The 119,492-nt window shown below is 42.2% G+C and overlaps 2 protein-coding genes and 1 pseudogene across 2 annotated transcripts; 1 reads left to right on the top strand and 2 right to left on the bottom strand.

Moving 5' to 3' along the window:
- Positions 1 to 3,995: 3,995 nt before the first annotated feature.
- Positions 3,996 to 26,044, bottom strand: PLAC8L1 (PLAC8 like 1). The gene is made up of 4 exons (XM_062189733.1): positions 25,920 to 26,044; positions 18,179 to 18,315; positions 5,712 to 5,848; positions 3,996 to 4,203 (listed from the first exon to the last, which is right to left on the bottom strand). The coding sequence occupies exons 1-4, from the start codon at positions 26,042 to 26,044 to the stop codon at positions 4,063 to 4,065; spliced, it is 540 nt and encodes a 179-aa protein (XP_062045717.1). The 3' UTR covers positions 3,996 to 4,062.
- A 13,275-nt stretch (positions 26,045 to 39,319) lies between these two features.
- On the bottom strand, positions 39,320 to 115,857 carry LARS1 (leucyl-tRNA synthetase 1). The gene is made up of 32 exons (XM_062188909.1): positions 115,699 to 115,857; positions 104,047 to 104,165; positions 100,983 to 101,070; positions 100,500 to 100,580; positions 96,200 to 96,337; positions 90,802 to 90,963; positions 89,453 to 89,565; positions 87,756 to 87,819; positions 86,349 to 86,416; positions 86,025 to 86,250; positions 82,813 to 82,900; positions 82,653 to 82,729; positions 81,760 to 81,813; positions 79,894 to 80,034; positions 77,808 to 77,885; positions 72,110 to 72,195; positions 71,959 to 72,024; positions 71,778 to 71,860; positions 70,930 to 71,068; positions 69,673 to 69,885; positions 68,134 to 68,191; positions 64,225 to 64,288; positions 60,050 to 60,233; positions 58,952 to 59,042; positions 57,900 to 58,040; positions 56,403 to 56,543; positions 56,081 to 56,191; positions 53,083 to 53,193; positions 49,962 to 50,066; positions 47,762 to 47,857; positions 45,065 to 45,197; positions 39,320 to 39,719 (listed from the first exon to the last, which is right to left on the bottom strand). The coding sequence occupies exons 1-32, from the start codon at positions 115,702 to 115,704 to the stop codon at positions 39,514 to 39,516; spliced, it is 3,531 nt and encodes a 1,176-aa protein (XP_062044893.1). The 5' UTR covers positions 115,705 to 115,857; the 3' UTR covers positions 39,320 to 39,513.
- LOC133758191 (protein preY, mitochondrial-like) lies at positions 113,654 to 114,760 on the top strand (annotated as a pseudogene).
- Positions 115,858 to 119,492: the final 3,635 nt, after the last annotated feature.

Here is a 119,492-nt window from a genome sequence, read left to right as displayed (position 1 = left end):
ACAGTGGAGGGTTTCACAGGGATTGAGCTCTCCCTTTGAATCCACTTACCCAAAATAAACGAAATACTTCATGAAGCACAAACGCATCTGATTTGTTCACAGCTAAACCCAGAAGCTTTAGAAAAGCTCCCATTTTCTACAGGCTTCTTCCCTGGATGTTCATTCTATCATACAGATTCCAAATGGGCAGGGGTCAAAAAATCAGGGGAGAGAGGAGATGCAGAGATGCAAGGATGAGATAAAAAGATTTCATTTGCCTTAGAATCGTTTGCTGAACATGAAGTCTGAGTTTCATCTCCTGGGATTGTTGCTTCTTACTGTTCAGTTGAGAAGAGGTGGTTTAGGGGGCAAAACAGGAAGGAGAAAATAAACAGAGAAAAGTTACTGCCTCCATGGAAGTATAATCAGGAGAACTATAGACACTTTTATCTCTGCTTATTTTTTTAAAGGTACAGTGTTTTTACTAGACCAAAAGAGAATCTTTATGAGTTAATGTGTATATGAATAGTGTTTATAAAAGGATATGTTATTCATTATGGATGATTGCATAATGAACCTTAGGTATATAAAATATGTATACACATACAAGTTATTGCCTAAGAAAGCAGACATTTAAGGACTTCCAAACTTGTCATCTTTGTTCCAAAAAATAGAGAGTTCCAAGGCTGGCAGGATATTAGTATATTTTCACCCTAAAGCCAAGGGTTGTGGGAGGGGGTGTTGTTTGTTTTCTGGTCTGGTAACTTATTACAATCAGTATGGATGACTCTGAAATGACTATTGCATGAGTGTTGGTAGGTTTCATCCACATGGAGTCAGCAGAGATCCTTGCCACATTTTGCATCCTACAAAACCAAAATGAATTTTCTAGTAAGAATAAAAACACACAAAATATGTCTTCCCTGTTGTATACCACTCAAAGCTTTCCATAAACTTTGTCTAATGGGATTTTTAATATCAGCATTGTTATCTCTCACTTAAATGTCTAGTATTGGACTGTGTTTCCTGCACTTGACATGTCATCCAGGAAAGCACATGTCATGACCCCAAGCCACCTCCCTTCTGGGCCACTTCCTACCAAGTTTTCAAAGAACTATCCTCAGATTGGTTCTGTCTTATGTTCTGTGATTCTGTAGTAGACTCAATGCTTTCACAACCCAGAGATGCCCTTATTTGTGTTTGTGCCTCTAATGAAGTACTGAGTTTGCTCTTGATCACCCAGCTGATCAGAAGAAGCAAAGGGGGAAGAGGGTTTCCCCACTGGAGAGGGTCATCCACACCTTGGACATCTACCAAGAGGAGCGGTGCACCAGCAACCAGTGTATGTAATACCATCGCTCTTCACGCGGGGCACCTGAGGAGAGGCCGACCACGTAAATGGGCAGAGATTGGCTGGGACTTCCCTGCCAGAAATGTGTATTGTTCCCAGCCGTGGGTTTGTGGAGCCCCATGGGTTTTAGCATGAAACAATAAAAAGGTTTATTTTCATTTAATAGAGTTGTTCCCAGGCCTGGTTTGTTTTCAGTAGCTGGTTGAGAGCAACACTTTATCATAGGTTAAATGTCCACATGGGGGCGCCCGACACTGTGGCTCAATGAGTAAAGCAGGGGCCTGTGATGCCAGCATCCCATATGGGTGCCAGATGCTCCACTTCTGATCCAGCTCCGTGCTAATGGCTTGCAAAAGCAGCAGATGATGGTCCAGCTACCTGGGCCCCGACACCCACGTGGGAGATCTGGAAGAAGCTCCTGGCTTTAGTCTGGCACAGCACTAGCCGTTGCAGTCATCTGAGGAGTGAACCAGCAGACGGAAGATCTCTCTCTCACTCTCAGTCTCTCCCTCTCTCTCTGTAACTCTGACTTTTAAAATAATATTTTTTAAAAAAGTTTATTATTTACAAAAATGTCCACATGGAACACGTCATTTTTCCCAAAAGGGGTTTAACTCCTGGTGACTCTGGACATCCAGAAAGGAAGACGTGAGATGAGCATTGCTTAGCTTAGGCTTAGGTGCAGACAGGTAGGAGCAGTAGAAAGTAACCCTTTCTCTAAAGGCTAACCAGGCTATGTTCACCGCTATAGAGCAATCTCTGGTGCGCACAACCACATGGGCCCAAGAAGGCCTTCCCTGCTTAATACAGTTTAGTTATGAGCCATGGGACCCTGGGCATGTTACTTAACCTCCCTAGGGCTCAAATCTCTTTTCTGAGAAAACTGGACAGCACTTTCCTGAGGGATGTTAAGGATGAAACATCTTAAAACATGTAGCATGGGGCTAGCATTGTGGCACAGCAGCTCAAACTGCTGCCTGGAAGGCAGGCATCTCATATGAGCGTGGGTTAGAGTCCCGGCTGCTCCACTTTCAATCCAGCTCCCTGCCCATGTGCTTGGGAAAACAGCAGAGGGTGGCCCAAGTGCTTAGGTCCCTGCCACCAACATGGGAGACCAGGATGGAGATCCTGGCTCCTGGCTTTGGCCTGCTCCACCCCTGGCCATTGCAGCCATCTGGGGAGTGAAGCAGCAGATGAAAATCACTCTTTCTCTGTAACTTTGCCTTTCAAATAAATAAATACATACATACATCTTAAAAAACAACAAAGAGCATGTTTTGAACAGTGCTTAGCATTCAATAAAAATTTTGTTTTCCCATCTCCACAATGTTGGCCATACCTGCTTAACACCTACATAATCATTCACTTAATATCTTGACTTTAATGGAATCCATTTTCATCTAAAATCCAATTTAAAAAGAAAACTTTGTCTAGAAAACTAGTATAATTTGCTACAGTATAAGGTAGCCATAAGATAATAATAGCTCGTATTTCCTGCATTTTTCCTACTTGCCAGGCACTTTGCTAAATGTTGTGATTAATTATCATCCTCACAGCCCCGTGAGGTCACTACTACCACTGCTCCCCTTGACAGATGAGAAACTAAGACACAGAGAGTCTCGCCAATGTGCCTACCATCGTACAATCAATCAACAGAGGACGTTTTTCAGGCTCCAGACAAGGTTCTTCTGCACTCTTCTACCCTAACAAAAACAAAACTATTCAGTTTACACAACTGATGGCTGCTGCATTAGCTTCCCAGGGATGCTGTGATAAATTTCCACAAGCGGAGAGGGGTCTTGAAACAACCAAAACTTATTCTGTCACAGTGCTCCAGGCGGGAAGCTCAAAATCCAGAAGTTGGCAGGGTTGTGCTCACTCCAAAACCGATGGGGGAGGAACCCCTCTCCCTCCTCCAGGCTCTGGTGGCCCTAGGCGGCTCGAGCTTCTGGCCGCATCACTGCAGCCTGCCTCCATCCGCCCCTGGCAGCCTTTCCTCCATGTGTCTGAGTCTTTTCTCCTAAGGATGCCAATCATATTGGACTAAAGCCTACCCTAATAACGACATCATAACTTGATTATATCTGCAAAGACCCTAATTCTGAGTAAGGTCATATTCACAAAGACCTCCTCATATCTAACACATCTTCAATGGGGGTGGGATGTGGGGCACAGGGACACACTTCAGTCCCTAACAGTTGCCTTTGACCCTGGGGCTTGAAGAAGCCTTCGAGTGTCAGAGAGCTGTTTGAGGTCAGAACCGACCTGAGACTTTCCCTTTGACGCAGTCAGGACAAAGGAAGGAATATGGCTTATGTAGTTCAGCAGCATCTGGTACCAAGTGCAGGTGCTAATTGAAATTCACCATGCCCTACCCCTTCTCTAACACTCTGGGGACAGTTGCTTGACCTAAGAAGGCCACACAGCAAGTCTTCCAGCCTCCTGGTGGAGAGCTAGGGGAGGGGACCATGCAACCTTCCAAAACCCCAGGCAAGGGCAGGGGTGCAGGCCACAATATTTACCCCTGAAATCTGCTTTACAGGCTGAACCAGAATAGCAAATTCAGATAAATAGCAAAGCCTTCATCAGGAAAGGAAAACAACAGTAGAGAGAGTAGGGGCATTAATCATTTATTTTCATACTGTTTAGTGAAAATTCGAAGGAAAGAAAAAAATCTCCTAAGAAGAGTTTGGGAGGAGAGCAGAGTAAGTAGGAGGAGTTGTCTTGCTGAGTCAAACCAGGGTGTCCTTAGGTGCAGCGACCGCACAGATTTCATAGAGATGGGAGGTCCTCATCTTGAGTTCCCGAGCCACCTGACAGATGGAAAGGGGCCAACAGCAGTGCACCACCAGCCAGTCCTCGCACAGCGTGCCCTAGGGCGAGACCAGGGTCTTTGTTCTCCCACAATTGTACATTCTCCTCCATTTCCTGGAGACCTATACAGTTCCCTGCTGACTCATCCCACCCACTGTCTCTAAGATCCACCAACATTGAGGGTCACTGGGTGGCCCAAGTGCCCAGAAGCTAGGCAGCCAGTCAGTACCTACAATTCACAGCCTACCCTTCAGACTTCTCCATCACCACCTGGGTTCTATCTTTCTCTTAGGACCTAACATTTATACTTATTTATTTCTTTGGAGTGGTTAATAAGTAAACATGGTCCAAAAATAAAAAGTTAATGCCCAAATACAGCTGTTCCCAGCCACCCAGTTACCTGTCTAGAAACAACACAAGAAGTTGGTAACAATGGAACTTCCAGGGAAGTTCCATGTCTACATAGGCATATACATGTATCATCTTTTTATGTAAATAGTTACATCTATGCCTTTTTGTCCTTCACTTAAAAATATGTCAGAAGGGGGCAGCGGGTTAAAGCCATGGCCTGAAGTGCTGGCCATACAGGTGCCAGTTCCAGTCCCCGCTGCTCCTTTCCAATCCAGCTCTTTGCTATGGCATGGGAAAGCAGTAGAAGATTGCCCAGGTCCTTGGGTCCCTGCACCCACATGGGAGACCCGGAGGAAGCTCCTGGCTCCTGACTTCAGATAGGCTCAGCTCCAGCCATTGCGGCCATCTGGGGAATGAACCAGCAGGTGGAGGACCTCTCTCTCTGTCTCTACTTCTCTCTGAAACACTGTCTTTGAAATAAAAAAATAAATAAATCTTTTTTATATATATATATATATATATATATATATATATATATATATGAGGGATCACTCGTAGAAGGCATAAAGAGATGCCTTTTAAAAATCTGTCCACATTTAACATGTACGACTTGTCCTTTCCTAATCTCCCATGTATTTCAGTTTCCACTATACTGGAAGTTGACTATCTGGCTCTTTGAAAGACTCCCAGGAAACCACCAAAATGAATTCTGCACATGTCATGTAAATGCTGCACATGTCACATATTTTAAGTCAGATTCCCAAGTATCCCCTCCAAACCTTGTGTGATTCTATCTGCCATCTTCTCTTGATATATTAACAAAAAGCTAGCAGGTGGTTTTATTTCTGTAGATGTCCATGACTGTAAAATGATGAGGGTGGCAGAGTAAGACTAACAATCACGGCCATATCCTCCAATCACCCTTCATCAAAGCACAGCTTGGGAGCACCCTGACCAACAATCTGCATTATCATTTTCCCCTTGAAAATACCATTTATCATATAGGATTTTTGTGAACTTACATTTCCTAGTAAAGAATGAAATGGGAAATTTCTTTCCTTCCCTAAAGTTTGCCACTAAGTGGGGTATTTTTAAGTATCCTCACCCATACCTCCTTTTTTTGGCAGGGTGGGGCAGGGGGAGGAATCACAAATTTGGAAGACATCCAGGTTCTTATATAGATCCAGGTTCACACAGACCATCCATATACACTTACCCGTATTTTATGTCTCTCTCTGGTGCCAATTCTCAGTGCAAAGGTGGATCCAGGTAACAATGGCCAACAAAGACACTCTCCATAATGCCTGGCAATGTCACACTCAAGACACATCGGACAAAACAGACCACAGAAACCTGTCAATAACCACAAAAAAGAAAGCCCAAGTTCTCACATGTTCTTGGAGCCACTTCACATCTCAAAAAGCACTTACAAGCCTCTGCCACCAACTTAATTCTGCATTGTCTCCCTACAATCAGAGGCTGGCAATAAAAACCAGTCCTCAAAACTTAGTATAGGAAAATTGCTGTAACTGAGTCACATCAAAATTGCCTTCTTTTGTTAAACACTGACAAAGTTGAGCATGATACAATTCTGTTAGCACTGACTGTAGTAATTGGTTGTTTCATCAAGAGAAAAATGTTAAATAATTCTTTTACAGTTGAATCATAACTGTCAGTTCTATTAATCTAATTTCCATATTTAAGATAGATATAGTATATAGAATACTTCTGAGTATCAGATGTATTTTTCTTTAAATGTGATAAAAAATTGTTAATGATACACTTTTACGGTACATTTTATTCTATTTCTCAGACCAGAAGGTTACTCTCATTTTTGTTCGTTTCAAGGAACCATTGACATCTGACAGTTTTAATCTGCAAACTATTAGGAGCTTTGTTCCTTGAACATCAGCTGGAAACAACCTGTCATTTATTAGTTCATTCATCTTTAACTCTTGTTATTGTGTCTGACACATTTTGCATGAATCTTCTAGCACAGAGGTTTTATTCAAAAATATATTTGGGTCACATACCCTTTGAGAATATAATAAAAGCTATGAACTCGGCCGGCGCCATGGCTTAACAGGCTAATCCTCCGCCTTGCGGCGCTGACACACCGGGTACTAGTCTCGGTTGGGGAGCCGGATTCTATCCCGGTTGCCCCTCTTCCAGGCCAGCTCTCTGCTATGGCCCGGGAAGGCAGTGGAGGATGGCCCAAGTCCTTGGGCCCTGCACCCGCATGGCTGACTTCGGATCAGCGAGATGCGCCGGCCGCAGCGGTCATTGGAGGGTGAACCAACGGCAAAAAGGAAGACCTTTCTCTCTGTCTCTCTCTCTCTCACTATCCACTCTGCCTGTCAAAAAAAAGAAAAAAGAAAAAAGCTATGAACTCACTTCATAAGGGAAAAGAAAAATGTATGCACATACACATATACTGAATTCCACAGGGTTTATGGATCCACTGAAAACTATTACTGGACCAAGGTAGGATCCCTGATATACAGTTAAAAGTTATGTCATTTGTCGCTACGAAAGATGACAATCCTAACAAATGCACATAGTTAGGACTAGGAAATAGAAAAAAATACCAAGCGTTATAACCATAATCCTTGAGAATTGTACAAAATAAATCTTTTGTTGAGGTGTAATTTGTACACAGGAAGATGTGCAGTCATAGTGGACGAGTTTCTACAGATTCACCCAAGTAATTAAATATGTAGAACAGTATCATCACCCAGAGTTCCTCGTGCCTTTCCAGTCAATGCCAACCCTCCCACTTCCCCTTCCAGAGGCAACCATTGTTCCAACTTCTATTCCCATTAATGATATTTGTCTCTTCTTGGACTCCATATAAATGGAATCATCTTTACCTTTGCATCTGAATTCTTTAAACACCGTGTTTTTTCTAGATTCACCTACGGTATTACATGAATCTGTAGCTACATATTTAATTTTGAGTGATAGTCCATTCTAATAACCTTCCACAAATTTTCTTATCCATACCCCCATTGATGGATGGTCAATCACTCCATCTTCTTACTATTATGAATAAGGAAGCTATGAATACTCATCTATAAGTACTTGTGTGTATATTTGTTTTCATTTCACTTGAGGGGATTCCTGGGAGTAGAACTGCCAGGTCATAGGGCAGATAGATATCTAACTTTACGAGAAATAGCAAACAGTTCTCCAAGTATCTGTGCTGACACTCCCTCCAGCAATGTACAAGATGTTCTAACCGTTCCACACCCTCACCAACCATCGTTACCAATTTCTTGGTGCTGCCAGCCTTTTCCACTTTAGTCATTCTAGGGAATGCAAAGCAATGGTCACCTTAGCCCTTTAGTGCAGCAAGTTCAAAGTCTTATGTACCATGACATGGGCACCTAGAAGAACTTCCTGTCAACATCCTGTCCCTGCTTATACTTCCCTCCCCAACAGTAAGTACTGCGAAGCTTTACTCCAAACTTCAGTGACAATGAGGCAATAAGTCAGGTGTGCTACTTTGTCTTAGAACTCTCAAGATATGCTCTAGGACTCGAGACAGCTTCAAGTTTACACAGTGCTTGAAGTAGTAGTGGTTGAAGCTGGGGAGGAGGGATAGAGCAGGCTATCTCTGAGGAGCAAGACACCTTTTTCATCCATTCAGGAGTCTCAACACAGTCAATTATCTGCTGTGAGCATCACTTGGCCCACGGCAAGCGCTGAATTCAGTCTCTCATAAGTCTAGGATATTTCATTCTGCACTGAAAAATAAAATTCCTTGGGGCCTGTGCTGTGGTGTAGTGGATTAAGGCCCTGGTCTGCCACACTGGCATCCTGTATGGGCACCAGTTCATCTCCTAGAAGCTCCACTTCCAATCCAGCTCCCTCCTAATGCACCTGGGAAAGCAGCGGAGGACAGCCCAAGTCCTTGGGCCCCTGCACCCACATGGGAAACCTGCAGGAAGCTCCTGGCTTCAGATTGGCACAGCTCCGGCCATTGTGGTCATTTGGGGAGTGAACCAGCAGATGGAAGACCCTGCTCTCTCTCTCTCTCTCTAGCAGATGGAAGGCCCTTCTCTCTCTCTCTCTCTCTCTCTCTCTCTCTCTCTCTCTCTCTCTCTCTATCTTCCTCTCTGTAACTCTGTCTTTCAAATAAATAAATCTTTGAAGAAAATAAAATAAAATCCCAGGGAGAACAGCAGGCCCCACCTGGCACTGACCATTGGAACAGCTCAAAGAACAACAAAAGGTCCAATAAAAACGTACCAGTAGGTAGAGAGTGGTCACAATGTGTGCAATCTTGAAATAGAAAAATCTGGAATCAGTGGCCCATAGAAACCAATCAACTTCTACTTTATGAATGAATTATGAAATACAGAAAATCCCATCAAATAAAAAATCAATCAAAAGTTGCATGATTGTAAAGCTGGCAAACTAAGTGACCGATAAATTGTGTTTTCACAATTGCTTCAGCTGCAACACTTTAACTGCTTAAAAGAAATGCCCACTTCCCTTAGCAAGTATATTGCAAAGCTGTTTATGTGCATTGGAACTCCTGTACCATATTTTTATGACTCATATGCCTTTTTTAAAAAAAACTCATGCTGTTATCTTTATTTTTAATCTTTTGTGTCATATAATCATGTTATCTAAGTGCTCATTAGCAGGTGGTACGAGAGGCTGAAGGAAACACACCCAAAATTCTTTAAAAGTCAGATGTGGTTTAAAACACAACACACACACACACACACACACTATAGAACAAACTTTTATTATATAACAGCTAATATCTATATAGCTCTGGTAAAAATACAGTTTCCCTATTTTAACTCATTTAATCTCTCTATCAGTCATATAAAATAGGTCCTGTTATTATCCTCATTTTTATAGATGGGGAAACTGACACCTAGAAGTCTTAAGCAATTTGCCCAGATTCAATGATTACCAGCGAGGGGCAGAGGCCAGATCTGAACTCAGGCAGTCTGACCTCCAGGTCCTACCAACTACACATGCAACCACATCTTCTCACGCTTTCCACATCTATCTGTTACGCCACAGGGTTGTGGATTTGTGTGCTCCAGAGCACCGTCCTCGCTATCATTACTTCAGTTTTATTCCTGTTGGGCACTCTTAAATCATGCAACTTCTTTAAAAATGATCTTTTAGGCTGGCGCCATGGCTCAACAGGCTAATCCTCCACCTAGTGGCGCCAGCAAACCGGGTTCTAGTTCTGGTCAGGGCTCTGGATCCTGTCCCGGTTGCCCCTCTTCCAGTCCAGCTCTCTGCTGTGGCCCGGGAAGGCAGTGGAGGATGGCCCAAGTGCTTGTGCCCTGCATCCGCATGGGAGACCAGGAGAAGCACCTGGCTCCTGGCTTCAGATCAGCGTGGTGTGCCGGCCACAGCGCGCCGGCCGCAGCAGCCATTGGAGGGTGAACCAACGGCAAAGGAAGACCTTTCTCTCTGTCTCTCTCTCTCACTGTCCACTCTGCCTGTTAAAAATGAAATAAATAAATAAATAAATAAAATATTAAAAAATAAAAATAAAAATGATCTTTTGTGTCAATTATTACTGCTCTGTACTGCAAGGAGTGCTGGGAGATATGCAAATTGCAAATCAGGGCAGCATTGTGGCATAAAAGGTTAAACTGCGACCTGCAATGCTGGTATCCCCTATGGGGACCGTTTGAGCTTCAGCTGCTCCACTTCTAACCTAGCTCCCTGCTAATGCCCTTGGGAAAGCAGCAGAAGATGGCCCAAGTCCTTGGGCCACTGCACCCACATGGGAGACCTGGAAGAAGTTCCTGACTCCTGGCTTCGGCCTGGCTTAGCCCCAGCTGTTGTGGCCATTTGAAGAGTGAACCAGCAGATAGATGATCTCTCTCTTTCTGTATCACCCTCTCTCTCTGTAACCCTGCCTTTCAAATAAGTAAATAAATCTTTAAACAAAAAAAAGAAAGAAAGAAAGAAAATAGTCAAATCATACCCCAAGAATAGATGTGCACAAAGAGGACCATGGGGTCCTTTGTCTTTAACAGAATTTACTGCAATACCTACTGATGGAACAAAGACATAAACCTCAGCCATTCTAGCTCCTTGCCCGAAAATAGATAAAACTGGAATTTACCCCTTATCCCTGAATCCTTCCAAGAGATCATCTCGGTCTCACATCCTGCATTGCTCCCCACCCCCCACCACACCACCCCCTGCATTCTTTTCCAGGTTTGAAAAACCTGTTATGGAGAAACTCACCTCTAGCTACTGCCCCCCACCCAACTCTGGACTCTTAGCATATCCTAAGATAATAAGGCCCAGCCTGCTGAGGGCCTGGGCCCTCTGCCATGTATTCCCTCTGTGTGCACACTGGCAACTGGTCACCCACCTCTGTGAATAAATTCATTCTGGCTGCAAGTTTGTATCCTGTCTCCTCTCTATTCTGTATCCCTTTTTATTGACACCATCACAGGCCTAAAGTATCTATAATACACAAAGAACTCCTATAGACCAATACATAAAAGATTAAACCAAAGATGGGAACAGGGCATGAGCAAATAGTTCACTGAACATGAAACACAAAGGACAATAAGAAACACGAAAAGCTGCTTAATGTCATTAGAAATGTATACTAAGGCAACAAGAAACCATTTATTATCCACAAGAATGCCAAAGTTTTCTAAGTTTGTTAATATCATCTATTGTGGGGAACCATGTTCTCCACAAATAGATGGAAGTGGAAATTGGCATGACCACTAAGGAAGACAACTTTGTTGAATCTATTACAATTTAAAATCCTGGAACCAGCATTGTGGCGTGAGGGGTAAGGCCACTGCCTGCAGTGCTGGCATCCCATATGGGTGCTGGTTCAAGTCCTGGCTGCTCCACTTCGAATCCAGCTCTCTGCTATGGCCTGGGAAGGCAGTAGAAAACGGCCCAAGTCCTTAGGCCCCTGCACCCGTGTGGGAGACCCTGAAAAAGCTCCTGGCTCCTGGCTTCATATCAGCACAGCTCCGGCTGCTGCCAATTGGGGAGTGGACCAGTAGATGGAAGACTCTCTGTGACTCTCCTTCTCTTCTCTGTGTAACTCTTTCAAATAAATAAATAAATCTTTAAAAAAAAAAATCCTATAGGACCCAGTTATTCCACTTAGCAGTATCAACCCTAGAGTAATGCTTACACAGGTATACAAGGAAACTGTCACAAGGATAGTCACTACAGCACTGTTTGTAACTTGAAATTGAAAACAATTCAGGGGCCGGCAGCTGGTTAACGCCCTGGCCTGAAGCACTGGCAACCCGTATGGGTGCAGGTTCGAGTCCTGGCTGCTCCACTTCTGATCTGGCTCTCTGCTGTGGCCCGGGAAAGCAGTGGAGGATGGCCCAGGTCCTTGGGCTCCTGCACCCCCATGTGGGAGACCCAGCTCCGACCATTGTGGCCATCTGGAGAGTGAACCATCGGATGGAAGACCTCTCTCTCTGCCTACCCTCTCTCTGTGTAACTCTGTCTTTTTTTTTTTCTTCTTTTTTTCTTTTTTCTTTTTTTCTTTTTTTATTTATTTATTTATTTTTTTATTTTTTTTGACAGGCAGAGTGGACAGTGAGAGAGAGACAGAGAGAAAGGTCTTCCTTTTGCCGTTGGTTCACCCTCCAATGGCCGCCGCGGTAGCGCGCTGCGGCCGGCGCACCGCGCTGTTCCGATGGCAGGAGCCAGGTGCTTCTCCTGGTCTCCCATGGGGTGCAGGACCCAAGCACTTGGGCCATCCTCCACTGCACTCCCTAGCCACAGCAGAGAGCTGGCCTGGAAGAGGGGCAACCGGGACAGGATCGGTGCCCCGACCGGGACTAGAACCCGGTGTGCCGGCGCTGCAAGGCGGAGGATTAGCCTAGTGAGCCACAGCGCCGGCCGTAACTTTGTCTTTCAAATAAATAAATAAATCTTTAAAAAAATAAAAATAAAACAATTCAAATGTACTTTAATAGCCTGAAGTACAAGTTACCAGGAGATATAACCATTCATGGAATAATTAAGAATGCAGGGAGAGATCAATTAAATACCAACAAAGCTAAATCTCTAAGATACATATTGAATTTTAAAAAAAGACACATTGCTCAATGACATGTACAGCATAATACAACTAACACTTTGTAAGGTATTGTGGGTGGAAATTTCACAGAAGCACATTTTACATCAATTATTACAAAGAGGCAGAACCTTCTAACATTAAGAGATGCTCAAAAAAGGAATGGAGCACAGTCATACATTGCCAGTGGGAGTATAAATTAATCCAACTTCTAAGTGGAAAGCTATTTGGCAATATCTTAGCAAGAGCTAAAACAGCCTATTTTATTTGACAGGCAGGTTTACTCCTCAGCAACTGTCCAACAGTTCAACTTCCATGTGTGAAATGACACCTGGACAAAGACAGCCATACAGCATTGGTTTGAACAGCAAAATGTGTGGAAACCACAGAAAGGTCCACCAATGGGAACTTCTCCATAAATAAACTGTAGCACATTCATACAATGAAATTTCTGCAGCAATTTAAGAAGTCTGATCACCTAGGCAGATTGTTAAATTAAAACACAACAGGGACCGGTGCTGTGGCACAGCAGGTTAACACCCTGGCCTGAAGTACCAGCATCCCATATGGGCACCAGTTCGAGACCCGGCTGCTCTACTTCCAATCCAGCTCTCTGCTATGGTCTGGGAAAGCAGTGGAAGATGGCCCAAGTCCTTGGGCCCCTGCACCCACATGGGAGACCCAGAAGAAGCCCTCGGCTCCTAGCTTCGGATGGGCACAGCTCCATCCGTTGCGGCCAACTGGGGAGTGACTCATCGGATGGAGGACCTCTCTCTCTCTCTCTCTCTCTCTGCCTCTCCCTTCTCTCTGCAACTCTTTCAAATAAATAAATAAATTTTTAATTAAAAAATTAAAACACAATAAAGGTACAGAATAGTAAGTGCTTATAAGTCTACCATTTTTATAAATCATACATATACACACAAGCAACAAAGCAAAATATCAGAAAGGATAGATACCAAAATACTAACAACAGTTATAGCATATTGCTTTTTTCTTTTACAGTTTTTCATTTTTGTTTTTTATAATGATTATATAATACTTTTATTAATTCTTAAAATCTATTTTCACGATTTCAATTTTTATATGTGCTTAAAAACATGGACGATGTCTGTGTTCCGGTAAGAGTACCCTCTGGAGAGAGCTGGGTGGTGGAAAGCAGGCTGGAGTGCTTGCTTTTCGTATTCAAAAGGGGTAGGCAGGTTTGAATTCTGCATCATGGCCATGGTGACCTATTCAAAAGGACTTCAAAGCATAGAGGGGCCTCCCTGCTAATGGCCTGGGAAAGGCAGAAGAAGATGGCCTAATTGTTTGGGCCCCTGCCACTCATATGGCAGACCCAGAAGGAGCTCCTGGCTCCTGGCTCTGGCCTACCCCAGTGATTTATAGTGATATTTTTCCAGGCAATTGGACCCCAATAGTAAATTTATGAAATTATCTTTTCATTATTGTTAGCCAGAGTTCCCTGGCCTGGCCAAGCAGTAGACTTGAGGCCCAAACTAGGCTAATTGAGTTGCTTCTACTGAAACATCAATTATCAGACAGACAGCAGAAGGATAAAAACATTTGAAGTTGATTGGACTGTAAGTTAGCTCCTGATACTAATGCAACCGGGGCCAGCACCATGGCACAATAGGTTAATCCTCTGCCTGCGGTGCCAGCATCCCATATGGGCTCCAGGTTCTAGTTCCGGTTGCTCTTCTTCCAGTCTAGCTCTCTGCTGTGGCCTGGGATAGCAGTGGAGGATGGCCCAAGTGCTTGGGCCCCTGCACCCACGTGGGAGACCAGAAACAAACTCCTAGCTCCTGGTTTTGGATCGGTGCAGCTCCAGCCATTGTGGCCATTTGGAGAGTGAACCAACGGAAGGAAGACCTTTCTCTCTCTCACTGTCTGTAAAACTCTACCTGTCAAATAAATTAAAAAAAAAAAAAAGCAACTGTCCATTCAGGTCTTGGTTTTTAACTGAATTTTGATTCTCTGAGCTGCCTTGTACCTTCCGATGGAATCTAATTTTGCTGTTCAGTTTCCTAGGGATACTGTAACAAAATACCACAAGCTAGGCAGCTTTAAACAACCGATATTATTCTCTCACAGGATGATTCTAGAGGCTAGAAGTCTAAAATCAAGATGTTGGCAGAGTTGGTTTCACCTAAATAGCCCAAGGGAGAATGTGTTCCCTGTCTCTTTCCTAGCTTCTGAGGGCTGCTGGCAATCCCACATCTTCCTTGGCTTGTAGATGTCACTCCAATCTCTGCCTCTGCCTAATCCAGTCACTTACTAGGGCCCATCCTAAGCCAGTATGACTTTATTCTGACTACACTGTAAAGACCCTATTTCCAAATAAGATCACATTCAGATACTCCAAAATTATGTAAATTTTAAGGAAACTCTATTCAACCTAGTATGGCTGACAACTAAAAATACCTAACTGATTCAGTTAAACTCCAAAGTGGTGTTAAGAGTGGAGTCTACTGCACCCGCATGGGAGACCAGGAGAAGCACCTGGCTCCTGGCTTCGGATCAGTGAGACGCGCCGGCCGCAGCGGCCATTGGAGGGTGAACCAACGGCAAAAAGGAAGACCTTTCTCTCTGTATCTCTCTCACTATCCACTCTGCCTGTCAAAAAAAAAAAAAAAAAGAGTGGAGTCTATCAATTGCTTTAAACAGCACTCTGACCTCAGAATCAGCCCTTAAGGCATTCTGTTCTGGCTGAAAAGCCCATGAGAGTCTGGCAGGCATGGAAAGCCAAGACACCGTGGCAGAAAAAATGTCCTATGTGAAGGATCTCTGTGAATGAGACCTCAGTGGAAAGAAGTGGCCATCAAAGGATGTACTTTTCTCTAAAGATAGGAGAGAACTTCCACTTTGAGCCTCAGGTGGTCATTGATGTCATACATAAGAGTGTTAATTGTGAAATTAACAAGAGCCACTGTGCAGGACCTCTATCCTCAATGACTTGCATTATGAGAGTTAACTATAAAACTGGTTCTCAAACTGTGTGTGTGTGTGTGTGTGTGAATTGTTGATATCTTTACTTACTATAGAGTTGGTCTTCTGTATACAAAGTTAATGGAAAATGAATCTCAATGAAGAATGTGTCTGGCAAGGGGAAAGGGAGGAGGTGCAGTGGAAACTGGGGTGGGAGGGCAGGTATGGTGGGAAGAACCACTATATTCCTAAAGTTAAAATTAAGAAACTTCTACCCATTAAATAAAAGGTTTCTTTGGGGAAAAAAAATTTAAAAAAAAAATAAAAGAGTGGGGTCTATGCATTATCTGCTTTACTCTTGATTCACCCTTAAGGTAGGCACCTGGGAGGTAGAAAAATGTAGAGCCATAAAACATGCTCAAGGTCATATGGCTAGTAAGAGGCAGAGTTAGAAATCAAGCTGGGGCCAGCACCATGGCTCACTTGGTTAATCCTCCATCTGTGGCACCAGCATCCCATATGGGCGCCGGGTTCTAGTCCCGGTTGCTCCTCTTCCAGTTCAGCTCTCTGCTGTGGCCCAGGAGGTCAGTGGAGGATGGCCCAAGTGCTTGGGCCCCTGAACACACATGGGGGACCAGAAGAAGCACCTGGCTCCTGGCTTCGGATTGGCGTAGCTCCAGCTGTAATAGCCATTTGGTTGGTGAACCAACAAAAGGAAGACCTTTCTTTCTGTCTCTCTCACTAACTCTGTCAAATAAATAAAAAAAAAATCAGGGTGAAGTCTATCTCTGAAACAAACCTGTTCTCTTAACCACTGCATGATATTCCAGGCTTCGCCCTAGTTGAAAGTGCAGTGATGTTCCCCCAGTCCCCAACATTTAGCTATAAAAGGAAAACGATCCTCATATCAGTCCAAGGCTAGATCTCCACATCTCTGCACGGTTGGCTACTCTACCTTCTCTGTACCTTGAGTGAAAGCCAAAGTCACTGTAACAGCAGAGAACCAGGAAGACTCCTGAGAGGCACAGAATGGCTGCTGTCAGTGGTCAGGTCACAAACCCACTTCAGTGGCCGTGTCAGGAAGAGACCGCCAAGCTCTGGATCACAGGGAAGACTTTCTTTTTCTTTTTGGAAAGAATGATTTATTTATTTGAAGGTCAAGTTACAGAGAGTGAGAGATATCTTCCATCTACTGGTTCACTCCCCAAATGGCTGCACTGGCCAGAACTAAGCCAAGCCTAAGCCAGGAGCCAAGAGATTCTTCGAGTCTCCCACGTAGGTGCAGGGACCCAAAGACTTGAGCCGTCTTCCACTGTTTTCCCAAGCCATAGCAGAGAGCTGGATTAGAAGAGGAGCAGCCGGGACACAAACCAGAGCCCATATGGGATATCGGCACTGCAGGCAGCAGCTTTACCTGCTACGCCACAATGCCAGCCCCAGGTAAGACTTTCAACTGAATGAGGACTGCCTCAGAACTCTAGGGTGGGTCTATCCTGTGAGGATTTAACGACAAACTGAGATCTTGCCAGAAGCCTTTAGAGGATGAGGAGAGTCATTTCTTCAAAAAGATTAGACCCAAGCTCTATTGAGTTTTGAACCTAAGAGATTTGCCCTTGTATCTAAACTGATTTCCCACTCCTGTGAAAGAGATTCCATGACCCAATTACTCCCTAGGGCAAGAGTATCAGGTCCTAGCAGGGATCCCTGACATGTACCAGAGGTGGGTCAGTCTATCCTAAGGTAGAAAGAGATGAATGTGTTTTAAACTTCAAACCCAGGGTAACATCATATAACCAGAGGACAATTTGTATCTCTCTACAGCTGAACTAGGGTCTGAAAAAATTTCAATCTGTAAAGGAGAGTTACCCTATAATTTTTCTTGTGTTTAATAAGACTACTACATATTCTTCACAAAAATATTGAAGAGATAAACAAAAAGAAAATTAAAATCACTCATTAGCCTACCATCCAGAGACACCTGCTATAAATAAAAACATTTGTATTCATATCCTCCCAGATATGTTTCTAAGAATTTCCCCCTGAAAAAAACGCTAATGTTCATCATTTTGCAATCTTCTTCTCTAACCTGAAAATGTATCGAAAACATCTTTTCATTTCTTAAAGTGCCATTTTCTGATAGGACTTTTCGTGACTGTATAATAACTCTTTCTATGAATATTTACATTGTTGAATTGTTACTCTGTTGAATATTTACGTTGTTCCAGGTTTTTGCTGTAATAACCAATACTGCAAAATTTAATGTTCCCACTAAATCTTCGCAAATGATTTATTTTCTCAGACTAAGCTCCTAAAAATGTAATTACTAGGTCAAAATCTATGTAACACTCAAGGTCTTTTCTATATGTATTACTAAGCCTTCTACCAGGATGACTGTACCAACTCACACTCCCACCAGCAGTGAACAAAGGAAGCTATTTTGCGCACCTTTGCCAATAGTGGATTTTGTGATTAAAAAAAAAATCTTGAGAGTAGCCCTTCTTCTACGAAAGCATTCACACTGCTGAAAAACAAGATTTTTCCAGCCAAGGAGTGCATCTGAGTCACTAAAAGATTAGTCTTGTTATTCTGAAGCCATTTAATTTCTCTCCTGGGGGCCTGATGTAGCTTTTCTACTCATTGATGTCTTGGCAAAGGAAACAGCGAGGAGGAGCTCAAATGAAAAATCAAAAACGTACACACTCTCCTGTCTCTGCAGATACTGAAGAGGCCGGTGCTCCAGTCCCCGCCCGTCTGTACAATCGCCGTGACTGTGGTCCTAGCACTGGCCCCGCGGACTGGCTGCTTCACCACCGTGCCGGCTGCTCCATGGCTCCTGGAAAATCAAGGACAGAGATGAACTTGGAAACCAAGATGTTTCAGAAGGGTAACATGAGGCCAGGGCAGAGCAAAAACGGGGAAGTTAGGACCCAGTTGTGCCAAGGGCTCCTAACTCACAGCCCAAGCTGCCTTCACACCCTCCCTCTCCTGCACCAAGGCATTCTCCCCTGGACTTTTTGCCCTGGCTCTGTTAACAACATTTTTATTCCAAATCCTTTCACTCAAATTCAACATCCTGTCCACTTCTTCACGGTTTCATAAAAGGAAAGTTCACAAATTTGAAACCAAGTGGTCTCGGTTTAAATCCCAGCATGCCAAGTCCTAGAGGCTTGATCTTGGTTATGTGGCTTAACCTCTCTGCTTTCCATTGGCTCAGATGAAAAAAACTACCTCTGGGGTTCCTGTGTGAGTGAAGGACATACAATGATACTACTGTGTCCAGAGGGTGACCCTCGATGAGCTGCACCCTCAGGTATTGAACCCTGATAAGGAACCAGACTGAGCAGACAGTCTTAACATTCTGAATTAGAAAACGAAGGCCAAGGGCTAGACCCCAAATACAAGGTGAGGAAAACTTCCTTCTCATGCTGATGCCGAATCAACTTTACATGAACGTCAACTACTGGAGTGTCTGGAGTGCCAGCCGTGGTGCAGGACAAGCTGCACCTGACCTCATGGAAGGCGTGGAGGGCTCACAGAATGAGTCCCAGCCTGGCCAATGTGGTCATTACTGTGTTCTGTGCTTCTCGGACCTCGTGAAGAGTTTGTACCTCATGCTCTCTCACTAGGTGCTGGCTTCTACCGTGTTATGATCCAGCATGAAGACCCTCACCAGATGCGGCCTCCAGAATACAGAGCCAAATAAACTTCCACTGGTTATGATTTAAAAAAAAAAAAAAAAAAAGAGGCAGGTAGGTAGTGCTGCTTGCAACAACTGAATCCTGTATCAGAATGGTTCCGTTTGAGTCCAGCCTCTGCTTCTAATTCCAGCTTCCTGCTAATCGCACCCTAGGAGGCAGCAGGTGACTCAAGTACTTGGATTCCTACTACCCACAGGAGACCTGGACTGAATTATGGGCTCCAGCTTTGACCTAGCTGTGGGTATTTGGGGAGTTAACCAATGGTTGGAAGTTCTGCCTCTGTCTCTCTCTTTCAAGTAAATAAAAATAATTTTTTAAACAAGAGTTTGCACCTGATTTCATACTTGAGACAAAATTAACAAGAGGCAGTGACATTTCTTCCTATAAATGTTGTAGCAGAAATAGTCATTGAAGGGGCCGGCACTGTGGTATAAAATGGTGTAAAAGGTGAAGCCTCTACCTGCAGTGCTGGCATCCCATATGGACGTTGGTTCGAGTCCTGGCTGTTCCACTTCTGATCCAGCTTTCTGCTAATGCCCCTGGGAAAGCAGCAGAGGATGGTCCAAGTACTTGGGCCTCTGCATTCATGTAGGAGACCAAGAAGAAGCTCCTGGCTTTGACCTGGCCCAGCCCTGGCCATTGCAGCCATTAGGGGGATGAAGCAGCGTATGGAAGATTTCTCTTTCTCCCTGACTCCTTCTCTCTCTGTATTTCTACCTTTCAAGTAAATAAATCTTTATTTTTTAAAAAAATGGTCATTGAAGTGCAGCACCTGGTGGCCAGAGCCAAACATTCCTGACCACTCTTAAGGCAACTGAGGGCATCTTGGAAACAGCTGGGGAGCTCTCTGAGAGCCTCTTACGCAGCCAACGGCATTTCATGGTATCATAATATGGATTGCACTCTTCTTGTTATTAAACAAGGAGTGAACCAGAGGATGGAAGATCTCTTTCTCTCTCTGTCTCTCTCTCTCTTTCAGGTAGATAAAATAAATCTTAAAAAAAAAAAAAAATCCCCAAGCCTTACTCCAGGCCAAATATACAGGTCTCAAAGGATGAAATATAGTAATCAGTATCATAATAAGTTTCCTGGGTATTTAAGAACTCAACATAAGGCCGGCGCCGTGGCTCAACAGGCTAATCCTCCACCTTGCGGCACCGGCACACCGGGTTCTAGTCCCGGTCGGGGCGCCGGATTCTATCCCGGTTGCCCCTCTTCCAGGCCAGCTCTCTGCTGTGGCCCAGGAAGGCAGTGGAGGATGGCCCAAGTCCTTGGGAAACCAGGATAAGCACCTGGCTCCTGGCTTCGGATCAGCGTGATGCACCGGCCGCAGCGGCCACTGGAGGGTGAACCAGCGGCAAAAAGGAAGACCTTTCTCTCTGCCTCTCTCTCTCTCACTATCCACTCTGTCAAAAAATAAAAAATTAAAAATTAAAAAAAAATTTAAAAAGGATTATTATTTAAAAAAATAAGAACTCAACATAAAATCACCCTAAAACCTGAAACCAGTGAGTGTAACAGCTTCCAAGCCTCCGCTAGCTCACTGGTGATGTCAGCCTAACAAAGATGACAAGGAAAATACAATGGGAGGTAGGCTGGAAGGGAAGAGAAGGCGTGGCACATACACAGGTAAAATGTCAGTAAGACACTGAGAGAATGCCTAACAAAGAGCTGAAAATGCTGCAGCAGAGCTAGGAAGAGAGGTTAGGGATGGGAGTGCAGAAGTGTGAAGTGGATCTCTGAAACACCCCCAGCCCCTTTATCCAGCAGGTATTACAAAGTCTAACAAGCTTTTCCAGAGCGTGTATAATTATTTGAAACCCAAAAAAAGGTAGTGGCTCCAAAATACATATACTCAGGGCAGACGTCCCACACGAGGGTTAAGCTGCCTCTTGGGATGCCCACATTCCATACTGCAGTGCCTGGTTGGAGTCCTGGCTGCTCTGACTCCCACCCAGCTTCCTGCTAATGTGCAGAATGGGGAGCAGCAGATGATGGCTCACGTACTTGGGTACCTGCCACCCACATGAGAGGCCCAGATTGAGTTCCAGGTCCCTGGCTTCAACCTTGCCCAGTCCTGGCTGTTGCTGGCATTTAGGAAAGGATATAGTACAGGGAAGATCTTTAACAGTCTCTCTCTGTCTTTCTGTCAAATAAGATGAAAATAAATTGAAAAAACATTTTTTAAATACATGTGCTTATATAAAAACTATCAAATATAAATTATGATCTTATAAAAATCTAATATGTCAATTTCATTAATTATGGAAAACATCAAGTATAGAAATGTGTGCTTGGTAAGAAAGGTTTGGAAGGAAAGAGTGTTGTTGGTAAGAAGGGTTAAAAAGGAAAGAGTTTTTTAAATGAGGAAAGGACATGGTTTGTAAGAGTGACTTTATCCTGATGGCTAGTTTACTCTAGACTGGAATGGAAATGGTGAAATGTTTAAAGTAAGTTGAAGAGGGTGTGTGGAAGGCACAAAAGGTTATAAAAGAAAGAAATATTGGACATGCTAACTGCTGCTCCAAGAGGTATCTGTGCCATGCTCCAGGAAGAATGTTGTCTCTGGGTCAATCAGACTGGATAGGTACAAACACAAATTTGTACTTTTCCTGGACAATTCCAAACAGCTCCAGGACCAGGCCAAGCAGGGCTGGGATCTCTGGCCTGACATCTGGTCATGGAAATCCTATTTCCTCTCCTTGGCCCAATAACATCTGTAATCTTGCTGCTTCTCTTTGGACTGTGTGTTTTTAATGCCCTTGTTTGTCTTGTCTCTAACAGACTAAAAGCTGTCAAACTCCAAATGGTCACCAGACAAGGCTTCCAGCTCATTCCACTAGATGACCTGAGCAGCCCTAGGGACCAAGCAGGACAGTCTTTCCAAGGCCACTGTTGCACACCATAAGACAGATAGCAAAAGGAAATACCCAAATCCCCCTCGGCGTCCACATGCCAGCTTTGAAGAAGTTACAGAAAACGGAACTCCATCCATAATCCCAAAGAATTTTGGGTATTACCTCTTGAGGGGGGAATGTTAGGTAGGAAGTCAGTTATGAGCTTATGCGTGTGTAACAGGCCTAAAGAGAAGACATCTATGTCCAGCATATGCATCTGCATCTCAAAGTCATCCCAATAATGTTTCAGGGGCAGCCTGGCCCTCGCATCCTGCCCTGCCCCCTTGTACCTGATAACCTGCCAGGTGGAGGTCCCCACCCCTTCTGCCTGACAATCTTCCACAATCTCCCAGGTGTAGCCCAGTATCTGCATCTCAAACACCCTGCTCTGTTCCTCCTGATAACATTTGCATCCATAAAGTCCTTTGTGTCAGACCTTCAAGAGAAGTTTTTCTATTTATATCCAAAAAGCCCTTTGTTCCAAGAGGAGCAGAGGTGGGGAAGCAAGACCCATCTCCTTAAAAACCCCCAGCCTCAACTGGACTGTGCGCTCAGCCCTCTGCATCTTTGCTGAGCCATCCGCCTGGCCTGGTCAGGTGTAATCTCTCCACTCAACATGTAACCTCCCTCCTTCCTCCTCCCCAGACTCTCAGGCTCTGTCTGGAGAGGTACCCATCCGTCCTTACAGATGTCCCTTCCTAATAAACCTTGCTATTTTACCTCCCACTAAAAAAAAAAAAAAAAAAAAAAAAAGAATTCACAGTTTCAAAAATAATTTAAGTTCTCTTGTTCAGGAAAAATCCCAAGCATGAATGGGTTACCAACAGGGAGTTACTGAAATTAAATGAGTCATTCATAGTTAAATAATTTCTAAAGCAAAGTTAGAAAAGTATTTTCACTTACCATATAGCAATATATATATATATATATATATATATATATATATATATGTAGAGATAACATATGGTATTGGTACACATTAATATGCCTGTTATGATGTGTTAGGGCCTATTGCTATGAACTAAATTGTGTTCCACAAAGTTCATAAGCTGAAGCCCTAGCCTCCAAGGTGACTATATTTGGGGAAAGTGCCCTTAGGAAATGACTAAAGTTAAATGAGGTCATGGGGAGGGGGTAGATTGTGGCTCAGCAGGATTGGCAGCCTTATAAAAGAGAAAGCTCTCTCCCTCTTCCTTTCTCTCTCTTCTTCCCTCTCTCTCCACACGCATATATGGAGGACAGACCATGTGGGCACACCTCAGGCCAGAAGAGAACCCTCACCAGAACCCACCTATGCTGATATCCTGAGCTCAGACGTTCAGCCTCCAGTATCATAAGAAAATCAATCCCTTTGGTTTGAGCCACCCAGGCTATGGTATTTTGTTCCGGCAGTCTGCACATACTCATGAGGGTTCAAAGTTAGCCCTAAAGAAACCGTCTTTATGCATTTCCTATTTCCTGTACCTCCATGTGAGCCCCTTGAGATCAGAGGGCACATGCCGCTCCTCCTTGCATGCCCAGCATCTAGCACACTACCCTGAAACCTGTGGGTGCACAGTATTTGTTGAACTGGACCAGACAGACTCATGTGTCTCCTCTGTTATACTTGAGACCTCCACAAATCTACCTTCTCTAAATTTTGCGATTATAACTTTAATTTTCTGGTGAAGGCACAACTCTCAGGTGTGAAGTTTGGAAATAAATGCAGAAGGTACCCAAAAGCTTTCTGCTTCGCTCCACACAATCCAAGGCATTTTCCTGTGATGCCCGCCAGTCAGGACTTCCATCAGTGAGCTAACTGCTTCAATCATCTTTGCTCTTAGCACAAGGATTTCTTAGGACTGAGCGCCTGGATCAGATTTTCCCCTGAAATAAGCCATTTACAGCTTGCAGCCCTAGAATAGAATTTTTGGTGTCTATCTTAGTATTATGTGCATAGCACCTTTTATTATGGCACGGAAGTCTGTCTTCTATCTATTCCAAATCAAACAACCAAGAGGATAGATCTCCCTTCGAAAATAAGTTGGGGAGGGGCAGTTTGCCTAATTTGCAACTCAAGAAGTGTATAATTTCTTTCTTTAATACACTCTTTGGTCACTTTTATATTAAAATTCTTGAATTGTCTTTCATTAGCTAAAACACTTCAGTTCAAGATTACTGCTCACATGTCCTAATTAAAACTACAGAGCTACTCCTAACAGCACCTTCTATGTGCCAGGCACTTAATAGTTCAGTTAAGAACTGAAAGATTATTCAGGTGCTGTGACAATTATCAGACTAAGTAGCTCATGTAGCTTCCTGGACAGCTTTACATTACCCCCAGGGAACCTTATACCACCACGAAGAATAGCAATGAGTTTGGAAATGGTGGGCCACAGAGCTTTGCTAAATCAGATTAAATTGTCCACTTACCACCAGTTTTAACAAGCTCTTCATTTAATGGAAAGAGCACAGATTTTAGATTCAGGCACACTTAAGTTGAAATGTGGCTCAGCAGCGTTCTATTTGACTTTGGGAAATACAGTTTGTCACAGCCTTCAGCTCAGGTCTCTTCCTCCATAAAAATCTGATTCACAATATCCTAGCAGAGTAGCCATTTGGTGTAGTAGTTAAGATGCCTGCATCCCATTTTGGAGTCCCTGGGTTGGACTTCCGGCTCCAGCTCCTGACTCTGGCTTCCTGCGAATGCAGACAGCGGGAGGCAGCAGTGATGGCTCAAGTGGTCGGTTTCCTACCACACACCTGGGACCTCCCAGCCTCAGCCTCATACCAGCCCAACCACTGTGGACATTTAGGAAGTACACTGACAGAATGGGGTTCCCTCTCCCCTCCATCACGCCTTTTCGCCTTTCAAATAAAATTTAAAAGCTCCTCGGTTGCCAAGACTATTAAACAAGATTCTCCATGCAGCACATAGTAAGTATGCAGTCAATGGCAGCTACTGGTTTTTTGTTTGTTTGTTTGTTTTTTTAACTTCAGGATCCTATAAACAATCTGGGGACATTCTGTATGTGAGGGTACTTCAGAAATTTCATGAGAAAAATGAATTTAACACAGACACACTAACACCTTTCCCATACCTTTCCCATGACATCTTTGAAGACGCCTCCTACTAAGAAACAAAGGAAGAAGGAGGTCTGGGCCAGAGTCTCAATTATCACTTGATCTCTAAGTATCTTAACATTCAGTCAAGGTGACCAATCATCCAATTTTGCCTAGGATTAAGGGTTTTACCAGGATAGGGAAATTGTAGTGTTAAAACCAAGAGAGTCCCAAGACAGTTGCATCAGAGGCAAAGTGAGTTCTTGAATTATCAGGAGGCAGGAGGCTGACTCCATTCAAAGTCAGATCCATCCCTACCAGGTAACAGTGTCAGGAGGGGGAGATACACACCATTCCCCCTCTTCACAACTCTATTCTATCTTCCTCTCCTAGCAGCTGAGCACAGTCCTCACTGCTAATGCCTTCTGCGGGGATTTGGGCCTGGGGGCTTCACATCACCCTGTTCCTTAATCAAACTTGCAGGCCCAAGGATTAATTCTGCCTGCCACTCCAGCCTCTGATTACTTCAAACTCCTCACTGAAGCCAAAACCCGTGAATTTTTCTTTCAAAGGGGAGGAAATTACTGGCAGACACCAGAATAGACACTCCTTTCCTCTCTTCCCAACAGCCAAGCAAGCCCAGAAGGAACTCATCAGCCAGCCCCTCTTCAAGTACACAAGGAAACACTTAGCAAACACTGCCCAAGCCCAGACTTGTTACCTGGCTTCTTCTTGAGATTGATTTGATATACAACTAAAGAGCAAAAGCTGGAAGAAAAAAACAAAATCCTCCTTCCTACCTCAAGTTGGAAAAAAAATATTGTTCATCTTCAGAAGATATGAGTGGAAACAAAAGAGGTGAATCAGTATTCAATAAGGGAACATCCTCAGGACGCTTCGAGAAGAAACTTGCAAACCAGTTCATGGGAGGAAGTGTTTTCTTGCCACTTGAGCTATCCTTTTCCCCTTAGCAAGATGACTGATACTAAACTTGGACTTGATCCGAAGTGAAATCTCTCTCCGAAAGAATGCTGCCTTGGTATTCTGGAACCCGAGGTCATAACAGTGTGACTGAGATATTTATTTAAAGTTAGACACACACCTAACTGTGGGCATGTCCATTTTACTAATCTGAAGGAAGTGACCTCTGGAGATAGGTATAAGAAGGAAAATGAAGATATCCTTGGGGCTGGTGCTGTGGCACACTAGGTTGGTTAATCCTCCACCTGCGGTGCTGGCATCCCATATGGGCGCCGGTTCTAGTCCCAGTTGCTCCTCTTCCAGTCCAGCTCTCTGCTACGGCCTGGGATAGCAGTGGAGGATGGCCCAAGTCCTTGGGCCCCAGCACCCACGTGGGAGACCAGGAAGAAGGACCTGGCTCCTGGTTTCGGATCGGCATAGCTCCAGCCGTTGTGGCCATTTGGGGAGTGAACCAATGGAAGGAAGACCTTTCTCTCTCTCTTTCTCACTGTCTGTAACTCTACCTCTCAAATAAATAAATAAATTCTTTAAAAAAAAGAAAGAAAGAAAAGATATCCTACCTTTGGCAGGAAAATCCCTTTATTTTGAGAGGTCTGTGGAAAGCATTTATCTAGCTAAGTGCCCGTTGGTCTTTCCTTGAAGACACAGAAGCTGCAGCTTTCCACCATGTGCTGTGGCTGAGAACCAGCAGGGGCCTCTCTTCACTCCCAGGGCGAGCGCTTGATTCAGCAAGATCATACAAATCCCATAACTTACCCAAAAGCAGGGACAGAAAGGTCCTTCAGCCCACGCATCAGACTGGAATCCCATCTCATGAAAGAGTACTCCTTACCTGTGGGCTATGCTAGCTGGCCCCAAGCCCCTAAGTCTTTTTAGAACTTGTAGAAACCCCCTGCTCTCCCATGGACTTCACTGGCAATGCCAGGGAAGTGCAGCTTCTTCCTAGTGAACCAGAGGGACAATCTAGGGAACAAAGCAGGGATCGGCTTGTAGTCACCTCTCTCCTGCTGTGCATCCTCAGGGTCTTAGGAGCCTCCCAGGTTTGCCTCTAGGACATGCCTTATGGAAGCATGGACCCTGAAACACTAGAAAATGTCCCCAGAAGACAAAATCAGGTGAAACCGCACATTGAGAGGGATCTGAAATCACATTAGGAAGACAACAGGAGGAAATTGCCAACAATAGTGTACATGCTTTTCACCAGACCCATACAGAAAGATTAAGTTTATGAACTTTAACTTGAATAAGGTTGCTAGCAAAAGCCTATAATGCCTTCCCAATTAAGATTCCTCAGACACAGTTTCATGAATTACCTACATCCACAGAGTTCTGGGCAACTCCCACTGTCTGCCCAACGGTAAGGATGCAGCCTCCATTCAGCATAGCTATGGTTCTTCTGCTTACCCTCTATTCCAAGGGCTTACCAGTGTCTGGCACATAATAAGCTCTCAATAACGTATTGAGTAAATGTGCTATACATGTAAATTCAGGTCTAAGAATAACAGAATCTGAGAGGTGATTACTAGTTTTCCAAAACTGATTTACAATAAAAGCCCCCTTTGAAGAGTGAACCACTATACATGTATGCTATGATTCCATATTTTCAAGTTTCATTTGTACCCAACTTCCCTAATCAGACATCTATTGTATGCAGTGACTAATGCACATGCCACACAGCTAATTCTTCTGCTTAAAAATTAAATGAAAAAGAAAGGAATGAAGAATGACAAGTATTTGTGACAAAGAAATAACAGCATTAGATCATCACTATTTGGCATAATCTCAACATAATAACTTACCAGAAAAGGATTTTCAAGGGGTACTGAAACTATTAGGTAAAACAAGATTGGGAATAGACTATTTCCAAGGTGTCACTCCACATGCTTCTAATTGTAGAAGAAAACACACACACACACACACAAAACCCCATATCTTACCTTGGGAGAGTATCTTAAAATGGAAAGATCTGAAAGTGTTTTTAAAAAGGAAAAAAGTATCTTTACCATAAAAGCTTTGGAAGTAGGACCAGTGCTGTGGCATAGTAGGCTAAGCCTCTACCTGTGGTGTTGGCATCCTATATGGGCTCCAGTTCATGTTCTAGCTGCTCCTCTTCCAATGCAGCTCTCTGCTTATGGCCTGGGAAAGCAGTGGAGGGTGGTCCAAGTGCTTGGGCCCCAGCACCCTTGTGGGAAACCTGGATGAAGCTCCTGGCTCCTGGTTTCAGATCAGATCAGCTCCAGCCGTTGCGGCCATTTGAGGAGTGAACCAACAGATGGAAGACATATTTCTCTCTCTCTCCCTCTCTTTTCCTGTAACTATGCCTCTCAAGTAAATAAAATAAAATCTTTAAAAAAAAAAAAAAAAGCTTTGGGAGTGATTTTAACAAAGACGCCCTTAGAATGTCCTGGAAGTGATCAAATGTATCATTAACAGAGAATTTTGGAAATTATCAAATTCATTATCACTAAAAGTGAGACAAACTGATTTTATGGGTTTTGTTTGTTTGCAAAAGAGAGAGTAACAGCAAGAGAGTAACACCCACTCCAGTTCACTCCTAAGGACCCACAATGGCCAGTGCTGAACTAGGGCTAAGACAGAAAGGTAATTTAGTCTGTCACCTAAGGGAGAGGAACCCAGTTACTTGAGTCACTGCTTGAGTGGGAAGCTGGAGTGAGGAGCTGGACCAGGAAAACAAACCCAGCTACTCTGGTGAGGGACATGGGTGTCTTCAATTACCAGACTACACACTTGCTCCTATGTGCCTTTTAAAAATACTTATTTAAGGCCGGCGCCGCGGCTCACTCGGCTAATCCTCCGGCTTGCGGCGCTGGCACACCGGGTTCTAGTCCCGGTCGGGGTACCCATCCTGTCCCGGTTGCCCCTCTTCCAGGCCAGCTCTCTGCTGTGGCCCGGGAGTGCAGTGGAGGATGGCCCAAGTGCTTGGGCCCTGCACCCCACGGGAGACCAGGATAAGCACCTGGCTCCTGCCATCGGAACAGCGCGGTGCGCAGGCCACAGCGCGCCTACCGCAGCAGCCATTGGAGGGTGAACCAATGGCAAAAAGGAAGACCTTTCTCTCTGTCTCCCTCTACTGTCCACTCTGCCTGTCAAAAAAAAAAAATTAAAAATACTTATTTATTTGAAAGGCAGCATGAAAGGGTGGAGAGATCTTCTATCCACTGGATACTCCTCAAATGGCTGCAACAGCCAGGACTGGGCCAGGCTGAAATCAAGAGCAAGGAACTCCATCTTGGTCTCCCCCATGAGTGACAGGGGCCCAAGGCCTCTGGACCATCTTCCACTGCCTTCCCAGGCATGCTAGGAGGAAGCTGGATTAGAAGTGTTATATCTAGGACTTGAACTAGCACTCTGAGAGGGGAAGTCATTGTCACAAGCAGCAGTCTGACCTGCTGTGCCAGAAGGCCAGCCCTTCTATGCACTTCTTGATATGATGCAATAGAAGAAATGTTTAGCCTAAATTACATCCAGTCTCCAGATTATGCTGTCCAATACAAATACAATTTCAGTCACATATGCAATTTCAAATTGTTTTTAGACTGTTTAGTAAAAACAGGAGAAATTAAGTTTTATGTAACCCAATATACACAAAATAGTACCATTATTATAGCATATAACCAGTATTGCTTACATTATGGAAATAATTTATGACCTATTTGCCATATTAAGTTTTTGAAGCCTAGAGTATATTCCACAATGACAGCACACCTCAGTCCAGACTAGCTACATTTCAGATACTCGATAGCCATATGTGGCACGTGGCCAAGGCACTGGCCATCAGAGCCAAGCCTACCTTCCACTCTAAGAAATAAGAGGGACAGAGAAACAAGTTACCATTTGCTCCTCCTTAGTAAGCATTCCCTTTCTCATATTTCACGACCCCCAGAGCAAGAGTCATGTGTTTTACAGATTTTTCTTTTCTCCTTATAACCAATTAAGCTCTTGTATAGCAGTGAGCAATTAGGAACTTACATAATGCTATCAACTTTGTGTTATTTTTTAATACAGATGTGGAGTTTTACCCAATGATATTAAGAAAAGGAAAACCAGTTTAACACAGCATTATATACACGCCTACTAGATCCAGGCACACAGCGTACTGAATGAATTTTTAAAAGAGAAAAACATATGGGCATAACTACGACAAACAGAGGACACGAATGAACATATCATTCCCATTCCCACTTCAAAACTGTGTGGTGTCTCTAGGGACAACTGATTTAAACTTCAAATCTCACCCTGGAATCCAAGAACCTTTGTAAGAAAGCCCATTTTACTTACCTGTTTCTGTTTTTTTCTCATTCCTATACAGATTAACATTCCATTCCTAGATTACTTCCCAAACAAATCATGCATCTGTTCTCAGCCATGAGCCCTTATCCACATATCTTCTTTTTTTAAAGATTCATTTATTTTTATTTAAACAGCAGAGAGAGAGAGAGAGAGAAATGTCTTCCATCTGCAGGTTCACTCTCCAAATGGCCACAAAGCCAGAGCTGGGCCAGGCTAAAGCCAGGAGCCAAGAACTCCAACCTAGTCTCCCAAATAAGTGGCAGGGGTCCAAGCCCTTGAGCCACCTTCCACTGCCTTCCCAGGTACAGTAGCAGGAAGCTGGAATGGAAACTGAAGCTGGACAGCACTCAAGTATAGGATGCTGGCATTACAAGCAGCAGCTTACCCTGGTGCACAGCAATGCCAGCCCCATCTGTGAAGTCTTACATGGCTGGGGTCCCTGTAAATTTCTTCCTCCTCTAATCTAATAGCCCTGACAATAATGCCCTTGAATTCTTTGTTCATAGAATAACTGTGCTGCAATCAACTAGGAACAGGGAAATCAAGGTTGTATCACCATTGCCCTACAGATAGACCTGACTTTTCATCTCTAGACCTGTTTCTTCATGAGGCGTCTTTGCTGTTTCTTCAGCACAACAGCTACTGTTTTTTACTTGCTGTCTCCTCTGCCCAAAATACTTTTGCCTAGGTATCTGCTAACAAAACTACATAGTTATTTATCAAATCCCCTGCAATGATGCACCTCTATAAATATGGACCATATACATAGGTTATGCATTACATCATTCTAGACAAATTCTATAAGGTACCAAAAACTTATAAACAACACAAATGTCCATCTAGAGGAGACTGGTTAAATAGGAGCCAATGTTGTAGTACAGCAGGTAGAGCTGTTACCTGCAGTGTCGGCATCCCATATGGGCACTAGTTCATGTCCTGGCTGCTCCACTTCTGATCCAGCTCCTTGCTAGTGGCCTGAGAAAATCAGCAAAAGATGGCCCAAGTGCTTGGGACCTGCTACCCACATGGGAGTCCCAGAGGAAGCTCCTGGCTCCTGGCTTCTGCCTGGCCCAGCCCCAGCACTGCAGACACCTTTGGAGTGAACCAGCAGATGGAAGATCTCTCTATCTCTCCTTCACTGACTTTCAAATAAATAAGTAAATCTTTTTCTTTTTCTTTTTTTTTTTTTTTTGGACAGGTAGAGTGGACAGTGAGAGAGAGAGAGAGAGAGAGAAAGGTCTTCCTTTTTTGCCGTTGGTTCACCCTCCAATGGCCGCCGTGGCCAGCACGCTGCGGCCAGCGCACCGCACTGATCCGAAGGCAGGAGCCAAGTGCTTATCCTGGTCTCCCATGGGGTGCAGGGCCCAAGCACTTGGGCCATCCTCCACTGCACTCCCAGGAGGGGCAACCGGGACAGAATCCAGTGCCCCGACCGGGACTAGAACCTGGTGTGCCAGCGCCGCAAGGCGGAGGATTAGCCTGTTGAACCACGGCACCGGCCAACGTAAATCTTTGAAAAAAAAAATAAACTATGGTATACCTTTACAACAGTCTTATGCAAAGGCGGGGTGGGAAGAAAGAAGAGAAAGGACAGAAATGGGGAAGAGAAGGAGAAAGAAAAAGATCTTTAAGGCCCAAAGGGGGGAATTATCCAGGCTATGACATTAGCTAAAAAAAAAACAAAGCGTAAAATTATTTTATAAATAATTCCACAGTTAGATATATCACGCCACCTGTCATTTAAGAGAAAATAGAGTACACATAAATATTTGCCTATTTTTGGGAAAAGAAATATAGGAAATATATATATAAAAACAAGAACTAATGATAATAGCTATTGAGAGAGTGAAAATGTGGTGCAAGAAAGTAAGAATTCTTTGAAGGGATATGATTTTGACTTTTCAACCATGTGTTACACCTATTCAAAAAATAAATAAAAAGAAAAAGCACACCATAAAATTGAATTTGAAGAGAAAAAAAGATTCTAACTCTATATCAAAACCAAAAAAGAACTCAAGAAACATTGCTTAAGAAATGACAAAAAGATCATTTCAGAAAACATTTCAATGCAGTGCTCTGAGATATGTTCCAGGGACATGAAGAACTACAAAACAAACAAAACTAAACTCTAGGCCGCACCGTGGCTCAATAGGCTAATCCTCCGCCTTGCGGCACCGGCACACCGGTTCTAGTCCCAGTAGGGGCACCGGATTCTGTCCCGGTTGCCCCTCTTCCAGGGCGGCTCTCTGCTATGGCCTGGGAGTGCAGTGGAGGATGGCCCAAGTGCTTGGGCCCTGCACCCCATGGGAGACCAGGAGAAGCACCTGGCTCCTGCCTTCGGATCAGCACTGTGCACCGGCCACGGCAGCCATTGGAGGGTGAACCAACGGCAAACGAAGACCTTTCTCTCTCTCTCTCTCTCTCTCTCTCACTGTCCACTCTGCCTGTCAAAAAAACTAAAAACAAACAAACAAACAAACTAAACTCTACTCCAATTTGCTGTTAATAGTAGTATTGGACTGGTAATTCTCAAACTAATAAAAGACCAAATAAGTAAACACTGAAATTCTTGAGAACCAAAGTCCTTAATGTGTCGGATAGGAAATACAAATACGTTAAAGACAAGACAGAAAACAAAGGTATTAGATAAAATGATGCTTTAAAAAAATACACACATGCACACACACACATTTCTTAGCGTTGTACATTGGAAAGACTTAAAAAACACAAATGTGTGTAGAAGTAATGAACACATAAAACATCTGGATTTTGATTTGTTAATACCACCCTTCATTAAAATGAAGTAGAGCTCCTTCGAGAAAAGACTGATTCCAGTTCCGACACAGGAAAATACATTATGGGCTGAAACCTTCTTGTGCTATTAAACAAAAATATGCTCAAGACTGATGGGGAAAAAGGACACAGGAGCCAGCCTGAATGAGGCTTCCTATTGGTTCATTAATTTTTTTTTAAGATTTATTCATGGCTGGCGCCACGGCTCACTTGGCTAACCCTCCGCCTGTGGCGCCGGTACCCCGGGTTCTAGTCCCGGTTGGGGCACCGGATTCTGTCCCGGTTGCTCCTCTTCCATCCAGCTCTCTGCTGTGGCCCAGGAAGGCAGTGGAGGATGGCCCAAGTTTTTGGGCCCTGTACCCACACCGGAGACCAGGAGGAAGCACCTGGCTCCTGGCTTCGGATCGGCGCAGGCACTAGCCGTAGTGGCGATTTGGGGGGTGAACCAACGGAAAAGGAAGACCTTTCTGTCTCTCTCTTTAACTCTACCTGTCAAAAAAAAAAATTTATTCATTTATTTGAATGTCAGAGTTATACAGAGAGAGAAGGAGAGGCAGCGAGAGAGAGGTCTTCCATCTGCTGGTTCACTCCCCAACTGGCCACAACAGCCGGAACTGTACCAATCCAAAGCCAGGAGCCAGGAGCCTCCTCTGGGTCTCCCATGTGGGTGCAGGGGCCCAAGGACTTGGGCCATCCTCTACTGCCTTCCCTGCATCAGAAGTGGAGCAGCCGGGACCCAAACCAGTGCCCATGTGAGATGATGGCACTGCAGGCAGCGGCCTTACCCACTATGCCACAGCACTGGCCCCACCTACTGGTTCATTTACAAAAATGTCAGCATTCATGGAATAAAGATGACAATGTATTATAGCACTATGAAAAAAGGATCCATCAGTTCACAGCTATTTGAAAAGAACCCTAGAAAAAACTTGGAAGCAAAGAGGAAACCTCTTTATAATTTCATCATCTTTAAAAACTCACCAGATTACTACTAACAATTTAATGACTAAGATTATACATGGATGCCACCACCTGGTGAGTTTGCTGCTAAATAGGTATCAGTCCATTCGGGTTGTTATACAAACATCTTAGAATGGGAAATTTATAAAAAATATTATTGCTCACAGTTATGAAGGCTGCAAAGTCCAAGATCAAAGTACCAGCAAAGGGGTTTGGTGATGTGGTACAGAGGTTTAAGTCCCTGCTTGTAATGCACACATGCCGTATCAGAGTACTGGTCTGTGACCTGGCTACATCACCTCCAACCCAGCTTCCTGCTAAATGTGCCTGCTAAGCAGTGGCTAATGGTTCAAGCACTTACCCTGCCACCTATGTGGGAGACCCAGATTGAATTCCTGGTTCCTAGCATCAGCCTGTCCCAGACTAAGCTGTTGTATTCATTTGATTAGTAAACCAGCAAATTGAAGACTGCTCACTGTCACTTTCAAAAAAATAAACTTAAAAAAAATACTGGTAGATTCACTAACTACAAAGGCCTACTGCTCACAGATTGTGCTGTGCATCCTCACATGAAAGGACAGAGAGATCCCTCAAACCTGTTTTATAAGGGCACTAACCCCAGCAGGAGAGCAGCCCTTACCACCTGATCACTTCCCCAAGGCCTGTCTCTTCAAAATCCTCACCATCATGGTTAGGTTTCAACATGCGAGTCCTGGTAGGGACACAAATACACAGGCCACAGCAACAGAACATTCACATAAGTCTTAAAACATCAACTTATGGGCGATTTACCAGCTATAAGAGGGAAGAGGGTACCTTTTCAATGGAGAAATATGAATATATCACTTTAACCAAGTGATCAAACAGTATCATCAATAATGGAACAAACCAATAATACATTAATACTTATTTCATGAGGTGGGAAATATAACCTATGCAGTACTGCTGCCAAGACTTTTAAAGCTAACCAGGAGAAAATAGACAAATTCAGATGGTGAGGCATCCTATTAACAAACGGCTTGGAATCTTCAAAAACGTTACTGCCATGAAAGACCAAAAAAGAAAAAGCAGCAGAGAAGCTGTTCTAGTTCAAAGGAAAATAACAGACATAACCACAAAATGGAGAGCTTGATCTTCTATTGGATCCTGACAGCTTACAAACACTATTGATGAGATAATGGGGAAATTCTATTAGGAAAACTAATTACCTGAAATTATTGTATCAGGTTAAATTTCTTTGGCATGCTGCAGGTGTTGTGACACAGTGGGTTACCCCGCTACTTGAGAAACCTATTATCCTGTATCGGAACGTGGGGTTTAATTCCTGGCAACTCTGCTTCCAACCCAACTTCCAGCTAACACATTGTGGGAGACAGCAGATAATGGTTCAAGAGTTTGGGTCCTTACCACTCATGCAGGAGACCTGGATGGGGTTCCAGGCTCCTAGCTTCAGATCGGCCCAACTTTGGCTACTATGTGCATTTGAGGAGTGAACCAAAGAATGGAAGCTCTCTCTCTCCATTTCTCTGCTTTTCTAGTAGATGAAAATAAACCAAACATTTAAAAAAATCCTTTGGGCACAATATTGATATTGTGATGGAAGAACGAACTGCTTGGAGTTGCATGCCTAAATACTGAAAGAACTATCATCATATCTGTAACTTATTAGCAAACGGTTCAGAACTTTTAAAAAAAAAAGTACATTCTAAAAACAATGTGGAATCCTGAGTAGGATCCTGTAATGATAAAAAGATATTAGAAAAACTGGTGAAATCCCAATAACATCTACAATTTAGCTAATGGTAATATGCCAACATAGTTGTAAGTTCTGACAACTGAACCAAAGTTACATAAGATGCTAATATGGGAAACTACGTGAAAGCTATACAGAAACTCTGTAGTACAGATGCAACTTTTCTGTAAATCTAAAACTATTCCAGAATTTAAAAATTATTTAAATATATATATTGGGGGGCCGGCACTGTGGCGCAGCAGGTTAACGCCCTGGCCTGAGGCGCCAGCATCCCATATGAGTGCTGGTTCAACTCCTGGCTGCTCCACTTCCCATCCAGCTCTCTGCTGGGAGGGCAGTAGATGGCCCAAGTCCTTGGGCCCCTGCACCCGCGTGGGAGACCTGGAAGAAGCTCCTGGTTTCGGATTGGCGCAGCTCCAGCTGTTGGAGCCAATTGGGGAGTGAACCAACAGAAGGAAGACCTCTCTGCCTCTGCCTCTCCTTTCTCTGTGTAACTCTGACTTTCAAATAAATAAATAAATCTTTAAAATATATATATATGTATATATAATATATATATTAGGGGCCAGTGCCGTGGCATAGCAGGCAAAGTTGCTGCCTCCAGTGCCAGTATCCCATGTGGGTGCTGGTTCGAGTCCCAGCTGCTTGGACCCCTTCACCCACATGGGAGATCTGGAGGGAGCTCCTGGCTTCTGGCTTCAGAATGGCCCATCTCTGGTCATTGTGGTATAAAAGAGGTAAAACAAATATGGCAAAACCCTAGCGATCGGTAAATCTGAACAGGTATATGAATATTTATTAGCCAATTACTTCCACTTTTCTGTAACCTTTTAATTCTCCCCCTCTTTTTAAAAGATTTTATTTATTTGAAAGGCAGAGTTAGAGAGAGAGAGAGATCTTCCATCTGCTAGTTCACTCTTCAAATGGCTACAACAGCCAGAGCTGGGCCAGGCCAAAGCTAGGAGCATAGAACTCCATCCACATCTCCCACATAGGTACTGGGGCCCAAAGATTTGAATCATCTTCCACTGCTTTCACAAGTACATTAGCAGGGAGCTGAACCAGAAGCAAAGAAGCTGTTGGGACTTGACTTTGTGCCCAAATGTAATGCCAGCATTGCAGGCTTAACCTGCTATGTCATAACGCAGGCCCCTATAAACTTTACAATTATCAAATTAAATGTTAAAGCTACAAGGTTAAAATGGAAAATATATCACACATTACCAGTAACCCAAAAATAATTCTAAATTTAGCACATTAAAGTTAAAATGACAAAATAGCCTTTGGGGGGGATTTTATATTAAGAGTTGATATGGGGGCTGGTATTGTGGGTAAAGCCACCACCTATGGTGCAGGCATCCCATACAGGCAGTGGTTCAAGTCTCATTTGTTCCACTCTATGTCCAGTTCCCTGCTAATGCACCTGGGAAAGCAGAGCAGAGGCCCTGAGTACCTGGGTCCCTGCTCTCATGTGGGAGACCGGGAAGTTGTTCTTGGTTCCTGCCTTCTGTCTGGCCCAGCCCTGACCATTGTAGCCATTTTGGGAAGTGAACCAGTAGACAGATCTCTGTCTCTTCCACTCTCTATAATTCTGCCTTTCAAATAAATAAAATAAATATTTAAAAGAAAAGAAGAGTTGACATAGGGAATAGTCATGTATAGAACATCTCTATACTCATTGTAAACAGCTGTAACATGGAGAATTTTGAAAATTAATCAAATTTTATCACTAGCAAACTAATAATTTCTGTTGCTTTTTCTTTTTTAAGAGAGATAGCAACAAAAACAGCTACTCTGCTTCTAATCCAGCTCCCTGTTAATGTACCTGACAAAGCAGCAGAAGATAACTCAAATTCTTAAGCCCTGAAATCCATGCGGGAGACCTAGGTAGAGTTCCAGGCTCTTAGCTTTGGCCTGATTCAGCCCTGATAGTTGCAGGCATCTGGGGCGTGACAGAAGCTCGCTCTCTCTTGTTGTGCCTACAAAAATTTAAAAAAAAAAAAAAAAAAAACTTAAGTCAATCAATCTTCATAAAAAGAAACTGGTCCTTCTTCATATTGAACCTATCAAAAGTAGAAATGTTTCTCTTATCTGCCAGTCAATACCTTCCATTTTTTCCTCATATGAAGACAGATGGCACAGACATTAAAAGATTTTCCAGTAAGAATAGAAGAATACATTTATAACACAGTGAGCATGATATTTAAACACAACTGGATTCAAATTTGGTAAATGCATGATTTCTCAAGGGAAAAAAAATCCTCTCTTTAAAAATGCTTAAACTTAGCATAGATGAAATACACTGCTAGGTTGGCATAGCAGGTAAAGCCGCTGCCTGTAATGCTGGTATCTCATCTGGACATCAGTTCATGTCCTGACTGCTCCACTTCCGATTCAGCTCCCTGCTCATGGACTGGGAAAAGCAGTGGAAGATGGTTCAAGTGTTTGGATCCCTGGACCCATGTAGAGGACCCAGATGAAGCTCCTGGCTCCTGGGTTTGGCCTGGCTTAGCCCTGACTGTTCAGCTATGCAGGAGCTAACCAGTGGATGGAAGATCTGTCTCTCCTTCAGAGCTGTAGACATGACGTTCAAATAAACAAATAAATCTTCAAAAAATATCTACTGCTTGTAAACTATTCATATTGTTAGTTGATATTATTAGAGCTTATAAAAAAGACTTATAAAATGCAAAACCTATTTGTTCTTTATACAAAGTACTCAGTGATTATAGTTAAAATATTTTCATTTGCTCATTTAAATCATCTTTTCTTAAAAAAAACAGAACTATCTAATTTACTACTTTTCCTCTTTAACAGGCTGACTGTTTAATGGATATACTATAAACAGCTGTTGGATACTCCTTAGCCTTATTCCACAGTATGAAGTATACTTCATACCTCATTAAAAAAGCCTGACACTGGCTGGCACCACGGCTCACTTGGCTAATCCCCCGCCTGCGGCGCCGGCACCCCATGTTCTAGTCCCCGTTGGGGCGCCGGATTCTGTCCCGGTTGCTCCTCTTCCAGTCCAGCTCTCTGCTATGGCCCGAAAAGGCAGTAAAGGATGGCCCAAGTCCTTGAGCCCTGCACCCGCATGGGAGACCAGGAGGAAGCACCTGGCTCCTGACTTCAGATCGGCACAGCACCCTAGCGGCCATTTGGGGGGTGAACCAACGGAAGGAAGACCTTTCTCTTTGTCTCTCTCTAACTCTGCCTGTCAAAAAAAAAAAAAAAAAAAAAAAGCCTGACACTTTATGTTAATCTTAAAAACCAGAAGCTCTGGGAAACAGTGGAAATCTGCTTTAAAAAAAAAGTATGCCATTCTCTCTGTCTCTCTCTCTCACTGTCCACTCTGCCCGTCAAAAAAAAAAAAAGTATGCCACAAACCATTTCTCTTAGAGGTCCAAATGTGAGAAAAAAATTTATTAGGTTCAGGAGTCAAAGACAACTTTATATAACTATGGTTACATGCAGAATTTGATGGTTAGAAATTAACTCTACTGGAGCCTAGTCCTGGGTTCTCATAGCCGGTCAGCAGGCATAATCACGGTGGTATTATCCTGAGACACCAGGATAAATCTCCGATCTGCTTCAGTTTAATGAACCAGATAGATCATTGTGTCGCCAATATCTGCCCGTAGGCCATTTTCAGTGAGGTGAATTTTCTTGCTTGTGAGGTCCACGTGGAAAACAGCATGCTCAGATATGGGAGACTTCCCAGTATGCTCTTTTCCAAGGACAGGAACTTGCCGGGGCCCCAACAGTGGATCATTGAATCTCATCAATTTCACTTTGGAAAGATCTGGAACAAAAAAGTTTATCAATATGAGCATTTAATTACAGTCACTGACTCAAAATTATAAATGAAACTACAATCACATTTTAAACCAACTGGTTTTTATATCTAAACAAAGATATTCTTACTGGATTACTAAATAGGATCCAATCTCAGGATCAAAGCTAAAATCCAATAAACCTTCATTCCCTTTGAGCTATTACACAGATAACTGTTAGAGATTCTGTACAAACTCAGGAATTACAAATCAAGAGAGAGGAAGAACTGAGTTTATTTCTTAGCACTGTCCTGGATGATCGCTCACACAATTTTATATATGCTTTATTATTCAAAATATAAAAAAGTCTACAGCTTATTTTTTTCTTTTTGGAATATATTAAACCTATAAAAGATGTAGCTTTTGAATATACTTTTGGAGAAACTATTTTAAAATATTATTCTAAGAAACAGTATTCCCAGTTTCTTGTCTTGCTCAAAAGATGAAAGTGTTTGTATTAACAAGATGATGAGAGGCAAGGAGAGAAAGGGTAGGGCAGAAGAAAAAGGTATAGCTTTTAGAACTTTGAGCTTTAGGATAAGCTCCAATCTTAGTTGAAATTTTACTGATCTATTCTTATGCAAGCTGGTAAGATGGCTATCACGAAAAAAAAAAAAAAAAAAGTTGTCCTTTGAACAAATTTATGATCCAACAACTGAGCCCAAAAGAAATTTATTTAAGCAATTCTGAGACTTCCCAACATAAAATGGCTTTATTCTATATGGTAGAAAAACACCATACATGGCTACAAATGCTGATTCTGGGTTTATGTTTCACTGTAAGTACAACATGGTTGGTCACGCTTAACCTAATCTACAGGAATAAAAGATATTTTCTGAATTATTTTCCACCCCTTTTTAAAACAGATCACTGGGTGGTCCATGACTTACACTCTCCTATGTTGCCTTGGGAATACAAAGTTTAGAATGAGCAGGATAAGAGATAAAAGGAAACATTAATGCAGCTGGCAGCTATACCAGGACACAACTTATTCAGGCATTCTGTTCTCTTTGAGAAACAAAGACTGAAGAACAGCAAGTTTAGAGAAGAGATCTTGGGGCTTATGGAGCAATTACCTGCAACTACCATGAAAGCAAACCCTGCATGAAGAGTCTTTGGAAGTCTCTGCAAAGACCACACAACCTATTCCTGCTATATCACAAACCCTGGAAACTGAAACAGGAAAGGAGCATGCAGTCTTCATGACAGCCAAGATCTTATTTTCAGAAAGAATAAAATTCATTTTAACAGCTTTTGCAATTCAACTTGAACATCAATGGCACCAAATATTTCGCTACAGAAGCAGTGACAGGTCCTGCCAGTAGACTTTATGCAACCTGTGTTGATTTTTTTTTACTTCTTTTATTGCAAATATGCCTCTCTCTAACAGTCCTCCCTCCCCACTCCAAACAATTCTGATTTACTCTATTTCAAAGAAACCTTAACACTCAATGAGACTCCTAAGTGACAAAACACATTTACTTTGATGTTTCATCATGTAGTTCATTATTGTCAATAAATTCTTGAAGATTTCTTAGTGGTTTTACTATCTTTTCTTATTCCAGATCTCTCTTATCACTGAAAATGTTGAAATCCAAGTCTGCAACTACACAAGATTTAAGGCTCTTAGAGGAAACATGAGAGTGATTGAAAGCCCCCAGGGATTGATAATGTGAAATGGAGCCTTTCACCTCCAAGTTATTAGTTCACATGTGGCACGGGCTGCGAGTGATTTTAAGTCATTATCATCAAACAGTCACTCAGAGGCCTTTATGGAGTGAAATGATGGTTTTAGTACAGTTCCTCCTGGACCTGGTTCATAATCACCCTCAATACAATTGGCACTAATTGGACGACTTGCTGGCTATTGTAGCAGACAGACCAAAAACTTTATCACTGAATTTCACTCTTTTTACATCTCATGTATTCAAAATACTCAGCCCCCTTAGACATCAAAGTACCCTGAGGACTAGAAAAGTACCAAGGGTGTATCTTTTCTGTGGATACTCACAGAAATATCAAATTCAAAATCTCCCCATTTCTGTTTCCTAAAATTCACAGCGGCTACTAACACCAAACTTAAATACTTTATGACAATATTATTCAAAACGAGTATGATAAAGGAGGTAAGGCTCAATGAGAGAAAACATATTTCAATCCTATTCTCAAGAATCAAATCAGTGCTGTATCTTAGTACATTTAAAAGGTAACAACTTTAACATTTTATTATACAATTCTCAGTATGGAATATACCCTCTCACATGCTAAAACCTCTTAATAATCAGATCCAGGGTCCACACAAATACCTATTTTTTTTGAAATCCACTACAGTATTCTTCAAGGCTAAGAGTTCTTATACAAAATCTTCTCATTACTGAACATATTTTAAAAAAAAATAGAAAGCCACAAAATGGCTTCCTATATTCTCTTATTTCCAAATACTCAAGTTTTGCTTCTTGTGGCCTATAAGTTCTAAGGATGGAGCTGTCATTCTCTGATACCTTATTTGCTAAGTGAACATGATAAATGTCTGTAACAACATGATGAGCTGCAAAGATATTTAACTAATGGAAATAAGCTAAACCTAAGAGGACAAACACATGATTCCACCTATATGAGGTACCGAGAAGAGTCACATATAGAGACAAAAAGCAGAACACAGTTACTAGGGTCCAGACAGAGGTACAATGAGAAGTTACAGCTTTCTGGAGATGGATGGTGGTGCTGGCTGTGCAACGATGTGAAAGCACTAGATGTCACTGAACTGTACATTTAAAAATGACTAAAATGATAAATTTTACATTACATGTATTTTACAATTAAAAAATATGTCTAAAACAAGAAAATCCCTAAGCCTTGTATATGGCTGGTAATGACACTCAGTACAGTGAAACCAGCAACTGCCATTTCCCTCCTAGTGCACCACTGCCTTCACTCTTATGTACGCAGTGTTCAAGGCCCACCCAAGCAGCATTTTCTCCATAAATTCACCTCTGATCACCACAGTTGGAAATAATCCCACCTCCCTCTGCCCTGCACACGTTACCCGTAATGCTCTGACTACATTCTGCAGCTTCTCCAAGGTGGTAATTAAGTGTTTCAAGAGCTTAGCTCCTTCACTAGATGCAGCCCCTAACAAGCTGTACCCAATCCCCCAGGACACACAAGCAGTCTCCACACACACTGCACATGGGAGTCTCTCAATAAATGTGCAGAGAAGGAGGTTAAACAACTTCAAGAGAACACAAAATAGTTGGCAGAATGAATTCCAAAGGGATATTTCAAGTGTTCTATATTAATGAACATGATTCCATAAATTATTTCACTGTCTGGAGTTTACAAATTGTTTAAGAAAAGTTTTATACTGATAAAAAGTTGTCCAGGCCGGCGCCACGGCTCAATAGGCTAATCCTCCGCCTTGCGGCGCCAGCACACCAGTTTCTAGTCCCGGTCGGGGCACCGACTCTGTCCCAGTTGCCCCTCTTCTAGGCCAGCTCTCTGCTGTGGCCAGGGAGTGCAGTGGAGGATGGCCCAAGTGCTTGGGCCCTGCACCCCATGGGAGACCAGGAGAAGCATCTGCCTCCTGCCATTGGATCAGTGTGGTGCGCCGGCCGCAGCGCGCCAGCCGCGGTGGCCATTGGAGGGTGAACCAACGGCAAAGGAAGACCTTTCTCTCTGTCTCTCTCTCTCACTGTCCACTCGGCCTGTCAAAAAAAAATAAAAATAAAAATAAAGAAAAAAAAAATTAGGCCGGCGCTGTGGCTTAACAGGCTAATCCTCCGCCTTACGGCGCCGGCACACCGGGTTCGAGTCCCGGTCAGGGCGCCGGATTCTATCCCGGTTGCCCCTCTTCCAGGCCAGCTCTCTGCTATGGCCCGGGAAGGCAGTGGAGGATGGCCCAAGTCCTTGGGCCCTGCACCCGCATGGGAGACCAGGAGAAGCACCTGGCTCCTGGCTTCGGATCAGCGAGATGCGCTGGCTGCAGCGGCCATTGGAGGGTGAACCAACGGCAAAAAGGAAGACATTTCTCTCTGTCTCTCTCTCTCTCTATCCACTCTGCCTGTCAAAAAAAAAAAATTTAAAAATTAAAAAAAAAAGAAAAAAGAAAGTTGTCCAAACAACTTTTGACTGCTATCAAAACAATACAAACTGGAGAATGTCAATACTAATTTGTCCTCATAATTCAGAAGAAAAGTAATGCAGAAACACACTAACTCCCTTAATACTCTGCTCAGCTTAGGACCTAGCTGGGTAATGTGGGAAAAGGCATAAATTGTCACAAAAATTTAATCACAGAACATGTATACTTAATCATGATAAGAAACTAAGAAATTATTGACATATTTTACATGAAGGCACACTATTTAAAAGAAACAGTATGGGCTTCAGAGTTATATAGGCTTGCATGTGAATTCCAACTCCAAGATTTACTAGTCTAAAGAACTTTTCAAGTTACTTAGCCTTTCTGAGCCTCTATATGTACAAGGGGAATAATTAATATCCCCTATGTTATGGGGTTATAGAAGAATTAAATCGCTAATACTTGAATATGGTAGACAATCAAGAACTCTTATTCTGTTGTTCTTCCTTCTCCAGGAACAGAACTAGCTAGACAGGTTTCTGTAGGATACTAAAGATCATGGGTTCCTTAATAGTGAATGCCTGAGAAACACAAATCATTTGTTAACATTTTAGAGCCAGAGGGCGGCGTTGTGGTGCAACAGGTTAGCCCACCGCCTGCACTGCCGGCATCCCATATGGGGGCCAGCTGGAGTCCCAGCTGCTCCACTTCTGATCCAGGTCCCTGCTAATGCACCTGGGAAATTGCTGGAGGACGGTCCAAGTCCTGGGGCTCCTGTACCCACGTGGGACACTTGGAAAAAGCTTCTGGCTCCTAACTTCAGCCTGGCACAGCCCCAGCTGTTGCAGCCATTTGGGAAGTGAACCAGCACATGGAAGATCTCTCTCTCTCTCATTCTGTCTGTTTCTGTAATGCTACCTTCCAAATAAATAAAACAAGCCTTTTTTTTTTTTTTTAGAGCTAGATAGAATTAAAAAAAAAATCTAATCCAATATCCTCATTTCACTAAAAGAGAAGTCAGTTTACAGCTTAAGAGACATGACAAAGTCACCAAGCAACCTAACCACAGAGTCTCAAATAGAATATAGGCTTTCTGATTCTGGGACTAGTATTCATTCCACAATATTATTCAGCTGTGTCTAAGCAAACCAGTTATTTTCTTCCTTCCCTCTGCTTGAAATTCATCAAATCCACAAGCCTCTGCCAAATGTGAATTTCGGGAATATGATTTACCTTTGATTCCTCGGTCCATTTTCATTAAACGCCTGATGACAGAATCACAGTTGTCTCCTTGCCTGATTTCCACTTTGGTTGAGAAGTGGCCATTGGATGGCTGGGGATTCACTAGGGAAATTGGCACACCAGGCTAATTTGAAAATAAAGAATGAATATTTGTGATAGTAAATAAAACTTGAATACTGCCAAAGGTGGGAGAATCTCTGCTTTTTAATAATCAATGAGACATGTATCTAACCTAAGCAGTCTAAAATCATGACCGAGACATACTCAAATTGGAAAGAAAAGTTGTACAAGCTCATGTGTACAACCACATGCCTAGGTTAAAATAGCTACAACTACATATATGATGGATAATAATAATAATCATGTTTTCTCTTTCACAACCACCATTAGTCACTGAATTTCTACTATGTAGGAGGCACTGTACTAAGCACTTTACAGATATTAGTTCTATATTCTAAAAGGTAGTTCTTTTGGATTCTTGTTCACAAATGAGAAGCTGGGTATAAGAAAAATCAAGAAATCAGCTCAAGTTTACACAGCCAGTAAATGGCAAGGCAAGAATTAAACCCAGTTTTATGCCATACTACCTCCCAAACTATAGAAGCTATACCACAGCCAAGGACCCTGTTTGTTATAAAAGCCAAATGAGTCTTGTGAAAGACTTACATGCCTGGTAGCTTAACAAAATATTCTAAAGTGGCTTGAGATAAATTAGCGTGCTTCAAAAAGTTCACAAAAGGGGCCGGCGCCATGGCTCAACAGGCTAATCCTCTGCCTTGAGGCGCCGGCACATGGGATTCTAGTCCCGGTCGGGGCGCCGGATTCTGTCCCCGTTGCCCCTCTTCCAGGCCAGCTCTCTGCTGTGGCCCGGGAAGGCAGTGGAGGATGGCCCAAGTCCTTGGGCCCTGCACCCCATGGGAGACCAGGAGAAGCACCTGGCTCTTGCTATCGGATCAGCGCAGCGCACTGGCCGCGGCAGCCATTGGAGGGTGAACCAACGGCAAAGGAAGACCTTTCTCTCTGTCTCTCTCTCTCACTGTCCACTCTGCCTGTCAAAAATAAAAAAAAAATTAAAAAAATAAAATTAAAAAAAAAAGTTCACGAAAGGGTCAGGCATTGTAGCACAACAAGTTAGGTTGCCATATGGGACATCTGCATCCCATACCACAGAGCCACGTGGAGCAGTGGCTACTCTGTGCTTCTGATCCAGCTTCCTGCCAATGCATGGGAGAGACAGCAGATAATGGCTCAAGGACTTGGGTTCCTGTCTCCCACGAAGGAGGTCAAACATGCCTTAATAGGATAATACTATTCATTATACAATGATAAATTTAGGAGGTCTACGTGACCATGACTACCTTATTCTTTCAAAATAGGCCTTTTTCTGTTTGCTGAGTTTTCAATTTACTGTGGAAAAATATCTAGGGTCCTCACTTACCCAGACAGGGCATTTTATGGATTCACAACAGCAGTCCACTGACTTTTGCCAGGCAATGCAAATATGAATGGATTCCTTGAGACTAAATAAACAGAATTTCCAAAAATTCCAATGTCTTTTTTTTTTTTAAAGATTTATTTATTTATTTGACAGAGTTACAGAGAGAGAGAGAAAGGCAGAGAGAGAGAGAGAGGTCTTCCATTCACTGGTTCACTGCGCAAATGGCCACAACAGCCGGAGCTGGGCTGATCAGAAGCCAGGAGCCAGGAGCTTCTTCCAGGTCTCCCATGCGAATGCAGGGGCTCAAGCACTTGGCCACAGCAGAGAGCTGGATTGGAAGTGGAGCAGCCGGGACTCAAATCAGTGCCCATATGGGATGCCAGCGCTGCAGGCTGGGTATTTTTTTAACCCACTGCGCCACAGCTCCGGCCCTCCAATTTCTTTTTATTTTCACTATTTAAGGCCAAAAAATAAGTGGAAAAAAGCAACTGCAACACAATTTAAATTGCTACATCAATCTGGTTTATGCCAAAAACCAAAAAGGCTTGAATAACAATTAAACTAAGACTCATCTTAAGTTTGACAGCTGGGGCTAGTTATGTGGCATAGCAGGTAAAGCCATCGCCCACAGTGCTGGCATCTCATACGGCTGCCAGTTCCAGTACCGGCTGCTCTATTTCCAATCCAGCTCCCTGCTGTGGCCTGGGAAAGCAGTGGAAGATAGTCCAAGTGCTTGAGCCCCGCATCCATCCGCATGGGAGACCTGGAAGAAGCTCCTGGCTTCAGATCAGCCATTTGGGGAGTGAACCAGTGGATGGAAGACCTCCCTTTCTCTATGTCTGCCTCTCCATAACGCTGCCTTTCAAATAAACAAAAAAAATTTTTTTAAAAAGTTTCAAAGCTCCGTTTTTTCACTGTTTACAAAGTCTTACATTTCAATTCCCACTGTAATTTTTTAAATTAAAAACCACATTTCTGAAAACACATTTTTATTTTTAAAACCCACATATAACATCTGATACCATCCATAACAGTAAAGTAAGGAAAACACATTTAGTACCAACCTGGGAATCAGAAAATCCCAAGTCCAGTCCTATTTCTAACAAACTATGTAGCCTGGAACAAACCAACAGCTTAATTTCTCTGGATCTTACTTCCTTCCATCTACAAAATGACAGATTTGGCTACAATGACCTCTAAGGTCTTCTCTAGTTCTAGAATGCAACGATTCAATGAGATTCTAAACTTACTTCTGTTCTAAATACATTAAGTGGTTTCCCAGGACAGCAGTCTTCTCTGACTTTATCTTCTGCTTCAGAAGCAAACTTGACTTCTATATGTTCTAGCTAAGTAGAGGGGAAAAAATGCAAGTCATTGGTATCACTTAATATCACTGAAATTAATCAGCACCTCATTTCACCAAGAGCAAAACTACATATCCCACTTCACATGAAATGGTCTGTGTCATTTTATTATTTTCCCTATAAACATTAAATCAAATCTGTAATCAGTTAATTTAACACTCATCTTAGATGTCTCAAAGTATTCTTTTTAAACTTTCTTATTTACATTGCTACATTTACCACTTTCTGAAATCTAGCATTTCATCTACCACATAAGAGAATATGGAAATTCACATAAAAGGCTTCCAGTTAGGCAAAATTCAGACACTTACCATTTTAGAGAAACAAAAGCATCAGCTTCAGTAAATGGAAGAAAAACTCAGAAATGTAGTATATTACGTATGCCTAAATGTAAGATGACCCTAAATACAAGGTGTGTCCCCATTCCAGAGTGAAAAAACCCAAAATTTTTTAACCTATATGAATATACACAAACATTTAGAGATCTATATAAAATAAATGTTTACTAATACTATTTATTAACAAATTTAAAATAAAATGCTGGCATGAGCATTTATCTTAGCAGTTAAGACACTGGTTTAGGACACCCACATTTCACACTGTCCCTGGGTGTAATGCCTGACTCGGGCTTTTGATTCCAGCTTCCTGCTAATACAGATTCTGGAAGGCAGTGATGAAGGCTCAAGGAGTTGGTTTCCTGCCACGTTTTGTGGACTGCATTTCTGGCTCCTAGCTTATGCCCTTGGCCAGGCCTGGAGCCACCATAGGAACATGGAGAGCAAACCAGTGGATGGGAGGTCTCTGTTTTTCTTTCTGTATCTCAGATATTTAAAAATAACATGCTTATTTAAACTTTCATCTCCATATTTCATGAAACAATTTTATTCAAATTCTAAACCTGTTTTTTTTTTACTTTGGTGTTTTTATTATCACTGGAAGTACTTTTAAAGTCCTCTAACACAGTTTTCTAGACTAAATTATTTTTCTTTTCTGCCTAAGTTGTCTGAGAGATAGCATTTTTAGAATCTATATATGAAGTTGTAACTGGGGCGCAGAAACAGGGGACAGGGAGAAGCTCACAGATATGTCAACGCTACTGGTAATGCTCTACTTCCTTAGCTGGGCCGTAGATGTGATGTGGGTGAAGCAGGGAGTCAGGAAGGGACGGACTTAAAGACTGCCAACACCCAAATCCTGTGCACTCAGAAGTCCATCACTTTCCACGCAGACTCAACATGGCTGAAGCCGCAGCACACCCACTGTGCATCATGCAGTTAAACCTCACTCTCCATCATGCTCCAGAAACCATGATAACTTCCTGGAGACCACAACGTGTGCTGCAGCCCCGACCCAAATCCTGCTTCCTTTGGATCTTCAATCAGGCCCTGCCTGTGTGGGGCACTTTTCTCTCTTGAGGTTGAACACACTCATGTCTGAGTGCGTATTATCTTTCAGCCTTTCCGTGAGTCCTGCTCTTCCATTCACCTCTACCTACAGCTCCTGGTTGTATTCCTACATGCAGAAAGACAAAAACCTGGGCCAAGTCCAGCCAGAGCTCTCAATCCCAACAACATAATTTGGGATCCCCAATCCCCACAACATATTCATGGATATTCACTGTATTATTAATTTTTTTTAAAAGGCCAAGCATCAATCAATGTTAACACACCATGAATCACAGATTATAATTAACTCAATTTTGTGAATCTAAGGTCTGAAGGGAGGAAGGGGAAACTAGATATAATGCTGCATAGCAATTCTTTCCTTCTTTTTTTTCCATAAATTTCAATATAAGGTCTCCCCTCATTTACTTAAAGATAATTTTGGGAGGAATACCCAGACATATAGCCAGTCTTTTATGGACAGGATAACTGATAAATGAAATAAGACGACAGACTGTTTGTTCTTCCTACAATTTTTATTCCTACCCATTCTCTTTCCCTCCAAAAATATCTTTGAATGATATATTTGGCAAAAGTACTAAATAAACACAGAAGCTGAAGTTTACAAAAACGCTTATTAAATAAGAATAACTGGATTACAGTTATCATAGTTGACTAGAGATCAAAATCTCTGGCCCTCTCACCTCAAGGGAATTAGTCAGGTAGACAATATTCTCCATAAGAACCGCCTGTTCATCAAATTCCAACTGCAAATCCAGAACACGAGGCCCCATCTTCTCCAGATTTTCCTGAAAGTCAAATTGGTTTAAAAAAAAAAAAATTAAGAATACGTTAAAACAGAAAAAAGAATTATTAGGAAATGAACATGCTATACATAAAAACAAGAATATGCTGAACAGATTATATTCTTCCAAACCAACTATTCTCTCAACTGATAAAATCTTCAAATTACAGTTAAAGAGAGAGGCCTGGACTGAAAATTTTCCCTTACTTATGTCTGTTTGTTAATGAAATTACTAGCTCAGAATAACTGCATTGAAAGTAAGGTAAGATTAAGCAGCACTGAAAAGAATGCGAAGCACACAGTTTTCAAATGTATAAAATAAATATGGTTTTTGTCATTGTTTACACAGACTAACTGAATATGCAAACCCAGGTAAAGGCACCTCCTGCAGTGCCGGCATTCCGTATGGGTGCCTATTCGAGTCCTGGTTGCTCCACTTCCAGTCCAGCTTTCTGCTTTTGGCCTGGGAAAGCAGTGGAGGATAGCCCAAGGGCTTGGGGTCCCTGCACTCACATGAAGACCAGGAAGAAGCTCCTGGCTTCGACTCAGCCCAGCTCCAGCCATTGCAGCCATTTGAGGAGTGAAACAGTGGATGGAAGACCTCTCTCTGTCTCTCTCTCTCTGCCTCTGCCTTTCAAATAAATAAATAAATCTTAAAAAAAATTTTTTGATAGGGGATCAAATATGTGAAAATAATGTTTCAGGTAATAAAAAAGTTTGTAATTTCCACCTTCCTTAAAGCTATCTCAGATGATAGAAAAATTAATAAGCAAAGAATTCCTAAAAACAAACCAAAAAAGTTATACTATAAGGGTATTAATATAACCATACAGAAAACAATTCCTTCCCCTCAAGTCTTTTTAAACATTTTAAGCGCTTAATGTTGTATTTTTTAAAAGACTTATTTATTTAAAAGGCAGAGTTACCAAGAGAGAGGGAGAGACAGAAAGAGATCTTCTACTCCAGGCTGAAGCCGGGAGTCAGGAGCTTATTCCACATCTCTCATGTGGCTGTCAGGGACCCAGCACTTGGCCTCCTCCACTGCTTTCCCAGGCACAGTAGCACAGAACTTGATCAAAAGTAGAGCAGCCAGAACTGAAACTGGCACCCATGTGGGATGCCAATGTTGCAGGCAGCAGCTTAACCCAATATGCCACAATGTCGGCGCCTTAATTTTCTTTTTTTCCTTTTTTTTTTTTTTTTTTTTTTGACAGGCAGAGTTAAGATAGTGAGAAAGAAGACACAGAAAGAGAGTTATAGACAGTGAGAGAGAGACAGAGAGAAAGGTCTTCCTTCCATTGGTTCACTCCCCTAATGGCCGCCACGGCCGGCACTACGCCAGTCCAAAGCCAGGAGCCAGGTGCTTCCTCCCGGTCTCCCATGCGGCTGCTGGGACCCAAGCACCTGGGCCATCCTCCACTGCCCTCCTGGGCAACAGCAGAGAGCTGGATTGGAAGGGGAGCAAGCAGGACTAGTACCCAGCGCCCTAACCGGGACTAGAACCCGGGGTGCCGGCGCCACAGGCGGAGAATTAGGCTAGTGAGCCATGGCGCCGGCCCAATTTTCTTAAACATTAAATATTTCTTGCTCAAAAAGTAACCGTACAGACCCAAGTTCATAAGCACAGATATAGCTAGACTGTCTCAAACATGTTACACTTATCAAAGTGACCTAACATTATTCTTGCTTTTCACTAGCGTAGTTTACCTTCTCCTATGCTTTAAATATTTGCCCCCTTCACAACTCATGGTGAAAATAATTGCTATTCTAACAGTGTCCAGAAGCAGGATCTCTGTGGGATTAGATCGTGAAGGCACAGCCGCCTTTACCCCTGTGACTGAGCAGGTTATAGCAGCAGTGGGCTCCTAATAGAAGGATGAGTTCGACCTACTCCTTTTTGTGTGACTTATCAGCACCGTGCTCTTGGACTTCCTGTACTCCAGAACCATGGGCCAAACAAACTTACATTGCTTATAAATTACTCCTTCTGTGGTATTATCTAATACCAACAGCAAAGAAACTAAGAAACCATGTTAAGTTTGTTTCTTTGCCTAGGAAAAAGTCCTAGAAACCCACATTCTTTTTCCCAAATTCAATAATCATTTTCAAAGTTTACAACACTTTTAACTTGCCTTCTAAGTCATCAATACTATTTTAAAAACATACACTGTGGGGCCAGCGCAGTGGCGCAGTGGATTAAAGCCCCAGCCTGCATCATCGGCATCCCATAAGGGCACCAGTTCTAGTTCCCACTGCTCCTCTTCCCACCCAACTCTGCTATAGTCTGGGAAGACAGTAGAAGATGGCCCAACTCCTTGAGCCCCTGCACCTGTGTGGAACGCCTGGTGGAAGCTCCTGGCTCCTGGCTTTGGATCAGCGCAGCCCTGGCTGTTCAGTCATTTGGAGAGTGAACCAGTGGAATGGAAGACCTCTCTTTAGCTCTCTGGCTCTACCTCTCTCTGTAACTCTTTCAAATAAATACAATGTCTTGGAAAAAAAAAAAAAAAAACACTGTTCACAATCTCAGATTCTGTTTCTTCAAATTTAAATGAGATCCAAAAGTTAATTCTTCACAACACAGAAACTACCTAGCCCAAAATATCAGCAGAGTCCTTGTTTAGAAAACCTGATCTAAGCACTATAAACAATATTTATTCTGTTAAGCTAAACCTATACAAATTTAAAATCTTGGCTCAAGGAATAAGATCTAGTAACATACACTAATATAAGCCAAAAGAATATGCTTTCTCCTCAAATTGGAAAGGAAGGTAGAACCTGAAGAGAATAATTTAGAACAGCAATTCTAAACCAATTCTTCTTCCACGATACCTATTTTCACATACTCAGCAATTCCACAGGTAAACCCAACTCTGACAACTCATTTCTCACAAGCACTGATGGAAAAATGCTGTTTTAACAGATTTCTGGGAGAAGACTATGCCCAAGGCCTTACCCCTGCCCTTTACCGTCTCATCTACCATTATTCGCAGAGGCAGAGCTGCACCAGGTCCACGACTTACCTTAATCATAGCAACAAAAGGCATCACTTTCTTCATGTACTTCTTCAATTCTGGCAAACTGCCTAGTTCACTAGCTATCACTTTGTTATCAGGCAATTTTCCATTGTTAGCCTAAAAGGGGGGAAGGGCAGAGAGGAACACAGTCAAAAATATTTTTAAAATAATGCCAGATAATAGATGCACCAGTAGGAAGTCTGCCAGGAAAACAATGGTGGCCTCTACCAGTCTGTCAGAAAACAGCAGAGGAGCATGCAGCCTCTCACTATCAGAGGGAAATGAAATTAGGATGAACAATGCTGAGGGGGTCTCCTATTTCTTCTGAACTCAGAGGAAACACGGTTTTTAATTTAAAGGAGAAAAGTGAGTACAATATATTGAATAATTAGGCTTTCCTTACAATAGTAGCATCTCCAAGATCCACACTACATCTTCTCTGGGAAAAAACTAACACAGGTCTTACAAAGATCTTTGTCTTCAAACTTCTGAAGAGATTTCATTAGCTATACCAAAATGAAAAACTATACAACTATCATACTTTATAAACGTTTGCTTTTGAACACTCCTCCTTAGAAACTGCTACCATTGTGGGGGGAAAAAAACCTAGTTAACGACGTTAAAAATTGTATAATTTCTATCTATTCAAAAATAAATGCCAATAATATACTGTTAATATGCATATATTCCCAAATATGCTGACTGAACTTAAATTCATTTTTATAAAAATAAACAGTCCCTTCAATGGAGTGAGGCATAAAGCAAAGAGTTTTCATAGAGTTTAAGGTGATTTAGTTTCTTCCTATTGTAAAATCACAGCATCAAAGCCAAGGGTTGAGAATCAATCTACATAAAAATTAACACACAGGAAGATTTCAAATAGTGTATTTACTTTCAATTTTAACCATTACTAAAGTATGTGGGAAAAATATTTCCTCCACTTGTCAACATGTTCCTCCAAAACACATGAAAAAAAGTAAAGATTAACACTCCTTTTAACATCACCATAAAGGTGCTATATTCAACACGAGGACACTTTTGATTATAAATTAACATTCTTTTATTTTTTGGGTGTGAAAACAAAATTTTTAAAGGAATCTGGTAACATCAAAAATGATGTTATTTTTAAAAGATATAATAACATCTCTGAGGCCGGTGCTGTGGCGTAGCGGGTAAAGCTGCCGCCTGCAGTGCCGGCATCCCATAGGGACACTGGTTTAAGTCCCAGCTGCTCCACTTCCCATCCAGCTCTCTGCTATGCCCTGGAAAAGCAGTGGAGGATGACCCAAGTCTTTGGGCCCCTGCAACTGCCTGAAAGAGCCAGAAGAAGCTCCTTTCTCCTGGCTTCACATGGGTCCAGTTCCAGACATTGCAGCTATCTGGGGAGTGAACCAGTTGACAGAAGACCTTTCTCTCTCTCTCTCTTTGCCTATGCTTCTCTGTAACTCTTGCATTTAAATAAATAAATAAATCTTTTTAAAAAAATGGTATCTCACAAGTGAATACTAAGTAGAAAGCTAACTTCCAACAACATAGAAGGGAATACCTCAGACATTCCATTATAAATTTGGTTTTTCTAATGCCTCCATGAAATTGCTGCTATAAATATGTAACCCACTGAAGCAAAGTTTCATTTCTCTACTTACTACAGTACCTTCTATCTTCTACTAAGCATAATTCAAAATCTGCAAGCAGATTCTAAAGACTAACGTTTATTTCTGTTATTCAGGACCAAAAGTAGGGGAATTTGTGATAAAAAGATTCACAAGGGTAAAAAAAAAATACTTGCTCATCTCTTCCCTTCATGTTTTACAAAAGCTTGAATATTTCTTAGATAACTATGAAAACTACTGAGGCAAAATTCCAAGAAAGATTTGAAAAATCAAAGTTAAGGATTTTGCATCTGTTACTGACTTTTCCCCTAAGCTTTATTTTGTCTGTCTCTCACTCACGCACTCTCTTAGAGTACACATTAATGGTCTAGAACTACCAATATCAGTTCTAATAACCTGGGCAAAAAAGATAAAATGACTTATCACATTTTATACCCACATTGTGGAAAGTAGCTGAAACTGAAATTTTTTCTTCAGTGAAACTTGAACTAAGCTTAAAAATTGAGTTTCCTATAAATAGAGGTATCGTATCATTTTTAATAGCTATTTATCTGTCAGAGCCAAAAACATCTTTGAGATCTACATTTATATAGGTAATTAACAAACTGAGTATTATTTTCTTAAGAAATACTCAAGGGGCCGGCGCTGTGGCTCACTTAGCTAATCCTCTGCCTGTGGCACCGGCACCCCGGATTCTAGTCCCGGTTGGGGTGACAGGTACTAGTCCCGCTTGCTCCTCTTCCAGTCCAGCTCTCTGCTGTCGCCTGGGAGGGCAGCAGAGGATGGCCCAGTGCTTGGGTCCCTGCACCCGCATGGGAGACCAGAAAGAAGTACCCGGCTCCTGGCTTCAGATCAGCATAGCACTGGCCATAGCGGCCATTAGGGGAGTGAACCAACAGAAGGAGGACCTTATTCTCTGTCTATCTCTCACTGTCTATAACTCTCTGTCTCTTCTCTCTCACTGTCTAACTCTGCCTGGCAAAAAAAAAAAAAGAAAGAAAGAAAGAAAGACAGACAGACTCAAGAACAAGCTTACATTTACTTCAACCATAGTAAGGTTAAGGCTTCATGAATCCCATTGCACAAGCCACAAATTCAAGAAGCAAACCCTGTCCTTTTGCTTCAAAACTAACCACACATATGAAACTACTCCATACTTTTTAACAATAGACTAGATCCAGAATATTTTTGTATAAAGGTTTCAAAAATGATGAGAAACCAGCAATTTTTCCTTGGCATCCATTTTAGAACTACCTGTCCAACAAAGGATTCCCCCTGCCTACAGGGAACTCAATAGAGCTACCAGTCTTCCCTCCCACAGACACCACCAACATCCTAACAAAACCAACATAAGCACTGCACAGCATGGGATAGTCTAGCAAGTGCATCACCTCAAAGTGGTTTCGCAGAACCAACAGGGTGGTGTGCTGCCAGGGCGGATAGCTCTTGGTCACATAGATGGTGCAATGTGATGGTTTCTGAGGTGGCTGCTTGTCAGTCCTCTACGTGGTGGGAGAAATGGAAAAAACACTTCAGGGCTTCCGTGTAAAGCAAAAATGAGAAACACAGTACCTCTGCTATTAGTATTAAAAAATATGCATATTACATAATCGTATTAGCAGTGAACATGGTGCTATACATTTTAATTAAAGGCTTCTCAATCTTCATTACTGTTAAATAACTTAAGGAACACTCAAAAAAACAAAACTTCACCTTCCCTTTAGCAGGCATCATATAGTTCTTGAGTCGCAGCCTAAGGTCATGTGCTACTTCCATGAGGTACTGGGAGGAACGCACCAAGGCTTCATCCACAGGACCAGCCACAGGCCATGAAGCATTCATAATTGAGTCAGGCTTTAAAGAAAACAGAAAGGAAAACAGGTTCAGTGAGATCACACAACACAACCGTTCCTTGGTTCTTAAATACGGTTTCATACCAAGGCTACCATCTGTAACTGCACGCCCAAGTTCAAACCTGACTGACTACACATAACACACTTCCACAGCCCTGATCTAATGTTCCCTAGAATCCAAGCTGTGAAGTCTGACTCTACATTCTTAATTAGCATCCATTTGTACAAGGGTATTAATACCCACACACATATGCTCACTTTCAAAGAAAATTATGTAATGCTAATCTGCCTAAACTTAATCATTATTACATAAATTATGCATATTCTCAGTTTTTATCTTGTTAATACATCTAGTATTGAGAGTAGGGCTATTCAGTATATAGATCATGAACACATTTTTGCATCGTTCATGCACTAAAAAATAAAAAAGAGCCTGGGGAATAGGGCTGAAAAGGAGTTATTAAACCAGCCAATTGATTTATGAACAAGCCTGAGAGAAACAACTGAACTTATCTTCACTATAAGAATGCTAATATAATATCCTTGAATATGCAGCCCAAAAGTTTTATATAAAAAAAAATATTTATGCAAATATACACTTCAATCTTTGTTTATAAGCAGCTCCTAACAGTTGTCTATATCTCAATATTTTTACCATTTTTAGCAGCCAGAACAGTATTATAGATGTATTCAAATGTGTATTTGAGCATATTCATAAATATTGAAATATTTTCTAGCTGAGAATTTAGTGACAAACATTATGCAAGTAATCACAGCTTTTAAAATATATACTTTGGGTGGCCGGTGCTATGGAAAAGCGCCGGCATCCCATATGGGCTCCAGTTCTAATCCCGGTTGCTTCACTTCAGATCCAGCTCTCTACTGTGGCCTGGCAAAGCAATAGAAGATGGCCCAAGTCCTTGGGTCTCTGCACCCACATGGGAGACCCGGAAGAAGCTCCTGACTCCTGCCTTTGGATGGGCACAGCTCCTGGCTTCAGATCGGCACAGCTCTGGCTGTTGCAGCCAATTGGGGAGTGAACCATCGGATGGAAGATCTCTGTCTTTCTCTGCCTCTCCTCTCTCTCTGTGTAACTCTGATTTTCAAATAAATAAATAAATATTTAAAAAATTAAAATATATACTTTGTATCCTTATAAATAAAGACACATATATAATGTAACTGTCCAAACAAGAGTGGCTCTGGTTTAGGCTTGAACCACTGTAATAATTATGACAAATCTGGCTTTCTTCCTGAATACTCATTTTCAGCCTTTTAAGTAACAAAATTATTACAACCCTTGCTTAATGAGGCCAAAATTAAAACCATTCACAACATTTTAAATACATAAAGGTACCTTTCCTAGGAGTGTCCAGACGTGTTCACATAAATGTGGACAGAATGGAGCCAGGAGGAGTGTTTGAACTTCAATAAACCGGAACACGAGTTCTCTGTGCATCCCTTCTATGGCTAATTCACGATACTTATCTTTTGCAGCCTACAAAATTTGAAATCATTTGTCATTTCTCTCACCTCACTTCTTTAAAATAAAGATTTTTCATTTCTTAATGAATTTTTAAGTTTTTAGCCTTTAAAATTCCATAATGAGCTATTATGGAATTTATTTATAAACTTATTTGTTACTTTATTTTTTAAAAATATTTACAAATAAGAGCACATCAATCTTCGTTAATGGATATTGAAGTTTTATATCAGTAACCATCAAGAAAATATTTTTTAAAAAGATATTTTGTAGCTGAAACAAAAAGTTGAACAATTTTAACTGTGGACCAAGTAAGGGTGAATGCTCTGAGCAGCTTATAGGAAAGATATTAAATATCAAAAAGGCTATAAATACAACACACTGCCATGCTCAGCACTTATCCTTATTTAACCACAGCTCTAAAAATCAAGTTACATAAATCTCAATGTGATGTTTTACAAAACTGAGTGAAGCTACATTTTTTTACTTGAAGCACTTAAATGCCACACTTGAGGAAACACTGACACCTTGTGGAAAGCTTTAGAAAACATTTCCATTCAAACAGTGGCAATTAATGAAATCTTTCATTTTTATCAACTTACATTTTTATCAATGTTTTCCTGGAAAATATGACTGATTCTTTTATTTATTATCCTTATTAATACTCACACCTCAACTAGAAGTCTTTATATTAAATGAACACAATTTAAAAGAGAAAAGGAATTTTTAAAAATACGAATTCCATAAAAAAAAAACTCAAAAAGTTAGTTTAAAATCAAGACTCATTGAAGATTTTAAAAATTTCTTGGCAACCTTTTATATAGCCTTTACTTCAGATATGCAATTATGTTATATAACAGGAAAAAAAGGAAGAAAATACATCATATTCACATTGACATGTTTTGTAGCTACCAAAAATAACCTACCTGAAACTCAAAAAACCCTGTTTTCAAAGCTTCTTTAAACATCATCTTTTCATAGTTTTGATCTGTTTTTATAATTCCTGCATTCATTTCACTATTGAATAGGAAAAAAAGGTTATTGAGCTTAAAGGCAATAATATATGTAGGTATAAAATGCTGCTGCATATGACTAATGAACACAATGTCTGAATCATTTAAACCTGCTCTTCACAAAACTGTTTTTGTGTTCCTTAAACTGACTGCGGTCTCTCTGTTGTCTATCCACCCTTAATATCGTCAGCTGACACTATTCAGGGATACTGCTGATACCAACATTAACAAGGCACGTTTAAAAATCCTTGATACAAACTTTGCTATGAAGACCAAAATCAATATAAAAACAAGCCGGCGCCGCGGCTCAACAGGCTAATCCTCCACCTTGCGGCGCCGGCACACCGGGTTCTAGTCCTGGTCGGGGTGCCGGATTCTATCCCGGTTGCCCCTCTTCCAGGCCAGCTCTCTGCTGTGGCCTGGGAAGGCAGTGGAGGATGGCCCAAGTGCTTGGGCCCTGCACCCCATGGGAGACCAGGAGAAGCACCTGGCTCCTGCCTTTGGATCAGAGCGGTGCACAGGCCGCGGCGGCCATTGGAGGGTGAACCAACGGCAAAGGAAGACCTTTCTCTCTGTCTCTCTCTCTAACTGTCCACTCTGCCTGTCAAAAAAAAAAATAAAAATACACAAAAAAATACATTTCTCCTTTTATTTTTCCTTTAACCACCCTGTACTACTCTAACACAAGACAGCATAGTAAAATAGCTGGGAGACCAGATTTTAGAGACAGACAGAAGCAAGTTCCTATGTCAAGTCTGCAATGAATAGCTTTGAGGCATTTAATGAAATAATTTTTCTAAACCTTAGTTTCTTTATCTACAAAACAGATAAGGTTGCTTTGAGGGTAAAGTTGGAGAATGGATGCAAAAAACTTTGCTCATTGTCTGCAGTATGTGAGCCTCCAGTAAACAGTAGCTATTATCATCTAATCAATTTTAGAAAAAGAAAACTTAAAAATGCACCAGGACTATATAACTCAAAAGTACAAGGTGGCTGGGGTTCACAGTTTACCTGGCAAAAACTCTATCATTGAAAGAGCTGGCAGGACCACTTCTTAGGCTGTCCCAGTTGGCAACCATTTCTTTCACCCATTCCACCCAGGTGTACAGACGGAGAATACCTGCATCTGCCATGGCTTCCACAAAATTCGCATCTTCAACAGTGTCACCAGCATCAGCCAGTGCCAAGCGCATTCCTGAAAGAAAGGGGGTGGGTGTTGTGTCTCAATGAGTTAAGCCACCACCTTTGACACAAGCATCCCATCTCGATGCTGCCAGTTTGAGTCTCAGTTACTCCACTTCCAATCCATCTCCCTACTAATGTATCTGGAAAAGCAGCAGAAGATGGCCCAAGTGCTAGAGCACCTGCTATCTTGCCACTTGGGAGACCAAGAAGCTCTTGGCTTCAGCCTGCCCCAGGCCTGGCTGTTGCAGTCATGTGGAGAGTGAAACAAGAAAAGGAAGATCTCTTCTGTCTCTCCCACACTCTCTTGTAACAATCTTAGAGAGAAAGAGAATGAGGCAGGGAGGGAAGGAGGGAGGAAGGAATCAACCAACCAATGATTTAAAGATAACTATTACTGAGTCCCAATGGGTCTACTGCAAAGCTTACACAGAAATTAAGAAACAACAAATATTTTAAGGGGTTGTCCCCAGTCAACAGCCAAAATAAAAAAGTCACCAAAAGTAGGAACCCTAACCATTTTCAAAATACTTGAACCTTCTGTATAGATTTGCATACACTTAGTATCAACATGAATTTTTTCTCAGGCATGCTTAATTAATGAGATAGAGTGATCTTTAATGAGGAAGAGGAAGAAAAATATAAACTGTAGCTAGATACATATTTCTTTGTAGTTTCCCTATCAACATCTCAGTCATTTAGAAGTGGCAAAATATTATGATATTTTAATGCATGAGAACACACTCCAGTGCCTTATGTGTACTAATGTATATTTAATTTCCTAGTCCTAAAACTAGGTTCTTCCAAGTTTTTCCACTAATAAAACTTTATTTTCTTGATTCTTACCTCTTAGAGCCACCAAAATCTTCCATGTGAAAATGTTAGAAAAGAACCTAAGTATCTATCAGCTATAATAAGTTATAATGGAATACTATATTGCTGGAAAAATTGAGGAAACATTATGCACCATTATGCAATGATCTCAACTATGAATTATTGGGTGAAAAAAAGCTTCAGAATAGTATATATATATATTGTGCTGTTCTCTGTTGACTTAAAGCAGGAATATAAGCACATGCAATATTAATTTACATATGCACTATATATCTTTTAAAATACCTAAGAAGATAAACACATGCTTAGTTTTTAAAAATAATTTTATACTTAAAGAAAAACAATAAAACAGTACAGAGAATGAATACCATTCACTTAGTTTCCCTAATTTTAACAACCTTTTTAATCATAAAGTTCACAACACAAGTAACCAAACTATAGACCTTACACAAATTTTCCAGAATTTTTGCTAATAAAACGTTGTATTCTAGGCTCCAATCAAGAATCCCATATTGCATTTAATTGCTGTGTCCCCTTGGTCTCTTCAAATCTATCAGAGTTTCTCAAAGAATACTAGTTGCTTACAATCAGTTATTTAATAGATTTGTTCCCAATTTAGTTTTGCTGGATGTTTGCTCTTTATGAGATAGAGGTTATGAAGCTTTGGTAAGAATACCAGAAGAGTTGCATCCTCAGTTCATCACATGAGAAAAGTACATGATATTGATATGACACCACTAGAATACTAACCTGAACACTGGTTAAGGTGCTCTCAAGTATCTACCATAAAGTTACTATTTTCCTTTGTTTCTGTTTTTAAATAAAATATCATTAAAATGTTAGATTTACAGAAAACTCACAAAGAGTTTCCATTTCCATATACCACTCACCCATATAACTTTTAAATAATGATATATTTGTTGAAACCAACAAAGTTAAGACTGGTCCACTGCTATTAATTAAACTACCAAGCTTATTCAAATTTTACCAGTTTTCCAATAATATCCTTTGTTTGCCCACAATATCACTTTGTGTTCAGGCATCATTTATCCTCTTTTTTCTCTGGTCTGTGAGTTATTAGTCATTTCTTGTTTCTCATAACTTTGAAATCTTGAATAGCACAGATCAACCGTTCTGTATAACACCTCAGTTATAAATGATTTCCTTCTGACCAATGGTATTATCATCACTTTTGTTCTCCCATCTCAATACTGTCTCTCCTATACCTTTCTAACTTAATATATTTTGAGATAACATTTTTAATTTATATTATAAGCAAAGGTATTTTTCCCTTTGTAATTACTAAATATCTTGGAAGATACAAGCACTCTGGAAGCATACAAACAGTCTATTTGTTCAGAAACTTCTGCCCATAGATTTTAGCAAATATTGATGGATCCTTCTTGCCTCTAACAATTATTACTATGGTATCCATTTAATAGTGATTTTTTTATTTCATTTTATTTTTCTAGTTATTAACTAGACCTGGAAAAAAATACTCCCACTTCCCATATTTATTTAATTATTTATATATCAGAATAAATCTCATGGATACTTCTTTCATTCATAGGGCTATAATCCAATACTATCATTATTTACTTTGTTGCTTTAACTGTTCTAGCTTACACCACTGAGAGCTTCTTCAAGCTGGCTCCTGTGTTCTTTCAATATGCCCTCATCATTCTTTAAGCACTTCTTTATTTTCTTGTAACACAAACATTCCACATTCATCTTGTATTTTTCCCTACCCCTACCTTCAAATCAATCACTTGTCTTTGGAGCCCTAATTCCTTTTATAGAAAAATGATATTCAGAAACCAAGATCTGAATGCCAGTGCTTCACTGCTACTGGGATGTCATTGCTCCCAGGTGCTCTCAGCAGACAGAACTAAGGAAATACATGTATGTACACATACACATCTACATTTGCTTATTTACACTGATTTTCATATCTGTGTACCTGCATATGAATTACATAAACTTATACTGATATCATCAATTTCAATCTAATATCACAGAGTTCATTCTAGTATTCCCTCTTTATCTATAACTTCTTTTTCTGACAGTGAGCTCTCAGAGACAGATAATGAAATGCAACAGTACTGAGGGCAAGCAAAATTTTTTTCCTGAAAATCAATGTCTGTGGGAATACCAAATACAGAGGAAAGATCTTGGAAAAGCTTCCTATAGAATCAACAGTTTTTTAAAACTCGTCTTGAATCTAAGCAATTAGAAGAAGACTTCTAACAATTTGAAAGAAGGAGCCACAGCCCAAATCTGTGAACAGATCATGTCAGCAATTCTTATATTTTAATTTCAATATATACTGCTTATTCACAAAGACATCCTAAATATTTTTAATCTTTGTTAAAGCAAAAGGAAAAAAAATTAAAGCACCAATTTTAACTTGTCTTTTGTCATGTGAGAAGAATCAGACTTTATGCAACAGTAGTAACAAAAATGCATACCTGGGGCTGGCACTGTGGCATAGCAGGTTGGACCGCCATCTGCAGTGCCAGAATCCCATATGGGTGCCAGTTCGAATCCCAGCTGCTCCACTTCCAATCCAGCTCCCTCCTAATGTGCCTGGGAAAGCAGCAGAAGATGGTCCAAATGCTTGGGGCCCTGCACTCATGTAGGAGACCCAGATAAAGCTCCTAGCTCCCGACTTCAGCCTGGCCCAGACTTGGTCATTGCAGCCATCTGGGGAATCAATCAGCAAATGGAAGATTCATTCTCTCTCCCTCTCTCTCTCTCTCCTCCCTAATTTTGACTTTCAAATAAATAAATCTTTATTTTAAAGATTTTATTTATTTATTTGAGAGCTAAAGCTACAGACAGTGAGAGGGAGAGACAGAAAGGTCTTCCTTCCGCTGGTTCATTCCCTAGATGGCTGCAACTGGCGGAGCTGCGCCAATCCAAAGCCAGGAGCCAGGTGCTTCCTCCAGATTTCCCGTGTGGGTGCAGGGGTCCAAGCACTTGGGCCATCTTCTACTGCTTTCCCAAGCCATAGCAGAGAGCTGGATTGGAAGTGGAGCAGCCAGGACTCGAACCGGCACACATATGGGATGCCGGCACCACAGGCAGAGGATTAACCTACTGAGCCACGGTGCCAGCCCCTCAAATGAATAAATCTTAAAAGAAAAAAAAAAGAAAGAAAACGTACTCACCATCCGCTGAAAATTTGTCAACAGCTTGCATTAAAGTGAGGAAATTGCCTGTGGATTTTGACATCTAAAACACAAAGTCAGTAATCAGGCATTGATAAGAACACATATAAACAAATCCAAATCAACCTAACTAAATAAAAACAAACAAAAAGAAATTGGAAATGTGAAAATATGAGCCCTAAAATGACTTGTTTGAAGTATTCAACTAATCAGTGACAAAACTAGGACAGGATCTCCAGTCTGCCACTCAGCCCACTGTGACTTCCATTATCCTATATTCTCCCAGGTAACTAGACTAAACATGTGGAGTGATTCCACTGAAACTCTGCAACACCTCAGCTGGTTACATAAGGGAGAGCTGTACAACAATTAGTCATTCAAATATGGAAAGGACTAGCTCAGCAGGGACTGGCCTAGACATGGGATTTTAGGAACCCTCCTGGAATCAACATTCACAAGAACTGACTGTTCAGTTGTGCTCTGCCTTAGTGCAGCACACCTCAAGCGCCATTCACAGTCTAGCAATCTTTATGTTACTCTGCTGATGCCAAAGACCAAGATTATTCTATCATTCTACTACATGGAAATAGTGTCTCATTCTAATAGAACCAGTAGAGTACAGCAATGTTCAGATGGCCCAAAGAAAATGTTATAACAGGATTAATATATAATTGTTCTATTCTGACTTATAAAGAAATGAATTTAATAATCAAAAGTTGAACTAACAAAATCCACAAAATAGCCAATGCCTCTAAACAGCTGTTTTCAAGTCTTATGTACAGATATTCTTTTTGGTTATTTATTTTTATTTTTGTTGAAAGGCAGAGAGAGAGAAAAGCTCTTCCATCAGCTGGCTCACTCTCCAAAGGTCTGCAATAACTGCGACTGGGCCAGGCTGAAGCCAGGGGCCAGGAAGTCAATCCAAGTCTTCTACATGGGTGGCAGAGACCCAAGTACTTGGGCCACCTGCTACCCACCAGGATGCTCATTAGCAGAAAGTTGGAATTGGAAGTGAAGCCAGGACTCAAACTCAGGCATTCTGACTTTGGATGTGGGCATCCCAAGCAGTGCCTTCACTGCTGTGCCAAATGCCCACCCCCAGATATTATTAAATACATCTTTCTATTTCCTTTTACTATTAGGGGACTGGCTGAATCTGATGTTTCATATTGCAATTCCTATAATCCGGTGTTTGTCTAAATTCATAGCTATTCTGATATAAATACCACACATCCTTAAAAAACTGGGGCAGGCACTGTGACACAGTGGGTTAAGCTGCTGCCTCCAACAACAGCATCCCATATGGGTGCCAGTTGGTGTCCTGGCTGTTCTACTTCTAATGCACCTGGGAAAGCAGCAGAAGATGGCCCAAGTCCTTGAACCCCTGCTCCCAAGTAGGAGACCCAGAGGAGTTTCAGGCTCCTGGCTCAGCCTGGCTCAGCCCTGGCTATTGTGGCCAACTGAGGAGGGAATCAATGGATAAAAGATCAACTCTCTCTGTCTCTCCTTGTCTCTTAACATTGCCTTTCAAATAAATAAATAAATAAACCTTAAAAAAAAAAAAAACCTTGATACTCTTTTACCAATAATATTCCACTGCTTACAACAAAATTCATGAGTTGTAATACGTTCAATCTATTAAAATTTTTAATGCAAAATAAATAAGACATTTTTTTAAATTGAGGGGTGCCCTGCCCTAATTTGCACAAAGGTTTTGTAAGGGCAAACAAAGGCTCTGTCAAATTTCTACCATATGATTGAGGATACTGATTAATGAAATTGGAAAAGAATCACATCCTAGCGGTAATAACAGTAGCGGTAATATAAATGATATAAAGAGAACTCTATTATACTGGAAGAAGCATTAAAAAATTCCTACAAACTCCCAAATTCTATTATTCTACTAATTCAGGGGCCAATCATAGTATAAAAACAAAAAGCACCAAACAATTTTCTCAACATAGGAAGAAAGCTCTCGGGTCACAATGTTAAGATCTTTATACTTCCTATCCCTATTGTCTCTCTCGCTCTCCTTTTATACACCAATCACAATTTGTGTCAATTTTTTGTCACTCAGTATCCCACTTCTATTAATACTGTCTGCTCCACTTGTTCTATTTTTTCTTTTTTTTTGAGATTTACTGATTGATTTGATTTACAGAGAGATGAGGGAAAGCAGAGAGAGATCTTTCTTTCATCCACTAGTTCACTAACCAAATGGCCCCCGGCCAAAGATAGGAACTCCATCTGGGTCTCCCACCTGGGTATCAGGTGCCCAAGCACTTGGGCCATCATCCACAGCTTTCCCAGGCCATTAGCAGGAAGCTGCATTGGAAGAGGAATGTCAGGAATTCAACCACTGCCCACAGGGAAAGCTGTCATTGAAAGTCTCTTAACTTGCTGTGCCACAGCATCAGTCCCAACTTGTTCAATTTTAGAAAAAAAATTAGTTCATGCTGGTAGTCTTAAACGTTTCAGATATAAGGCTTTTTAACTTCCTGATTAATTTTATTTATTAAAAGAACAAAAGGTACAACTTCCTTTTTTTTACTTTAAAAAAAAAAACCTTTTTTTTGAAGACTTATTTATTTGAAAGGCAGAGTTACACAGAGAGAGAGACAGAGACAGACATCTTAAATCTGCTGGTTCGCTCCCCAGATCAGGGCAATGGCCCAGTGCTGGGGCCGACAAAAGCCATAAGCTTCTTTTGGGTCTCTTACCTGGGTACAGGTAGGGGCCCAAGCACTTGGGCCATCCTTTGCTACTTTCCCAGGAACATTAGCAGGGAGCTAGATGGGAAATGGAGCAGCTGGGACACGAACCAGTAGCTTTACCCACTACACCACGGTGCAACTTTGGACCCCTAAGTGCAACTTTCTAAACCTGAAAAAACTTCTGCACAATTCTGCACCTTCTTGGGGGACTGTGTTGTGATGTAGTGGGTTAAGCAACTGTCTGCGATGCTGGCATACCACATGGGCACTGGTTCAAATTCCAGCTGTTCTACTTCCAATCCAACTCCTAATGTGCCTGGGAAAGCAATAGAAGATGGCCCAAGTGCTTGGACCCCTGCACTTACACAGGAGACCCAGATAATGCTCCTAAATCCTCAGCCTGGCCCAGCCACTTGGAAGTGAACCAGCAGATGGAAGAACTACTCTCTCACTCTCTCTGTAACACTGCCTTTCAAATAAATTAGTTAATTAATTTAAAAGGGGGGGAGGTCAGCAATATGGCAGAGTAGGCTAAACCTCTGCCTGAGATGCCAGCATCCCACATGAGCACCTAACCCATGTCCTAACTGCTTGTCTTTTGATCCGGCTCTCTATTTGTGGCCCGGGAAAGCTGTGGAAGATGACCCAAGTTCTTGGGCCCCTGCACCTGTGTGGGAGACCCACAAGAAGCTCGTGGCTCCTGGCTTTGGGTTGGCTCAGCTCCCGCCATTGTGTCTTTGGAGACTAAACCAATGAAAGGAAGACCTTTCCCTTTAACTCTCCCCCTCTCTACTTCTCAAGCAAATAAATAAAATCTTTAAAAAAATTTTACATTCTTAAGAAGGAGTAAGTCTTTTTTCTTTTTTTTTGAAAGGCAGAGTTAGTGAGAAAGAGAGACAGAGAGAAAGGTCTTCCTTCTGTTGGTTCACCCCCCAAATGGCCACTACGGCCAGCACGCTGTGCCGATCCAAAGCCAGGAGCCAGGTGCTTCCTCCTGGTCTCCCATGCGGGTGCAGGGCCCAAGCACTTGGGCCATCCTCCACTGCCTTCCCAGGCCACAGCAGAGAGCTGGCCTGGAAGAGGAGCAACCGGGACAGAATCCGGCATCCCAACCGAGGCTAGAACCCGGAGTGCCAGCGCCACAGGAGGAGAATTAGCCTAGTGAGCCACGGCGTCGGCCAGGAGTGAGTCTTACCTTCTCAGAATTGAGGAGGAGATGTCCATTTGCTCTCACAGCTGCGGGCCATTTGTCACTTCATAAGTAAGTATTTAAAGACAGAAAATAAAAATAAAGATATGGCTAAGGCTTAAACTTTTAAGTGTTAACAATTTCACAAGTTTATTTAAAAAATTGTATAAGGATTATTTACTACAGTCCTTTTAAAACAGGAAACAAAGCCACCAAGGGACCAGCTATATAAACTATGATACAGGCATATAAAAATATAACTAAAATATAGGCAGGATATTGACAGATATAAAAGAAATTAAATAAAAAGAACTTAAAACAAATTCTTATGAGACAGAACAGCGTATACAATAAGGCATTTTCATATAAATTAAAAAATACAGATCTCTGATGCTGATATGTGCATAAACAACTTTTCCAGAAGGAAGTATAAGAAACAAATACCAATGATGAGCTTTGGGAAATAGAGTGGTATGGGGGAAACTGAAAATTCACTGTTAACTTTTTATCTTTGAATTTTCAAGCCATCTATATGTCTCTTTTTTTAAATTGAAAATCTGTTTTTAAAGGCAGAGTTAGAGACATACTTGATTTCATTCCTCTACTTCAAAATGTTTTTCTTCTTTAGAACAAAATATAATCTTACTCTAAATACAAAAAGTCATAGGAAATTAGATTTTATAAAATAAAATTTAAGGAGACTGAGGGAATTTATTTCCCCAGCTGAGGAACCTGAGGGAAAAGTGAAAGCACATCTGGTTAGGCAAAAAGAAAGGATTCTTCTGGAGCACACAAATGGTATTTAAAAAGCCTTTGTTAGTCCCACATTGCTATCAAGTTCTGCTGGAATCTTGGGGCTCCCCACTCTTAAGAAAAGATTCCCTCCACTTCTAACTTCCCAGGACCTATCTTAAATTGTCTTTAATTTTGCATCAAATGGGTCAAATGGATTACAAGCAGATGACCAGCATACTTGAAACAGATGTGCACTGGTGGCCAAAAACAGGTATGAGGATTTCTGGATATAACAGATAGGAGGAAGGATGCTACTGCTTTAGTATACACTTAACAGGAAAAAAGAAAATGTAACTGGCAAACCTATCTATATCTTCCATAATAATTTCTTAGATATTAGGAGCTGTAAGACATCTTTGTTAAAAATCAGTAAATCGTAGGCCGGCGCCGTAGCTTAACAGGCTAATCCTCCGCCTTGCGAGGCCGGCACACTGCGTTCTAGTCCCGGTTGGGGCGCCGGATTCTATCCCAGTTGCCCCTCTTCCAGGCCAGCTCTCTGCTATGGCCCGGGAAGGCAGTGGAGGATGGCCCAAGTCCTTGGGCCCTGCACCCACATGGGAGACCAGGAGAAGCACCTGGCTCCTAGCTTCGGATCAGCACGATGCGCCGGCCACAGCGGCCATTGGAGGGTGAACCAACGGCAAAAAGGAAGACCTTTCTCTCTGTGTCTCTCTCTCACTATCCACTCTGCCTGTCCAAAAAAAAAATAAATCAGTAAATCTAGTCCACATCTATTTTTTTTGCATTTACCTTTGTTCTGGCCACATAGCCACATGATTATAAAGGTAATATGAAAGATGATTTGGAACAAGATCCTTGCCAGAGACTCGAAGATCTACAGGATACCAGAACTCAAATTCCTGCTTCAACTGGTCCAATTTTTCCTTTGGAATCTGTGTCTTAGGAAATGGAGCATCCTTGAAGAAAATATAATCCCAAACTTCCTTAGTCATCTGTTGCGGTCTGTATAAAAAATAAAACAAACAAGCCATATATATACACACACACACACACACACATATATAATACATATATATAAATATATAATATATATTGAAAGGGTCAATATTTTAATCTCAACATGAATTAGGAATCTTTTTCTTCTTTAATTTTTATGTTTTAAAATGTATTTGGAAGTCAGAGAGAAAGAGACAGAGACAGATCTCCCATCTGTTGTTTCACTCTCCCAGTGGCCACAAGAGCCAAGGCTGAGTCAGGCTAAAGTCAGGAGCTGAGAACTCAATCTGGGTCTTCCACAAGGGTGGCAGCACCAAACTAACTGAGCCATCATCTGCCGCCTCACAGGTGTGAATTAGCAGAAAGCTGATATCAGAAGTGGAGCTGGGACTCAAACACAAGCACTCCCATATGCGAGATGGGTGTCCCAAGTTGCACCTTAAACACTGCACCAGGGGCCGGCCCTGTGGCTTGGCAGGTGAGGCTGCTGCCTGCAGTGCCTACATTCCATGTGGGCGCTGGTTCAAGTCCCAGCTGCTCCACTTTTTATCCAGCTCTCTGCTGTGGCCTGGGACAACAGTAGAGGATGGCCCAAGTCCTTGGGCCCGTGCATCCGCGTGGAAGACCCAGAGGAAGCTCCTGGCTCCTGGCTTTGGATCGGTACAGCTCCGGCTGTTGCAGTTGACTGGGGAATGAACCAGCGGATGGAAGACTTCTCTCTCTCTCTCTCTGCCTCTTCTTTTCTCTCTGTGTAACTCTGACTGAAATAAGTATTTAAAAAAAAAAAAAAAAAAAAAAAAAGCACTGAACCAAATGCCCACTTCAGGAATCTCTTATTGTAGTTACTGTAGCAGGCAAGAATAAAAGGAGAGGAACTACTTATTCATCTTCCTCATTTCAATAGTAAAGAAGTAAGACCATCTTAACAAAATTCTGCTAAAGGAAGTCTTAGGAAAATTAAAGAAGAAAAAAGGAAGTTTTCTACATGTAAATAAAAGGCTGCAACTCTTGCTAACAAATTATGTTCCTTCTCCTTATCTGTTAACCAACCTGATGCCTAGTGGAGACTCTGCCTGTCCACGCAAGTTACCATCCTGCAACAGGTGTGCAACTGTGTAAAACGCCATGTAGATGGTGGAATCAGAGAGCGATTCAATCAGCCACTGCTCGTCCCAAGGCAGGCGAGTGCCTGTAAAGTAAAAATTAGAAAATTAACACACACAGACTCTAAGAGACTATCTATGGAACCTACATTTTTTTAGAAGAGGGCTATGATACTTTTAACGCTATTTAAAATCTACTTGAATAAATTAAAAAAATGGTAGAAACAAAATGGTAAGGGATGGCACTGTGGAGCAGCAGGTAAAGTCGCCACCTGCAGTGCCAGCATCTCATATGGGCACCGGTTTGAGTCCCAGGTGCTCCACTTCTGATTCTACTCTCTGCTATGGCTTAGGAAAGCAGTAGAACATGGCCCAGGTCCTTAGGGCCCTGAACCCACATGGGAGACCTGGAAGAAGTTCCTGGCTCCTGGCTTCAGACCGGCGCAGCTCCAGCTGTTGCGACCATCTGGGGAGTGAAAGAGTGGATGGAAGACCTCTCTCTCTCTGCCTCTCTGTAACTCTATCTTTAAAATAAATAAATAAATCTTTAAAAAAAAATAGTAAAAACTTTGAAGTCTTTCTATGAAAGCCACACCATAAATGCTATGTGGGCTGGAGAGGAGTTATTTACGACATCAGGTGATTGGTGGGGAAGTACATCCTAGTTCCCCACCCTGCTAACCAAACCAATTCAGCAAACACTAGCAGAAAGGAGAGATAAGTAGAAATGACTATGTGCTGTATATTTGGCAATCATCCAAATAAAACAAACAAAAAATCCTCACACTTTCATACCTAAACCGTAAGTTCTGGAGCAGGCATGTTCTTGTAGCCAACCTAAGGTAGCTTCAAAATTCCTCCTGGTCTCCTCACAGAATCTAGAAGAAAGCAAAGGATCATTGGCCTCTCTTCACCTTGATAATACTCCATATTTCCCATCTCCTCTCCCTTCCCTCATCTCTGTCTCCTATCTTACGTTTCCATGTTTTTCAAACACTGTGATGTCTGCTTTTTCCAGTTCACTTCTCCATAATCCAAGTACCTGGGAGAAGATAAATTTATTTTCTTTTTAAGTTAGAAATGAGCAAAGTGGCTGATGGAATTTTTTGGGTATAGGAGACACTAACCATTGGTCACACAGAGCCACAACACATTCATCTGAAGACCTGGACATCACTTGTTTCTCTGGTTCCATGTAAATAAATGCATCTCCCTAAATGAAAATAAATAAAAATACATAAGATAACTGTCAAATTAATCTCCATTCCTCAAGGATACAAATTACTTTAAAAAAATGCTATGCCACACAACTCTACATTTTCATTGTCTTCCCTCTTCTAAGAGTCAAATTTATCTACCATTCCTTCTATAAAACACCGCTTATGAAAACACATGCATGTTTGGCAAATGGATCACTTTCTCTAGCTACAATTATTCCTTTCAGTGAAAAGTGAAAGCTGCCTAATAGTCTCATTCTATGGTTTGTAGGTTAGGTTTCCTAAGGTAGCTTTTTATCTCTGTTATTAAAAAAAAAAAAAAAAAAACCACAGAAAATAGCAAATTAAGTGCACAGAACCACTGCTTTAAATATACTCAAAAATTGAACATGATGGGGCCGGCGCTGTGGCGTAGCAGGTAAAGCTGCCACCTGCAGTGCCGGCATCCCACATGGGTACCAGTTAGAGATCCGGCTGCGCCACTTCTGATACAGCTCTCAGCTGTGACCTGGGAAAGCAGAGAAAGATGGCCCAAGTCCTTGGGCCCCTGCACCCGTGTGGAAAACCCAGAGGAAGCTCCTGGCTCCAGATCAGCACAGCTCCAGCTGTTGCAGCAAATTGGGAGAGTGAGCCACCAGATGGAAGACCTTCTCTCTCTCTCTGCCTCTCCTTCTTTCTCTGTGTAACTCTGACTTTCAAATGAATAAATATGTCTTACAAAAATTAAACATGAAAGATCTAGCTATTAAAGACTAAGTAACATGAAAAATTCCTACTAGAAAACTGACCATTATTTTTCACAAAATAAAAATACTTATATCTGTACTGTATTAGTCACAAATATTTTAAGCAAGGATAATTCTTTGAAATAAAATATAGTATTTTTTGTAAAATGATTCACTGCTCTGTGTTTTTAACAGTTCTTCATACTGAAGAACTTAAATAGCTGTAATTTTTTGGTTTGAACAGTGAGCTAAAAATACACATTTAACTCCCTCTTAAAATTCCAATAAAATGACTAAAACGGTTTTGTTTTTCTAAATAATATGAACCTACAAGGACAAAAATGGGAGAAGGTGAAGTATCAAATTTTGAAAACCAAAAAGCAGGGGTCAGCGCTGTGGCACAGTGGGTTAAAGCCCCAGCCTGTGCCACCAGCATCCCATATGGGCATCAGTTCGAGTCCCAGCTGCTCCTCTTTCAATTCAGTTCTCTGCTATGGCCTGGGAAAACAGAAGATGGGCCAAGTCCTTGGCCCTTGCCCCCGCGTGGGAGACCTGGAAGAAGCTCCTGGCTCCAGATAAGCACTTCTCCAGCTGTTGCGGCAAACTGGGGAGTGAACCAGCGGATGAAAGACCTCTCTCTCTCTCTCTCTCTCTCTCTCTCTCTCTGCCTCTCCTCACTCTGTGTAACTCTTTCAAATAAATAAAAACAAAACAAAAAACAGAAAACCAAAAAGGAGGATGAGTGAGCACTGTTTTTGCAGAAATAAAAAGCTACGTGAATACAATCCAGTTTGCGTTATAGAACCCCAAGAAGAGTCAGGAATTAGTGGCATTAAGATAGCTCTGGGGAGGCCGGTGCTACGGCTCATTTGGCTAATCCTCCGGCTGTGGCACCGGCACCCTGGGTTCTAGTCCTGGTTTGGGTGCCAGATTCTGTCCCAGTTGCTCCTTTCCAGTCCAGCTCTCTGCTGTGGCCCGCGAAGGCAGCGGAGGATGGCCCAAGTGCTTGAGCCCTGCACCCGCATGAAAGACCAGGAGGAAGCACCTGGCTCCTGGTTTCAGATCGGGGTAGTGCGTCAGCTGCAGCCATTTTGGGGTGAACCAACGAAAAAAGGAAGACTTTTCTCTCTGTCTCTCTCTCTCTCTCACTGTCTGACTGTTAAAAAAAAAAAAAAGAAAGAAAGAAAGAAAGAAAAAAGAAAAAAGATAGCTCTGGGTGCTGGCATTTTGGCTTAGTGGGTAAAGCAGCTGCCTGCAGTACCAGCATCCCATATGGGCGCCAGTTCAAGTCCTGGCTGCTCCATTTCCAATCCAGCTCTCTACTATGACCTGGGAAAGCAGTGGAAGACGGCCTAAAACCTTGGGCCCCTGCACCCACGTGGGAGACCCAGAGGAAGAGCCTGGCTCCTGGCTTCCGATCAGTGCAGCTCCAGCCATTTCAGCCATCTGCGGAATGAAGCAGCAGATGGAAGACCTCTCTCTCTTTCTTCCTCTGCCTCTCTGTAACTATGCCTTTCAAATAAAATAAATAAACCTTTGAAAAAAAAGTAAAACAGAAATAGAAAGCTCTAAAAGAGGAAGTACAGCAAGGCTGGAAAGAGAACCAACTGTAGTGGTTTAAAGAAGAGATTAGAAACGCAGATACTCTAATCCAACAACTTGCAAACGGGCAGGTGCTCCCCCTATGCTAGCATAACACTAAAGATTTATCCTCTGGAAAGGGTCAAAGAATCTCAAGCAGAGAACATAATCAAGGGATTCTGGCCCATTGCTGTGGCACAGTAGGTTAAGCCTCCAACTGCGGCACTGGAATCCCATATGGATGTTGGTTAGAGTTCAAGCTGGTCCACTTCCAGTCCAGCTCCCTGCTGATGCGCCTGGGAAAGCAGTGGAAGATGGCTGAAGTGCTTGGGTCCCTGCCCTACAAGGGAGATCCAAAAGAAGCTCCTGGCTTCAAATCAGCGTGGCTCCAGCTATTGTAGACATTTTGGGAATGAGCCAGTAGATGGAAGTTGTTTCTCTCTGTTTCTCTAACTCTGCATTTCAGATAAATAAAATCTTAAAAAAAAAAAAAAAAAAGGGTATGAACATCACAGTAAGAATAGGGGGACAAGTGAAAGCACACTAGATATTTGTTCTCAGTCCTAGAAAACTTCTTGCATTCAGATCTGTTAAGTCAGACACTCAATTTCCTGTGGGAAAATTTAACAAACTCAAGAGTAAATAGAAAAAAATCTTAACATCACAGCTTTCACAAAGGCCCAGTGGTCTTTCTAGATCCCCTCTCAGGTGAAGTCAAGTGAATAGCTCTACCCACATGCCAAAAGGCTCCTTTGTGTACCCAATCTTCCTCAGAAAAACAAGATTAGAACAAGATCTCACATCCATGAAACAAGAATGGCAACCTATAAAAAAGGATCAATCAGTAAAAAGTTCTTGATTTGGCCCTGAGTTGGTATTGTTGAAGCTAGGTGACAGACACATAAGAAGTCACTCTACACTGTTTTTTAACTGGAAAATTTTTCATGCGAAGTAGATTTTAAAAATTTGTATTTATTTATTTACTTGAAAATCAGAATTAGAGACAGAAAGGAAGAGACAGAGATCTTCCATCCCTTGATTCATTCCCCAAATGACCAGGGCTAGGTCAGGCCAAAACCAGGAGCTCTATCCAGGTCTCCCATGTGAGTAGCAAGGGCCCAATCACTTGGGTCACACTCTTCTGCTTTTCCCAGGAGAAAGGACCAAAAGTCCAAAAGGAGCTGGACCACAAGTGCAGCAGCCAGGACATAAACCAGCACCCATATGAAATGCCAGCATGACAGGCGGTAGCTTCACCTGATATACCACAACACTGGTCCCCAAAGTGGATTTTTTTAACTGAGTTATTAGAAATTGTTTATGTACACACAAACAGTAGATTCAAAAAGAAACTACACACAGCAGGGACTGGGATTGCAGCGTAGCACATTAAGCCACAAATGTGATACCAGCATCAGTACTGGAGGTACTGCCAGGTCACATCCCAATTGTTCCACCTCCAAATTAGCTCCTTGGGAAAGCAGAAGATGGCCCAAGTACTTGGGCCCCTGCATCCACGTGGGAGACCAAGAAGAAGCTCCTGGCTCCTGGCTTTGGATTGGCACAGTTCTGGCCGTTATGGTCAATTTGGGAGTGAACCAGTGGATGGAAGACCTCTCTCTCTCTCTCTGCCTCTCCTTCTCTCTCTGTGTAACTCTTTCAAGTAAATAAATAAATAAACTGAGAGATGAAATACCTAATTAGGACACAGTTTGGAACAGAGTATTGTTAGGTATATTTAAACATAATGAAAAAAAATTAAAAACAAAACACAAGTATTAAGTCCAGGGAAAACCAAAGACTGGGAAAGAAAAAGTCTCACCATACACTCACTACATTGTGAATGAGTCCTGTTACAAAAATATAAACAATGACTATTAATCTAACATAAGCTAGAATGGGACTGAATTGGAAAGGCAAGGAATGAGAAAGTATATACAAATATATAACGTTAGAGAAGACACAGATGGGGGAGTTAGATGTTGATCTTCCATAGTAGGAAGGCATTGGCTGACGCCTAAACCTGAGAAAAAGTCAAAATCAAAAAAACTATACTAAACATTTAGAGATCTGCTGAAAAGAAATGAAGGTCAACACTAAAACTACTGAAGCGGTTGGAATTAGACCTCTCCAAGGAAGAGAAATTAAACAGAATGTGGAAGAACAGAGAGGAATCTGTTTTCTTATATAATAAACTGATACACCATGATCTCCCTCTACAATTGTGAGAAAGCAAAAATTAAAGAAGTAGTTTAACAGAAGAGAAAACAAAAACAGAGGGATGAGGGGATTAATAAAAGTAAAAAGCACCACAGAAAGAGGCATGTGGCCGGCGCCGTGGCTTAACAGGCTAATCCTCTGCCTTGCGGCGCCGGCACACCGGGTTCTAGTCCCGGTTGGGGCGCCGGATTCTATCCCGGTTGCCCCTCTTCCAGGCCAGCTCTCTACTATGGCCCGGGAAGGCAGTGGAGGATGGCCCAAGTCCTTGGGCCCTGCACCCGCATGGGAGACCAGGAGAAGCACCCGGCTCCTGGCTTCGGATCAGCACGATGCGCCGGCCGCAGTGGCCATTGGAGGGTGAACCAATGGCAAAGGAAAACCTTTCTCTCTGTCTCTCTCTCACTATCCACTCTGCCTGTCAAAAAAAAAAAAAAAAGAAAGAAAGAAAGGCATGTGACTCCTCTACCAGGATCTGAAAAGGCACTGTCAGGGGCTGGTATTGTGGCACAGCAGGTTGCACTGCCACTTGTGACACCATCATCCCATAGTGGAGTGCCAATTAGAATTTCAGCTACTCTGCTTCTGATCCAGCTTCCTGCTCACCTTCCACTGGGAAAGCAGTGGAACGTGGCCCAATTACTTGGGGCCCTGCCATCCATGTAGGAGACCAGGACACAGTTCCAGGCTCCTGACTTTGGCCTGGCCCAGTCCTGGCTGTAGTGTTGTTTTGAGGAGTGAACCAGCTGATGGAAGAGCTCTCTCTCTATCCCTCTTTCTTCCACTCTTCCTTTTGAATAGATAGATACTTACACACATACATACATCAAATGGCCACTGCCAGAAAGGATCATTCAAGTTCTCAGTATGTGCACTGCACTTGGCAACTTCAAAACACTGCCTTCAGCTACGTTGTAAGTGGGGTGTTCAACTTAAATGATTGCCAAATAGGTGTTTTCTGCACAAAATTATGTGGTATCTTTAATGGAGCTCCAGTCACAGAACTCACTGCTGGTAGCACTACAAAGTCTATTAACTAAAAGCTCTTCTCACTAAACAACCTTTAAGTACAGCCTAGCACATACAGTGTCAATCATCTTCTTCTGAATGGTCTTCTTTACATCTTGGACCTTTTGTCCTCTAAATCCATCAACCAACATCACCTAGAAAGATGAGAAGAGGGGAAAAAACATAAAATAATTAAAATTTACTTTGCATCTACTCCCAAAACTTTCCCTAACTACACACGTTCTTTTTTAACCCTCCAAAGTACTAACATACCAAAATGCTTTATGTCTATTCAATCATTATAAAGTAACATTTAATGACCATTACGGTATAGTGGTTACGAAAAGAGATCCTGGGTCTAGCGTTTGGTGCAATAGATGGGATGCTCTTTGGGATGCCCACATCCTGTATCAGAGTGCCCAGGTTCAAGTTCCAGCTCTACTTCCAACCCCAGCTTCCAGCTAATACAGTGGTGTTTCTAGCTGGGTCCAAGTTACTCATGGGGGAAACCTGGATTGAGTTTCCAGCTTTTGGTTTCGACCTGTTCCAAGTCCTGACTTAGGTAGGCATTTCCGGAGTGAACCAAGAGATGGTAGATCTCTCTCTCTCTGTCTGCCTCTGCAATAAACCTGCAGCCAAGCTGTCTAGTTTAAATCCCAGTTCTGTTACAGACTATCTATCTAATTAATCTTTGTTAAATTACTTAATCTCTTTGTGCCTCAATTTCTTCACCGTGAAAATGAAAATAACAATGCCTACCTAATGGAATTAATTTGATAAATAGATAAGTTAATATATACATGCTATATAAGTATTAGCTCTCATTATCACCCACAATATAAAGATCAATTTCAAAAGACTTAACTGGGGCTGGCGCTGTGGCGCAGTGGGTTAACACCCTGGCCTGAAGCACCAGCATCTCATATGGGTGCCGGTTTGAGACCCGGCTGCTCCACTTCTGATCCAGCTCTCAGCTATGGCCTGAGAAAGCAATAGAAGATGGCCCAAGTCCTTGAGCGCCTGCACCCGCATGGGAGACCCAGAAGAAGATCCTGGCTCCTGGCTTCGGATTGGCGCAACTCCGGCCATTGCGGCCATCTGGGGAGGGAACCCTCTCTCTCTGTCTCTCCTCTCTCTGTGTAACTCTTTCGAATAAATAAATCATTAAAAAAAAGATGTACTATTAAAAAAAAGACTTAATTTATCCTTGCTTATCCAGAGAAATGAAAGAAAGATAAAAATAAAAAGCAGTCTCATTGGTGCCTTTTAAAAAATCTTCATTTCAACCTCAAGAAGCTAACAATTTAGCTGAATTTTTACTTTCTCTAGCCTAGTCTATTCTCCACAGAAATCTATCCCACATTAATAAATTCAGAGCTGGGCCGGCGTCGTGGCTCAACAGGCTAATCCTCCACCTTGCGGTGCCGGCACACCGGGTTCTAGTCCCGGTCGGGGCGCCAGATTCTATCCCAGTTGCCCCTCTTCCAGGCCAGCTCTCTGCTATGGCCCGGGAGTGCAGTGGAGGATGGCCCAAGTGCTTGGGCCCTGTACCCCATGGGAGACCAGGAGAAGCACCTGGCTCCTGCCTTCGGATCAGCGTACTGCGCTGGAAATAGCGCGCCAGCCACGGCGGCCATTGGAGGGTGAACCAACGGCAAAGGAAGACCTTTGTCTCTGTCTCTCTCTCTCATTGTCCACTCTGCCTGTCAAAAAAAACTTGAAAATAAATAAATAAATAAATTCAGAGCTGAAAAGAGTTGAGAGTATATTTGTTGTGCTCACCTAGCATTTAATGGCATTAACATGTAAATTAATGGATAGACTGAAACTGCTTATGTTAAAAAAGGAACTCCTTAATTACAAGCAAAGAAGGGACCAGAAATTCTCCCTGCAATAAACCTTTGGAGTGCACTGTAAAACATTAACTAATTTGAAATATCTGCTCAAGAAATTCATTCATTCCTTAAAGATTCCTGAAATGTAATTTTTGTAAATGCTTTTGAACAGAAATCTAGAAAAAGAAGACACAATTTCATATTAATTTCTCTCAAACCAATGGATAGCTGAAACTAGGTTGAATTTTTCTGTATTTTTCTAAATCGATAAGAAGAAAATCACATAGCATAGAGTAAATCAAATAAAAACAATAAAACTATTACTTACACCTTCATAAAATCCCTTTAGATATAATTTCTCTTTTGCTTCTGCAAGTTTTTCTCGGTCATTCTGGCTCTGAATTTTTAACTCATCACAAAGTGTTACAGCAGAAAGATTCCCAAAACCAGGGACATCAATGACTGGCACCTGCAGACAACAATGTGAAGAACCTACTCATACTGATGAACACAGGAAGAGCCCTGGAAGTCCAGTCCTTTTGCTTCTGAAGTCCAATGAGCATCACTTCAACTTTTATGTATCATGTAGGCAGTGCCACACATGCAGCAATCACAGAGGGACTAAACTTCCAAACACGTCTCTGGCCTCCTCCTCAGTAAACCTAGCCCTACAATGTCTTTCCCCAACCACACACCATGCCCAGCTCTAAATCCTCCACGAGTATATAATTAGTTAACTAAGGCTAAAACTAGCAAAATGATGTCAATAATTAATTTTGTCAAGGACCCTGTTTCTGCTTTTAATTAAGTTCTCTGGGTTCTTCATCAAAGTTTTTTGCTAGTAATTTACCTTCTCTTCTCTTGAAGGCACTAATATGAAAACATAAGAAGCATAAAACAGAGCTGTATGGGATTTTTTTAAAGTTATTAAGGTTACAAATAAACATTCATGAGTAATAAGGCAAAATATTGTCTTTAGAAGCCAAGAAACTGGTCACAGTCGCAAAACAAGCTACTATAAACTAGTGATGCTAAAAAGCTGTTTGTCAGGCCTGGCGTTGTGGCACAGTGGGCTCAGTCCCTCCCTGAGTGCAAAACTGGCAAACTAAATCAGAGTGCCAGTTCAAGTACTGGCTGCTCCACTTATGACCCAGTTCCCTGCTAATGTGACTAGGAACGCAGAGGAAGACAGCCCAGGTGCACAAGCTCCTACCACCTTTGTGGGAGACCAGGATGGAGCTCCTGGCTCCTGGTTTTGGCCTGGCCCAATTCTGTCTGTTGTAGCCATCTGGGAAGTGATTCAGCAGATGGAAGATCTTTCTCTCTCTTCCCCTGCCTTTCAAATAAATAAATATATCTTAAAAAAAAAAAAAAAAAGGAAGTTGTTTTTACCAGAACTTCAGGTGCCAGGTTACAGTAAGAAAATACTTATTGGGGTCAGCAGAATGGCATACGGGGTTAAAACCACAGCCTGCACCACCACCACCAGCATCTCAAATGGACAGCGGTTCAAGCCTCACCTGCTTCACTTCTGATCTATCTCACTGCTAGTGGCCTGTGAAAGCAGCAGAGGATGGCCCAGGTGCTTGGGTCCCTGTACCCACACAGGAGATCAAAAGAAGCTCCTGGCTCCTGGCTTCCTCCTGGCCCAGGCTGGCCATCTGTGGCCATTGGGGCATGAACCAGTGGATGGAAGACACACACCCCCCCCAAAACTCCACCTTTCAAATAAATAAGTAAATCTTTAAAAAAGAAATTAGGGCTGGCGCAGTGGCTCACTTGGTTAATCCTCCACCTGTGGCTACGGCATCCCACATGGGCACTAGGTTCTGGTCCAGCTCTCTGCTGTGCCCGAGAGGGCAGTGGAGGATGGCCCAAGTGCTTGGGCCCCTGCACCCGCGTGGGAGACCAGGAAGAAGTGCCTGGCTCCTAGCTTTGGATTGGCGCAGCGCTGGCCATAGTGGCCATTTGGGAAGTGAACCAACGGAAGGAAGACCTTTCTGTCTCTCCCTCTCACTGTCTATAACTCTACCTGTCAAATAAAAAAATTTAAAAAAAAAAAAAAAAAGTGAACAAATCCCTATTTTCATACTCTACCAATTATTTACTTTTGTTACAAGCAAAACATGTTAGCTCTTTTTTTCACTCTGATAAAGAAACCAATGTCAACACTGTGGAATATCTGGGTACTCACAGGCTCAAATGGCAAGACCATATCATCTCTAATTCCATACTTTGCTCGTAAGGCCTACAAAAAAATTGGCAAGTTAACATTATGATCAACACTTTGCAAGTAGAATTATGAAAAAAGCAACCTCCAAACTTTTTTAAACTATTATTTGTTCTCTCCACACAGAGCAACTTTTCAACTTTACTAAATACCTCAAGAAGGGATCTGTGACCTTTTAAAACTCAAAAGCTTGAGTTATAGTGACAGTTTAAATGAGGAAACCACACAGTGAAAAGCAAAAATGCAGACACACAAGCACACAACACTTAAACTGAGATTCATATTCCCATTTAAAACGATGAAAATATGAGTACCCAAAAATTTTTTCACAATTCAATGTAACATTAATTTCAAATGTTCAATCACAGAAAACATATAAACATTAAAAAACTGGTTACAGATAGAAGTTGAGAGAAAAATGTCTAGCATTTTAGCTTAGTTTCTTACTACAGCTGTACCTAACCAATGAGATTGTGAAGAGGAATAACATGAAATTCAGCTCCTGGGGCTGGTGCTGTGGCGCAGTGGGTTAAAGCCCCAGCCTGCAGTGCCAGCATCCCATATGGGCACCGGTTTGAATCCCGGCTGCTCCTCTTCCGATCCAGCTCTTTGCTATGGCCTGGGAAGCAGCAGAAGATGGCCCAAACCCTTGGGCCCCTGCACCGGCATGGGAGACCAGGAAGAAGCTCCTGGCTCCTGGCTTCGGATCAGCTCTGCTCTGGCCATTGCGATCATTTGGGGAGTGAACCAGCAGAATGGAAGACCTCTTTCTCTGGCTCTAACCCTTTCTGTAATTCTGTCTTTCAAGTACAATAAAATAATTCTAAAAAAAAAAAAAATGAAATTCAGATCCTTACTTGCTTTTTCTTCAAGTCTCTGAGGGCAGCATTATCATCAGGAGAATCAGAAGGAACACTTGTGACCACACCAGTGCCTTACAAAAGGAAGTGTGGAATTAACTAATACAAGTCAGAATGTGAATGTCAAAGTATTTCTAAAAATAAACAAACACTTTACCTTTATCCTCCTTAATCGTGAGCATTGGGAGAACATAGATCACTTTATAGGATGTTAAAGGTGCAGAAAGGGATGCCCCAAGCATTTCCTGCAGAAGAACAAGATCAAATAAAAGGTAAGGAAATTTATTTGGAACTATTAGAATTTAAAACAACATTAATATTTTAAGCCTCAAGAAGCTAGCAATTGTGCTTGGGTCCCTGCCTCCATGTGGGAGATCCAGAAGCTCCCAGCTCCAGGCTTCAACCTGGCTCAGCCCTGGTTGTTGCAGCCATTTGGGGAGTGAACCAGCAGACAGAAGATCTCTCTCTCTGTAATTTTCACTTCCAAATAAATAAATAATTTTTTTTAAATTTTCATTTTTTTCTTTAAGTCTGTCCAGTACTAATTATACTAGCAAAACCTGAAAACAATTAAAGCTTTAAGAAATAGAAAATTGATTTAATGAAAGATGCTACATCAAGAAGATGGACTACTACTCATTTAAAATGAAAAATATCCATACCAACTGAGGAAAAGATAATTCTAATTTCTATCAGAAAATATTCAGATGATCTAGCAGTATCAGACCCACATTCTCATATGCCACCAGGCTGCAGCTGCTGGCTCTAGCTGAGGAATACCCTTCCCATTCCGCTCAGTGTCTCACAAAAGGCCATCCATTTTAAGCCTATGTACAAGTTTTCTTTATAGCATATGCAGTCATATGAGTGACAGTGATATATTGTAACATATTTAAATGTTGAAAGCTATTTTTTAAATTATAACATCTATTTCCTCTAGAATTTGCTGGAATTAACATGGAAAGAAACTGTATTAACATCAGGAAAAATGTGATGGGAATAATGATGTCAAAAACCTCTGACACAAAACTCCAACAATAGGAACTACTAAGATATGCCTAAAAGAAAACCACAGGAAACAATCCAAACATTTATTAATAGAAAAAAAAGTTACAGTTGTGGTATAGCCAAACAATGGAATACTACATAAGTGTTAAAAAGTAACAGAGAAATTTTACGTTCTGATAAAATGATTGCCAAGAAGTTAACAGAAATCAAGTTGCAGCACAAATGTACAAAGTATATTGCCATGGTGCTAAAACAAAACAAAGAGAAAATAATACATATGCATTTCTTTGTATATTCATGAAATATCCTGGAAAGATACACAAAACACAGATATAACTGACCACCTCAAGAAGGGCGAACAGATGACTACAGGTATGTTTTCTATAATTCCGTGTCTGGAATTTTGAGGCTTATCCATATATAGCAATCTAAACAAAATATATGTTTACAAAATAAATATAAAACAGAAGTTCAATTTAAAAGAAGAACTAAGCTAAGAAAGTACTCTATTCATGTTTTTCATTAAAAAGATTATTTAGGGTGGGCATTGTGGTATAGAGGGTTAAGCCACCACTTGGGACACTCGCCTCCCACATCAAAGCACCTGGTTCAAATCTCAGCTATACCACTTCCAGTTCAGTGTTCTAGAAAGCCCGAGAAAATCAAATGATGGTTCAAAACACCCATTGGGAGACTCTGATGGGGTTCCTGGATCCTGGCATCAGCCTGTCTGTTGTGGACATTTGGGTAGTAACCAGCGAATGGAAGATTTCTGTCTCTCCCTCTGTCACTCTTTCAAATAAAAATATAAAATTTAAAAAACAAGGTTATTTTAACCAAACATCAATACTCATCAAATGAAAAAAAACACACTCAGAAATAATGATTAAGTAGTAGGTAAATTGCAAGGGTTAAGAACTATAACCATCTAGATTTAATTAACATCAATTAAGACTTTCTTTTCAGAACAAAAAAAAAGCCGTAGTCCAAATTTAGTATTACCAGGAAGACAGGTATTAACACTCAGAAGATAATATGTCTAATGCAGCTAGGCTGTATTTTTCAACCAGAAACTTAAATGAGTAGAAATATAAGTTGTAAAAATACAATTTTAGAGGCCAACATTGCGGCACAGCAGGTAAATTGATCACCTGCACGCACAATGGCATCCCATATGGGCACTGGTTTGTGTCCTAGCTGCTCCACTTCTGATCCAGCTCCCTGCCAATGGCCTGGAAAGAGCAGCAGAAGATGGCCCAAGTGGCTTTGGCCCCTACTATCCATGTGGAAGGCCTGGAATAATCTCCTGGCTGCTGCCTTCAGCCTGGACCAGCCTCGGCCATTGCAGTCATCTAGGGAATGAACCAGTGGATTGAATATGTATCTCTCTGTTTTTCCCCTTCTAACTCTTTTAAATAAATAAATAAATCTTAAAACACACAAACACACACACACTCAGAGTTTTAGTGATACAATAATACAATATTACAGAGCAACAAAAAAAAAAAGAATGACTCCTACCTACCCAAATGAATCTAACATAATGTTGAAAAAGACACTGAATATAATTCTAAAAATTCTAAATAGTATATAGTTCTAAGTTCAAAAACTAACTTTTGCTGCAGTCAGAACAATGACTGAGGCCAGTGCTGTGGCACAGCGGGTTAAAGCCCTGGCCTGAAGTGCGGCATCCCATATGGGCACTGATTTGAGACCCGGCTGTTCCACTTCCAATCCAGTTCTCTGCTGTGCCCTGAGAAAGTAGTAGAAGATGGCCCAAGTCCTTGGGCCCTTGCACCCGCCCTGGCTTTGGATCAGACAGCTCCAGCCATTGTAGCCAACTGCAGAGTGAACCATCGGAAGGAAGACCTCTCTCTCTCTCTGCCTCTCCTCTCTCTGTGTTACTCTGAATTTCAAATAAATAAATAAATCTTAAAAAAAAAAAAAAAAAGAACAATGACTGATTTGGAGGACAGCATGAGTACTGAGTATGAAATGGACATGAGAGAGTCCTTGGGGCACTGGAACTGTGCTACAGCTGGATTTGGGTGGTGCATACAAAAGTATATACACATATAACAATGCATCAAATTATACAACTTACACACTTCACCAAATTAGAACTTACACACTTTACTATACGTACAGGGGTACCTGAATAAGCTTGTGGAAAATGGAACAAAAGGAAAATTTATCTCAGTGCAAAAAATGTTTAAATTCATGCAATTTTTTCATAAAACACATTTTCAATGAACTTTCTGAACACCTCTTACAGACTTCAATTTAAAAGTTCTTTAAAATATTCTTTTCTGAAGCTTCCCTGTTAAAATTTTCCTCTAAATTCAACTGCTTTCAACTTACCTCCCCCATTAATTCCTTAACAACAGGCACCACTCCGTTGTCTTTGGTGAATCCCTGGTATGACATGTTCCTGGCTGCTCTCTGGGTACAGATGAATATATCACCATTCACTGTCTCGAATCCAATATACTTCACATCAGGATGAACCCAACAATTGGTCTGTCCAAACATGGTCTCAGGTCTGAGAGTAGCAGCTACCAAAAAGATATTTTTACCTTTTAGGCCACTAAGAAGAAAAAATGCATATTTGTGTTACAAAATGCTATGGATCTATCACAACTATCATTCAGAAATGATAAAGTAGTAACTCTTTGGCAAACCAACCTTAATTTGGATGGGTATGGCTCAAGCACTTTCAGTTTGATTAAAGTATATTCCTGGGGTCCAACACCCTAAACAAATAAACAAAAACAAACAAACAAATAAAGTGAGAGGGAAAAAGACCTAGATTAAACCTACTAATGAAAGATCTGATCCAAATTTCTACATGGATTTGTGCATTAGAGTAATTCTTTCTTCCAATGAAGACTGCCAGTGGTGTGCTGAGCACATCCAAATGGAAATCTATTGCACAGGAAAAACTTTACAACCAAAATAGCAGTTAGAAGATACAACCAAAACCAATCCTGTCCCCCAGGGCAGGTCTCAGAGTACAGTCTTGACAAACATATGCTGAGCTAGGCATCAGATGATATACAGAGCATATTCCCTTACAAACAGCTTGACGCAAGGGAGTAAGAATTTCTCTGAGCCCGTCTTTCCTTATCTGAAAATAATTATGCCGTGTTTCACACCGGACTGTCATGAAGAACATGTGAGGTAATAAACAGAAACACCAGAAACACTCTGAAAATGGAGCAGGCACAGGGCACAGAGGTTAAGATGACATATGGGACACCATCAACTCATATCCAAGTGCCTGGGTCCAAGTCCCAACTGTGCTTCTCATTCCAGCTTCCCAGTAATTTATACCTGGGAGGCAGAAGACGATAGTTCAAGTCCCTGGGTCCCTGCCTCCCACTTGGAAAACCTGGATAGAGTTCCAGGCTCCCTGCTTCAGCGTGGCCCAGACTTGGCTACTGCAGTCATTTGGGGAGTGAATCAGCAGATGGAAGATCTCCCTCCCTTTGTCTCTCCCTCTCTCCCTCTGTAACTCTACCTTTCAAATAAATAAAGAAAAAAAAAGTGCCACAAGAATATAGAGTGAATTAATGTCATGCATGGCTAGAAGCACTTTGAGAATAAGCAAGCAGGCATATTATCAAAGGAAGGATAAATGAAATCTATGTACAACAAAGTTAGCCACATAGCTCATTACCTTTCTCACATTCTTTTTAGAGCTATGTATATTCCAAATGGTCCTTCTCAAACACGAGTGTGCATATCAGTCACACTGAGAGCCTGAAGAAGCACAGACTCCTGGGCCACACCCACAGATGTTTTAATTCAGCAACTCTGGTATGAGGCTCAACAATGAGGCTCAAGTGTTTTTTAGTGATAACATGATGCTATTGCTAGATGGACCACCCTTAGAACTGTAAGGCCCTAGACAAGACATAGGTGCCTATAATGATATTCTATCTCCCCCTACATACCCATCACTCAACAGAATAATATAACTAGACACTTCAGTACTGAAAGAAGCTTTGTTTAGGTTTTTGATCTATTTCCTAAACTCCATGGCCATATTAAAAATGATTATAATAACTACTCTACATCATAACTAATTACCTCTCCAGTTTGTCTGTCATGATCCATGCAAGGCTGTCCATCTTTTGGAGAATAAATGGTATACCTAAAAAATAATAAGTGACAAATATTATTGTAATATCCTTTAGTTTTACCCTGCTTAGGAAGATTGTTCCTAACATCTTTTTGTAGGATTTATTTACTTTGAAAGTCAGAGTTACAGAGAGAGAGGGGGAGACACTGAAATAAAAAACATTCCATCCACCGGTTTATCTCCCAGATAGCCACAAGAGTCAGTGCTGGGCCAGGCAGAAGCCAAGAGCCAGGAGCTTCAGCCAGGTCTCCCACATATTTGGCAGGAAACCAAACACTTAGGCCATCTACACCCCAATACCATCAAAATACTAGAGAACATTGGGGAAACCCTGCAAGACATTGGCATAGGCAAAAACTTCTTGGAAAAAGACTCCAGAGGCAAAAACAACCAAAGTCAAAACTGACAAATGGGATTCCATCAAATCGAGAAGCTTCTGCACTGCAAAAGAAACACACAGCAAAGTGAAGAGGCAATAGAAAGAATGGGAGAAATTATTAGCAAACTAAACAACTGTAAAGGATTAATAACCAGAATATATAAAGAGATCAAGAAACTCAACAAGAAAACAAACAACTCAGTTAAGAAATGGGCAAATGACTGAAAGAGGCATTTCTCAAAAAAGGAAATCCAAATGGCCAGGATCACTAGCTGTCAGGGAAATGCAAATCAAAACTACAATGAAGTATCACCTCACCCTTGTTAGAATGGCTTCTGTACAGAAATCAACGAACAACAAATGTTGGCAACACTGTGGGGAAAAAGGTAACCTAATCCACTATTGGGGGGAATGTAAATTGGTACAGCCACTGTGGAAGACAGTATGGAGATACGTTAGAAATCTGAATATAGACCTATCATATGACCCAGTCATCCCTCTCCTTGGAATTTACCCAAGGGAAATGATACATCATACAAAATAGTTATCTGTATCCCCATGTTTATTGCAGCTTAATTAACAACAGCTAAGACATGGAATCAACCCAAATGCCCATAAATTAAAGACTGAATAAAGAAATTATGGGATACATACACAATGGAATACCACAGAGTGGTAAAAAAAAAAAAATGAAATCCTGTCATTTGAAACAAAATGGATGAAACTGGAAAACATACTGAGTGAAATAAGCCAGTCCCAAAAGGATAAATACAATATGTTCTCCCTGATCTGTGATGACTAATAGAGCTCCTAAGAGGTAATCTATAGAAGAGAAATTAACACCTCAAGATGCAATGACTTTGAGCAGCCTTTGCCTCAACTGTTGAGGAACAGTTTTTTTTTTTTTTTTTCATACAATTTGTGTAACTCTTTACCTAGTACAGAGTTAATTATATGTGTATAAAATAAATTGAAAATAGATCTTAGTAAAAAATAAGAATGGAAATAGGAGAGGGAGGAGGAAGAGGGGTAGGAGTGTGGGTAGGAGGGTGGGTATGGTGGGAACAATCATTATATTCCTAAAGTTGCATTTATGAAATGCATGAAGCTTGTATTCCTTAAATAAAAGGTTTCTGGGGAAAAAAAAGAACAGTAACAACAAAATTACAAAAATAGAGAGACAAAGGAAAAGCTGGTTAAAGGAAACCAAATTATAATAGATATTATATGATTATCGCTATATTACATGAATGTAAACAAACTCACCGTTTCCCAAATTTAATTTTGTTTCTTTCTCTTAATGTTAAAAATTGCCACCTGACAAATGAATCATAGTAAGGATTAACATCAGTGGTGATAAAGGAACGCCTCCAATCTACCTACAGAAAGAAACAAACGAAAGGTGATTTTTAAGAAACACACAAAATCTTTAAAACAGAATTCCTCTGAATCAGCTGTTTACTCGTCTTTATTTCATAACTTAGAATTATTTCACCTATTAGGAAAACAATTAAGTTCTACTTACTGTATACTACATTAATTTATATTTACATTATTGTGCTTTTAAGAATAGTTTTGGGGGCCAGCACCATGGTGCACTAGGTTAGTCCTCCGCCTGCAGCGCCGGCATTCCATATGGACGCCAGGTTCTCCTCTTCCAGTCCAGCTCTCTGCTATGGCCTGGGATAGCAGTAGAGGATGACCCAAGTCCATAGGCCCCTGCACCCGCATGGGAGACTAAAGAAACTCTTGGCTCCTAGCTTCGGATCGGCATAGCTCCGGCCATTGCGGCCATTTGGAGAGTGAACCAATGGAAGGAAGATCTTTCTCTCTGTCTCTCTCACTGTCTGTAAACTCTACCTGTCAAATAAAGAAAAATAAAGAAAAAAAAAAAAAAAGAACATAGTTTTGAGGCCAGCACTATGGCACAGCAGGTAAAGCAGTGCCAGCATCCCATATGGGCAGCAGTTCGAGTCCTGGCTGTTCCACTTTCAATCTAGCTCTCTGCTGTGGCCTGGGAAAGCGTAGACAATGTCCCAAGTCCTTGGGCCCCTGCACCCACATGGGAGACCCAGAAGAAACTCCAGGCTTTTGGCTTCGGATCGGCGCAGCTTTGGCCATTGCAGCCATCTGAGGAGTGAACCAATGGATGAAAAACCTCTCTCTCTCTCTACCTCTGGCTCTGGCTCTGCCTCTGCCTCTCTGTAACTCTGCCTTTCAAATAAATAAATACTTAAAAAAAAAAATATAGAATTATATATTAACAAATATTCAGGAGATATATAATAAATTCAGAAGAATCTCTTAAGTAACACATCAATGAATTTCTAAATATTCAAGTTATTTTTTGGCTTCTTCATATTTTTTGACTAATCTCCTTTCTACTAGTTGTTAATGTACCAAAATACTTCCCAGTGTAGTAAATGATAAAGTAATCTATTGCTTACATCAAAGCCTATGAAAATTCTCAACTAACAGTAACAGTATCAATTCTTTAGTGGTATACAGGTAGAACTTATCATTCTAAATTTGAGAGTGCATCCAAATCTTACAGAACCACCTAAAACAAACACTTTCTCCCCTATTTTCTTTAACTATAGAGGTGATGGGCATACCTTCAGACCCATTCTCTTTAGATCTTGAATAGCCAGCGGTGGGAAATAATCAAGCCAATGTTCTGCTTCAGAAAACTTCACTATTTCTTCATCAGATAGACCAAGGGATTTCATAATGTCCCACTGGTATTTAGAAGATCCAGCCTTGGCAGCAGCTTTACTCTGAAAAGTAATAAGCAAAAACAAACTCCATCAAAAAATAACCAGCAACCACTTAACATTCCAGGACCAGAGTAATTTTAAGTGAATAACACCATTTGGTAATTTGGTAATTTTCAAATTCCAGAACAACTCCTGATATGTCAGAATACTACAGGATTTACAGGCACTATTTTATCTGCTAAACTGTATGGTCAGGACACTGACACCAGTGATAACCAAAATGATGAAACCATGAGGAGTTATGAATATCTCAGTACTAACCCTTCTCCGTTTCCTTTCTTCTAATATCATGTATACCCTTTTTTAGTTATAAATAAGCAGCCTCCAATAATTTCTTCCTTTTCCAATGTTTATCAATATTAAAAAGACAACCTAATGCCAAAGGTTGGAGGCAAGGAATAGGGTTAAACTTTAAAACTGCACAAAGGGCCAGCGCCATGGCTTAACAGGCTAATCCTCCACCTAGCGGCGCCAGCACACCAGGTTCTAGTCCCAGTTGGGGTGCCAGATTCTGTCCCGGTTGCCCCTCTTCCAGGCCAGCTCTTTGCTGTGGCCAGGGAGTGCAGTGGAGGATGGCCCAAGTCCTTGGGCCCTGCACCCCATGGGAGACCAGGATAAGCGCCTGGCCTGGCACCTGCCTTTGGATTAGCGCGGGGCGCCAGCCGTGGCGGCCACTGGAGGGTGAACCAACGGCAAAGGGAGACCTTTCTCTCTATCTCTCTCTGTCCACTCTGCCTGTCAAAAAAAAAAAAAAAAAACTGCACAAAGGCAGCGCAAAGGAATTCTGAAGGGAAGGAAACTGCTCTAAGAGGTTCCATGGTAGTAAAATTCACAGAACTAAACGCTACAAACAGTAAATTTAATTTCACTATATGTAGAAAAAATTTTTAACTGAATCAGGATTCAGAGAACCAAAAATGGATGCAGACTTTGGCAAATATATATAATTGAATTATAAATATATGATACAACCACACTGAAGAGGTCAGGGAAGAAAGGGGGTGAGTAGACTCTGAAGATAAAAAGGACTATATGTAAACACTGTTTTTGGTTGGTAAAACTGCTTCTCCCAGGGTACAATTAGCAATTCTGATACAATTTTACTAACAGATAAGCACTGACCAAATAAATAAATATACTACAGAAAAAAACAGCATGTTTCTCACTATTGTAGTAAGAAGTCACAACCAAGGGGAAAATGCTAGAAACAAGCTCCATGGTGCTAAAATCAGGCTAGGAGTATCTACACAAACTTATTTATTTTAAAATAAATTAACTTGTTGTGGCGCAGTGAGCTAAGCCACCACCTGCAACGCCAGCATCCCATACAAGCACAGTTTGGGTCTTGGCAGCTCCATTTACGATCCAGCTCCCTGCTAACACTCCTGGGAAAGCAGAAGATGGCCCAAGTACCTGAGTCTTTCTTCCACAGGGGAAACCTAGATGTGGTTCTGGGCTCCTGGCTTCAGCCTGGACCAGGCCCAGCCACTGGGACCATATAGGGAGTGAACCAGCATGGAAGATCTCTTTCTGTCTCTCTCTCTCTCCTTGTAACTCCTCTTTTCAAATAAATAAATCTTTTAAAAAGTTTTAATAAATATATTTACAAATAAAGCAATACAGATGTGTGAATCAAGGACTAGGACACATATGGCACATATCAGTGTTTGGATCAAGGCCACATCACAACAATGTTAGCTCATATTATAATAAAACTGAAAAACTCCCGATGCCTTGTAGCCATCTACAGGTTGCAAAACCTACCGCACTGCCAATAGGATAAAAGTACAGTACAGGGGTCGGTGCTGTGGCACAGAGGGTTAAAGCTCTGGCCTACAGCACCAGCATCCCATATGGGCACTGGTTCAAGACCCAGCTGCTCCACTTCCAATCCAACTCCCTGCTATGGTCTGGGAAAGCAGAAGATGATCCAAGTCCTTGGGCCCCTGCACCCACATAGGAGACCCAAAAGAAGCTCCTGTCTCCTGGCTTCAGATTAGATCAGCTCTGGCCAATGCAGTCATTCAGGAAGTGAACCAGCAGAGGGAAGACATCTTTCTTCTCTCTCTTCTCTTCTCTTCTCTCTCTCTCTCTCTCTCTCTCTCTCTCTGTCTATCTCTGTCTCTACCTCACTGTAGCTCTATCTTTCAAATAAATCTCTAAAAAAAAAAGTACAGTACACACAACTATGTACAGTACATAACACTTGATAAGAACAAACAACACGGGGCCAGCACTGTGGCACAGTGAGTTAACGCCCTGGCCTGAAGCGCCGGCATCCCATATGGATGCCAGTTCGAGTCCCAGCTGCTCCACTTCCGATCCAGCTCTCTGCTGTGGCCTGGGAAAGCAATACTAAATTGCCCAAGTCCTTGGGCCCCTGCACCAGTGTGGGAGACCCATAAGAAGTTCCTAGCTCCTGGCTTCAGATTGGCGCAGCTCTGGCTACTGTGGCCAACTGGGGAGTGAACCAGCGGATGGAAGACCTCTCTCTTTCTCTCTCTGCCCCTCCTCTCTCTCTGTAACTCTTTCAAATAAATAAATAAATCTTTTAAAAAAAGAACAAACAACTATGTTCCTAGTTTATTATTCAGTATACTATCATTATTTTAGAGTGTATCCCTTCTATTTATCAAAAGTTTACTGTTACACAGTACGCTGTGTTAATCACCTCACACATCTTGTGTTTACTCCCTGTCTTGATTGCCATCAAGAAGGCACACATGCCATCCCATGTGGGCACTGGCTCAAGTCCCGGCTGTTCCACTCCCCATCTAGCTCCCTGTTAATCAGCCTGGGAAAGCAGCCGAAGATGGTCGAAGTCCCTGGGCCCCTGCTCTTAAGACTCCTTCAGATCCAGATGAAGCTCCCAGCTCTTGGCTTCTGCCTGGCACAGCTCCAGCCATTGCAGCCATTTAGGGGAAGAAGCAGTGGATGGAAGATCTCTTCCTCTATGTCTCCCTCTCTCTCTGTAACTCTGCCTTCAAATAAATAAAATAAACCTTTGAGGAAAAAACAACAATAACAAAAAAACACTATACCATCAAGGTTTGAGTAAGCATAACCTATTATATTCCCAAAACAATGAAACTGCCTGACAACTCATTCCTTAGATTAAGCTACTTATGACTATATCATCATTTAAACAGCCTAGAAGCAGTGACTCCTATTAGTGATGAGCCTATCTAGCCCTACAAGTTAGTTTGTGAACACGTTTCAATAAAGGGAGCCAGGGTTCCTTATAGAAGTGATTGACTTTAGGGCCAAAGCACAAAAAATACAAGATAATCCTGGAGCATCTTGTGGGCTCTCAAAGAAAAGTGCTTTTTTTTTTTTTTCCAAAGAAACAATGGTAGAATATCAAATGGATACAGTAACCATCCTAAAAGAACTCTTACAGGCCAAAGCTAGAAAAACTTTTGCAATAACACCCACAAAAAAAAAAAAAAGAGCAAATACTTTTAAAAAATTGGTTATTATATCTATAGCCTTAAAGTATCTCTCCCAAAATATGTAAACTACGTAGGTAACTGGAGTCGTTATAGTAGAAAAACCTGATAGACATCCTTTTAACCAAATGATGAATGTTAATATCACCAGTAAGCCATATCAGCATCATATATTCCCTGGTACAATACACTGAGAACATATCTCTCCTCTGGTATGCGTCCCAAAAATCAATAACCTCAATCTAACAATGAGAAAGCATGACATAAATTCAAACTGAGCTACAAGTTTATGTATGGTTTGAAAATGTCCCTGACAGGAATGTGCCGGAAACTTAATCTTCATCAGGAAGCAAAACCTCTAAAAGGCAATGACGCCATGAAGGCTCTTCTCCCACGAAATGATTAATACAATTAGCGTGAAGCTTGGCCCCTTCTGGCTTGCCTGCTTTCTCTCCCTCTTTCTCTCTCTGGCTGTCTCCCTTTCTCTGCCCTTCTGCCATGGGATGATGCAGCAAGATAGCCCTCACCAAGATGCCAGCTCTTCGAGCGAGGAATTCTCAGCTTCCACAGGGAACCATGAGCCAATAAATACATTTCTGGTCATTATAAACTACTCAATCTGTGGTATTTTATTACAGTAGCAAAAAACAAAATAAACAAAATTTTTTACAAGTGTCATGGTGATACAAGTCTATGAAAGACTAAGAGACACCCAAGAATACATAAAAACAAACATGATATTGGATCCTGAATTGGACCTGGAATCAAAAAAGGCCATTAATGGAAAAACTCTTGAGATACAAATGAGTTCTGCAGTTTAGCAAACAATATTGTTTTTTAAGTGTTAACTCCTTAATTGTGAGGATTATATCATAGTTACAAAAAATAACATCAGGGAAACTAGAAGCATCATGTATGGTAACTTTCTCTTTTTTTTTTTTTTTTTTTTTGGACAAGCAGAGTTAGACAGTGAGAGAGAGAGAGAGAGAGACAGAGACAGAGACAGAGAGAAAGGTCTTCCTTCCTTTGGTTGACCCCCCCAAATGGCCGCTACAGCTGGCACGCTGCGGCCAATGTGCCACGCCAATCCAAAGCCAGGAGCCAGTTGTTTCCTCCTGGTCTCCCATGCGGGTGCAGGGCCCAAGGACTTGGGCCATCCTCCACTGCCTTCCCGGGCCATAGCAGAGAGCTGGCCTGGAAGAGGAGCAACTGGGACAGAATCCAGTGCCCCAACCGGGACTAGAATCCGGGGTGCCAGCACCGCAAGTGGAGGACTAGCCTAGTGAGCCGCAGCTCCGGCCTCTCTACATCTTACAACTCCTTTATAATTCCAGAATTATCTCAAAAAAAGTGACAAAAAAGTCAGTAGGATCATTATTTGATACTTTTTAGTTTTTAAAATTTCTTTGAGAGCCAGAAAGACAAGAGAGGAAGGGACAGAGGGAGAAAGCGCTCTCATCCACTGGTCCACTCCCTTAAACACACAAAATGCCAGGCCAAAGCCAGGAACACAATCCAGGTGTCCCATACAGGCGGCAGGAGCCTATCACTGACTCCCAGAGTCTGTATAGCAGGAAGCTATAATATGCAACCATGTTAGGGATCGAAACCAAATTCTCTGATGTACCAGGCACTCTTAACCACTAGGCTAGAAGCTCACTCCAATACTGTTTTTAAAACTACCAAGCATATTTTATATGCCAGTCTCTGTGCTGATATTAGGAACACATGTATAAACTAGACAAACAGAAAACCTCAACCAACGTAAGTATCAATAACCACCAAACCTTTTTTCCTTTAGCTTTATCCTTAATTATTATATCCTCTGTTTTAACGCTGATTTCTTCCTCCTCCTCTTCTTCATCTGGAAAATCAGGAGGACAACCATAGAGTTCTATTTCTCTTTTCAATTTATCGGCACATGCCTGTAACAACATTAGAGACAGTCAAGATCAAAATTCAAAGTAGAAACACTTTGCTTTTTTATTGCTTCTATGGTCAACTAAAATCAACTCTTCCTAAAATTTTGGCAATACACATGTGGATTATTACAGAAAACTTAAATGATATAACTCATATCTCAAAATTCACTAGTGTATAATGTGTTACCTTTTTTTTTTTTTTTTTTTTTTTTTTTTAACAAGCAGAGTGCACAGTGAGAGACAGAGAGAAAGGTCTTCCTTTTCCGTTGGTGCTGCAGCTGGCGCACTGCGCTGATCCGAAGGCAGGAGCCAGGTGCTTCTCTTGGTCTCCCATGCAGGTGCAGGGCCCAAGGACTTGGGCCATCCTCCACTGCCTTCCCGGGCCACAGCAGAGAGCTAGACTGTAAAAGGAGCAACCAGGACTGGATCCGGTGCCCCGACCAAGGCTAGAACCCAGTGTGCCGGTGCCACAGGCGGAGGATTAGCCTATTGAGCCGCAGCGCCGGCCGTTACCATTCTTAATAACATTAAAACAGTATTTCTTGGGGCCAGCGCTGTGGCGCAGTGGGTTAATGCCCTGGCCTGAAGCACCGGCATCACATATGGACGCTGGTTCACGACCCGGCTGCTCTACTTCCGATCCAGCTCTCTGCTATGCCCTGGGATAGCAGTAGAGGATGGCCCAAGTACTTGGGCCCTTGCATCAGTGTGGGAGACCGGAGGAAGCTCCTGGCTCCTAGTTTCAGATCAGCAAAGGTCCGGTCATTGCAGCCAATTGGGTAGTAAACCACCAGATGGAAGACCTCTCTCTCTATCTGCCTCTCCTCTCTGTGTAACTCTTTCAAATAATAAAAATAAATCTTAAAAAACAAAAAAAAAAAAACAGTATTTCTCAATTTAAAGATTATTGTCAGATATAATCTATGAGTTATCATCACAAGCCTGTTTTGTAACTAAAACAAATATTAAGCTAAAACACAGACACTGAGATATGAGTGATTAATAAATAAAGGTTAAATAATAAATAATAAAGGTTAAAAGCTGGTAAGTGACAGAACTAACACTTGAACCTGGGCTTTCCATCCTAGCTCTTATCAATGATACCACAGTAAGTTCACTGTTAAAAACAAAGATGAGGGGTCAGCATCGTGGTGTAGTGTGTTTAAGTCATGGCCTGCCATGCTCGTATCCCATTTTAGCACCAGAGTCCCAGCTGCTTCACTTTCGATCCAGCTCCCTACTAATATGCCTGGGAAAGCACTGGAAGATGGCCCAACTGCTTGGGCTCCTCCCACCCACGTGGGAGACCTGGCTTCAGCCTGGCCCACCCCAGCCACTGCAGCCATTTGGGAAGTGAACCAAGGGATGAAACATCTCTCTCTTTCTGTCTCTCCTTCTGTCTGTAACTCTGCCTTCCAAATAAAAAATAAATTTTACAACACTACAGAAAAAACAAAGATGACATCAATTATTAAAGTTATGAGAAAAATACAAATATACAAATGAAATTTTTAAAAAGGGAGAGGACTCTTCAAACAGGCAAGGTTCATTGAAGTTTGCTAAAACCACTGGTCTTATTAAGGATACTCACAGGTTCTCAATAATCCATAGGGTACTTTTTAACTACAAAGAAGTCACCCTTGGAAAGAAGAAATCTGGCAGGCATTACTGTCAAATATACTTTTTGATGTAATACAGAGGGACGTTACATGTCACCAATATAGCATCATTAAAATCTTTCATCAAATCTAATCATGAGGGAGCAATCAGAAAATTATTATAGGATATTCTAAAAAATCACTAACCAAGACTGCAAAAACATCAACAATATGACAACTACTAAAAGATACCAAACAGGAGGCTAGTGTTCTGGTACAGCAGGTTAAGTCAGTGCCTATGACACTAGCATTCCATGTCGGAGTCCTGGTTCAAGTCCCAGCTATTGTGCTTCTAATCTAGCTCCCTGCTAACACACGTAGGAAGGCAGAGGAAGATAGTCCAAGTGCTTGGACCCAGGCCACCCACATGGGAGACTCAGATGGCGATTCTGGCTCCAGGCTTCAACCTGGCCCAGACCTGACCACCACAGCCATTTGGGGGAATGAACCAGCACATGGAAGATCTTTTCCTGTCTCTCTCCATCAACCTGCCTTTCATAAGAATAAAATAAATGTTTTTTAAAAAAATATTTCATTGTTTACTTAAAAGGCAGAGTTATACAGAGGCAGAGACAGAGGCAGAGAGAGAGAGAGAGAGAAAGAGAATCTTCCATCTGCTGGTTCACTCCGCAGGTGGCAGCAACAGATGGAGCTGTGCTGATCTGAAGCCAAGAGCCAGGAGCTTCTTCTGGGTCCCTGCACCCATGTGGGGCTTCGGCCATCTTCCACTGCTTTCCCAGGCCATAGCAGAGAGCGGGATCAGAAGAGGAGCAGCTGGGACTTGAACCAGCACCCATATGAGATGCCAGCACTTCAGGTAGTGGCTTTACCAGCTATACCATAGCATTAGCCTCTAAAACAAATCTCTTAAAAATGTTTTTCTCTAACTATGCCTTTCAAATAAATAAATAAATCTTTAAAATAAAAAACTCCGCACTAGGGGAGGGGGCCAGTGTTATGGTACAGCAAATTAAGCCACCCCTACAACACTATCAACCCATATGGGCACTGGTTCAAGTCCTTATTGTCCCATTTCTGACCAGCTCCCTGCAAATACTCTTGGGAAAGCAGCAGAAAATGGCCCAAGTGCTTGGGCTCCTGCCACATATGTGGAGACCCAGATGGATTTCCAAGTTCCTGGCTTTGGCTTGGCCACTCCCTGGCCATTGCAGCCATTTAGGGAATGAACCAGCACATGGAAGATCTGTCTCTCTTTCTCTCTGTAACTGTACCTTTCAAATAAATTTTTAAAAAATCTTTCTTAAAAAGTTTTTTTCAATTAAAGACACAAAATTAGTAACTAAATCCAATACGTGATCCACAAAATAAAAAAGGAAAAACAATCACAGAGGATAAGACTACAGAGAGTTGACTAAAGATTAGATAGATCTAGGCCACGCTGAAGCCAGGAGCCAGTACATCTCTTTTGCCGCATGGTGGCAGGGGCCCAAGTACTTGGACTGTCTTCCCTTGCATTCCCAGGCCATCAGCAGGAAGCTAGATGGGAAGCACAGTAGCCAGGAATGGAACCAGCACTGCAATACGGGACGCTGGTATTGCAAGCAGCACCACAACAGCAACCCAATATTAACTTTCTTGGGATAATAGGACAGCCGTGATGTAAAAAAGTATAACTGCTCTTATGAAATACATACTTATGTATTTAGAGGTGACATGATATGATGTCCACAGCTTAGTTTCATTTTTCTTTTTTTTTTTTTTTTGACAGGCAGAGTGGATAGTGAGAGAGAGAGAGAGAGACAGAGAGAAAGGTCTTCCTTATTTCTAATATAAATTTATAACAAATGAAGATATTTTGAAAAATGATCAAAATATAATTTAGCTATATATAAAAAAATCTTATATATGCCACAAATGCAGATCACTGTACTATTCACTTGTTAGTAATGATTAGCCAATTTCAACATAGACTTGAATACATAAAGTAACCAGAAGACATCAACATTACTTAGAAATCATTTAGACCCTCATGTGTATCTTTTATTCATATACTTTAATATTTTTTATTTTTTATTTTTTGACAGGCAGAGTTAGTCAGAGAAAGAGAGAGAAAGGTCTCCCTTCCATTGGTTCATCCCCCCAAATGGATGCTACGGCTGGCGCGCTGCACCGATCTAAAGGCAGGAGCCAGGTGCTTCCTCCTGGTCTCCCATGCGGGTGCAGGACCTAAGCACTTAGGCCATCCTCCACTGCCTGCCTGGGCCAAAGCAGAGAGCTGGACTGGAAAAGGAGCAACTGGGACAGAATCCGGCGCCCCAACCGAGGCTAGAACCCGGAGTGCCAGCGCCACAGGCAGAGGATTAGCCTAGTGAGCCACAGCGCCAGCCGATGTTTTTTAATTAATATTCACTATAATAAACTTAACTCATTTCACAAAACACTTCAATATAGCTGTATTTGAAAATCCTATTTTAAGTTCTTGAACTGGGTATCACAATTTGCTCCAAGCTAAGAACAACAGAAATCACTCCCATGGGCAATCTCACCTTTATAGGCATTCCAGTACAGTGTAAGCCAAAGGGAAACAGACAAGCTTTTCCTTTCAATCTCTGGTATCCCACTGCAAACTACGAAAAGGAAATTATATTTAAAATACAAATTTAAATGGTAGACAAATTTAAAAGCTGACTCTTTACCAAGAATATTAGTTTAGTTTTCATAAAAACATCTTCCTTTAGAACATCAGCTAGATGTTACACTCATTCAAAAATTCTAGTACATTGTCTTTGTCTGTCTTTTAACCAACCTAGGAATTAGTTTTGAACATGTGTACATGCAGATACCCCCACACACCTGTACATACATGGTATATGGAATTTAAGTACAAAAAAGTACTAAATATAAAAATCATGCTTAAATTTAAGGAATCACAAGTTCCTTTAATAGGAAATAAATTCTGTCATTTTCTCAAAAATAATATTTACTAACAGCCCTACATCCCATTATAGCAAATACAGAGGAAGCTTTACCTCGCATTTGGATAAAGAAAACGTGTGTCCCAAATGAAGCCGTCCATTCATATATGGATATGGAAATGTTACAAAGTACTTGCCACGGCTGTAAAACAATCATGAAAAGCAAAGTAGAAACAGGAAACGTTAAGCTCCTTTTACAAAGGGGTGGGATGGACAGAATGCTTGCTATAACTGAATTTGTTTAAATTTTATATTTAAAAATTATTTAAAAGTAAATTTATAAATCTAGAAATTAAAATTCACAACAGAAACTTTAAAAAGATTTATTTTTATTTATTTGAAAGGCAGAGTTAACAGAGAGAAGAGAGACAGAGAATCTTTCATCTGCTGATTCACTCTCCAAATGGCCCCAACAACCAGGGCTGTGCCAGGCCGAAGCCGGGAGCCAGGAGCTTCTTCTGGGTCTCCCACATGGGTGCGGTAGCTTGGACCATCTTCCCCTACTTTTTCAGGCACACTAGAATGGAGCCAGATCAGAAGCATGTAAGCAGCCAAGTCGTGAACCGGCATCCAAATCACACAGCAGCTTTACCCACTACACCACAATGCCAGCCCCTGAAACTTACTTTTGATTTAAAAAGAGTAAGACATTCATAAGTGGCTATGAATAAACAAACATCCTTGGGACTAACGTTGTGGCACAGCAAGTTAAGCCGCTGCTTGGGATGCCTACATCCCACATCAGAGTACCAGCTGAAGTCAGTTACCCCACTTCTGATCTAGCTCCCTGCTGATGCACCATGCACCAGCGCATGGTAGCCAAAGTGCTTGAGTTCCTGCCACTCACAGCCGAAACCCTGACTCAGTTCTCCGCCTTGTGGCGCCGGCACACCAGATTCTATCCCGGTTGCCCCTCTTCCAGGCCAGCTCTCTGCTATGGCCCGGGAAGGCAGTGGAGGATGGCCCAAGTGCTTGGGCCCTGCACCCACATGGGAGACCAGGAGAAGCACCTGGCTCCTGGCTTCGGATCAGCAAGATGCACTGGCCGCAGTGGCCATTGGAGGGTGAACCAACGGCAAAAAGGAAGACCTTTCTCTCTGTCTCTCTCTCTCACTATCCACTCTGCCTGTCAAAAATTAAAAAAAAAAAAAAAAAAGAGTAACACTAGGGAATACATATTCTATTAGAGTGTAGTTTTACAGAAAGGGAGACAGATTTTAGAAACAGAAAGTCCTAAAAAAGACCAAGCCCGGTCAACTCCCAGCTGTTCAACCCTGAGCTAGCTACTTAGCCTCTCTGTTTCTACATCTACAAAATTAAGAGTAAAAATATGTTAACCTAAAAGAGATATTAAAAAGATTAGATGAGAACAGGCATGTAAAAAAAATGTGGCACATTTCATAACACATAGTAAGTGCACAATGTTAGCTTCTACTATTGTTATTATCACTGTACTTACTCCATTTGAAGAGGCACATTTTTCTACATTTCAACACATCTGAAATCAGGATACATCTTATGACTGATGAAAATATTTATAGTTTTGAGAAAGCTGTTCTTTTGTTTTTCTCCAATATCATAATATTACCAATAATTTGATTTAATATCAATAACATCTCAGCATCAAGTCAGTACAGCACTAACAAAGTAAGAGTCTCAAATACAGAAACTTCAAAATCTATATTTTGTGTCTTTGGAGATAATTATTGCTATTCTCAGACTGTAACATTAATTTTCTTTCATCAGTCAGCAAAGACAAAACTTCAAGATAACCTCCCTTGTCTGAATAGGAAAAAACACTAGTTTCAAAGAAAAAACCTTGGGGCAGGAGCTGTGATGTAGAGGATAAGGCTCTACCTGAAGTGCTGGGAACTCATACAGCCACTGGTTTGAGTCCCAGCTGCTCCACTTCCAATCCTGCTACGGCCTGGGAAAGCAGAGGAAGACAGCCCAAGTCCTTGGGCCTCTGCATCCGCATGGGAAACCTGGAACAGGCTCTGGGCACTGAGCTCCTGGCTTAGGATCAGCCCAGCTCCGGCCATTACAACCATCTGGAGAGTGAAGCAGCAGATGGAAGATATCTTTCTCTTTCTCTCTCTGCCATTTTTAATTCTGACAGAGAGAGAGAAAGAGAGAAAAAAGAAAGAAAGAGAGAAAGAGAAACAAAGAAAGAGAGGGCAGGCGCCGTGGCTTAACAGGCTAATCCTCTGCCTTGCGGCGCCAGCACACCGGGTTCTGGTCCCGGTTGGGGCGCCGGATTCTATCCCGGTCGCCCCTCTTCCAGGCCAGCTCTCTGCTGTGGCCTGGGAAGGCAGTGGAGGATGGCCCAAGTGCTTGGGCCCTGCACCTTCATGGGAGACCTTAGAAGCACCTGGCTCCTGGCTTCAGATCAGCAAGATGCGCTGGCCGCAGCGGCCATTGGAGGGTGAACCAACGGCAAAAAGGAAGACCTTTCTCTCTGTCTCTCTCTCTCTCACTATCCAATCTGCCTGTCAAAAAAAAAAAAGGGGGGGGGGGGGACGGAAGGGAGGAAGGAAGGGACGGAAGGGAAGGAAAAACCTTTATATAGAAAGAAATCGTTTAAGAGGAGCCAGCACTGTAAAATAAACAGCAAGTTAAGCTGCTGCCTGCAATGCAGGCATCCCATATGGGCACTGATTCAAGTCCTGGATGCTCCACTTCCAATCCAGCTCCTGTTAATGGCCTAGGAAAGCAGCAAAAAATGGTCCAAATGCTTGGGCCCCTGCCATGCACATGGGAGACCTAGATGGAGTTCCAGGCTCCTGGCTTCAACCTGGTCCAGCCCTGGTCATTTGGGGAGTGAACCAGTGGATGGAAGATCTCTCTCTCTCTCTCTCTCTCTCTCTCCCTCTCTCTCTCTCCATCTTGTTCTCTATAGCTCTGCCTGTGAAATAAATAATCTTTAAAAACAAAACAAAAATCCTCTAAGAAGTGCACAGAAAAGAGATCTTAATTTGAACGCAGAAAGTGAAAGTCACCTCCTTCAGTCTGTTTCAGGAATTATACATACATGCGGTCTTTTCTGTTCCAGAGAACAGTTCTATAAAGCCTGTGGCTACACTGGCATAATATGAGGAACTTCACAAACTGTACTCACCTGGACTGCTTCTCTAAATTACATGCATTGACCTCAAACACTTTCTCAGTATCCCATTTCTGTTGGATTTCTCTCTCAATCTTCTTCAAAAAGTCCACTTTGGCCGTTCCTTTTCTTTCCTATTGGACACACACACAAAAAAATGAACAACCCACTCTACACTTCAGCAGCCTACTTTAAAAAAGACAAACATGGAATTGGGTTCACACATAACTAAGCCACTGGGAGATCCATTTTTCCATGGTTATCTTGAAATATAAATGGACAAGATTAAAAATTCAGGTTATCATTATCTGTCCACTTTTATCTCAAAGGAACCACTAAGAAATTAAATCTATACAATCTGAGCAATACTTTTTAAGAACTGGATACTACAATGTAACACTATTACCAAATATTCCTATTTAATTAAATCTATGTGTGCTTAGAAAGCATAGAATGGAACAGTGAGTGCTTGCCAAGCTGCAGTTGTGGCCATCAAAGGACGATATGGAAGCTCAAGGGGTGAAGGCTGAGGGAGGGTGAGTCATCTCAATCTGTGTTTTCAAGGAAGCTGATGAAGAACTTGTCTCCAAAGTGGTAAACAGACTGTTAATATGAAGCTACACGAAATAAAAATCAGCAAGCAAGCCTCATATACTGGATCTACCTGGCAACATTCCCATCATCACTTAGGCTACCCTGGCATGCAAGTGACAGAAAAAGACATGCAGGATAACACCACCTCTGGAAGAACAGGGTTAGAGCTTTATTCTGTTTGTGACTCTGAAAAAGAACGAGTTGTAAATAGCAGGTGGAACCCAACACTTACAAAACAGAAAGATGTAAAAGTTGGATACTCATGGACCAGGTATAAACCCAATTCTGTTTTGAAAAACTAATATTTGTCTCTGCAGTTTCTCCTTGGTATAAAATTATCAGAACTGAAATGGTATTTTCTTTCCATTCTTACATACTAACACTACCAGATTCCAAATTTTGAAGTTTAAAAAATACCTAGATTCTACTCATATTCCTGCAACCCACTGACAGTGCCATCACCAAGTGACCTAACTTCTGAATCTGTTTCCTTTAATCATGCCTTCCCTCCACCCTTCCACTCAAGAATTTTAAAAAGTCATCCTAGGGCCGGTGCTGTGGAGCAGCAGGTTAAAGCCCTGGCCTGAAGCACCAGCATCCTATATGGGCACGGGTTCTAGTCCCGGCTGCTCCTCTTCCAATCCAGCTCTCTGCTATGGCCTGGGAAAGCAGAAGATAGCCCAAGTCCTTAGGCCCCTGCACATGCATAGGTTTCGGATTGGTACAGCTCCAGCCGTTGCCACCATCTGGGGAGGAAACCAGTGGATGGAAGACCTCTCTCATCTCTACCTCTCTTTGTAACTCTTTCAAATAAATAAAATAAATCTTTTAAAAAAAAAAAAAAAGTCATTTTCTTCACAATGTATAGTACATTTTTATAGTTATTTTTAGCAGTTACACAAGATTGAAGTATCATACAAAGAAGAATTCTGCATAAAAAATATTCAAACTTACCATTACATCTCCAATAACAACTCTCACATGTCTACCGTACATATAACAAAAATAACAGATAGTCATGCATTAACAACATGCTTAACTACAGGGCTGTATTCTGAGAAATGTGTCTTTAGACAGTTTCATCACTGTCTAAACAAGAGTGCCCTCACACAAACTGAGACAGCTCTATCACCAAACAAAATAAACTACATGCAGTTAATTCATACTTTACTAAATCAGAATTAAGTTTGATTTGCTACAAATCAACCATGAATTTGTCAAGTGTGTTTTACTATTTTTAGTTCCTATACTTTGAAATCCAAAAGTGATTTGCTATTTCTTTTTTTATTTTTATTTTTTTAAGATTTATTTGAAAGGTAGAGAGATCAATCTTCCATCCACTGGTTCATTTCCCAAATGGCCGAAATGGTTAATTCTGGTCCAGGCCAAAGCCACAAGCCAGGAGCTTCACTGGGTCTCCCACATGGGTGTCAGGGGCCTAAGTATTGGGCCATCTTCCATTGCTTTCCCAGCAATGAGCTGAATCAGAAGTGAGCACAACCCGGCGCTATGGCGTAGTGAGTAAAACTGTCGCCTGCAGTGCCAGCATCCCATATGGGCACTGCTTCAAGTCCCAGCTGCTCCTCTTCTGACTCGGCTCTCTGCTATGGCTTGGGAAAGCAGTAGAAGATGGCCCAAGTCCTTGAGCCCTTGCACCCACATGGGAGACCAGGAAGAAGCTCCTGGCTCCTGGCTTCGGACTGGCTCAGCAGCGCCATTAGAGCCAATCGGGGAGTGAACCAGCGGATGGAAGACCTCTCTCTCTCTCTCTCTCTCTCTGCCTCTCCTTCTCTCTCTGTGTAACTCTGACTTTCAAATAAATAAATAAATCTTTAAAAAAAAAGTGGAGCAGCCAGGATTTGAACAGATGCTAACACAAAATGCCAGTATTGCAGGCAGTGGCTTAATTTCACATGCCACAACACTAGCCCCTATTTCTTTTTATTTTGTAAGCAAGCATGAGACATAAGTATAAGCAACAGAAAGATGAAATGTCAACTTACAAGAAGAAGGCACTGAAATCATGGATTAAACGAAGAACCCGGCCACAATGACAAAGAAGAAACAAGAAAGCATCCCATAACTTGAAAAAGTCAGGGGCATAACAAGTTACTTTTGCCTTTTGAACTATACTTAGGCCATTGTTTGTTGTCACATGCATCAGCAGAAGCTGGGTTGGAAGTACAGAGTATTCAGGACTCAAACTAAGCACTATTTGCCACACTGCTGGGTCTTCATTTAAGCCATTTGCTCCACACTCAAACCCTATCTGTTTCTCTGCCAGGCTACTTCAGTTGTCGGGCCTCAGCTAACCACCTGTCTTGACTCCTCAAGAATACATGAATTTACCCTCTTTTTTGTTGTTTTTTCTCTTTTGCCTTTGTTTTACCCTTTTGTTTTCTTTGAAGTAACTCTCTTAACATATCCCTACCTGGCAACACTTCCCCTATGACAGCGCTAATATCACAATGGTGTGTCAGTATCTGTTTGCTCCAACAGACTGTAAGCCCGTCCTTCATTCTCATTATATCCAAAACGTACACCTTATAGTAGGCCCCTGATAAATACCTTTTGAATATTTAAGATTAAATAATTTAAATAATATTTAAACATATATTGTAACCATGAAGAAATAACATGGAGGGGCCAGTGTTGTGTCACAGCAGGTTAAGCCTCCAACTGCAGTGCCAGCATCCCATGTGAGCACCAGTTCAAGTCCTTGCTCCTCCACTTCCAATCCAGTTCCTTGCTAATGCACCTGGGAATACAGCAGGAGACGGCCTAAGTGTCTGGGCTTCTGCTACCACGCATGTGGGAGACCTGAAAGAAGCTCCTGGCTTCAGCTCGGCCCAGCCCTGGCTGTTGCAGCCATTGGGGAATGAACCAGCACGTGTCTTTCAAACAAATCAAGCTTAAAAAAAAAAATGAAAAAGAAAGAAAGAATATGGGGTAGGAACTGAGTTGCATATCTGAATCAAAGTGCTAAGAATCTGGGCTCGTTAGTTTCCAGAAATCTAAATATGCTCGCATAAAGTATTTCCTTTCCCAAGAGAGAATAACCCTGTCCGTTCATTCCTTTGCATTCCTGCTTCCAACTATCTGCATTTACAACTTCAACTCCTTTGCTCCCTCTTACGGCAAAATTGAACAAGTAACACACTCTCCAACCCCTCCAGTAAATGCTATAAACCTTGCTCTCAATTCTAATACACAGGAGCTACAGTTTTAAAATTAACTGGCAGAAATAGTAGGTTACTCAAGCGGTATCTGTTCTTTCACTTTCTTTCTCAGTGACAGAAGCCTGGTCTTACAATAGTATGATAAAATCAGTTAAGTGCACTCTTCCAGGTTTTCAGACAAATTTAGTTATACTGGAGCTACATGACTGGATTCTGGCAAAGCGGTTTTGAATAAAAACTAATTAAGTCCCTTCCACCCAGATCATAAAACATCCTGTGCAACTCCTAGTGGCCAAGCAGGCACAGTGCCTAGAGCCCACTACACTGTTAAGGCTTATGGAAACATTTTGTTTTCAAGGCTGGCATAGTGGCAAAGAGGGTAAAGCCAAGCCTGCGACAACCCCATGAGGACATGGGTTCTCGTCCTGGCTGATCCTCTTCCAGTCCAGCTCTCTGCAATGGCCCAAGTGCTTAGGCCCCTGCACACATGCGGTAGACCTGGATGAAGCTCCTGGCTCCAGCTCCAATCAGGCCCAGCCCTGTCCATTGTGGCCACTTGGGGAGTGAGCCAGTGTATCAAAGATCTCTGTCTCTCCCTTTCCCTCAGTAATTCTGCCTTCCAAATAAATAAATCTTTAAAAATATTTTTTATTTTAAAATCGGGGAAAATGACTCGAGTCCCAAGAAAAAAATTTTAATATGTAACAATACATTCATCCTTATATGGATGTGATTGTAAAATATAATTTTTACTATGTTTAAGGGAAAGAGGCCTACAGCAGCAAATGTACCTAGGGATTCATGAAAACTAGCTGTTATCTCCTACCCTAGGGTCATGGGTCATATGAAATCCCACCGAGTCATTACTAGCTTGATTTGACTTTGCCACATGCAACCAAATGATCCCAATGACATTTATCCAGTTGAATCATGAACTCCTGGCATGAGGAACTTTTATATATTTTCAAGTCACCTCAGGACTAAATACAATGCCATTAACTCAGAAGTCACATGACAAATGCTTGTTTAAAAAAATTATATCACTCACTTTAATGAGCATGAAAGCAACAGTCTTCACAAACTACTTACAAGACAGGTTTGTTTCCATCATACCGAGCATGTTAAACATACAAAGCCTCTCGTGTTTTCTGCTTCTCAGAAAAACTGGTTCCTCGAAACCTTTTGTAATTCCTCAAAACCAATTGTAATTCAATCTGACATCGGGCCCTAGCACCAATTTGTTCTATAACTTGAACAAGTCACTTAATCAATCTGGTCTCAATTTCTTCATTAGCAACAAGAGATTATGTAACTAGATGAGACTTCTTAACTTTGGCACTGTAACATTTGGGACCAAATAATTATTTGTTTTCAAGGGCTGTCTAATGCACTGTAGGATGTTTAGAGGCATTCTCTGCTTCTACCCACTCAACGGGAGCAGCACAACCCTAGTGGTGACAATCAAGTGTCCCCAGACATTGCCAACTGTCTCCTGGCAGACAGAATCACTCCCAGGCGAGAAATCACTGAACAAGGTAACAAATCTTTTCATATATTACAGCACTATACAGTTATGAAAACATTTTAATGAACATTAAGTTATTTGGTCTTAACAAGAATCCCAAGAAATGGGCAGGGAAGTGACTAGTATTTCAAAGGTAATGAATCTCAAATTCAGAGATCAAGCCAACAAATGGTAGCGCGTGGATAAAAACCCTCATCTGCTGACTCCTATTTCTGCTTCCTCTTGGTATTCTTCCATATCCTGGCTCTATAACTTACTAGCTGTAGAATTCTAGACAAGTTTTACCTGGGTTTTCTAATAGTTCAGCGCTGTCTTAACTGCTCCAGTCTATTTTCTGCATACCAAAGAGTCTTTCTGAAAACTCTAAGATGCCATATGAATATAAATTATACTGCTTTTGGGGATAGCGCTGTGGTATAGCAGGTAAAGCTGCCGCCTGCAGTGCCCGCATCCCATATAGGCACTGGTTCAAGTCCTGCCTGCTCCACTTCCGATCCAGCTCTCTGCTATGGCCTGGGAAAGCAGAAGATGGCCCAAGTGCTTGGGCCCCTTTACCCCTGTGCAAGACCCGTAGGTACCTCCTGGCTTCAGATTGGCACAGCTCTGGCCATTGCGGCCAATTGGGGAATAAACCAGCGGACAGACTACCTCTCTCTCTCTGCCTCTCCTCTCTCCGTTTAACTTTGACTTTCAAATAAATAAACCTTAAAAAAAATTTTAAAATAAATTGTACTTTTTTTTGTTTTTGTTTTTGTTTTTTTTTTGACAGGCAGAGTGGATAGTGAGAGAGAGAGACAGAGAGAAAGGTCTTCCTTTTTGCTGTTGGTTCACCCTCCAATGGCCGCTGCGGCCGGCACATCGTGCTGATCCGAAGCCAGGAGCCAGGTTCTTTTCCTGGCCTCCCATGCGGGTGCAGGGCCCAAGCACTTGGGCCATCCTCCACTGCCTTCCCGGGCCATAGCAGAGAGCTGGCCTGGAAGAGGGGCAACCGGGATAGAATCCGGCACCCCAACCAGGACTAGAACCCAGTGTGCCGGTGCCACAAGGCGGAGGATTAGCCTGTCAAGCTACAGCGCCGGCCTAAATTGTACTGCTTTTATACTTTGCTGCAGTGCATCAGGTTAAGTCACCACTTTTGATGCCAGCATCCCAAGTCAGAGCACCAGCTCACTCCCAGCTACTGCGCCTCAGAGTCAGCTCTCTGCTAACTGCCCAGGGAATGCAGCAGAAGATAGCTCAAGTACCTGAGGCCCTGCCACCCACGTGGGAGACCCAGATGGAGTTGAGCTCTTGGCTTTCACCTGGACCAGCCCTGGCCATTGTGGCCATTTTGGGGAGTGAACCAGTGATGGAAGATATCTGTCTCTTTAACTCTGCCTTTCAATAAATATATATATATGTATGTATATATATATATATATATATACATATATATTTTAACCCAGAAACCTTTTATTTAAGGTATACAAACTTCAAGCATTTCATAAATACAACAAATAAATCTTTAAAAAAAAAAATTATCCTTGGGGCCAGTGCTGTGGCACAATAGGTTAATCCTCCACCTGCAGCGCCAGCATCCTATATGGGTGTTGGTTCTAGTTCCAGCTGTTTCACTTCTGATGCAGCTCTCTGCTTTGCCTGGGAAAGCAGTAGAAGGTGGCCCAACCACTTGGGCACCTGCACACACATGGGAGACTCGGAAGAAGCTCTTGGCTTCAAATCAGCCCAGTTCCAGCCATTGTGGCCATTTTGGGAGTGAACCAGCAGATGGAAGACCTTTCTCTCTGTCTCTTCCTCTCATTATCTGTAACTGTACCTGTCAAATAAATAAATATTTTTTTTAAAGTATCCTTAACCTTGTATTGTCAGATTCCCCTAGTGTAAAAGAGATAATATCTGATTTCCACACATTCCCATAATTTTGGTGATTCTCAATAGCCAAATAATAATCATTTCAAAAGGTTTCAACACATAGATTCTCCAGGAATTCCAACTCCCAGGGCCAGCATTGTGATGCAGTGAGTTAAGCTACCACCTGCAATGCCCAGCATCTCTTATGAGCAATGGTTTAAGTCCTGGCTGCCCAACTTGATCCAGCTCCCTGTTAATGTGCCCAGGACAGCAGCAACAGATGGCCCAAGTCCATGGGACCCTGACACCACAATGGGAGACCCGAATGAAGCTCTTGGCTTTGGCCCACCCCAGGCTTGGCCATTTCAGGAGTGAACCAGTGTATGGAAGATCTCTCTGTCTCTCCCTCTCTCTGTAACTCTGCCATTCAAATAATTAAGTAAATCCTTAAAAAAAATTCCAACTCCAATATTATTACATATTGATCTTCATCCCTTTTTCTCTAATCTGTAGTCTCAACCTACCTTGTCCCGTGTCTTCACATCTCCCTTTTATCATCTATATAAGCACTCCTGGCTTCCAACCACTGTTACTTCATCATCCTAACCTAGCCTAACTCCAACCCTCCTACCTACCTTCTCTGCTCCTTCACCCAGGCAGCTCAAAGTGACAGGAGAAAAACACTACACCTTGCTGAAGGCAATCAACTTAAATTCATGACCACTAAGCTCAATGACAACAATTACTACTGCTAATTTCTGAAGTTTAATTAGCCTCTCCTCCTAGACCAGTGCTTCTCAATTTTATATGCAGACTTTCCAATATGGTAGCAAAAAGAAACAGGTGCCTCTTTTTATAAGAGTTATTTTATTACTTATTTGAAAGGCAGCAAAAGGGGGAGAGACAAAGAAAGAGATCTTCCATCCACTGATTCATTCCCCAAATGGCTGCAACAGCTGGGGCTGGGTGTAGTAAACCTTGTCCCCAGAGGTCCATCCCAGGTCTCCTACGTGCGCAGCAGTCCCAAGTTCTTGGGCCATCTTCCACTATTTTCCCGGGCACATTAACAGGGAGCTGGATCTGAAGCAGAGCAGCAGGGACAGAGGCAGGACACTATCACAAGCAGCAACTTAACCTCCTGAGCCACAATGCCTGCCCCTCTTCCCACTCCTTCTTTCCGTCATAGGCTTTTGCCCATCACTCCTTGCAAACAGTTTAAATGACCTCCATGTTCCTAAATTCAGTAATTATTCTCAGTCTTCACTCATTACTCTAATCAACCAACAGCTCTGTCACTCTCCCCTCCCTGAAATACTTTCTTGACCAAGTATGTTTCCTGACCGCCTTTTTTTCTTTTTAATATTTATTTATTTATCTGAGAGGCAGAGTTACAGAGGGAGAGACAGATTTTCCAACTGCTGGTTCACTCCCCAAATGGCCAGAGCTGCACCAAGCCAAACCCAGGAGCTTCCTCCAGGTCCCCCACGGGAGTGCAGGGGCCCAAACACTTGGGCCATCTGCCACTACTCTTCCAGGCCATTAGCAGGGAGCTGGATAGCAAGTGGAGAAGCCAGGACTCAAAGTAGCGTCCATATGGGATGCCAGTGCAAGAGGCAGAAGCTTAACCTATTATGTCACACTGCCGGCCCCTCCTGATTGCCTTTTAAAAAAAAAAAAAAGATTTATTTGAAAGGCAGAATTACAGAGAGAGAGATATCTTCCATCTTCTGGTTCACTCCCAATTGGCTGCAACAGCTGGAGCTGCGTTGACCCGAAGACAGAAGCCAGGAGCTTCCTGCGGGTGCCCCTTGCAGGTGCAGGGGCCCAAGCACTCGGGCCATCTTCTGCTGCTTTCCCAGTTCATAGCAGAGAGCTGCATCGGAAGTGGAGCAGCCGGGACTCGAACCGGTGCCCATATGGGAAGCCAGCACTGCAGGCGGTGGCTTTACCCATCACACCACAGTGCTGCCCTCCCCTTCCTATCTCGCTATTCCTGCCTACTCAGCTGCCTTTGCTAAATACTTTTCATCTCAATTTTTGGGTCTCTTGTATAATCTATGTTCACCCACTATATACCTTAGTGACTTTATTCAGTCTGGTGGCTTTAAACATCATCAATATTCCCCTCTAGACCTCGTCTTTCCTCTGCTCCTCAAATTCAGAGATCCAAATGCCGACCCAGCATTCTCTTTTAACTGTCTAACATGGCTCTCTCTTCAGAATATATCTGGAATCCAAGACTTGTTATTCTCATTCTACCTCTACTATAATCCCCTGACCCAAGCTCCACGCTCTCTCAGCTGATGACTCACAGCCCTTACTCATCTGTTTGCTTTCAACATCAGCCATAGGGGTCACTTTTAAGTAATGAGGGCTTGTCACCTACCTACGCAAGAGACCCCAGTGGCTTCCACAGCTAATACCAAAGTTCTTACAGGACGCCGCGTGGCTGGCGGTCGCCGGCAGCCGGACCATGCTTAGTGGAGCACGCGGCAGGCTCGCCTCAGCGCTGCTGCGGGCGTCCGGGGTCGCCGTAGGTGCCTGCAGGCGACAGGGTCACCCTCGGCAGATCGGAGGGAGTGGGCAGGGCAGCCGCCCAGCGCCTTCGCCCCGGCACTGCTGGAGTTTCTGGTGTGGTCCCTGTCCAAGAAGCCGCTCAGATATGAAGCATCAACAAATGAATTAATTAATGAAGAGCTGGGAATAGCCTATCCAATCATTGATGGGATTCCTAATATGATACCACAGGCAGCAAGGATGACCCATCAAGATAAGAAGCAAGGCCGGCGCCGCGGCTCACTAGGCTAATCCTCCGCCTTGCGGCGCCGGCACACCGGGTTCTAGTCCCGGTCGGGGCACCGATCCTGTCCCGGTTGCCCCTCTTCCAGGCCAGCTCTCTGCTGTGGCCAGGGAGTGCAGTGGAGGATGGCCCAAGTCCTTGGGCCCTGCACCCCATGGGAGACCAGGAGAAGCACCTGGCTCCTGCCATCGGAACAGCGCAGTGCGCCGGCCGCAGCGCGCTACAGCGGCGGCCATTGGAGGGTGAACCAACGGCAAAAGGAAGACCTTTCTCTCTGTCTCTCTCACTATCCACTCTGCCTGTCAAAAAAAAAGATAAGAAGCAAGAAGAAACGGAGCAGCACTAGATGATAATTTATAAAAACCACACTAACTGTTCTCAGTACCATACCCATTTTAAAACAAGGTGGCAGGTATTACGTGGGAGAAGAGAATGTTTATCTCTTCCTACACTGACCATCCTTATTCCACTGATTTCTCTCGCAGGTCTTTTCTATGTGGCCTCTGTGGAAGAAAACTTCCCACAAGGCTGCACTAGCACCTCCAGCTTCTGCTTCTACAGCTTGCTCCTGCCCATTACCATACCAGTGTATGTGTTCTTCCACCTCTGGACTTGGATGGGGATTAAACTCTTTGGGCATAACTAAGGGAGCCAGAGCCAAGGTGGTGTGTAGATTCGTGATATGTCTAGGGCATCCACCTCTGCAAGTTCAACTAGGTGGAAATGCTGGAGACACATTGCATTTGCGGAAAGATGCTTTGCCTCGCTTCTCAGGATTGGGCCTACGAGAGACATGCTGTAGAAGCTTCTTTTATTGTACTTTAGTTCTGACAGCCCTTGTGTTTTGAAGGTTCTGACATGACTGCTGTGTCAGAAGGAACTTGAAACAGTGTCTTGTTGGAGGTTAACACCCCTGATGCTCATCTGGTGACCATTTCTTAGCCCATTTATCTAAAAGTTAGCCATTTGTAATTTTGTTTCTTTAGCTTCAAGCTCGTTGGTAAAGTGACATAGTAGGGATGATCAAAATAATCTCAAAGGACCTGTATGATGTAGTTATAGAGAAATGCATTTAAACTGGTATGACATAAAACTGTATAATAAACTGGAAATTTCATGTACTTAAAAAAAAAAAAAAGTTCTTACAGGGACCTACAGTACAGGGTTCTACGTGACACACACTCAGCGATCATCGCCTACATCTCAATACACACATCGCTGTTCTTCAGCCAGACCCTGCCAGGTAATCCCTCTCCCCATAAAACTGCACGGCTCGTTCCACCCGCTGAGCAATGCCTCGCTAGACCACTTCTAAAACTGCAGCTGCAATCCACCCTACACTCCCTTGATTCCCTCCTTGCCCTATTTTTGCCATAGCATTCATCGGCACCTGACATATTTCCCATATATTTCAGGACCTGACCCATACACAACTAAGTGCAACGTTTTATCTGTTTTACAGGGAGCGTTCGATTTTTGTTTTAAAGAGGAATTCATGTTACGACTCCGGTGACAGAACTCGTATGACACGGAAGTTATCAGTAAAGTTACAGACCGTAGTTACTGCCTCGTCAGCTAGCCAGAAATTCTCCAGTCATGCCTTAAGAGGCGAAGGGGAGTGGAGAGGCTTTTCCCATACCGACGGCGGCTAGCACATGGAGAGAACCTGCCTGTGAACCGGACCCAGCCCAGAGTGCTCGTTTCCCGCCCAAACTCACCGCCATGGCGCCGCCCAGCAGACTCTGGAAATCGACCACAGTGACCTCGGCGACCCCCTCAAAGGAGTGGTTACAACCTTTCCCCACCCTCTCGAGGAAGTCAGGCCTCCCGCGACAGTAAAGCACACGCTTCACAACCACAGGATGCAATCGCCTCGCTCACGAATAACTACAACCGGGTGAATTTCATGGCCCGCCGGGAATGGTAGTTTCCAGACCGCAAAAGTCAACGTCCAGCAGGCCTCTGTGAACTACAATTCCCAGAGAAAACCGGACTACCGGGAGTCTGCTCGAGAGGCCCACTTCGCAGGTGGCGCCGGAAGTGACGCTACGGGCATGTTAAACTACAATGTCCATGATGCAGTTCGGATCTTAGACAGCCTCGCCGGCGCCCTGGCGATTGGGCAGGTCCTTGGCCTTGAGCCTTTTCACTCTGTAGAGCAGCGTGTCTGTCAGGATGCTAGGATGCGAAGTTAATTACTGTTCAGTGAGTGAGGTGCTAATTATAGCTTGTCACTATGCACAAATATTTATTACTGTCGGAGGCATTCAGCAGCTGAGCATTTAGACATTTTATAGCCATTTATTAACAAGTCTCCATTTTCTGTGTATGTGTGTAATATATATATATTTTTTTTAAATTTATTTTTTTTTTTACTTTTTGACAGGCTAGAGAGAGAGACAGAGAGAAAGGTCTTCCTTTTTGCCGTTGGTTCACTCTCCAATGGCCGCTGTGGCCGGTGCATCTCGCTGATCCAAAGCCAGGAGCCAGGTGCTTCTCCTGGTCTCCCACGCGGGTGCGGGGCCCAAGGACTTGGGCCATCCTCCACTGCCTTCCTGGGCCATAGCAGAGAGCTGGCCTGGAAGAGGGGCAACCGGGATAGAATCCGGTGCCCCAACCGGGACTAGAACCCAGTGTGCCGGCGCCGCAAGGCAGAGGATTAGCCTGTTAAGCCACGGCGCTGGCCAATATATATATTTTTAAAATATTTATTTATTTGAAAGGCAGAGAGAGGGAGGGAAAGGTCTTCCATTCGCTGGTTCACTCCCCAGATGGCCACAATGACGGGCACTACACTGATCTGAAACCAGGAGCCAGGAGCTTCTTCCTGGTCTCCCACATGTGTGCAGGGGCCCAAGGACTTGGGCCATCTTCTACTGTTTTCCCAGGCCATAGCAGAGAGCTGGATGGAAAGTGGAGCAGCTGGGACGCTAACCAACGTCCATATGGCATCCCAGCACTGCAGGCAGCGGCTATACCCACTACAGCGAAGCGCCTGGGGCTTCTCAGGGTTTTAGGGATGAGGATCCCCAAGTTATATTGTGGGGATGAGGAGCCTTGGCTGGACTCAGAGCCCAGGTAGACTTAGTCCAGTTTATTATATTCTGGCTTGTATTAATAGAACCAGAGACACAGAAGTGGACAGAAAAGCAGGATTCACCGAAAAGCAAAATGGTAAGGACAGGGGCCAGCACTAGGTGCAGCAGGTTAAGGCACTGGCTACAACACCAGCATCCCATATGTGCACCCATTGTAGTACCTGCTGCTACACTTCCTATCCAGCTCCCTGCTAATGTGCCTGGGAAAACAGCAGATGACTCAACTACTTGCTCCCCTGCACCCACCCTGCATGGGAAACCCAGCTGAATTTCCTGGCTCCTGGCTTCCACCTGGCCCAGCCCCAGCCATAGCAGCCATCTGGGGAGTCAGCCAGCAGATGCAGAGCTCTCTCTCTTTCTGTGTATCTGTGTGTCTTTCCTTCCCTCTCTCCCTCTGTAACTCTGCCTTTCAAATAAATAGATCTTGAAAAAAAGATAAGTACATACTCAGACATGAGTGTAGGCAACTTCAAGAGAGAACTGCCAACAATTTCCATGTTTTTAAAAAAAGATTGGTTCATTTATTTGAAAGGTGGAGTTACTGAGGTGGAGAGAGAGAGAGAGAGAGATCTTCCATTTGCTGGTTCACTCCCCAAGTGGCCACAACAGCCAGAGTTGGGCCAATCCAAAGCTAGGAGGCAGGAGCTTATTCCTGGTCTCCCACATGGGTGCAGGGGCCTGAGGACTTGGGCCATCTTTAACTGCCTTCCAAGGCCATAGCAGAAAGCTGGATCAGAAGTGGAGCAGCCAGGACTCAAACTGGGAACTCGAACCCATGTGGGATGCTGGCACTGTAGGCGGCAGCTTTACCCATTCTACCACAGTGCCAGCCCCAACAATCTCCATGTTTTAGCAAAGGACTAGAAACCTTGTTCCTAGTCCCAGAGCAAGACTCAGATCAGTAGTCACCAGCCACATGTAGAAATTTAAGCTCAAAATAATTAAAATCTAAAATTCATTTCTTCATACCCACCAGCCACATTTCAAGTGCTCAGTAGGCCTGGTGCCTGATGATACAAACACAGAACATTTCTGTAACCACAGAAAGCTCTATTGAATATCACTGATACAAAGCATTTACTCTCTGATGATACTAGTTACTCACATGTGCTCATTTATTAGTCCAGGAAACATCAAGCATCTATAAAGCAGTTGAAGTGGAGGGAAAAACAGCCCAGAAGTGTGTCCATCTAAAGGCCTAAAAGGAATTTTTTTCACATTTTGAAAAAGCAGATTTAATAATGATGATGTAACACATGCTTGGCATGTGACATGAGTTCTATAAACATATCTTGGATGAAAGAAAGGCAGTTAACAAGGAACCCTATGCCATAGAGAACATACTCATGGCTCTCTTGGCCTCTGACATCTTAACACACACAAATACTCTCTTTCTGTTTCCACACTCTCTTCCTTTATCTGCTAAACATTTAGACATCATCACTTCTCAACAGCCCAAGTCTTTTAGCTGTTCCCTAAAGCACCTGCTTCCTGCCATCCCCTTAGGAAACTTATTTCTCTCAATTTGTCTTCATTGTTAGACTGTGAGCTCCCTGACAACCATAGTGTCATGGATGAGGTATGAATGAATCCTCATCCTGCCCACCCCTCTTAGACCTGTGGGTAAACTTTCTTGTTCAACTCTGCTCTGAGCAGCACCATGTGTCATCTTTGATTCACTACCTTGCCATCCACATCAGTAATTTAAATCATTCATGCAGCAAATATTTACTGAATACCTCCCATGAATTTTCTGTCAAGCCAGGATAGAGTGGGGAATGAGACATAGTCACTACCCTCATGAAGCTTACCATCGAACAGGTATGTGACATTAAAGCAGAGAGTAATTATGTGACTATAAAGTATGAGAAACCTGCCCTCCTGCTTCCAAATTTATTCTTTTAATTTTCTTATTAAAATGGCTAAGATTCTTCTTTTTTAAAAAGATTATTTTCTTACTTGATAGGTAGCATTACAAACAGTGAGAGGGAGAGACAGAGAAAAAAGTCTTCCATCCACTGGTTCACTCCCCAAATGACTGCAATAGCTGGAGCTGGGCTGATCTGAAGCCAGGAGCCAGGAGCTTCTTCCAGGTCTCCTAAGCACATGCAGCGGCCCAAGGAGTTGGGCCATTTTCTACTGCTTTAGCCATAGCAGAGAGTCGGATTAGAAGTGGAGCAGCCAGGACATGATGCAGCACCCATATGGGATGTTGGCAGTACAGGTGAAGGCTTAGCCTAGTGCGCCACAGCGCTGGTCCCATGATTCCTGTTTTTAAAAAAAATATTTTTTGAGGGCCAGTGTTGTGGCACAAAGGGTACGGTTTGTGTCCCAGCTGCACTATTTCCAACCCAGCTCCCTGCTAATGTGCCTGCAAAAGCAACGGACGATGGCCGAAGTCCTTGGGCCCCTGC

This window comes from Lepus europaeus, chromosome 4, assembly GCF_033115175.1.
Source record: "Lepus europaeus isolate LE1 chromosome 4, mLepTim1.pri, whole genome shotgun sequence".
Lineage (NCBI taxonomy): Eukaryota > Metazoa > Chordata > Mammalia > Lagomorpha > Leporidae > Lepus > Lepus europaeus.
Note: the sequence above shows the minus strand (reverse complement) of the source record. Positions and strands in the feature narration are given on the sequence as shown.

Excerpts from the sequence above, each read along its gene's own strand:
- PLAC8L1 (XM_062189733.1), bottom strand. The coding sequence starts at position 26,044 with ATGAACTGGTTTGCAAGTTTCTTCTCGAAGCGTCCTGAGGATGTTCCC. Across the intron at positions 5,849-18,178 it reads CTGCAGAGACAGGAGAGTGT|GTTTCTGTGGTCTGTTTTGT; the intron begins GTACGTTTTTGA and ends GGTTATTGACAG. Across the intron at positions 4,204-5,711 it reads GAGAGAGACATAAAATACGG|GGCACGCTGTGCGAGGACTG; the intron begins GTAAGTGTATAT and ends GTCTCGCCCTAG.
- LARS1 (XM_062188909.1), bottom strand. Across the intron at positions 77,886-79,893 it reads TAAAGGGATTTTATGAAGGT|GTGATGTTGGTTGATGGATT; the intron begins GTAAGTAATAGT and ends TCATCTTTCTAG. Across the intron at positions 72,196-77,807 it reads AGAAGAAGATGATTGACACT|GGAGATGCATTTATTTACAT; the intron begins GTATGTGCTAGG and ends ATTTTCATTTAG.